Below are 144,179 nucleotides of genomic sequence, written 5' to 3'. Positions count from 1 at the left end.
GTCGGTTTGGATTTAAAGGGGAAAGGGTTCGGGTCACTACAAGGTGTATTTACAGTGTATTTCAATTAAGGTTGTGAGAGATGAAACACATTGATGTGGTTAGAAATAAAAAGACAGAAAATATAAATACTTAAAAAATGTATTTGTAATAAAAGCCACATTATTTAAAACAAAGTCTGTGTAGCATGGATACAACAAATTTTCTTTGGATCAGTGTGTAACTTTGGAATGTTTCTATATAAACTTTTCGCCACTTCCATTATTTTCTCATATAGAGTTTCCCTGTGTGGTACTACAGCCAGTCACCCCAACTCTCCGTTTGGTCACATACCAAACAACATCTAACATACCTTCCTCTTGCAGACATACAATCTTCTCCAAGGATCTCAATTTCACCTCAGCAATCTTTGGAGCCTGCCGAGTGGACAAGCTGAGTGGGAGAATGTACTGGAACACCCCTGAAACACACAGAGAACACACAGAGAAACACACAGAGATGGGTACAGTAAGATGGAGACCTGGCTTTCCTGGTTGGCATCATGCATGTGAAATATTCCCTTTGCAGATGACTGATATGCGTACAGGTCAAAAATCTGACAAATTACCAAGTGGCCTCATGGGTGGAATTGTATTAATATTTTTCATGATTTCATAATTAATCAACTTTTTTTTTTTAAACCAGTCGAAAATCCGGTGTTTCTCTGGCAAACGGTTTTGTTATATTTCAGTCTTATGTGATGTATATAAAGTGTAATATTGGGATGCAAACTCAACATTTTACACATTTCAACTATATCTAACATGATACGGGTTTCTTATTTTTTTTAAGCCCATAACCCTGTCTATGAGGTGTATACTTTTGTTACAAATTATATTTGTTTAAGACTACCAAGAAACACTCTGTGACCCTGATTAAGCCCATTGCAGTAAAATGTTATATCTTATATTCTGAAGTGTTGGGTCTTAGATCACAATTGTGGTTCTGTTTTGTGCCAGACTGATAAACACAGACCCTCAGACTGAAGAGGAGGTGAGGTAGCTGAGATAGTAAACTAACAAGATGCTAAACATACAATACAATGTTGTCTTCCTCTGTGTGTGGAGGGAGCATTGCACCCTCACTGTCTGATTCCCTTTTAACCTAATCAAGGAGCTGTACTGATGGTGTGTGTGTGTGTGTGTGTGTGTGTGTGTGTGTGTACGGACTTGTCGTCTCTATGGTGTGAGAAAGAGCAGTATCTGAGAGGAAGGGTGTTGCTTTGGCTCAGAGGAAAGGTGAGGAGGACAAAGAGAGCCTCTGTCCAGGCCTTGAGCAAGCATCACCATCATGTGGCATGACTCTGTCCAGCACCAATGCTAGATAACACAATGACCAAACACATACCTAGGGTTCTTAGTCCACTGCCAGCCTCACACATGCACGTGTGCAAGAATACAAGCACGTACACACACATGTACGCAAGCGTACACCTGCACACACACACACAATTTAAAGTTAAAAGTATAACATTTGGCTTTGCATCATACTTCCAGAACATAAAAGGTTGGGTGTAAAACTGTTTGGCATACAGCAATCCAAATAGAATCAACTAATTTATTTAACAGTGATTCAAAAAATCCAATAAGTGGATAACCCTCACAATTCTATAATGTTTAGTTGAAAAACATACAATCAAAACATACATCAATCATATACCTATATGAAGCCAATCCATCATCAAGAGTTATAGTACCTGCAATGAGTAGCTGGGTGTCCTACCTGTCTTTTGTGATATAGAGGGATGTCATGAGGAAGAAGAGGCCCCCTAGGACCTCTACGAAGCAGCATAGCAGGAAACTGTACTCCAGACTAAGGAAACTACACGCATGAGAGTCAGGCTGGTGTCTACTCAGAGCATCAGAGATCTACAGACAGGAGAAGAGGCAGTAGTACCCGGGTTGGGCTCAATTCCATTTCATTTAAGTAAACTCAATGAGAATTGAATGAAAAACATTTGAAATTGGAATTGACCCCAACCCTGGTTGTCACTGTTCACTGACATCAAACCCTACTGTAGGGCTGATATATTTTGATTCAACAATAGAATGTATTGTAATGAATTGTAAATGACAGTGTTACTGCTCCCAGCAGGTAAGGGCTTCCGGTATCTCCTAGGAGATGACAGACCATGATTTGCAGAGCTTCAGCTTCAGCTGAGAAGAAATACATGTAGGTGAACCCAGTGACTTATAATTACACTGCAATATACACTCAATGGATAGTTTATCAGGTACACCCATTTAGTACTGGGTCGCACCCCTCTTTACCTCCAGAACGTCCTGAATTATTTGGGGCATGGACACATTGTTCAATTGGTATAAAGGGACCTAACGTGTGCCAGGAAAACATTCCCCACACCCTTACACCACCGCCACCAGCCTGTACCGTTGACACCTGGCAGAATGGGACCATGGACTCATGCTGCTTACTCCAAATCCTGACTCTGCCATCAGCATGATGCAACAGGAACCGGGATTCGTTGGACCAGGCTATGTTTTTCCACTCCTCAGTTGTCCAGTGTTGGTGATTGCGTGCCCTTGGAGCTGCTTCTTCTCGCTTTTAGCTGATAGGAGTGTAACCCGGTGTAGTCGTCTGCTGCAATAGCCCATCCATGACAAGGACAGACGAGTTGTGCATTCCGAGATACACACTACTGTTGTACTGCGCCGTTATTTGCCTGTTTGTGGCCTGTCTGTTAGCTTGCACAATACTTGCCATTCTCCTTCGACCTCTCATCAACAAGATTTTTTCGCCCAGGATTGCAACTGGATGTTTTTTGTTTGTCGCACCATTTTCGGTAAATCCTAGACACTGTCGTACGTGAAAAGCCCAGGAGGCCGGCCGTTTCGGGGAAACTGGAACATACCATGCTCAAAGTCGCTTAGGTCAGTCGTTTTGCACACTTGTTCAATTGAACTGTAACTGAATGCCTTGATGCCTCCTCTGCCTGCTTTATACAGCAAGCCATGGAACAAACAGTTTTCGTGAACAGGGTGGTGTACCTACTAAACTGGCCACTGAGTGTATTTCAGGGCAGATAAGTAGAATCAAGAGCACGGCATGCTCAACCATTTTTGGGGGGTGCAGGGTTGGAAAGGCAGATCAACTTTGTTACACAAGAACACAGGGGCGCAACTTTGGTTTTAGAAGTGTGGTGGGGGGGGCATAACTATATATTTGTAGATATCCAGTTGTATAAACACACCAAACAGCCTACCTGACCGCTCGGCGGCATCGTTTGGTGTCACATTCCAATGATAAAACTGGGTGGAGGGCCAAAAATACTATTTCAAAATGTGGCCCCTGCAAGAACTTATGGCTAACTCACTGAAACTGACTGGTTAATGCATTTTGATATCGTGTGACTCTTCAAATTGCAGTGAATCAAACTCACCAGGAGGATATCAGCTAGAATGGCCCAGTTCAGTGATAATATAGGCTCCCCCAATGACCCCCCGAACAAAATTAGACATTTACAGGCATCAAAAACAACATATGGTCAACATAATGCTTGTTCAAATGTGTTTTACTAATCAGCTCCTAATGAGAGCAAGATGAGAGCATCAATCAATCAAATGAAGACCCCAAAGAGCAAACGAAAAAACACATTTCATACATAAGTGGCAGTAATCAAATCAAAACAAATTTTATTGGTCACATGGTTAGCAGATGTTAATGCGAGTGTAGCGAAATGCTTGTGCTTCTAGTTCCGACGTGCAGTAATATCTAACAAGTAATCGAACAATTTCACAACAACTACCGTATACACACAAGTGTAAAGGAATGAAAAAGAATATGTACATACTGTATACATATATGGATGGTCGTGCGGCATAGCCAAGATGCAGTAGATGGTATAGAGTACAGTATATGTATATGAGATGAGTAATGTAGGGTATGTAAACATTATATAAAGTGGCATTGTTTAAAGTGACTAGTGTGGGGCCCCAGTGTTGAGGATCAGCAGCGTGGAGATGTTGTTTCCTACTCTCACCACCTGGGGGCGGCCTGTCAGAAAGTTCAGGACCCAGTTGCACGGGGCAGGGTCGAGACCCAGGGTTTCTAGCTTAATGATGAGTTTAGAGGGTACAATGGTGTTAAATACTGAGCTGTAATCAATGAACAGCATTCTTACATAGTTATTCCTCTTGTCCAGATGGGTTAGGGCAGTGTGCAGTGTGATTGCGATTGCATCGTCTGTGAACCTATTCGGATGGTAATCAAATTGGAGTGGGTCTAGGGTGTCAGGTAGGGTAGGGTAGAGGTAATATGATCCTTGACCAGTCTCTCAAAGCACTTCATGATGACGGAAGTGAGTGCTACGGGGAAATAGTCGTTTAGCTCAGTTACCTTAGCTTTCTTGGGAACAGGAACAATGGTGGCCCTCTTGGAGCATGTGGGAACAGCAGACTGGGATAGGGATTGATTGAATATGTCCGTAAACACACCAGCCAGCTGGTCTGCGCATGCTCTGAGGACGTGGCTAGGGATGCTATCTGAGCCGGCAGCCTTGCGAGGGTTAACACGTTTGCTGCGGTGAAGGAGAGCCCTCAGTGGCACTGTATTGTCCTCAAAGCGACAAAGCAGTTGTTTAGTTTGTCTGGGAGCAAGACGTCGATGTCCGTGACGGGGCCACTTTTCTTTTTGTGAGTAGTAATTGACTGTAGACCCTGCCACATACGTCTCGTACCTGAGCCGTTGAATTGCAACTCTACTTTGTCTATATACTGATGCTTAGCTTGTTTGATTGCCTTGCGGAGGGAATAGCTACACTGTTTGTATTCGGTCATGTTTCTGGTCACCTTGCCATGATTAAAAGCAGTGGTTGGCGCTTTCAGTATTACGCGAATGCTGCCATCAATCCACAGTTTCTGTTTGGGGAAGGTTTTAATAGTCACCGTGGGTACAACATCACCGATGCACTTGCTAATAAACTCGCTCACTGAATCAGCGTATACATCAATGTTGTTGTCTGAGGCTATCCGGAACATATCCCAGTCCATGTGATCGAAGCAATCTTGAAGCGTGGAATCAGATTGGTCGGATCAGCATTGAACATTGGTCGGAACAGCATTTCCTGTTTTAGTTTCTGTCTATAGGCTGGGAGCAACAAAATGGACTCGTGGTCAGATTTGCCGAAAGGAGGGAGAGGGAGGGCTTTGTATGCTTCGCGGAAGTTAGAGTAGCAATGATCCAGAATGCTGCCAGCCTGGGTCGCGCATTCGATATGCTGATAAAATTAAGGGAGCCTTGTTTTCAGATTAGTTTTTTTAAAATCCCCAGCTACAATAAATGGAGCCTCGGGATATGTGGTTTCCAGTTTACATTGAGTCCAAGGGCCGTTGAGGTGTCTGCTTGGGGGGGATATACACGGCTGTGATTATAATCTAAGATAATTATCTTGGTAGATAGCACACATGACCAATATCCACAAACATCTTACCAGTTGTGCCACAAGAATAGCTAGCTATTAGGCAGCATAAGTGGGAACGCTTCAGGCTGGTTCCTTGGAAGTTGTGGGAATGTATGTTTTTGGTTTGACATTGTTTGTGGGAATGAAGCCATATCGGTATAGCCAGACCGGTATAACAGAACGTTTTTTAAAAACATTATGAGAACAGAAGGGAACATTTAGCCTGTTCTGGAAGTGCTTGTTTTTAGTTTGCAGGGAGGTTCTGCGAATGTTTTAGTCTGGTTCCTTGAAAGTTTTCCTGGGAGGTTTTATTAACGCTGAGAACGGAAATCATAGGTTGGAGGTTTTTGAATAACTTGCTGAAAACGTTCACTGAATGTTTCAGTAAGACTTTTTTTTAACATGGCTAGCTTTTTTGAGGTTAACTTTACAGAAAGGAAACAAGCACTCATTAGATCAGGTGTGGCCAATTAGTGATAGCTGCCGACAAACATGAACACACTTAACAAGATAGAGAATAAAAGGAGTTTTGTTGATCCTGAGAAAAGAATGTATATGTTTTTAAATAACATTCTTAGAACGTTCTCTGAATGTTACTAAAGTTTTGTTGTGGTTTTTACAGAACGTTTTCTTAATGTTCTGAGAACAGAATTTAAAGAACTTACTGATGTAATGTGTAATTTAAAAAAATATATTTTTACATTCCTAGAATGCCAGGAACTGGAAGTTCTGAGAACATTGTTTTCAGTCACACCTTTTTTTAAAACTTTCCCAGAATGTAGAAAAATATCAAATGAAATCAAATTTTATGTCACATGCACCAAATACAACTGTGAAATGCTTCCTTACGAGACTTTCCCAATAATGCAGAGTTTAAAAATAATAGATAATAATAAGAGTAAAATAAAGAACAGAGTAGCAGCAGCAAATGATGAGTGTAAAAGTGTGTGTGCATGTAGTCTATGTGAATGTGTGTGGGTTTTGTGTGGGAGTGTCAATGTAGTGTGTGTGAGTGAGTGTGCATATAGTGTAGTCTAGTGAGTGTGCGTAGGGTCAGTGCAAGATAGAGTCAGTGCAGATAGTTCGGGTACCATTAATTGACTATTTAGCAGCCTGGCTTTTTAGCGGTCTTATGGCGTGAGGGTAGAAGCTGTCTCGGAGTCTGTTGTTCCGAGAGCAAATGCTCCTTTGGCTGGATGGTAGGAGAGTGAACAATCTATGGATTGGGTGGCTGAAGTCTTTGGCAATTTTTCGGGCCTTCCTCTGATGCCGTCTGATATAGAGGTTCTGGATGGCAGAGAGCTCGGCCCCACCACCCTCTGTCCACATCACCCTCTGTAGCACTTAGTGGTCGAAGACGATGCATTTGCTATACCAAGCGGTGATGCAGCTAGTCAAGATGCCAACTATGGTGCAGCTGCAGAACTTTTTGAGGATCCAAGAGCCAATGCCAAATCTTTTCAGCCTCCTGCCGTGCCCTCTTCACGACTGGGTGGGTGTGTGTGGACCATGTTAAGTTCTTAGTAATGTGGAGGGAGGGGTTCAGTACCAGGGTCCCTATCTTGGTGATGAGTTTTTTTTTTCTCTCTCTCTTCACATTACCCTCCCCTTGTACTGTAAAAACAATTGCATAACCTTCCTCTCACAGAATTAACTCTAAATAATGTTCACAACCGCAAATAACAATAACTGTAGCAACCCTGTGTTTATAAACGTGAATATCGAGTTTGCCACTTCAACATGCTTTTGTAGCACTGTCGATGCCACGCAGGGCTACGGGCCAGAACGTTGAGGGTTTGCTGACCACCACGAACAAGCACACTTTTCCTGCCTTTTTCATTAGTTCAAAGTTGGAAATCAGATTTTTTTACATTTTCATAACATATTTATAATTCTGTAATATTTTTGCAACAAATTTTCCACCAACAGGCTTCTGTGCCAGTGCACCACACAACCAATAAATAAGCATTCCAACTTTTGGCACCTCAATATCATGGTTTGTGTTTTTAACACCACCATAAATAGACCATGTCAATCTTGACAGACAGAAAATACATCCCTCCCTACCTTATAGGCCTACCCAGTAATGAAGGCTTGGCTTGACAATCTCTGAATGACATTAACGTTTTTGGTATTTTTTTTTGCAACAGATGTCTCCTTCCATTCATCCAATGGCCGCTGCACAGTTTGGATTGATTGATTGATTGATTTGATTTGTCAGTTAAAAAACATACATTTACACACAGCACAAAATATTATTTTAAGTGACTAGGATTCCACAATAAAGGCGGGGACTTAATCACTGCACAGTTGCATCACAACACAGTTGAAAAATATATGGCAAAAAGAAATCCAAAATGGATGATGTTGAGAGATAGATGGGAGGGGTTGAATGGAGCTGAAGGGTGGGACTAATAACAAGATAACCAATGTAAAACATACAGGGTCTGTAAAATGTATATAGGTTCAGAAATGTTGTGAAATAGAAATCAAACTGGATGGACATCAGAAATAGAGGAAGGACTAAAAACAAACAAAATATAACTATTGTCAAATAGATTGTGTCTGTAATATGTGTATAAAATGTGTAAACTAAAGTTAGAACCCTAAGTGTTTATTAGTTTACTCCAATTGGGGGAAGGGTGGTAGGGTTTGCGGGGAATAATAAAGGTATATTATTTTAAAAGTATGTATATCTATATGGGTATGTGTATGTATATATGTGTATAAGTATGCATACGTGTATGTATAAGGATATATATATTTACCCCCAAAATATATGGGGGTTTGGAAATGATGTAGACAATTGCGGCAGGGTAGCCTAGTGGTTAGAGTGTTGGACTAGTAAACGAAAGGTTGCAAGTTTGAATCCCCGAGCTGACAAGGTACAAATCTGTCGTTCTGCCCCTGAACAGGCAGTTAACCCACTGTTCCTAGGCCGTCATTGAAAATAAGAATTTGTTCTTAACTGACTTGCCTAGTAAAATAAAGGTAATTTTTTTTTTTTTTTTTACATTTGCATTGATGGAAGCAACCATCTTTCTGCAATATTAAGTTGATCCACCCCTTAAAAGAAGTAAACTAAATAAATAAATAAAATTAAAATTAAAATAAATAAAGGCTGGGACTTATTTCCATTGTGGCCCCTATTTTTTACATTAGAAAAGAAGTGGCTTCCATCTGGCCACTAACATAAAGGCATGATTGGTGGAGTGCTGCAGAGATGGTTGTCCTTCCAGAAGGTTATACCATCTCCACAGAGGAACTCTGGAGCACTGTCAGAGTGAACATTGGGTTCTTGGTCACCACCCTGACAGCCAATTTAGTGATTCATACATTGTGCAATGATGTGTCTTATAATGGCATCCAATAGTTAATCTGCACCCCTACTTCCTGCAGCTATGTTCAGGGGATGTAGTATTTAATTATGTATTTTGTTTCCTTAGGGAGACGACAATATTGGGTAGGATTTAGACTTTCACTGTCTCCGGTCCACACTCCAGTCCAGCTGGCAGGTGTAATACACTTTAAAGCTAATTGCCAACCACCACATAAAATCCACAGAAGAAGAAGACGAAGAAGATCAGGGCTGTGCACAGACCATTCAGTAGGGCAGTTCTCGATCAGGGGCGTACACAGACCTTTCAGGGGGCAGGTGCTCAAACTGAAAAAACGTTCATAATTCACATCTCAAAATGTACAACATATACACTGCCTCTAGTGAACATTTTTACTTTTTTGAGCATTGAAGTGTTGCAACTGTGGTGAAAATGAGGTTGTCAAAGTCAGGGCCGTCCAGAGGATTTCATATGCAGAGGCTGTCAAAATTCCACCGAAGAAGAAGGTGATGTCACAAGTGCTGTTGCGCGTACTGATAATTGCCTTCACGCGGCTTTACTGTTTTTTTTTAGTGCGCATGTGCCCCAAAATGAGAATGTTGAGCAAAACAGAATAGAAAAAAAGCACTGGCATTATTTATTGAAAGTTGCTAGCTAATTCTCTCACCTCGCAATATTAGCTAGCTAACATTTTAAAATCAAAATTGTAAAACATGACGGAGCCTCAGGCAGCACTGTTACTCAGGAGACAGCTGGCAGGTAATTTATAAACTGGTGGCTAAACGTAGCCGGCTAACGCGCTGATGGCTGGTCGGGTTGCTGTGCTAGCGAGCGAACGTTAACTAACTAATCTTTGTTTCGGGTTTTATATACTGTCATGTATGGACTATGGTGTGAAATGTCATCTTCTGATTACTTAATTTTGATAGTTTAATACATAAAGTAAGCCCACCAGTGGCAGCGAGCTAGGCAGTTACGAAGCTAGCTACAGACAGTTGATATAGGACACTTTTGTAGCTAAGTTTCGGTTGATAAAATAGTTCGATGGCTAGCCATCTAACGCTAGATGTATGTTTTGGTCATGTTTTAGGAACGTCTACATTGGTTTTGTTCTGTGGACGCGAAACGATTCACCGGTAGCTTACTAATTACACGTTTGTTACCCCTTTGTTTTGAACGTCATTTAGACGTCTAGCTAACATAAGCGGACACATGTCAACTGTAGCCATGGATGCACAATTGTCAGGTCTTTATATTAACGTTGGCGAAGACCGAGCGGTGAGTTTAGTTAACGGCTGGTTCAGTTAAGTGTGTTCAATCTGTTAAGTAACGTTATTTGACTTGTGCTACGATAGTCCATCTTTTTTTACGAAATTGAATCCATACAGGGGACATTTGGAGGAAGGACTTTGAAATATGACCGTTGAATCGCAAATCATGATTGAGAAAAATAATTAATTATAGTTGGAACATTTGTGCTCCCGAGAGGCGCAGTGGTCTAAGACACTGCATCTCAGTGCAAGACGCGTCACTGCAGTACCTGGTTCGAATCCAGGCTGCATCACATCCGGCTGTGATTGAGTCCCGTAGGGTGGCACCGGGGTAGGCCGTCATTCTGAATAAAAATGTGTTCTGAACTGGCTTGCCTAATTAAATAAAAGTTACATTTGTGGCATTTTGGCTTTACCCAGGCATCCTTTTAAACGGCCACATATAGATGATGGCCAGAGTTTACCCATGACGTTGCACAACTATTTAAATTAGTAAGTCATCGTTTTAGTCAAAGTATGATATTTGGGCTTGAAGTGACAAATCCGTACTGCCCACTTCGTGAAAATCAGTGTGTGATATCTTTTCCTATGATATGACATACAAATTATTTTCAACCTGTTTTGTTTAAGGGCTGGGTTTTATTTGAATGTTACCACCTGCATTGGTAAAGGCAATTAGACATGGTTAATGTTGTAAATAACTATTGTAGCTGGAAATGGCTGATTTTGTACACTTATGTAGATATTCAATTCAGAGGCCCATTATCAGCCATCACTCCTGTGTTCCAATGGCATGTTGTGTTAGCTAATCCAAGTTTATCATTTGAAAAGGCTAATTGATCATTACAAAACGGAATCAGGCAGAAAATAAAACAGATTTTACAGGACCCTATTACTGCGGCTCCTTGCCAAGTTCTCAGCGGAGGGAGAACACCTCCTTCTAAAGCCCAATGTGGCTGTGTCCCAGAGGCCTTTCTTGGTACCTGATGCTTTGTTTCTCAAAAGGGGAAGCCTTGAGATTCACACATTCCATGAACTCTGAACCTATGACCTCCTTGACAATGTTCCTCTGGATTGATTACTGGTCATGTGACTTAAAAGCGCCACTCGTATTTACCAGTTTCTCTTTTGCATTGGCACACTTTCAATGCCTCCCTCCAAATTCTGGAGTACTTAGAATTTAACTAGATTAACTTGATCTGGTCTATGCAAAATAATGAAACATTTGCTTGAATAAATGTGTTGATATGATTTTAAAAGTAACTATGAAAACCTAAACGCACTCTTCAGGGTTGCTGTTGAAAGGGTGTGTAACCTACTACTGCAGTAGCCATTTAACTCCTCACTCACCCCCATCAACAGCAGAAGTGGTCACTGCTCCTGTGCTTTGAGTTGGAGGTTGAGTTGCACAAGGCCTGATCAAGTTAGTGAATATTTGCTCCCAATGCTTCACCAATTACTTACACAGTTAGAGGTGCATTATTGGGACCATTCACATGTCTCTTAGTAGACTTCATTTTTGAAATGGTTGTTTCGAGAGGAAATGAAATAGTTGGAAACCACACGCAGTTGATTCTTTTAGGACCAGAGCCCATGGTGTGACAGATTGGTGCAGTCCTTTGACTGTGCTGCTGTTTTAGCACAGCAGGGGACTGGCTGCCAGAGTGACAGCACATTTAAACCTCATTGCACTTTTGAGTTAGCAGTTTGAGTTGTTTAAATTGCTACTTAATAATAGGGATACAAATAATTTAAAGGTCAACAGATTTATGTTCACAGAGAGGAACATTTAAATCTGAGTACTGAATCCAGCATTCCAACACAACTGATTTGAGAGATGTACTTCTTACTTTATTGACTGGATGAAGTTCAAGAGTCAAATATCACAATAGAGCCATTTATTTTTGTATATTTATTTCTGATGAAAACCAAATTATGTTAAAATGTTTTCTCTTTATTTACCAGAGCTGAATAAGAACCCAGTGGAAGGATTCTCAGCAGGCTTGATAGACGATAATGACCTCTACAGATGGGAAGTCTTAATCATCGGCCCACCAGACACATGCTAGTAAGTCTGCCAGCACAGTTCCACTCTGATTTTGCTGTGTGGGTGGGTTGATAAGCCAGCTGGGGAGTATGTGGATGTGAGGAGGAATTTTCTATTTGTCATATACAGCAGTTGTCCGTTCATGTAAATATTTTGGGATCTTTTCAACTATTTTAAAATTGAACGTTTAAATGAAATTGTGATCAGAAAAAAAATACAGGGAGGGGGAGAGAGGGCAACCAAATTGATTTGTGATGGTAGACGTCCTTATTGCTAGTTATTTATCATCTCATCTGATTACATAGTATTTTGTCTTGACTGCATCAAACTGAGAGAAACTAGCTAGCTAACGTCAGCTAGACTAATTAAAACGACAACTATGACTGTCCCCTTCCAACTCCAGCATAGATTATACAATTTTCTCTAGAACATCTGCAATGTTCTTTATTTTTTATTTCACCTTTATTTAACCATGTAGTCCAGTTGAGAACAAGTTCTCATTTACAACTGCGACCTGGCCAAGATAAAGCAAAGCAGTGTGACAAAAACAACAACAACACAGAGTTACACATGGGATAAACGAACGTACAGTCAATAACACAATAGAAAAAATCTGTATACATTGTGTGCCTGTAAAGTAAGGCAATAAATAGGCCATAGTGGTGAAGTAATTACAATTTAGCAATTAACACTGGAGTGATAGATATGCAGATGAGGATGTGCAAGTAGAAATACTGGTGTGCAAAAGAGATGAAAAAAACAAATATGGGGATTAGGTAGGTAGTTGGTTGGATGGGCTATTTACAGATGGGCTGTGTACAGCTGCAGCGATCGGTACACTGTTCTGACAGCCGATGCTTGAAGTTAGTGAGAGATATATAAGTCTCCAACTTCAATGATTTTTGTGATTCGTTCCAGTCATTGCCAGCAGAGAACTGGAAAGAAAGAGGCCAAAGGGGTGTTGGCTTTGGGGATGACCAGTGAAATATACCTGCTGGAGCGTGTGCTACGGATGGGTGTTGCTATGCTGTCCAGTGAGCTGAGATAAGGCGGAGCATTACCTAGCAAAGACTTATAGAGCCATTAGGTTTGGCGACAAATATGTAGCAAGGACCAGCCAACGAGAGCATTCAGGTCGCAATGGTGGATAGTATATGGGGCTTTGGTGACAAAACGGATGGCACTGTGATGGACTGCATCCAGTTTGCTGAGTAGAGTGTTGGAGGCTATTTTGTAAATGACATCGCCAAAGTCAAGGATCAGCAGCATAGTCAGTTTTACGAGGGTATGTTTGGCAGCATGAGTGAAGGAGGCTTTGTTGTGAAATAGGAAGCTGACTCTAGATTTAATTTTGGAATGGAGATGCTTAATATGAGTCTGGAAGGAGAGTTTAGTCTTGCCAGACACCTAGGTATTTATAGTTGTCCACATATTCTAAGTCGGAACCATCCAGAGTAGTGATGCTAGGCGGGCAGGCAAGTGCGGGCAGCGATCGGTTGAAGAGCATGCATTTAGTTTTACTAGCGTTTAAGAGCAGTTGGAAGCCATTGAAGCTTGTTTAGAGGTTTGTTAACATTGTCCAAAGAAGGGCCAGATGTATACAGAATGGTGTCGTCTGCATAGAGGTGGATCAAAGAATCACCCTCAGCAAGAGCGACATCATTGATATATACAGAGAAAAGAGTCGGCCTGAGAATTGAACCCTGTGGCACCCCCATAGAGGCTGCCAGAGGTCCGGACAAAATGTGATCATCACGTGGAATTATAAATGTTCTTATTGTTTTAACACAAAAATATATATTTTTAATTGCTGTTTAAACGTTAGACTTTTTCCTTTTGTCACATATTCCAACCCCTGATATTTGACTACAATGAACCATATTTCTGTCTGCTACAGTGAAGGCGGTGTGTTTAAAGCACATCTCACGTTTCCCAAGGACTACCCTCTCAGGCCACCTAAAATGAAATTTATCACAGATTTATGGCACCCTAATGGTAAGTATGAGTGTATTGCACTGGGTTTGTTTTCTCTTGAAATTATTTGCACTATTTTTGTCTGTTTACTTTTGGGGAAATGTAGGCTATCCCTCAGGAGGATCAGTAGTGTTTCTCAGTAAAGTAATACTTTTTTGGAACCCACCAAAATCCCTTACTCTGGCAGTTATTTTCACACAGTTGCATGCACACAGAAATAAGAATATAAATCTGTTCTAATTTCATGTCTCTTATCCTGTTTGCAGTTGACAAGAACGGGGACGTTTGTATATCTATTTTGCACGAGCCTGGTGAAGATAAGTATGGCTATGAGAAGCCTGAGGAGCGCTGGCTGCCCATCCACACAGTGGAAACCATTATGATTAGTGTTATTTCCATGTTGGCGGACCCTAACGGAGACTCGCCTGCCAATGTAGACGCTGCAGTAAGTCTCATTTTCACCTGAGGGGCCAAATCAGGAGTTTGAGCTCACTCTGATTACGGTTCTTTATATATCGACAATCTGTGGATGGTTATTTAGGACAAAAGGAGTTAAAGGCCCAGTGCAGTCAAAAACATGATTTCCTGTGTTTTATATACATTTCCACACTGACGTTATAATAATATTGTGAAAATGCTGATGATGCCCTTTTCGTGTAAGAGCTGTTTGAAAAGACCACCTGAAATTTCAACCTGTTTTGGTGGGATGGAGTTTGGTACTTAATTGTGACCCAGAAATAATTTGATATTGAGTTTAAAACGACTGAATTGGACCTTTTAATGGTATATTTCATCCTGTAGTGCACATAATTCTGAATGTTCCATGTTCCCAAGCATCATATTTGCCTTTGGAGAGGAAGAATCTGTCATCTTTCAACTAAAATGTTTTCCCCCTTCATTGTTCCCCCTGCAGAAAGAGTGGAGGGAAGACCGACATGGGGAATTCAAAAGGAAAGTGGCCCGTTGTGTAAGAAAGAGCCAAGAGACTGCCTTTGAGTGATTATTTATCAAGCGGCATCTTGCTTCACTTTTTCAGGGTAAGTGTAGTGGACTTTTGCCCCTTGGATCTTTTACAAACCAAGTGTTGTGATTTTGAGGAGGTCCCAATGCTATCATATGGCATCTGAGTAACTTACTATACTGTTCACGCTTCAAATTAAATATGTAGATGGTTCATTCATACCTGTTGAAGTCTCTGAAAGTCTATGCCGGAAGTTTATTACAGTATATCCAATATGTGCTAAATTGCCTGTTCTTATCTTACACAGGTCTCCAATTGAGAAACAACATAGCAATGTTTTCCTGCACTCTACCACCCTATTGCATCGCTGGTCTTCATTGACTGTCAGAAACCGTCTGGCAACAATAGGCTGCAATAGAACATAACAGCTGTTACCAGATCCTGACTGAAAACCGCCAAGCAAGTGCCAACAACAAAGCAAAAGATGAATAACCAAGTTTTTTTTTTTAAGTCTATGAACTGTATTTCAGGAAGATATTGTAAAGACCTGTATATAGCACAGACATAAAACTGGATAATATATCAATTGTCCCTATCCCATCCAGCAAGACACTTAGTACCAAATAAATAGCGTTTCTGTAGGTAGAATCTGAGTCCTATAGATTTGTATGTTTTTATTCCACTTCTTCAACATCTGCTCTAGTGTGCATGAGTTCAGTTCTGTTACAGGTTGTTTGACGGACAGGAGGCCTTGTAGGGAGCAGAATGGTAAGAATGCAATGCTGTTGTAGAATCCCTCTATTGGAGGAGAGCTGCTTTGGTTCTAGAATGACCGAAATATCAGGCCGGATTTGCATTTATGGCAGATGGACATAAGGGTGCATTACACATACTGTAGCTTGCTTGTCATGTTGGGTTCATTCACCTCAGCACTTCAGGAAAAGTTGCTGTAAGTCAACATTTAACATATGATGTTAAGTTCAGGTGTGTTTCTTCAGAGATGGACATAACCATTACAAGTCATGCATGCACAAATTGAAGTCATACGTGTATGTTTTTCATTAGTATTTTTTTCCAAAAAGTGCCTCCTATTAAATTGCTTGGCAATTGCCCCCTGTATTGAACCAGAGTTTCAGAAAAATATGAGAAATTTCTTAACACCCTGTAAGTTTGTACAACATCAGCACAATGTGTAATTCAAATATTGGTTAAATTTGGTTTAGCAATAACTTTACCCTCTGTGTGGTGAACCGTCTTATTTATATAAAAAAAAAAAAATCTGATTAGGGTGATGTGGAGACCTATTTCTCCTGTATTCACCATGATAAAGGAGATGAATTGTGTTGTCCTAGGTAAGGATTTGTTATGCATGCTTTTAACTTGAGGTTTTCTTGCTGGTAGTTTTGGGGTTTTGATTTAAAATGTGTGAAAGAGTGTGTGCCCGTGCCCTTTTTTCTTTACCCTCTATTCCCCTGATCCTTGATTTTCCCATGGTTTATTATTTTATTCTGTCTGATGGACTATTGCAGTTTACTTGCCTAATGTACAAAGACAAAATACTGATGTATATTTTCTGTGTTATGTAGTGAGTTCTTCTAAAATAAGATCTATGTTCCCAATAATTGCTGGTGTTTTTTCTTTTTAATGAAATTCATATCTGCAGTGTTTTGTCATAGAATCAGGCATGATTGATACACACATTATCTTCTTTCCTAGCATGTCATTACCTGGTCCTGACCAAAGCTCCCTGCCTTTTATCATGTGGTGTCTGACCCCTAGGTGAAACATATCATGTACTTGTCATGCAACACATTACGCTAGATTTAACAAGTGTTAGTGATAGGATACTGTCATTTGGCACAAAGGTGAGAATATTATATGGGTCAAGTGTATTCTGTGTACAGTAGTGCCCCATATTCAGAAGAAAGCCATGTAACAACATTACACCAAGTGAGGTGTTGGTGCTTTGATTGCCACAGATTTATGCCGCGTTCAAGAATACTCTGAAATTACTGACTTGGAAACTCATGGAAAAATGTGTTCAGAATCAATCAATAGGAAGCTCTATGTAAAAAAAAAAAAGTACATTTTAACTGAGTTTCTGAGTTGTCTTGCAATATCCCTATCTCCTGTGAACAATTGGCCAGGCAGAGATCTTTGGAGAGCAGATTTGTCTATTTTTGGATGGGTTTCAGAGAGCTGTGCCAAGAACAGGCTCCAGTCTAGACTTGGCAAGGACCTGCAAATGTCTCCCCCTCTGCAACCAACCATGTATTATTACGAAGATCATTTATAACATGTACCAGTCAAAAGTTTGGACACCTATTCATTCAATGGAACTCCTTCAAGACTGCTGGAAAAGCATTCCTCCTGAATCTGGTTGAGAGAATACCAAGAGTGCTGTCATCAAGGCAAAGGGTGGCTACTTTGAAGAATCTAAAATCTATTTTGATTTGTAAAACACTTTTTTTGGTTACTACATGATTCCATAAGTGTTATGTCATAGTTGTCTTTACTTATTCTACAATGTAGAAAATAGTACAAATAAAAATCCTGGAATGAGTAGGTGTGTCCAAATGTTTGACTTGCACTATCGCTAAACTCCAAATGTGTGTATTTCTATAACTCTGAACAAGTGGAACTGATCTGAAACAATATTCAGGGTAGAGTATTAATATTTTCGTTTTGAGTCTTTAAAAAAAAAGAAAACTATCTTTATCCATCCATTCAATATCAACCCCTCTATCAATGTTGATAACCACTTTTATTCTCACACACAGCCAATGAAGATTAGGCACCTGTGCATTTCACAATGCATTTCAGTCAAACAGGGCTCCAGGCCTAAGCAACATCAGCGGTTGCTTTGGGCCCCTGGCTGCTAGGGGGCCTGTCATGCCAAATAATGTCACTCTACGTCACAATGGGATTCGATAAACTATTCGTGTCTGTTGCTATAGCAATGGTACCTTGTTAACATTACAACATGAAATCCAGTTGCTGTTTCGGAAATTGCGAAGAATGGCGAAGAAAACGTGTAATCTGCTTGACACATTAAAGCTAATTAATTACCTTACAGATCACGAAGTCAGCTAATTTCCACTCCATTCATAGGCAAATCCATTTGATTCATACACTGGCTTGTCTGGCTCATGTTTTTATTTTAACCTGCCCTTCCCTTATCTACAGTGAAATAATATCATTTCAGAAGTCCTCTATTATGAATCTTTTTTTTTTTCTATCTCGCATAGCTCATTAATACACCCTTGAATATAAATATATATAATATAAATATATCTTGTCACACCCTGACCTTAGAGAGCCGTTTTATTTCTCTATTTGGTTAGGTCAGGGTGTGATGTGGGGTGGGCATTCTATGTTTTGTTTTCTATGTTTCTTTATTTCTATGTTTTGGCGGCTAAGATAAAATGCTACAAGGAAGCAGTGAGCAGCCACGCAAAACGGTCTCGAGTGGCAACCAATCTGCCCAATTAGCTGTTTCCATACACCTACTTATGTTGATCCTCCCACTTATTTCGAAACACCCACTTTCAGACACTCCACGTATGCAGTTACCCAAAATGTACACATTTTTTGACTAGTCTTGCCAGCAATCTAAACTTGTAGTAATCATCACCGAATACTGACTGGGCACACAGTACATGTGCCCAGGGGCCCTGACCTCCTGGGGGCCCCCATTGATTTTGTTAGTCACTCTCACTCAGATATAATTTACGTCAAAATGTGTAGAATTGCAGGATATTAGCTGTATGTTTTTTCTCTCTGTCCCATGACAATATTTGTAGATTTGCATGAAATGTTTTATAAAATTGCTAAACCTCTCTCCGCCCCATGGCATAATGTGTAGAATTGCATAACATTTGCTTTAAAACGGCAATATTTTCTTTACTCCCCATTGCAAAATGTGTAGAATTGCAGGAAATTAACCATTAAACTACAATTATTCTCTCTGCGGTCAACGGGAGCACTACAATATTTTGCCCGTGCACCACAACCAAATCTGGCCCTGCATTCAAAGATGCCAGTCACTTTTTAGAGAAGCCCTGACCCCGCCCAGTTTGACAATAAACAGAAAAAACTGTTGAAATCCTACTGTGGATGTATTCAACTGCATAATTCCATTCATATTTTGTGTTGCAGCCTGAATTTAAAATGGCTTAAATTGAACATTTTTGTCACTGGCCTTCACACAATACCCGATATGCTCAAAGTGGAATTATGTTTTTTATGTTTACAAATTAATTAAAAATTAAAAGCCAAAATTTCTTCAGTCAATAAGTATTCAACCCCTTTTAATAATGGGGTTAATTGTCCTGGTACCACACTGACAGGTCTCTGACCTCCTCCCTATAGGCTGTCTCATCTTTGGCTGTGATCAGGCCTACCACTGTTGTGTCGTCAGCAAACTTAAAGATGGTGATGGAGTCGTGCTTGGCCATGCAGTCGTGGGTGAACAGGGAGTACAGGAGAATAAATAAAGCACGCACCCACTGTATTGAGGATCAGCATGGCAGATGTGTTGTTGCCTACCCTTACCACCTGGGGACGGCCCACCAGGAAGTCCAGGATCCAGTTGCAGAGGGAGGTGTTTAGTCCCAGGATCCTTAGCTTAGTGATGAGCCTTGTGGGCACTATGGTGTTGAATGCTGAGCTGTAGTCAATGAACAGTATTTTCACATAGATGGTCCTCTTGTCCAGATGGAAGAGGGCAGTGTGGAGTGCGATTGAGATTGCGCCATCTGTGGGTCTGTTGGGGCGGTATGCAAATTGGAGTGGGTCTAAGGTTTCTGGGATGATGGTGTTGATGTGAGCCATGATCAGCCTTTCAAAGCACTTCATGGCTACTGACGCGAGTGCTATCGGGTCTGTATTAATTTAGGCAGGTTATCTTCGCTTTCTTGGGCACAGGGACTATGGTGGTCTACTCGAAACATGTAGGTATTACAGACTCGGTCAGGAAGAGGTTGAAAATGTCAGTGAAGACACATGCCAGTTGTTCCGCCATGTTCTGAATACACGTCCTGGTAATCCGTCTGGCCCCGCGGCCTTGTGAATGTTCACCTGTTTAAAGGTCTTGCTCACATTGGCTACAGAGAGCGTGATCACACAGTCGTCCGGAACAGCTGGTGCTCTCATGCATGCTTCAGTGTTACTTGCTTTGACACCGCACATTCATGAACTCAGGATTTCTGAATAGGCCTTGAAACCATTCCAGGACAATCAGAAGCACCAGCCCCAACAGTAGGTCCACTTACTACAGGTACATCCATGTAATCTCCATCAGTCCGCACTGTACTTCTACCAATCTGTTTTAAGGCCTCTGCATATGATACATCATATCATGACTGATCCTATATTTCTGAGCCTCTCTAGCCTCTCTCTGTACCTGACATCCACCAAATGCGTCACTGTATTATCTCCCACAATTACAGCACTTAACCATCACATTGCTTCCACATTCACCGTAATCATGTGCCCCTCCACACTTGGCATATATTTTCTTTCCTTTACACTGAGCAGCTACATGTCCCATTCTTTGGCATTTAAAACACTGCAGTGGAAATGGGACAAATTCTCTAACAATGAAGCTAAGGAATCCTATCTGTACTTTTTCCAGCAAGCCTGGACACTGATAAGCCTTCACTTCTTTGACCCTCTCGCATACTGATCAACCTTTTGGCCTCAATCACTCTGCCTCCCTTCACATTTTCTTTAATATCATCTATGGACATATTGGAACCACAGTGATGACTCCCCTCAATCCGGCGCCGACAGAGATGGCCGCCTCGCTTTGCGTTCTCAGCAAACTATGCAGTATTTTTTTTAATGTATTATTTCTGACATTGTTACCCCAGGAAATCTTAAGTTTTATTACATACAGCCGGGAGGAACTATTGGATATAAGAGCCACGTCAACTTACCAACATTATGACCAGGAATACGACTTTCCCGAAGCAGATCCTCTGTTTGGTCTACCACCCAGGACAATGGATCGGAGCCCAGCCGCAGAAGGGGAAGAAGAAGCGGTCTTCTGGTCAGGCTCAGTAGATGGGCACATCGCGCACTGCTCCCGAGTATACAACTCGCCAACGTCCAGTCTCTTGACAACAAGGTAGATGAAATCCGAGCAAGGGTTGCCTTCCAGAGAGGCATCAGCGATGGTAACGTTCTTTGTTTCACGGAAACATGGCTCACTCGAGACACGCTATCGGAGTCGGTACAGCCACCTGGTTTCTTCACGCATCGCGCTGACAGAAACAAATATCTCTCTGGTAAGAAGAAGGGCGGGGGGATATGCCTTATGATTAACGAGACGTGGTGTGATCATAACAACATACGGGAACTCAAGTCCTTTTGTTCACCTGACCTAGAATTCCTTACTATCAAATGTCGACCGCATTATCTACCAAGAGAATTTGCAGACACATCGATGTAAACTAGAAACCACATACCCTGAGGCTGCATTCATTGTAGCTGGGGATTTTAACAAGGCTAACCTAAAAACAAGACTCCCTAAATTTTATCAGCATATCGAATGCACTACCCATGCGGAAAAGATCCTGGACCATTGTTTCTCTAACTTCCGCGACGCATACAAAGCCATACCCCGCCCTCCTTTCGGAAAATCTGACCACGACTCCATTTTGTTGCTCCCAGCCTATAGACAGAAACTAAAACAGGAAATGCCCGTGCTCAGGTCTGTTCAACGCTGGTCCGACCAATCTGATTCCACGCTTCAAGATTGCTTCGATCACTTGGACTGGGATATGTTCCGCATAGTTTCGGATAATAACATTGATGAATACTCTGATTCGGTGAGTGAGATTATTAGCAAGTGCATCTGTGATGTTGTACCCACAGCAACTATTAAAACCTTCCCCAACCAGAAACCGTGGATTGATGGCAGCATTCATGCAAATTGAAAGCCTGAACCACTGCTTTTAATCAGGGCAAGGTGACCGGAAACATGACCGAATACAAACAGTGTAGCTATTCCCTCCGCAAGGCAATCAAACAAGCTAAGCGTCAGTATGGAGACAAAGTAGAGTCGCAATTCAACGGCTCAGACACGAGAGGCATGTGGCAAGGTCTACAGTCAATCACGGACTACAAAAAGTAATCCAGCCCCTTCACGTACCACAATGTCCTGCTCCCAGACAAACTAAACAACTTCTTTGCTCTCTTTGAGACATGACACGGCCCACTAACAAAACCTGCGGGCTCCCCTTCACCGCAGCCAACGTGAGTAAAGCATTTAAACGTGTTAACCCTCGCAAGGCTGCCGGCCCAGACGGCATCCCTAGCCGTGTCCTCAGAGCATGCGCAGTCCAGCTGGCTGTTGTGTTTACGGACATATTCAATCAATCCTTATCCCAGGCTACTGTTCCCACATGCTTCAAGAGGGCCACTATTGTTCCTGTTCCCAAGAAAGCTAAGGTAACTGAGCTAAATGACTATTGCCCCGTAGCACTCACCTCCGTCATCATGAAGTGCTTTGAGAGACTAGACAATGATCATATCACCTCCACCCTACCTGACACCCTAGACCCACTCCAATTTGCTTACCGCCCCAATAGGTCCACAGACGACGCAATCGCAACCACACTGCACACTGCCCTAACCCATCTGGACAAGAGGAATACCTATGTAAGAATGCTATTTATCAACTACAGCTCAGTATTTAGCACCATTTTACCCTCCAAACTCGTCATTAAGCTCAAGACCCTAGGTCTCGACCCCGCTCTGTGCAACTGGGTCCTGAACTTCTTGACGGGCCCTCCCCAGGTGGTGAGGGTAGGAACCCCGCTGATCCTCAACACTGGGGCCCCACAACGGTGTGTTCTCAGCCCTCTCCTGTACTCCCTGTTCACCCATGACTGCGTGGTCATGCACGCCTCCAACTCAATCATCAAGTTTGTAGATGACACTACAGTGGTAGGCTTGATTACCAACTACGACGAGACTGCCTACAGGGAGGAGGTGTGGGCCCTCGGAGTGTGGTGGGAGGAAAATAACCTCACACTCAACATCAACAAAACAAAGGAGATGATTGTGGACTTCAGGAAACAGCAGAGGGAGCACCCCCCCTATCCTCATCGACGGGACAGTAGTGGAGAGGGTAGTAAGTTTTAAGTTCCTCGGCATACACATCATGGACAAACTGAAATGGTCCACCCACACAGACAGCGCGGTGAAGAAGTGCCTCTTCAACCTCAGGAGGCTGATGAAATTCAGCTGGTCACCAAAAATAGTCACAAACTTTTACAGATGCACAATCGAGAGCATCCTGTCGGGCTATTACCGCCTGGTATGGCAACTGCTCCGCCCACAACCGTAAGGCTCTCCAGAGGGTAGTGAGGTCTGCACAACGCATCACCAGGGGCAAACTACCTGCTCTCCAGGACACCTACACCACCCGATGTCACAGGAAGGCCAAAAAGATCATCAAGGACAACAACCATGCAAGCCACTGCCTGTTCACCCAGCTGTTGCTTCACCAACTTTTTTTTCCATTTCCTCCATTTCGTCCGCACTACTCGCTGTCATTTCCCCCGCCTTTGGGGGGGTGCTTATGTGAAACATAGCATTTAAATGTTGAACACCGTTCTGTCAAACTGAACGCAGCCCAGGCAAATGCAATCAATCAACGCGCTATGTGACATTGACAACGATAATTCTGGCCAAGTGGGAGTGAGACTTTTGGAGAGAATGGATCCTTGCAGTCTGGAGGATCCATATGTGGTGTCAGGTACGGTGGAGAAGAGGTTGGGGACTGTTGAGTTGGTGAAAGTAACTTGAAGTGAACTCGTGATGATTTTTTTTGTGGTTATACCATCCAGAGGGAGTGGGCGATTCATACCAAGTGCCTAGGGACAAGTCCTGTTACTTGCTTTGCTCTCCGGAGCAGGGCGCCGTTGAAAGGAGTGATAACTGGAATGGCATTACGTGTTGAGGAGGAGCAATTGAAATGGAAGATTCCCAGTGTCTGTGACGTCCCCAGTTTGCTGCGACGTAAACCTGGTAGAGATTGTGGTGAAAAAGAGAAGACACTGTCTGTTTTGCTGATTTTTGTATGCAGAGTCTTTACCCGGCAAAGTTGAGTTAGGATGTGCCTTGAGAGATTTTGTCCCAAACCCATTACAGTGTTTTAGGTGCCAAGCTTATGGTCATGTTGCAGCAGTTTGTAGGAGAAGTGTGCAGGAGGGCATGAGGACAAATGATTGTGTAGTACCAGTGGAAGAGATTGTGTGTGTTAACTGTATACAGTTGCAGTCGGGAAGTTTACAAACACTTAGGTTGGAGTCATTAAAACTTGTTTTTCAACCACTCCACAAATTTCTTGTTAACAAACTATAGTTTTCGCAAGTCGGTTAGGACATCTACTTTGTGAATTATTCAAGTAATTTTTCTAACAATTGTTTACAGACATATTATTTCACTTATAAATTACTGTATGACAATTCCAGTGGGTCAGAAGTTTACATACACTAAATTGACTGTGCCTTTAAACAGCTTGGAAAATTCCAGAAAATAATGTAATGGCTTTAGAAACTTCTGATAGGCTAATTGGCATCATTTGATTCAATTGGAGGTATACCTGTGGATGTATTTTAAGGCATACCTTCAAACACAGTGCCTCTTTGTTTGACATCATGGGAAAATCCAAAGAAATCAGCCAAGACCTCAGAAAATGAATTGTAGACCTCCACAAGTCTGGTTCATCCTTGGGAGCAATTTCCAAACGCCTGAAGGTACCACGTTCATCTGTACAAACAATAGTATGCAAGTATAAACACCATGGGACCACACAGCCGTCAGCAAGGAGGGCATTCTGTCTCCTAGAGATGAAACGTACTTTGGTGCGAAAAGTGCAAATCAATCCAAGAACAACAGCAAAGTACCTTGTGAAGATGCTGGAGGAAACAGGTACAAAAGTATCTATATCCACAGTAAAACGAGTCCTATATCGACATAAACTGAAAGGCCACTCAGCAAGGAAGAAGCCACTGCTCCAAAACTGCCATAAAAAAGCCAGACTACGGTTTGCAACTGCACATGGGGAAAAATATTGTACTTTTTGGAGAAATGTCCTCTGACAAAAATATAACAAAAATATAACTGTTTGGCCACAATGACCATTGTTATGTTTGGAGGAAAAAGGGAGAGGCTTGCAAGTTGAAGAACACCATCCCAAACGTACAGGGGTGGCACGGGGGTGGCAGCATCATGTGGTGGGGGTGCTTTGCTGCAGGATGGACTGGTGCTTCACAAACTAGATGGCATCATGAGGAAAGAAAATGATGTGGATATATTGAAGCAACATCTCAAGACATCAGTCAGGAAGTTAAAGCTGGTTTGCAAATGGTTCTTCCAAAATGACCCCAAGCATACTTCCAAAGTTGTTGCAAAATGGCTTAAGGACAACAAAGTAAAGGTATTGGAGTGGCCATCACAAAGCCCTGACCTCAATCCTATAGAACATTTGCGGGCAGAACTGAAAAAGTGTGTGCGAGCAAGAATACCTTCAAACCTGAACAGTTACACCAGCTCTGTCAGGAGGAATGAGACAAAATTCACCCAACTTATTGTGGGAAGCTTGTGGAAGGCTACCTGAAACGTTTGACCTAAGTTAAGCAATTTAAAGGCAATGCTAACAAACACTAATTGAGTGTATGTAAACTTCTGACCCGCTGGGAATGTGCTGAAAGAAATAAAATATGAAATAAATAATTATCTCTACTATTATTCTGACATTTCACATTCTTAAAATAAAGTGGTGATCCTAACTGACCTACGACGGGGAATTTTTACTTGGATTAAATGTCAGGAATTGAGTTTCAATGTATTTGGCTAAGGTGTATGTAAACTTCCGACTTCAACCTTAAATGCATGAATAGGGAGGAAGTAACCGGCCTCACAATCCATTACAGTAGGTGGCGGTGTGGGCAACTCACTGTTAATTTCCTCCAATATATATTTTATGAAGAAGTTATTGAGCTAGAATTTGGTGTCCCCTCCAACTTTCGGATCTTTAATATCCACCCGCACAGTAGGTGGCGGTATTCACATATTCTTGTTGCGATCGCAATTATACCAAAGAAGAAGAAAAGGCTAGCGAACCAAAAGCAACAGAACCAACATGGCAGAAGGTATATGTATTTTTACGCCCTTTCGTTATTAGCTAGCTAGATGCGGATTAAATGTATTACAGGAATAGCTGAATGTCTATAAGATATTTGATTTAATGGGGATTTGCAGTGTTTAAAAAAAATAAACGACGGTCTCTTTCTTGTGCATTTAGCGGCTAATTTTTATTTGCAGCTAGCTAGGGGTCCTAACTAGTTACTACAGTCACAAAGTTGTACACCCCGCCCATTTCTACAATGTATCTTCTTAACATGCTATTTGAAATTGAACCTCAACCACACTGCTAACCAAAACCTTAAATTAAAACCCAAATGCTACGTTTATTTTTCATGAATTGTTACGATATAGCCAATTATAACATAGTGCTTGTGCTATCTAGTGGAAACCCTAGCTAGCTGGTAAGGTGGTCTGGTGTTGATGGTGTGATTTGGGCGGAGAAAGCATCTTGCCAGCAATACTTGTGAAGCTGGACACTAAGTCGCAGGGTGTTTGAACACAATTAACTGGATTGGTATATCTAAAGAAAGCCGAATTTGCTATGGGAAGTGATTATACACTTCCTACGTTAGTTTTTCGTCAATATTGTAGTTAAAACTAACGTTAACTGTACAACTCGACCCCCACAAAGAGTACATTTATGTCGAGAATAACGTTAAAATGTAGCTAGCTAGTTGGTTACTTAACTTGAGTTGCTCAATTTGGTGTTGCATTATTGAACGGTTTTCTTTTTATTGTAGCTAGTGAGCTAAAAGTATAGCTGCCTATATTGTATGAGTTTGTGGGATAGATGGCAATTAACGTTAATCTCGACTGAAGATAAATGTAACTCGAGTCGCCACATCGATTTGACACAGTACAGTGAAAATATTTTGAATGTGACTTCCGCCAGTTTTATTTTTTTGCTCATTCAACTGTGTGGCAGCCTTTTCGAAGAGTGCATATACAGTAGGTCTACAGTACATGCTAACTAACTACTCCGTGTCAATTATAACGCTACACCAGCAGGTGTTTGTGTAGCTCTAGCACGTCATGGAGTTGAGTAAACTCAGCTAGTGTTTGTGCTGCCTAAAACTTGCATGGATTGATTTGGTAAAGTATTTCCCTTTTGTCATGCTAAGCCAGCCAATAATTTTTTATGAGCAAACGTTAGATTGCATAAGCTTGTCACTCACTCGTAGTCCCAAGTGATGTGTACAGTTGGATAAGGCTGTAGTTTTATTGCCCCTAAAAAGTTTATTCTAATGATGCCCGTAAGTGCTGAGTTGAAGGTAACAAGCTTAAGACATCCTCTCTTTTCAAAATGAATGGAATCTTATGAATGAAGTGTGACAGGTATGAGTGGCACTTGGGTAAAGCATGCATTTAGATTGTGACTCTGAACAGTTTTTTTGTTCAACAGCTCAGCCTATCTTACTTATTACATCAGTGAACCTTTCCTGTGGTCGTTGATCAGTTGGTACCGCCTTACCCATGACTATGGCCAGCAAGCTAGTGTTAGCCTTACACTCTGACTCGAGGGAGGGCAAGGTTATGTGCCGCCTCAGCATTCTGTCTCCACTCAAATTTAGGGAGAAAGGGGAAGGAAATGGGAGAGGGAAGTAAAAGTGCAATTCTGGGCTGAGTGGGCTCAGATGTGTACTAAACCCTAATGTGAAACATCCATAGCCTATATCCAGACAGGAAGCTGCCTTGCAAAATACTAGGTCTTCTTTAAACAATACAACCTCATTTAGGGATACTTTGGCAAGAGAAAAGAACCATGTATCCATCCATTTTTTAAGTGAGTAATGTGAGTAACCATAAGTGTTTGTGTACACTATGTCATCACACACCGATTTTTATCCTCGACAAGTCAGTTTGTTGGAAACATACCACTTGTGGGAAAATTTGCATATTTTCTTTATGCAGATTTGGAATATTCTCATGAAAATCTGTTGCCAATTGGATGGAAACCTAGCTAATGAGACTTTCTTTAATGTGCTGTTTGGTTGTACAACAATTCCTATTTGTCTTAATTTCCTTAACTGGTTAATTGAACAACACAAAGCATTGTGAGACAGAATGTGCTCAATGCAACCTTGCTTTTAAGCAGCTTTCTTCTTCTCTTCCCCTCCTTTATCTCTTTACTCTCTCTGTGACAGAGGAGGTGGCCAAGCTGCAGAAGCACCTAGCCCTGCTGAGGCAGGAGTATGTGAAGATGCAGCAGAAGCTGGCTGACACAGAGAGGCGCTGTGCCATGCTTGCTGCTCAGGCCTCTGTCCAGGGCTCCACCAAGGCCTCCGTAGCCGGGTCAGAAGACACCTTCATCAGCCGCCTGCTGGAGATCGTGGCCGAGCTCTACCAGCAGGACCAGTACAGGTGAGGGGAGGTGTGTGGGGGCATGTAGTTTGTGATGTATGTAGCGACATACTGCCATGGTAACACCCGGTAAGAGGACCTGCTTTATCATTTCTCCTTTGCTTTCTTGAGGTGGAAAGCCAAGAACATGAAAATAATTGCTCTTGATGTGATATCATTGTTCAAAATCGCATTGATTATACCAAGCCGGTTTTAGATTTTCTGATTCACAGCTATCTACAGAAATCCTGAGAAATTATGCAATACTTAACTAGTTATTTTAGCGATGAACATATTCTTTCTCACTTATGTTGTGTTTGTTTTCATGTTTGTAGTGATCTGAAGGTGATGGTTGGAGAGACGACGCTCAACGCTCACAAGTTTGTCCTGGCTGCTCGCAGTGATACCTGGAGCCTGACTAACCTGGCCTCAACCTCCAAACTGGACCTGTCTGGTGAGCTACCCTCCCTGCTGTCACACTCACGTCACTATAACCCTGAATGTAATCTCAGTAAACCCAGAAGTAAAATCTCACATTAATTTGGGTTGCTACGCCATGAACTTGCTGCGCAAAAAAGAAGTGTCCACCCTCGAGTCCGTTGTGTTCACAGTTATGGGAAAATGCACCACAAACGGTTCCTTCCAGCAACTGCATTAAAAGCAGTTCATTCATAGTGTAGCTTTAGTTCAGTGGCATTATCTTTCATTCCACTCGGGGTAGTTAACTCCGTTACTCCCATGCTGGGTGTTCCAGATGCCAAGCCGGAGGTTGCCATGGCGATGTTGCGCTGGGCCTACACAGACGATCTGGAGCTCAGTGAGAACGATGCCTTCCTCATCGACCTGATGAAGCTGGCCAACCGCTTCCAACTGCAGCTGCTTCGTGAGAGGTAGGTAGGGGCTGAAACACATTGGCTGTGTTTGAGAGCATCAAATTCTGCTTAGTCACTGATCTGTTACCGACTGTCATCTCATTCACACGTGCAAACACTCTGGGGGTTGGAAGTTGATCTAAAGCCAAATGGTGTTACTGGTGGTTTACTGCCTAAGGGCACATGTGCTCTTTGTGTTTTTCCTGTCTTCTAGGGCAGCTATAAATGCATTTTCCAATATTTCCAATTGACATCAGTGTTCTCAAACATTACTTTTGTTCTCTTGGAACAGGTGTGAGAAAGGGGTGATGTCATCTGTGAATGTGAGGAACTGTATCCGGTTCTACCAGACTGCTGAGGAGCTGGATGCCACAACACTCATGAACTACTGTGGAGAGATTATCGCCAGCCACTGGGTGAGTCTCCACTGTCCAACTGACTGTTAAATGTTCCCCTGACTATCCAACTGTGGACAAGACTGTCTCCGGGTTCATGGGAAAGTCAGGCCTGGGATTGAAGGGGCTTGAATCAATACACAATTCATTTAATCTCTCAGATGACGTCCCGAAGTGCTCAGCCTGATCATGCATCACTATACTGTGATCTCAATTTACAGTGCTATTGATTATCCTCTAGCTCCCATCTGAATGATCTGTTACATACTTAACTCTCCTTAACCTCATCTAAAACTCTGTTTCAAAACACCTTTAAAGGGAAGATTGCAGGATTAGGTTGCTGTTAAACATTCTAATTTGTTTAATCCTTCAAACTAAAAGTTCAAATGTGACATATCACTTGACAATTGTATTTTTGGGAAAACCGTCTATTTTATGTGAATTTGACCGAAGCCACGTCGGAAAATAGTTTAGAAAAGTGACGTAAAGAGGAGCAATAAGCAGGAGTGACGCAAACCACTGTCCACATAAGACGGTAAAGAACGAGTCCTATTGTTTTTGCAAAACTATTTCGGCACATTGAAAAAAGCCAATCTATCATCTGACCCTATCCTCTAATTTCATTATTCTGTATCGGGGGGGGGGATCTTACACAGCGCACAGGCTTTTAGCATAGACCCTTTTCCACCCCTGTTGGCTTACCCCCTACTAGCTAACCACTAGCAGCCTGAAAACACATCACTTATTAGCAGTTCAGCTTATCAGTGTTTATTGTACTGTTACAGAAAATCAAGATAAACCTTTACCATCATAGTAGACATTAAACATCTATAACCAAACTGGCTAAAACTCTGTAGTTGGCCAATGGTAGCTATTTCTAGCCACATGCCAACCTGAGTGCTACTACTAGCAGTAGTAAATCCAGGGATAATTACTGACACAAACATTGCCTTCCATGATATCCTGCATGTTATATCGGCCAATAATGACCAGGCAGTTCAGCAAAAGTAAAGACGTGAACAATGACATTGATCCGATTGGTATTTGACCATTATTTTCTGCAAAACGTGCAGTATTCTGATGTAGCTAGCTTTCTATCACCAAACACCATGCTGGATCCGTGTGAGTGGGCCAGTTAATTTTGCATGGTCAAGTGCCAAGTCCTTTTTTATCATCTACTAGTAACATGACAACTCTTTGGGCACCTACTTACCCGATTCAGCTTCATCACTGAAGCCACCCTGTTGTGCTGTAACACCATTGGTGTCAGTGGACTTGGATCCTACAGCTTCATGGGGAATCCACTCTTCCACTATTGGAAGTCGTCATAATCATTTGAGCCTAACATTTTTTTTTCTCTCCCCGATTTCATGGTATCCAATTGGTAGTTGGTTTTGTCCCATCGCTGCAACTCCCGTACAGACTTGGGAAAGGCGAAGGTCGAGAGCCGCGCGTCCTCCGAAAGACGGCCCCCGCCAAACCGCACTGCTTCTTGACACAATGCCCACTTAACCCGGAAGCCAGCCGCATCATTGTGTCGGAGGAAAAACCATACAACTGGCGACCATGTCAGCGTGCATGCGCTTGGCCCGCCACAGGGGTCGCTAGAGCGCAATGGGACAAGGACATCCCGGCTGGCTCAACCCTCCACTAACTCGGACGACGCTGGGCCAATTGTGCGCAGGCTCATGGGTCTCCCAGTCGCGACCGGCTGCAACACAGCCTGGAATCTAACCAGGATCTGTAGTAACACAGGAAGCCCTGTGAGCCCCAACTATGACTGAAGGGCCAGGGATTCCCATGACCCAGTCTGCCTGAAGTGGTACAACTTTCTTCTCACATTTCGACCAAATGTGAACGCCGGTGAACAGTGTACTGCCGCCACCACCAGGCCTTTCTTCTCTTGAAGTCAAAGCCGCAATGTACAGTTGTGGCCAAAAGTTTTGAGAATGACACAAATATTAATGATCACAGTTTGCCTCAGTTTGTATGATGGCAATTTCCATATACTCCAGAATGTTATGAAGAGTGATCAGATGAATTGCATTTAATTGCAAAGTCCCTCTTTGCCATGCAAATGAACTGAATCCCCCCAAAAACATTTCCACTGTATTTCAGCCCTGCCACAAAAGGACCAGCAGACATCATGTCAGTGATTCTCTCGTTAACACAGGTGTGAGTGTTGACGAGGACAAGGCTGAAGATCACTCTGTCATGCTGATTGAGTTCGAATAACAGACTGGAAGCTTCAAAAGGAGGCTGGTGCTTGGAATCATTGTTCTTCCTCTTTCAACCATGGTTACCTGCAATTAAACACGTGCCGTCATCATTGCTTTGCACAAAAGGGCTTCACAGGCAAGCATATTGCAGCCAGTAAGATTGCACCTAAATCAACCATTTATCGGATCATCAAGAACTTCAAGGCGAGCGGTTCAATTGTTGTGAAGAAGCCTTCAGGGCCCCCAAGAAAGTCCAGCACTGTCTCCTAAAGTTGATTCAGCAGCGGGATCGGGGCACCACCAGTACAGAGCTTTCTCAGGAATGGCAGCAGGCAGGTGTGAGTACATCTGCACGCACAGTGAGGCGAAGACTTTTGGAGGATGGCCTGGTGTCAAGAAGGGCAGCAAAGAAGCCACTTCTCTCCAGGAAAAACATCAGGGACAGACTGATATTCTGAAAAAGGTACAGGGATTGGACTGCTGAGGACTGGGGTGAAGTCATTTTCTCTGATGAATTCCCTTTCAGATTGTTTGGGGCATCTGGAAAAAAGCTGAGCGCTACCATCTGTCCTGTGTCATGCCAACAGTAAAGCATCCTGAGACCATTCATGTGTGGGTTTGCTTCTCAGCCAAGGGAGTGGGCTAACTCACAATTTTGCCTAAGCCATGAATAAAGAATGGTACCAACACATTCTCCGAGAGCAACTTCTCCCAACCATCCAGGAACAATTTGGTGACGAGCAATGCCTTTTCCAGCATGATGGAGCACCTTGCCATAAGATAGCTAAGTGGCTTGGGGAACAAAACATCTATTTTGGGTCCATGGCCAGGAAACTCCCCAGACCTTATCCCATTGAGAACTTGTGGTCAATCCTCAAGAGGCGGGTGGACAAACAAAAACCCACAAATTCTGACAAACTCCAAGCATTGATTATGCAAGAATGGGCTGCCATCAGTCAGGATGTGGCCCAGAAGTTAATTGACAGCATGCCAGGGCGGATTGCCGAGTTCTCGAAAAAGAAGGGTCAACACTGCAAATAGTGACTCTTTGCATCAACTTCATGTAATTGTCAATAAAAGCCTTTGACACTTATGAAATGCTTGTAATTATACTTCAGTATTCCATAGTAACATCTGACAAAATTATCTAACATTTACATTTACATTTAAGTCATTTACCAGACGCTCTTATCCAGAGCGACTTACAAATTGGTGCGTTCACCTTATGACATCCAGTGGAACAGCCACTTTACAATAGTGCATCTAAATCTTTTAAGGGGGGTGAGAAGGATTACTTTATCCTATCCTAGGTATTCCTTAAAGAGGTGGGGTTTCAGGTGTCTCCGGAAGGTGGTGATTGACTCCGCTGTCCTGGCGTCGTGAGGGAGTTTGTTCCACCATTGGGGGGCCAGAACAGCGAACAGTTTTGACTGGGCTGAGCGGGAACTGTACTTCCTCAGTGGTAGGGAGGCGAGCAGGCCAGAGGTGGATGAACGCAGTGCCCTTGTTTGGGTGTAGGGCCTGATCAGAGCCTGGAGGTACTGAGGTGCCGTTCCCTCACAGCTCCGTAGGCAAGCACCATGGTCTTGTAGCGGATGCGAGCTTCAACTGGAAGCCAGTGGAGAGAGCGGAGGAGCGGGGTGACGTGAGAGAACTTGGGAAGGTTGAACACCAGACGGGCTGCGGCGTTCTGGATGAGTTGTAGGGGTTTAATGGCACAGGCAGGGAGCCCAGCCAACAGCGAGTTGCAGTAATCCAGACGGGAGATGACAAGTGCCTGGATTAGGACCTGCGCCGCTTCCTGTGTGAGGCAGGGTCGTACTCTGCGGATGTTGTAGAGCATGAACCTACAGGAACGGGCCACCGCCTTGATGTTAGTTGAGAACGACAGGGTGTTATCCAGGATCACGCCAAGGTTCTTAGCGCTCTGGGAGGAGGACACAATGGAGTTGTCAACCGTGATGGCGAGATCATGGAACGGGCAGTCCTTCCCCGGGAGGAAGAGCAGCTCCGTCTAAAGACACTAAAGCAGAAAACTTTGGAAATTAATATTTGTCATTCTCAAAACTTTTGGCCATGACTGTATTGTTGGTATGAGTTTTTGATAAATGTCATTCATATTTCGAAAATAGAAGTGTGTAATATTTGTTGTTCATAAACTTTTGCATAAAGAGCATTTAAATAGATTATATTCTATCTACGCTGTTAGATTTTTGGAAATATATTGTGCAACCTGTCCTTTTTAAAAATTAAAATCAATCCAGTCAATAATCTAGCAGCCAAGTTCTACTCAACAGCTGTTGTGTTTTTAAGTCACTCCGATAGCATTATAACACTGCATAAGCAATGGCAAAATGTCGCATTGCAGGAAATTAGCTTTGAAACTGCAATTTCTTCTCTCAGCCCCATGGCAAATGTGTATAATTGCAGGAAACCTGCTTTAAAACTACTTTTCTCTGCCCATGGCAAAATGTGTTGAACAGAACATTTCCTTTTAAACAGCAACATTGAAACACTGCTGAAAAAAATCATAGGGGAAACACTGCAACTGGTCTGTTCTGTCTCCTTGTGTCCAGTCTGTGGGGTGTATCCCATATATTTTAAGTCCTGAGCCCATAACTGAGTTATATCTCTGCGTGTCAAGAAGCCCATTGTCTTATCACCTCATTAATCCCATGCTCAGTGGCCAGATCCCTGTGATTCTCAAGTTTCTGTTAATGACTAGGACCAAGGAAATTACTTGTCATCTTTCTTCAGTTGACTGACTCCTGTTAGTGCTGCTGCTGACTCTGTCTGACTGACTGCGGTGGCTCCTGAAGCCTCAATTTGCTGTTTCATTATACTTATATTACTCTGGTGTAGCCTTTGATTAGAGGGTTGGACTTTTTTCATATTTAAAAAAATAAACTCCCATCTTTGTCTCAACAGGATGACCTAAGGAAAGAGGACTTCAGCACTATGAGTGCTCCGCTGCTCTTCAAGATGATCAAGTCTAAAACAGATTTCCCTCTTCACAAAGCCATCAAAGTTGAGAGGGAAGACGTGGTCTTCCTCTACCTCATTGAGATGGACTCGCAGGTGAGAGAGCTTCACATGTTTTCCTCTGAGAAGTAATTTCACTGAAGACCAATATGCTGTTATCTCAGCTGGAGCAGGACCTGTATTAGGGATGGGCGATATGGCCTAAAAATCATGCCCCGCCATTATATGATGGCCGATTCACTAATATATATATATATATATATATATATACATACATACAGTGGGGCAAAAAAAGTATTTAGTCAGCCACCAATTGTGCAAGTTCTCCCACTTAAAAAGATGAGAGAGGCCTGTAATGAGAAAAAAATATCAAGAAAATCACACGAAAAAGAAGGGTCAACACTGCAAATATTGACTCTTTGCATCAACTTCATGTACAGTGGGGCAAAAAAGTATTTAGTCAGCCACCAATTGTGCAAGTTATCCTACTTAAAAAGATGAGAGGCCTGTAATTTTCATCATAGGTACAGTTCAACTATGACAGACAAAATGAGAAAAAAAATCCAGAAAATGACATTGTAGGATTTTTAATGAATTTATTTGCAAATGATGGTGGAAAATAAGTATTTGGTCACCTACAAACAAGCAAGATTTCTGGCTCTCACAGACCTGTAACTTCTTCTTTAAGAGGCTCCTCTGTCCTCCACTCGTTACCTGTATTAATGGCACCTGTTTGAACGTGTTATCAGTATAAAAGACACCTGTCCACAACCTCAAACAGTCACACTCCAAACTCCACTATAGCCAAGACCAAAGAGCTGTCAAAGGACACCAGAAACAAAATTGTAGACCTGCACCAGGCTGGGAAGACTGAATCTGCAATAGCTAAGTAGCTTGGTTTGAAGAAATCAACTGTGGGAGCAATTATTAGGAAATAGAAGACATACAAGACCACTGATAATCTCCCTCGATCTGGGGCTCCACGCAAGATCTCACTCCGTGGGGTCAAAATTATCACAAGAACGGTGTGCAAAAATCCCAGAACATTTACATTTACATTTAAGTCATTTAGCAGACGCTCTTATCCAGAGCGACTTACAAATTGGTGCATTCACCTTATGACCTCCAGTGGAACAGTAGTGCATCTAAATCTTTTCAGGGGGAGGGGGGGTGAGAGGGATTACTTTATCCTATCCTAGGTATTCCTTAAAGAGGTGGGGTTTCAGGTGTCTCCGGAAGAACCATACGGGGGGACCTAGTGAATGACCTGCAGAGAACTGGGACCAAAGTAACAAAGCCTACCATCAGTAACACACTACGCCGCCAGGGACTCAAATCCTGCAGTACCAGATGTGTCCCCCTGCTTAAGCCAGTACATGTCCAGGCCCGTCTGAAGTTTGCTAGAGAGCATTTGGATGATCCAGAAGAAGATTGGGAGAATGTCATATGGTCAGATGAAACCAAAATATAACTTTTTGGTAAAAACTCAACTTGTCGTGTTTGGAGGACAAAGAATGCTGAGTTGCATCCAAAGAACACCATACCTACTGTGAAGCATGGGGATGGAAACATCATGCTTTGGGGCTGTTTTTCTGCAAAGGGACCAGGACGACTGATCCGTGTAAAAGAATGAATGGGGCCATGTATCGTGAGATTTTGAGTGAAAACCTCCTTCCATTAGCAAGGGCATTGAAGATGAAACGTGGCTGGGTCTTTCAGCCTGACAATGATCTCTGTCACCTCTGTCATTGACCTCTGTCATTGCCAACAAAGGGTATATAACAAAGTATTGAGATAAACTTTTGTTATTGACCAAATACTTATTTTCCACCATAATCCTACAATGTGATTTTCTGGATTTTTGTTTCTCATTTTGTACCTATGATGAAAATCACAGGCCTCATCTTTTTAAGTGGGAGAACTTGCACAATTGGTGGCTGACTAAATTACTTTTTGCCCCACTATGTATGTATGTATGTGTATATATATTTTTAAACTATTTATTCAAATAAGCTTTGTTGCGCAATTTAAAGGTCAATACGCTTTATTTCAAACAGTTAGGGATATTCTAATGAATTTAGGCCTTGTAAAAAAAATACATCTAGGCTAAATATAAGACTTGCACAACCATAAGACCCACTAATAATGACATTATTTTATCAAAATAGTTTAACCTGCTTTTTTTCCCAATAGTCACTGATCTGACTTTCAAGTCTGTCTGTGAAAATGCCCTTTTTGTTAATTTTTTTGCCAGAACCATGCATAATGCACATTCACTAAGAATGACCATAAACAATCTCTCAGCACAAGCCCACATGCTAGTCAGTAGCCAGCTAATCTTTATATTTAAAGTTTAGCCAACTTGGATCTATTTGCTTGCTAACAAGGTAGAATAGTTGAATTGTTATACACCCTCCTGTCTGTCTCCAACCTCCAACTGTTAGAACAACAGCCTGTTCACTTTGTTTAGATGTTGAAATCAAGTGCCCTACCCGGATAAGAAGATAAGCATTTCTCGAGTTGCTATGTCAATTCCTTCTATAAATACATTTTATGCTGCTAGCAATGTGTGACAAACTGAGTGTCATTTTCCACAATCATCAATACTCCCGTTTTAATAGGGTCTGCTCTGTGCTAAATTTTGGAAGTTGAGACATAAAAGGGGTAAGGGAAGGGAATTAACCGATTTCTGTTGGACCAAAACTCAAATACAAATAGCGAGTTGAAACTGCTTGTTGTCAGAGTGAAATAAGTTATATTTTGTCGTTGTCGAGTGGCAGGGGGAGGAGCTTAGTGTCTGCATGTGGGAAGAAGCGAAGAAGAGACAAAAAATATAAAAAACCTTGATTCTTGCGATACAGCAATTTGGAACATGGCGCTAAAAGATGAATTGGATATATCAGGAGTCTGTTGGAGTGCTGATAGGATCAGTTTACAGACCAGTGTTGAGAAGCCAACTATACCTTTTTTTCCCCATTCTTTATATACATCTTGTATTCTCCACATTTGCAGTTGCCTGGGAAGCTGAATGAACTGGACAACAATGGTGACTTGGCCCTGGACCTGGCTCTGTCTCGTAAACTGGAGAGTATCGCCACCACGCTGGTCAACAACAAAGCAGATGTGGACATGGTGGACCAGAGTGGCTGGAACCTCCTTCACAAAGCCATCCAAAGAGGTAGGGGGTGCCGCACATTCTCTTTGCAGTATGTCACATACTCACGCACCGTATGGCTTCAGGCACATTGCATTATCCACAACAACACAGCCCTCCCTATGTAAGCTCAATGCTGGGCTAGAGATGAACCGTGTTGAATATTAAGGGTAAAGACACACCCCATTGTGCGTCCTAATTAGAGGTCGACCGATTATGATTTTTTTCGAAGCCGATACCGATTATTATTTTTTTTTTTTACATTTATTTGTTATTATGACAATTACAACAATACTGAATGAACACTTATTTTAACTTAATATAATACATCAATAAAATCAATTTAGCCTCAAATAAATAATGAAACATGTTCAATTTGGTTTAAATAATGCAAAAACAAAGTGTTGGAGAAGAAAGTAAAAGTGCCATGTAAAAAAGCTAACGTTTAAGTTCCTTGCTCAGAACATGAGAACATATGAAAGCTGGTGGTTCCTTTTAACATGAGTCTTCAATATTCCCAGGTAAGAGGTTTTAGGTTGTAGTTAATATAGTATTTATAGGGCTATTTCTCTCTATACCATTTGTATTCCATATACCTTTTGACTATTGGATGTTCTTATAGGCACTTTAGTATTGCCAGTGTATCAGTATAGCTTCCGTCCCTCTCCTCGCTCCCACCTGTGCTCGAACCAGGAACACATCGACAACAGCCAGGAACACATCGACAACAGCCACCCTTGAAGCAGCGTTACCCATGCAGAGCATAGGAACAACTACTCCAAGTCTCAGAGCGAGTGACTTTTGAAACGCTATTAGCTCGCACCCGCTAACTAGCTAGCCATTTCACATCGGTTACACCAGCCTAATCTCGGGAGTTGATAGGCTTGAAGTCATAAACAGCTCAATGCTTGAAGCACAGTGAAGAGCTGCTAGCAAAATGCACAATAGCTAAATATGCATCTTTAAAAATATATACTTCTTTGTATTGATTTAAGAAAGGCATTGATGTTTATGGTTAGGTACACATTGGAGTAATGACGGTCCTTTTTCCGCGAATGCGCACCACATCGATTATATGCAATGCAGGACACGCTAGATAAACTAGTAATATCATCAACCATGTGTAGTTAACTAGTGATTATGATTGATTTGTTGTTTTTTATAAGATAAGTTTAATGCTAGCTAGCAACTTACCATGGCTTCTTACAGCATTCGCGTAACAGGTAGGCTCCTCGTGGAGTGCAACAAGAGGCAGGTCGTTATTGCGTTGGACTAGTTAACTGTAAGGTTGCAAGATTGAATCCCCGAGCTGACAAGGTAAAAATCTGTCGTTCTGCCCCTGAACAAGGCAGTTAACCCGTGTTCTTAACTGACTTGCCTAGTTTAAATAAAGGTGTCTAAAAAATACATTTAAAAAATAAATGGCCAAATCGGTGTCCAAAAATACAGATTTCCAATTGTTATGAAAACTTGAAATTGGCCCTAATTAATCGGCCATTCCGATTAATCGGTCGACCTCTATTCCTAATTCTTCACACGTCTCCTGATGTGCGCACTACTACAGCATCTGTACACAGCCAGTCATGGAATGGAAAAGTTTGCAGAATAGAGAGACAGATCATGATTTTCCTGGCCCCTTCTCTCCCTCCGCCCCCGCAGGTGATGAATTTGCCTCCACCTTCCTGATCCGCCACTTGGCCCAGGTGAACGCAGCCACGGTCGGGGCCGTAGAAACCCCCCTGCACCTGGTGTGTTCCTTTAGCCCCAAGAAGCACTCTGGGGAGGTGATGAGTGGCATGGCCCGCATCGCAGAGGCCCTGCTCAAGACAGGGGCCAACCCCAACATGCAGAACAGCAAGGGAAGGTGGGTAATACTATATGGCAATCCCTCTGATCCATTGAACCCATCTGGTGTGATATAGCAACGGTCTATTCAAATGGGAGTTGATGTTTCGACTGATTGTTCTGACTTCAAATCAGCATCTGAACTTATTTTAAATTGGATTTTTTTTTTACCGCTTTTTTCTCCCCAATTTTGTGGTATCCAATTGGTAGTAGTTACAGTCTTGTCTCATCGCTGCAACTCCCGTACGGACTCGGGAGAGGCGAAGGTCGAGAGCCATGCGTCCTCCGAAACACAACCCAACCTTGCCGCACTACTTCTTAACACAATGCACATCCAACCCGGAAGCCAGCCGCACCAATGTGTCGGAGTAATCACTTTGATCTGTTTGTGTTACATGACGTATTTTTGTCATGATCCCGATACTGTGACTTTATACGTTTTTTATTTCCCAGAACTCCCCTACATGAAGCGGTGGTGTCGGGAATGAGCCTGTGTTCAACCAGCTCCTACAGTGTAAACAGTGAGTTAAAACAGAAAACCATTTACTAAACCAACGACCTGGGTCCTACTCCCCATTGACCTTATTGAAAACAGCCTGAGGAGTAGCCTCTATTTCCTGGTGTAATACTGTCATCTTTTCTCTCGCCCTCCCCCTCTTTCCTCTGCTCTTTCTTCCTCACTTCCCTCCTGTACCTCTCTCCCGAGGCTGGACCTGGAGCTGAAGGACCATGAGGGGAGCACAGCTCTGTGGCTGGCCCTGCAGTACATCACCGTGTCCTCTGACGCCAACGTTAACCCCTTTGAGGACGATGCTCCGGTGGTGGAGAATGGAACACTGTTTGATGAAAACAGCTTTGCAGCCCAGCTCATCCAGAGAGGCAGTAACCCAGATGCACCAGACACAACCACAGGTAGAATGTCTCATTTGAAAGGAACATGCTAAAATGTATACATATTTATGTATGATTTGTAACTTGGATGAATATGATGCAATAATATAAAGTATTAAACAATACGGAAGTCAGTGCACTTATGTTTTTAAATCTTACTTTCTTTTTCCCTTTCTTTCTCTCGCTTATTCCCTCCCTCCATTCCTCCTCAGAGAACTGTCTCATGCAGAGGGCAACGGGTGTAGGCAGTGAGGCTGCTGCCCTCTTCCTGGCCACACATGGGGCAAAGGTCAACCATGCCAACAAATGGGTATGCAATGATGCACTGCAGGATCACATGAAACATCATACCTCTGCCAGTTCATCACAAATTACTACTTCAGACACTACAGTACAATAGTGAATCACAAGTTATACTGCATCACAAACCACTGCGCCATACAAGCTAAACCCCCCCCATCCTGTCTGTTTGTATGTCTGACGCTGTGTGTGTCTCCTCTCCTCCCCCATAGGGTGAGACCCCTCTCCACACGGCGTGTCGCTGTGGTTTGGCTGGCCTGACAGCAGAGCTTCTCCATCAGGGGGCTAACCCTAACCTGCAGACGCAGAAGGCCCTCCCCGACGAGGCCCTGGCCCAGGGGGTGTCCCTGCAGAGCCCGCTCCACATGGCCATCGTACACAACCACCCCGACGTGGTGTCAGTCATCTTGGAGCAGAAAGGTAGGTTAGTGGACAGTGGGCAGCATCTCCATGTCAAGCAGCCCAGGGAGATGAATGAACATGATTGACACCCAGAGTGAAAATTGGAATTGTTACCTGCATACCAACAATTTCATTCCCTGGTGTTTCCAGCCAATGCTCTTCACGCCACCAACAACCTGCAGATCATCCCAGACTTCAGCCTCAAAGACTCCATGGACCAGACAGTGTTGGGCCTAGCCCTTTGGACAGGTAGGCTTCACCAACAACAAAAAACGCTACACTCATCAGATGGGTAGGTACTAGCTATGTCAGTGTGAAAGAGCCTGCCGACGCTCTATCAATTTAAAATCCTTTTAAAGGGATACTGTGAGATTATGGCCTTTGTCTACATAACCAGAATCGGATTAATTTGTGGACATGATTTGTATCTCTCTGCGTGCATTATGAAGGAAATTAGAGGTCATTTTGTGAGCCAATGTTAACAAGTGTAAGCGAAATGACTCTAACTCTACAGGTACGCTAGCATATGCTAATGTACCTGTAGACTTCCAGTCATTGGAAGACTACAGGTACTCCACCAGTTCAGTTCATGGGTAAGTAGAAAGATGACTTAATTAACAGAATTGCGCCGTATCACTTTAAAAGCGGAGTAGTTTCATGTCCTTGTAGGGCTCACACCTTCACACTTCCTCCTCCTTTTCCAGTCTCGCATGCCATGGATAGCGAGACAAACAGAGGAGGTATGTGCAGCCAAACGTTTCTAGTCATGATAGTCCAACCTAAAACATCGTCCATAGACCAGTGGTTTTCAACCTGTGGGTCCGCACATTTTAAATGTAAAAAAAGAGATTTGTTTTCTTCCTAATTTCTATTAATACTTCCTATAGTATTTTAAGCAATTTTTACATTTACTTTTCAAAGTGCAAAATGTTAATAATAGGCCTTTCACTGCTAAAATGGACTAAATTTGACTGCCAAGAGATTTTGTTAAAATGATTTTCGACTCTGCAAATGGTGGTCCTCAAGCTAATTTGGTGGTCCCCGAAAGGAGAAGGTTGGGAACCGCTGCTATAGACGTAGTCCACGCTGGAGTCGAGCAGTAGTTCCCTTTACAGATTATCCCAGATTGAGTTCTGGTTCCTGCCATGTGCTCCACTGCTTTGCCTGTGCTTTGCACCTGCTCCTTTTGGGCTTTTCCCCCTCTTAGATAGAGATACAGAACAAATTAACAGTGGAGATGTGCAATTGACAGGATTTTTAAAGGGTAGTTTGGTCTCACGGAACAATGATCTGCATCAGATCATGTGTTCAACCTCACTGCCATTCGGGATCCACAGCTTTCAGTATGTCTGTGTCCTCTCATCTGTCCCTCAGGTATGCACACCATAGCAGCCCAACTTCTGGGCTCTGGGGCGTCCATCAACGACACCATGTCCAACGGTCAGACCCTGCTGCACATGGCCATCCGCAGACAGGACAGCAAGAGTGCCCTGTTCCTCCTGGAGCACCAGGCTGACATCAATGTCAAGTAGGAAGACTCGGATCAGGAGCTTCATAAACCAGCAGATGCATTTCTCAGTTTTTATTTCCCCTCGAGGGGAATTTTAATTTGCCATCTTAAAAGTCAGATAACGTATCATAAAGAAACTGTGGAGCAGTCTCCCATTTTATACAACAATGCAAAGATGTATGGAAGCACAAGCCATAGGTGATATGATCTGTAGTGTTACACATTGGCTGAGTATCCCTGTGAGGTGTTTATGTAAGTAGGTATAAAAAAAATCTCTCCCTGCAGAACCCAGGAGGGTGAGACGGCGCTGCAGCTGGCCATCAGTAACCAACTCCCCCTGGTGGTGGATGCCATCTGCACACGGGGGGCCGACATGTCCGTGGTGGACGAGAGGGGACACCCCCCTCTGTGGCTGGCCCTGGAGAACGGTCTCGAGGACATCGCGTCCACACTGGTGAGATTGGAGGAGAGGGGAGGAAGAGGGGGGTAAAGGAGAAAGCAATGGGGGAGGAAGAGGAAGGGGGTGGTTGTGGAAGTGGGAGCCCACAGATGAATGTAAATAAGAGACTATGTTATCCCATGATGGTTGTATGGGAGAGCCTCAAGTGTTCTAGTCAATAATGTGCATGTCATGAGTAGGGCCAGGGGTCATCCAGGTCAGGAGAGGACTTCTGGCTGGTCCTAGTTTTGAGTGGGATTGGTATGGGAATGTCTGCTTGTCTCTGCTACTGTAGGTCCGACACGGTTGTGATGCCACCAGTTGGAGTTCTGGTCCCTCAGGCTGTCAGCAGACCCTCCTCCACAGGGCTGTGGATGAGAACAACGAGGTCACCGCCTGCTTCCTCATCCGCAGGTCTGTCTGATCACACTCCGCTCACAACGCACTCATTCCTTTTGATCAAATTAACATTTATATATTGGAGCGAGTTTTGCTGATGCGTCTCACCTTCTAATGCACTCATCCCTCAACGGGTGGCTGCACTCAGCCCTTACTGTGGTCTCACAGCAAATTATACTCATCCTTCTTTATAGCAAATATATTAACTGCCTTTTTATATCTGAGAGTGGCACCTCACCTTTTAATGCCCTTATCCCTCAATGTGCCCATATTCCTTGCATTGCAAGTGCTGTGCTCTACCAACTGAGCTACACAGCAGTGGTTTCCAACATTACATTTTTTTGTGGCATCTTGATGGCATATAAAATTCTGCGGCACACCTAAAATGTTAATTCATTTAGTGGTAATGACCTTCTGATCGATACTGCAAATCATCTATTGTCTGAATGATGCTGTCACCCCCGTGCTTCGCAGTTGGGGTGGTGTTCTTTGGCTTGCAAACCTCCCCCCTTTTCCTCCAAACATAGCAATGGTCATTAATGGCCAAACAGTTATATTTTTGTTTCATCAGACCAGAGGACATTTCTCCAAAAAGTACAATCTTTGTCCTCATGTGCAGTTGCAAACCGTAGTCTGGCTTTTTTATGGCGGTTTTGGAGCAGTGGCTTCTTCCTTGCTGAGCGGCCTTTCAGGTTATTTCAATATAGGACTCATTTTACTGTGGACATAGGTACTTTTATACCCGTTTTTCCTCCAGCATCTTCACAAGGTCCTTTGCTGCTGTTCAGGGATTGATTTGCACTTTTCGCACCAAAGTACGTTCATCTCTAGGAGACTGAACACGTCTCCTTCCTGAGCGTAATGACAGTGGTCCCATGGTGTTTTTACTTGCGTACTATTGTTTGTACAGATGAAAGTGATATATCCTTCAGGCATTTGGAAATTGCTCCCAAGGATGAACCAGACTTGTGGAGGTCTACAATTTGGTCTTGGCTGATTTCTTTGGATTTTCCCATAATGTCAAGCAAAGAAGCACTGAGTTTGAAGGTTGACCTTGAAATACATCCAAAAGTACACCTCCAATTGACTCAAATTAGGTCAATTAGCCTATCAGAAGCTTCTAAAGCCATGACATAATTTTCTGGAATTTTCCAAGCTGTTTAAAGGCACAGTCATCTTGGTGTATTTAAAATGCTGACCCACTGGAATTGTCATAGAGTGAAATTAATCTCTGTAAACAATTGTTGGAAAATGTATTGTGTCATGCGCAAAGTAGATGTCCTAACTGACTTGCCAAAACTATAGTTTGTTAACAAGAAATTTGTGGAGTGGTTCAAAAACAAGTTGTAATGACTCCAGCCTAAGTGTATGTAAACTTCTGACTTCAACTGTCCGTACAAATGATTAGACCAAAGGTGAATACACAACAGTTCACCTGACACAAGACTGAATCCAAACTTTACACTGTTGTGCCTTCTACATTTACTGTACTTTTTGCGACATTTGTTGTAACTAATTCTGAAAATACTCAGGATATGGCTGGGCAATAAGGCCCAAATATAGTATCACAATATTTTTCAAATCTTTGATGCTATTTCATGTTTTTGAATAATAACAAATTGTACATTTTGCTTTATTAGTTGGGTGGCAACACATACATTCTAAAGGATTTCAATGGGTCTTTCTCCATTCTGATTATTTTATACTGTTCAACATCAATCAATTTCCCTCCCCCCTGTATTTTAATCAATTTCTTAATTTCCTGCACTGATTTGAGAGAATTTTCACACTAGCACATAAGGCTGCACGAGGTGGGCAAAAAAGGCCTTATTTTTAACCTAATGTTGCAATTGCTATTTGACTTCCAATTTAGATCAAAACACTTGGGTGAACTGTTGGAATCATGGAAATTCGTTAGTTAGAATATAAGTCATTGAGGGCACTTTGAATACAGTGTTTGTCATGACAACGAATGAAAATGCCAAGGAGGAGTTATTGTGACTGGGTAGGAACCAAAGTGTTGGTCAGTGGTTTTTCTAAGGGACTCTATAATCTTTGGCTACATTAAATGTTTCTTCATGTTGCCAACATATTCATGCATTGGCTATTCCTCTTTGATTTAGAAGAAACTGTTGCACAAACAATATGCTGATTTAGGCCTACGCCATAACGGGTATCAGGCTGTATAGTTCTGATTCAGTAGATTTATTAGTGAGCTAGCTAACACAATTTAGCTAAACTTGCTAAGAAAATAACTATATGTTTGCAGAAGTAAGAAACACAAACTAATTGTGCAATTGTAGAACGCTTGTGGATTTATATTAATAAGCAAAGCCCTAAACATTGTTGCATGTGCTGCATTGACCATGCAGACTGAACACAAGTCCCTCCCGGTCAAGCAACAACAAATGTGCTCCTTGAGTGACGTGGCAGGGTTAGGTCTGTGTGGAAAGTGGCATTGAGAGAGCGAGTGGAGAGGGATGACTCAAGTAGTGGTGTAAACTATAAAGATGTACGTAAAACACGGCATATCACATTTTTACAAACCAAACATTCAAATTCCATAATACAAGGTAAAGTAAAAACCCAAACTGGTCCTTGCATCAATACCGGTATATAGTAAAATAAGGTACACCGCTCAGCCCTCTTCTCTGGATACATTCAGTAACAGGAGACTATTCCTGGAAAATGTGGGCTAGGTGCAACCAAAACATTTACAAGGGTTTGAATGAGGACTAACTGGTGTCTCCAAGTGGGCACACACCTTTCCAAAGTGTGCACAGTTCCTAAGCCATTTCAATGCACTTCTATGACTCAAAGAAGATTCTTCAACTATAAGGTACTTTTTGGAGCTCTCTTAGCTGTGCCGTTTAGGAAATAGAGCAAGCACACTTTAAGGTCATTTGGAACACATCCCTGCCATCACACAATTACTCTTTAGGCAATCCAAAAACGGTGTATTATAAATCGCAATCTGCGTAAAGTGGGCATAATTTGAAAGTTTATTCTGTTGCCAACATGACTAGCTAAATTATAAAATACGGTCTTAGTGCTAAGCTTTCACAAGGCAATTCAGAGAAATGGATCACAATTTTGGTGCGCATAGAAAGTCATGAGGGGGTCTGACAAAGTGCGCAGAAGCAGAGCGTATCTCCCATTGAGCTATAAAAGAGGGCCGCTAACAGATCTATTCCCTGTGTGATCACTACCGTCTCTCTCGAAATGAATGACTGAGCACAGAATGCACTCCTGCCCTACAAATAGAATATCAGATTTCAGAGCGTGATGTCAGATATGCACCAGAATGGGTGCTTCATCAAATATCCTGTATGACAGCTGTGAGCAGCCAGTCACATCCCCCTAACCAGCCATTAGCCTACTCAGCTGCTTCTCATCGTCCGTTCTTTCTGCGCATCGCCATCAGTTTTGAAATCTTATTTAGACATGATGGCAAGCTGTGGTGTGCAGACAGTGATGGGGTTTGTTATATTTGTTTAATTATTGGCGTGGCAAACCCTGTCGTATCACTATTGTCATGACTGTCCTGTGAGGATCACGTTCCAATTTGGTGGGATTGTGACAGGAACCAGGCTTCTCTTTCTCCCACAGAGGGGAGAGGGAGGGTGCTGGATGGTTGACCGTTCATACCCGGTCGTAAAGTTAAGCACGAGAGATCTCGTCCTCTCTCTCTTTCTCCGTTTTAGTATCAACCAAAGGAATGCGTTTGTCTAGAGAAACTTTTGCCCACCCAAAACTCTAATGTCCAAAAAGTGAATATCGGAACAATATGGCGAATGGTCAGTCGGTAGATGTAGAAAACGAACTTGTTTTTTTGACATTTGTGATGTCAGTTGAAATATTGTAACTTGGAAAGGATACCCCCTTTATCTGTCAGGTTTTCATCCAATATGTGGTGCATACAATATGACAAATTATGAAAGTAATTTTGTTAAGATTGGAATGTGAATTTAGGAGTCATAAGAGAACTTGTAATCATATCCTTTGCACATTAAGTAGCCACGCCCCGAGTTTAGGTCAGAGAGCTTGTCACCATGACCAAGAGTGCATAAAGACTTGGAACAGGTTTCAACCTTGAAACGTGAGGCGGGTAGCTTCTTGTTGGAAATGGTTGACGCTTTGAACCTCAACACGAGGTGAAGAAATGAACTCAACTTCCTTTGGACCAGAGAGACGAAGAGATGTAGCTTATATACATCATTGTCTGAATCCTGAATACCAACACGAGGAGGAAGAGGCGAGAAGCTCACTTCAGACAATCACTGGTACAGCTGATTAGCTGTCTTAAGTCAGATATTGAGAAAAGCGAGTAAAAGTGAGACTATCGTACTACGCTCATCACCAATGGGAACTGACGGGTTGCGGTTCGTGTGCAAGTTATATGATTAATATGAGGACAGTCCTAGAATGTATCCACGATAAGTGTCCTCGTTCTCTCTCTCTCTCTCTGTATCCTATATATATATATATATATATATATATATATATATATATATAGGAACCAAAGAACGCTTATATATATATATATATTTTTTTTTTTTATAGGAACCAAAGAACGCTTATATATATATTATATATATATACATTCTCTGTCTCCCATCTATCTATCTATCTATCCTATCTATCTATCTATCTATCTATCTATCTATCTATCTATAATATATATTATATTATATAGGTGTGTGTGTATATAGTATATATATATATATATATATATATACATACACACACACACACTTTCTCCAGATCCTTCAGGTTTCGGGGCTGTCGATGGGCAATATTGACTTTCAGCTCCCTCCAAAGATTTTCTATTGGGTTCAGGTCTGGAGACTGGCTAGGCCACCTTGAGATGCTTCTTACAGAGCCACTCTTTAGTTGCCCTGGCTGTGTGTTTCGGGTCATTGTCATGCTGGAAGACCCAGCCACGACCCATCGTCAATGCTCTTACTGAGGGAAAGAGGTTGTTGGCCAAGATCTCGCAATACATGGCCCCATCCATCCTCCCCTCAATACGGTGCAGTCGTCCATCCCCAAAGAATGATGTTTCCACCTCCATGCTTCACGGTTGTGATGGTGTTCTTGGGGTTGTACTCATCCTTCTTCTTCCTCCAAACACGGCGAGTGGATTTTAGACCAAAAAGCTCTATTTTTGTCTCATTGGACCACATGACCTTCTCCCATTCCTCCTCTGGATCATCCAGATGGTCATTGGCAAACTTCAGATGGGCCTGGACATGCGCTGGCTTGAGCAGGGGGACCTTGCGTGCGCTGCAGGATTTTAATCCATGACGGCGTAGTGTGTTACTAATGGTTTTCTTTGAGACTGTGGTCCCAGCTCTCTTCAGGTCATTGACCAGGTCCTGCCGTGTAGTTATTGGCTGATTCCTCGCCTTCCTCATGATCATTGATGCCCCACGAGGTGAGATCTCGCATGGAGCCCCAGACCAATGGTGATTTACCGTCATCTTGAACTTCTTCCATTTTCTAATAATTGCGCCAACAGTTGTTGCCTTCTCACCAAGCTGCTTGCCTATTGTCCTGTAGCCCATCCCAGCCTTGTGCAGGTCTACAGTTTTATCCCTGATGTCCTTACACAGCTCTCTGGTCTTGGCCATTGTGGAGAGGTTGGAGTCTGTTTGATTGTGTGTGGACAGGTCTTTCTTATACAGGTAACGAGTTCAAACAGGTGCAGTTAATACAGGTAATGAGTGGAGAACAGGAGGGCTTCTTAATGAAAAACTAACAGGTCTGTGAGAGCCGGAATTCTTACTGGTTGGTAGGTGATCAAATACTTATGTCATGCAATAAAATGGAAATTAATTACTTAAAAATCATACAATGTGATTTTCTGGATTTTTGTTTTAGATTCCGTCTCTCACAGTTGAAGTGTACCTATGATAAAAAATTATAGACCTCTAAATGCTTTGTAAATATGAAACACTGCTGATTTTGCAGGTTATCAAATACTTGTTCTCCCCACTGTATACATAAAGTCGGAAGTTTACATACACTTAGGTTGGAGTCATGAACTTGTTTTTCAACCACTCCACAAATTTCTTGTTAACAAACTATAGCTTTGGCAAGTTGGTTAGGACATCTACTTTGTGCATGACACAATTGTTTTCAACAATTCTTTACAGATGCTTTGTTTCACTTATAATTCACTGTATGACAATTCCAGTGGGTCAGAAGTTTACATACACTAAGTTGACTGCCTTTAAACAGCTTGGAAAATTCCAGAAAATTATGTCATGACTTTATAAACTTCTGATAGGCTAATTGACATCATTTGAGTCAATTGGAGGTGTACCTGTGTATGTATTTCAAGGCCTTCCTTCAAACTCCGTGTCTCTTTGCTTGACATAATGGGAAAATTAAACAATAGCACGCAAGTTTGCAACTGCACATAGGGGCAAAGATCATACTTTTTGGAGAAATGTCCTCTGGTCGGATTAAACAAAAATATAATTGTTTGGCCATAATGACCATCATTATGTTTGGAGGAAAAAGAGGCAGGCTTGCGAGCCGAAGAACACCTTCCCAACCGTGAAGCAGGGTGGCAGCATCATGTTGTGGGGGTGCTTTGCTGCAGGAAGGATTGGTGCACTTCACAAAATAGATGGCATCATGAGAAAGGAAAATTGTGGCTATATAGGTCTTCCAAATTGTGGTCGCAAATGGGTCTTCCAAATGGACAATGACCCCAAGCATACTTCCAAAGTTGTGGCAAAATAGCTTAAGAACAACAAAGTCAAGGTATTGGAGTGGCCATCACAAAGCCCTGACCTCAATCCTAGAGGAAATGTGTGGGCAGAACTGAAAATGCGTGTGCGTGCAAGGAGGCCAACAAATCTGACTCAGTTACAAAAGCTCTATCAGGAGGAATGGGCCAAAATTCACCCAACTTATTGTGGGAAGCTTGTGGAAGGCAACCTGAAATGTTTTACCCAAGTTAAACAATTTAAAGGCAATGCTACCAAATACTAATTGAGTGTATGTAAACTTCTGACCCACTGGGAATGTACTGAAATAAATAATTTTCTGTACTATTATTCTGACGTTTCACATTCTCAAAATAAAGTGGTGATCCTAACTGACCTAAGACAGTTATTTTTTTACAAGGATTAAATGCCAGGAATCGTGAAACTGAGTTTAAATGTATTTGGCTAAGGTGTATATAACTTCCAACTTTAACTGTATCTGTTGTAACAAGCAGTCATATCTTGTCGGTCCGCTAAGGACCTTTCTCATGTAAAGGGTGTATGTTTATTGTGTTATTATTTAGTAAGCGAATAAATAAATAATTAAACCAGTATGTGTAGTACTGAATAATGATGTAGGCTGGGGTTTTTGCAGATCCAATAAGTTTACGAATGGTCAGAATGATGATAAGAGGTAATAATTATGAAGGTGAATGTTTATTGATGAAATAGGACCTTCAAGTTTAATTCGGGAGATGGTAACTCTCTAAACAACTTCTTCCGTGGTGCCCCAAATCCTAATGAGTTAATTGTAACATAATTCATTTAATTGAGTAACAAGTCAACATATTTTGTGGATTAAATAGGTAATTAGATTAATGAAAGTAAAGTCACGACACTATACTACTCGGTATCGTGATACTTAGCCTGGTATCACATTAGTAAAATGTTGGTATTGTGACAACCCCACTCTGAAAATAGGCTATTTTTTTTTAGTGTTTCTGTGCTAAATGTCTTTGTCACCTTTTTGGGCCTTCACAAATTTGCATCCCTGATTTATAATCCTCAATGCCTCATCTTTCAAAATGCATCGAGTCATCTTAATTTACAGCATTAACCTCACTTGGACAACAAAACATTTCAAATGTTGCTCAATTACCGTGAGGGATGGGGGCACGGTGCTCGTTCAAACCCATATGGTGATGTGACGTGCAGAGCCAGAGCTCTGATGTCATGTTTCGCACGTTAGTGTACAGCCACTACGTTCCAATTTGGCCGCTTATTAGTGTATCGTTGTTTGGCTGCTAACTCAAACACTTGATTTACTTTAACACAGTCACCTATAGAGTTTGGCCAACTTTTACACTAGCTGCCATGTTAGCACCTTTCAGCAGTCGCATTTATCCATTCTTTATTTGTGGAGTGATAATTCCAGATTCCAGTTTAGTTGAATCTACACTGAACATAAACGCAACAGATAAAGTGTTGCTCCCGTGTTTCATGAGCTGAAATAAAAAATCCCGGAAATGTTCTTATTTCTCTAAAAATGTTGTGCACAAATTAGTTTACATCCCTGTTAGTAAGCATTTCTCCTTTGCCAATATAATCCATCCACCTGACAGGTGTGGCATATCAAGAAGCTGATTAACAGTATGATCAGGACAATAAAAGGGCAATCTAATATGTGCAGTTTTGTTACACAATGCTATAGATGTCTCAAGTTTTGAGGGAGTGCGCAATTGGCATGCTGACTGCAGGAATGTCCACCAGAGCTGTTGACAGAGAATTTAATGTTAATTTCTCTACCATACTCTGCCTCCAACGTCGTTTTAGAGAACTTGGCAGTATGTCCAACTGGCTTCACAACTGCAGACCACGTGTAACCAAGCCAGCCCAGGACCACCACATTGGGGGGTAGTATTTCTGCCTGTAATAAAGCTCTTTTGTGGGGAAAAACCTATTCTGGTTGGATGGCCCTGGCTCCCCAGTGGCTGGGCCTATGCCCTCAAAGGCCCACCCATGGCTGCACCCCTGCCCAGTCTTCTGAAGTCCATAGATTGGGGCCTAATGAATTTATTTAAATTGACTGATTTTCTTATATGAACTGTAACTCAGTAAAATATTTGAAATTGTTGCGTTATTTAAATATTTTTTACTCAGCATAGTTGAGGAATCCATCTTGGTTCTGAATGAGTCAGCAAGAGGAAGTAGTTTCATGATTAACCAGTGTGATCTGTGCCTAGTGACTGTGTCTAATCTAACCCGGTCTCTCCTCTAGTGGTTGTGACGTAAACAGCCCACGGCGTCCAGGTCTTAATGGAGAGGGGGATGAGGAGGCCAGGGACGGACAGTCACCCCTCCATCTGGCAGGCAGCTGGGGGCTGGAGGAGGTGGTGCAGTGCCTTCTGGAGTTTGGGGCAAATGTCAACACACAGGTATGTCTCACTTACGTACTTACTTCCTTAGACTTTTTATTCCTCCTGGAGCCTAGGCCGTCTACTGCAGTTTTTCAGCATATGCAGTCTCACTGACTGTCAATCCACAGGTCAGTTTCACCAGGCAGTCATTCCTTTAAGCACAGGCATCTCCCACTGCTCACTTTTATTAGATTCCTCCACTTTGAGAGTCGTGGTCCAAAAGCATGCTTAATGAGTGAGTGAGGAGTATCTCGTGTCTGTCCCATCAAACCCCGTTTATTGTGGCTAATATGAGCTGTGTCTACCCAGGACGCAGAGGGCCGAGCGCCTATCCACATTGCCATTAGCAACCAGCACAATGTCATCATCCAGCAGCTCATATCCCACCCGGACATACGTCTGAACGCGCGTGATCGCCTGGGCATGACCCCCTTTGCCTGCGCCATGACACACAAAAACAACAAGGCTGCAGAGTCCATCCTCAAGAGAGAGCCCGGGGCTGCCGAACAGGTGAGAGACATACACAGGCATCGGCATTTGACATTATTTCACTATTCAAATTATATATCTGGGTAATCTAAATAAATATTACATTTTATATATATTTTAAACTTAATTGGAGACTTTCTCTGGATAGAGCCATCATTTGAAAGCGTGTTCTATTGCCAACATGTTACAAAATACGATCGTAATTTTAGTGCGCCTAGAATAGTCCGGTGCGTTCAAGTCGTGTTCCCTGCCAAATCTTTTCACAATACGACAAACAGCCTCATTCTGTTCAGAATAACCCAACATATGATGCTATGTCATCTTGTAGCTTTACATCAAGCATAGTGATCATAAACATTGACACTGTGTATGACATGAGTTTTATGATCTGGATATGTGAAGTGCACGTTTGGATTGCTTTTTTGACATCAACGTGGTAATTATTATAATCCTCTTTCAAAATACATTGAGTCCTATTTAAAGCAGTTCCCTCACTCCGACGACAAAACATTTGCAATGTCACCCAATTAGCGGGAGTGATGGGAGTAACTTATTTTCTCGTGGTGTTCAAGTTCAGAACCGCTGTCAGTCAAAACAATACTGCGCTGTGAAGTGGAGACCTTGAGCTCTGACATAATATATAAGGTGTTACTGTACAGCCACTGTGTTCAAATTTAGCTGCTTATCAGTTTTAAAATCTGCTATTTTGAGTCCATATACAGGTATGAGTGTAAAGAGTTAAAAGTAGGCCGAATCCTAACGTCCATTCGGATATTTAAATAACCGTGCCCATCCCTACTTTGTTACAAACATTGTATGATGAAATCTAACCCCCCACCATCCTTCTCTTTCCTCTCAGGTGGACAACAAAGGGCGTAACTTCCTGCATGTGGCGGTGCAGAACTCTGACATCGAGAGTGTTCTGTTCCTGATCAGTGTCCAGGCCAACGTGAACTCCCGGGTGCAGGACGCTGCCAAGCAGACTCCTCTACACCTGGCTGTTCAGGCTGGCTCGGAGATCATCGTCCGCAACCTAGTAATGATGCCTACCCTACCACCTCACCAGTAGCTAAGCGGCTTTCTCACCAGTGTGAGAAGCTGTAATTGTGTGAATAGCTGTGTCTTTGGGCTCTATTTTAACAAGCCTAAGTCGATCTTGGCGCTCTTGCTTGGCGCTGTAGCACAGTGGGAATTGATGCATTTATAACTTACAGGTGTGACGTGGGCTTGACCACTCACTGGCCAATCAACATGCTCCATGGCTTAATACTGTAACTGTGTGGTGGTATTATCCAAACCCAGCACAATAGAGCCCCAATTGTCTGTCTAGGGTGTTTTGTCATAATTGCAGTCATGGTGTGCAGATGATCAGATTGTGAAGTGTTTTAATGTCAGGAACCACATTTAATATGCTGTTCTGAGATACGCAACTCAAATGTAAAAGAGACAACCTAGAATTGCAACCAATGTCTGTGTGCATGTCTGAGATGCTTGTGTGTCTGATTTCGACTCTTATCTGACCCTTGTATGTCCATTGCAGCTGCTGGCAGGGGCCAAAGTGAATGAGCTGACCAAACACAGACAGACAGCTCTACACCTGGCAGCCCAGCAGGACCTGGCTACTGTCTGCTCTGTGCTGCTGGAGAATGGAGTGGACTTTACCGCTCTGGATGAGAATGGCAACAATGGTACTGACTGACCCGTAATCTAGGCTGTAACACAAATGGCACCCTATTCCCTATATATAGTGCACTACTTTTGACCAGGGAAGTAGAGATGATCGTGCCATTTGGGACACAACCGTAGATGGGGCTGTTTCAGCTTAGATTAATTTTCCAACTCCTGAAATTGAATTAGTTTGAAATTCTGCTATGCAGTGCCATTACCCTGCACTCTCTTGTTTCTTTGTCTCTCATCTCAGTTTAGCTCGTGCTAATACTCAGGTTTTCTTCTGTCTTTTCTCTCCTCAGCCCTGCACCTGGCCGTAATGCAGGGTCGCCTTAATAACGTGCGTGCCCTTCTCACAGAGTCCAACATTGACGCAGAGGCCTTCAATCTCAGGTACACTCCCTCAACAGTACTTCAAGTTCAAATTGATTTACTTAATGTAAAAACACATTGGTCATCTTTCTTGCCGAAGCTCTTACATTAAAAACAGCAAGTAAGATCAAGATGTTGAAGGATAAAGGGAAAGGCTTAATGTGTTTGTTCACTGAGCTATTTTTTGTTTTGTAGGGGGCAGTCACCGATGCACGTTCTGGGGCAATATGGGAAAGAGAATGCGGCGGCCATCTTTGAACTGTTCTTGGAATGTATGCCTGAGTACCCTCTGGACAAACCGGACAATGAAGGGAACACAGGTAGGACTGAGTAATATATCACTTTTAATTCAAATGTAATGTTTTAGGGTGATATTCCAGATACCTGTATTGCAAAAATAATTTTGTTTTTGAGCATTTATGTCCACTTGTTGTCTTTTTGGTCTCATCTCCTTCGCTCCTTCTGCTGTGACTGTACACTTTCCCAGTCACTCACAATAAAAATGATTTGAGATCACTTCTTCCTCTCTGACAAGCGGTTTCAACTCACTATTTCAGTTTTGGTCCCACAGTATCAGTCATATGGACACCGAAAGACTTTGAGACATTATTTTACTCTAATAGAGGAGTTAACCTTTCTAATGATACATTTTTTTATGTATCAACTACTCAAATTGCTACTCAAATTGCACGCAGAGCAGAAACTACTAAAACGAGTATTAAGAACATTGATTCTGGAAAATGAATTCTCAGTTTGTCGCACAGGGCATTGTGGTACCGCTGGCAGCATTTTAGCCAAAGACTATAAATGTGCAATAAGCATAAAGCACAATTTATATGAGGAATTGGCAACTCGTTCTCATTCCGAGAAATAAGGTACATTTTAACATCAACAACGTGCACACGGTAGCATGCTTTACATTCAGTTGGAGACGGACAGAAGTGTTTTCATAACAATTCAACTGTTCTACCTTGTTAGCTAGCAAATGGATCCAATTTGGCTAAACTTGAATTATAAAGATTATCTGGCTACTGACTAGCACGTGGGCTTGTGCTGAGAGATTGTTTGAGACCTGTATTTATATTCTATAAATTAAGAAGTAAATCATTATTAGTGAATGTGCATTATGCATGTTTCAAGGTTGAAATGTTTAACAAAAAGGGCATTTACATAGACATATTTGAAAGCCATATCAGTAATTATTACAAAAATTTGATTAAACTATATTGATCAAATAATACCTTATTAGTTGGTCTTTTGGTTGTGCAAGGCTTATATTTATCTGAGGTACAATTTCACAAGCCCTGAATTTATTAAATTATTGCAGACTGTTTGCAATGCATTGTATTTTACCTTGTTCAGTCGTGGCCAAAAGTTTTGAGTGACACAAATATTAATTTTCACAAAGTCTGCTGCCTCAGTTTGTATGATGGTCATTTGCATATACTCCAGAATGTTATGAAGAGTGATCAGATGAATTGCAATTAATTGCATAGTCTTTCTTTGCCATGCAAATGAACTGAATCCCCCAAAAACATGTCCACTGCATTTCAGTCCTGCCACAAAGGGACCAGTGGACATCATGTCAGTGATTCTGTCGTTAACACAGGTGTGAGTTTTGACGAGGACAATGCTAGAGATCATTCTGTCATGCTGATTGAGTTAGAATAACAGACTGGAAGCTTCAAAAGGAGGGTTTTGCTTGGAATCATTGTTCTTCCTCTGTCAACCATGGTTACCCGCAAGGAAACATGTGCAGTCATCATTGCTTTGCACAAAAAGGGATTTGCAGGCAAGGATATTGCTGCCAGTAAGATTGCACCTAAATCAACCATTTATTTTATCATCGAGAACTTCAAGGAGAGCGGTTCAATTGTTGTGAAGAAGGCATACGGGCGCCCAGGAAAGTCCAGCACGCCAGAACCATCTCCTAAAGTTGATTCTGCAGCAGGATCGGGGCACCACCTGTACAGAGCTTGCTCAGGAACGGCAGCAGGCAGGTGTGAGTGCATCTGCATGCACAGTGAGGCAAAGACTTTCGGAGGATGGACTGGTGTCAAGAAGGGCAGCAAAGAAGCCACTTCTGTCCAGGAAAAACTTCAGGGACAGACTGATATTCTGAAAAAGGTACAGGGATTGGACTGCTGAGGACTGGGGTGAAGTCATTTTCTCTGATGAATTCCCTTTCAGATTGTTTGGGGCATCTGGAAAAAATCTTGTCCGGAGAAGACAAGGTGAGCGCTACCATCTGTCCTGTGTCATGCCAACAGTAAAGCATCCTGAGACCATTCATGTGTGGGTTTGCTTCTCAGCCAAGGGAGTGGGCTAACTCACAATTTTGCCTAAGCCATGAATAAAGAATGGTACCAACACATTCTCCGAGAGCAACTTCTCCCAACCAACTTGTGTTCAATCCTCAAGAGGCTGGTGGACAAACAAAAACCCACAAATTCTGACAAACTCCAAGCATTGATTATGCAAGAATGGGCTGCCATCAGTCAGGATGTGGCCCAGAAGTTAATTGACAGCATTCCAGGGCGGATTGCAGAGGTCTCGAAAAAGAAGGGTCAACACTGCAAATATTGACTCTTTGCATCAACTTCATGTACAGTGGGGCAAAAAAGTATTTAGTCAGCCACCAATTGTGCAAGTTATCCTACTTAAAAAGATGAGAGGCCTGTAATTTTCATCATAGGTACAGTTCAACTATGACAGACAAAATGAGAAAAAAAATCCAGAAAATGACATTGTAGGATTTTTAATGAATTTATTTGCAAATGATGGTGGAAAATAAGTATTTGGTCACCTACAAACAAGCAAGATTTCTGGCTCTCACAGACCTTCTTTAAGAGGCTCCTCTGTCCTCCACTCGTTACCTGTATTAATGGCACCTGTTTGAACGTGTTATCAGTATAAAAGACACCTGTCCACAACCTCAAACAGTCACACTCCAAACTCCACTATAGCCAAGACCAAAGAGCTGTCAAAGGACACCAGAAACAAAATTGTAGACCTGCACCAGGCTGGGAAGACTGAATCTGCAATAGCTAAGTAGCTTGGTTTGAAGAAATCAACTGTGGGAGCAATTATTAGGAAATAGAAGACATACAAGACCACTGATAATCTCCCTCGATCTGGGGCTCCACGCAAGATCTCACTCCGTGGGGTCAAAATTATCACAAGAACGGTGTGCAAAAATCCCAGAACCATACGGGGGGACCTAGTGAATGACCTGCAGAGAACTGGGACCAAAGTAACAAAGCCTACCATCAGTAACACACTACGCCGCCAGGGACTCAAATCCTGCAGTACCAGATGTGTCCCCCTGCTTAAGCCAGTACATGTCCAGGCCCGTCTGAAGTTTGCTAGAGAGCATTTGGATGATCCAGAAGAAGATTGGGAGAATGTCATATGGTCAGATGAAACCAAAATATAACTTTTTGGTAAAAACTCAACTTGTCGTGTTTGGAGGACAAAGAATGCTGAGTTGCATCCAAAGAACACCATACCTACTGTGAAGCATGGGGGTGGAAACATCATGCTTTGGGGCTGTTTTTCTGCAAAGGGACCAGGACGACTGATCCGTGTAAAAGAATGAATGGGGCCATGTATCGTGAGATTTTGAGTGAAAACCTCCTTCCATTAGCAAGGGCATTGAAGATGAAACGTGGCTGGGTCTTTCAGCCTGACAATGATCCCAAACACACCGCCCTGGCAACGAAGGAGTGGCTTCGTAAGAAGCATTTCAAGGTCCTGGAGTGGCCTAGCCAGTCTCCAGATGTCAACCCCATAGAAAATCTTTGGAGGGAGTTGAAAGTCTGTGTTGCCCTGCAACAGCCCCAAAACATCACTGCTCTAGAGGAGATCCGCATGGAGGAATGGGCCAAAATACCAGCAACAGTGTGTGAAAACCTTGTGAAGACCTACAGAAAACGTTTGACCTCTGTCATTGCCAAGAAAGGGTATATAACAACAGTATTGAGAGAAACTTTTGTTATTGACCAAATACTTATATTCCACCATAATTTGCAAATAAATTCATTAAAAATCATACAATGTTATTTTCTGGATTTTTTCCCCCTCACTTTGTCTGTGTACCTATGATGAAAATTGTGGGAGAACTTGCACAATTGGTGGTAGACTAAATACTTTTTTGCCCCACTGTATATATAAAAAAATCGGCCGATTTAATCGGTATTGGATTTTTTTGGTCCTCCAGTAATTGGTATCGGCGCTTTCTTATCACAACTATTAAACGGCAACTGTTTTAAAATCACCAATTGGTCTTATGTTAAATCCCTAAGCAGTTTCGTTCCTCTCCTGCAAGTTGGGAAGGACACCTTTATCATTGTAGTGACTGGGTGTAATGATACACCATCCAAAGCCTAATTAATAACTTCAACATGCTCAGCATCTGCTTATTTAAAATGTAATTTTTTAAAATTCACATCCACCAATTAAGTGTCGTTCTTGCAAGGCATTGAGAAACCTTCCTGGACTTTGTGCTTAAATATGTGCTCTGAATTCACCACTATTCACTATTCTTATGTGTGGGGTACAGAGATGAGGTAGTTGCTCAAAAGTCATTATTATACACAGAATGAGTCCATGCAACTTTTATAATGTGATTTGTTAAGAGTATATTTACTCCTGAATAATTTAGGTTTGCCATAACAAAGGGGTTGAATACTTATTGTCCAAAGGCATTCAGTAAAAATACTTTAAAGTACTACTTCATTTGTTTTTTGGTGTATCTGTACTTTACCATTTATTTTTGACAACTTTGACTTTTACTTCGCTACTTTCTTAAATAAAGTAATGTACTTTACACATTTTCCCTGACACCCAAAAGTACTCGTTACATTTTGAATGCTTAGAAGGACAGAAAATGGTTCAATTCACACGTTTATGAAGAGAACATCCCTACTGCCTCTGATCTGGCGGAGTCACTAAACACAAATGCTTTGTTTGTAAATGATGTCTGCGTGTTTGAGTGTACCACTGGCTATCCGTAAATGTAAAAAACAAGAACATTTTGCAGTCTGGTTTGCTTACTATAAAGGATTTTTGTAAATTAAATGTACTTTGACTCAAGTAGAATTTTACTGGGTGACTCACTTTTACTTTTCATTTTATATTAAGGTATCTTTACATTCCAAATATGTCTACCAACAAAATTCCACTGACATTGAGGTATTGTGTGTCGATCAGTGATACAATTTAATCGGTTTTAAATTCATGCTGTAACACAACAAAATGTGGAAAAACTCCAGGAGTGTGAATACTTTCTGAAGGCACTGTATATAGTATTGTTAGTGTGTATAGCCACTGCAAGATAGGGTCAGTGCAGATAGTCCGGGTAACCATTGATCAAAGCTGCAATATGTAACTTTGTGGGCGACCCGACCAAATTCGCATAGGAATGTGATTTATTGATTTGTCATTTTATATGAAGGCAAGTCTAAAAAGCAGTAGATCTGTTTAATGTGCGCTATATCTATGCTTCCCGTGCTTGTTTCATTTTTGCGTTATTTACTTTTGGTTTTGGACACCAGCTTCAAACAGCAGAAAATATAATATTTGGGGTTATGGAAAATAATATTTCACAGCAGTTTAGATGGTACAATGATTCTCTACACGACTGCTTGCAGCCTGTTGGTCCGAGAGCTGATGCTCCGGTACTGTTTACCGGACGGTAGCAAAGTGAACAGTCTATGGCTTGGTTGTCTGGAGTCTTTGGCAATTGTTCTGATCTTACACTTGGACCGCCTGATATAGAGGTCCTGGATGGCAGGGAGCTCTGCCCCAGTGATATAATAGGCTGTCCGCACCACCCTCTGTAGCGCTTTGTCGTCGAGGGTGGTGCATTTGCCATACCAAGCGGTGATGCAGCCAAGCAAGATTCTCTCGACGGTGCAGCTGTATAACTTCTTGAGGATCTAAGGGCCCATGCCAAATCTTATCAGCCTCCTGTGGGGAAAGAGGCGCTGTCATGCCCTCTTAATGACTGTGCGGGTGTGTGTCTACCATGTTAACTCCTTAGTGATGTGGACGCCAAGGAACTTGAAGCTCTCGATCCGCTTCACTACAGCCCTGTTGATGTGGATGGGGGTGTGCTCTCTCCTCTTGTTCTTACTGATGTTAAGATGTTATTCTTTAGAACAGTGGTTTCGAACATAAAATGTATTATATTTCCTCACGGTCAAAATGAGCTAAAAATAGTCCTCTTTCCTTCGCTTTTGGAATTTGATGCTCCCTGACTGTCTAGCTTTCGTTTCGATGACTCGTAGCAAGTTGGACAGAATGAAGACTGTAAATGTAGGTAGATCCATTATCATTTATACACTGTTTCAATTTGGTTTAAGTAATTTCAATGGCAGAAAATAAATGTTTTTCTCAAACCACCCGCGGGATCTGCCCCGCTGGCCATATGTTTGACACCACTGTTCTAAAGAATAACATCAAACATTTTTGTTCCTCAGTTCTGTTGCTGGCCTACATGAAGGGCAATGCTAACCTCTGTCGTGCCATTGTGAGGTCTGGAGCTCGTATGGGCCTCAACAACAACCAGGGAATCAACATCTTCAACTACCAAGTAGCCACCAAGCAGCTGCTCTTCCGCCTTCTAGGTGAGACGCTTGGTCCTGGTGTACTCCTTGAATAGATATGCTATTCGCGGCAATTGGTTTGTTGTACAGTAGTTCAGCATAGAGTACAGTTCATAAGAACACAGTCCGTAGTTTACAGTAGTTATATATCAGTTAAGCATAGAGAAGAGTTTATTTGATCATTTGATCCATGCATTAATCATGATCGTCATGGTGGGTACAATTTTAAGGTATTTTTAAGAAGGGGAGCAATTCTCATTGTGTTTGCTTTCAAATACTCGTTTCGATGTATCGCTAGGACTGCCTTCTCTCTTGGGAATACCTATCAAAAAGAGCCGCTCTCCCACCCTTTTGTTTTTTATTGCTTCTCTTCCTCACTACTCTAGCTCTCCTCATATCGGCTGGATACCGGTTTGCCTGCTTAATCTGCTTACAAGTGAACCGTGAAGGATATCGCTGGTTGAGTACTAATCTTAAGGGGTTTTTTCATGTAGAAATTCCTTTTCTACTTCTGTCTCACGGCTAGCTATTGAGACTCAGTTAGCCCACGCTGCAAGGCTAACATGGCTAGCTTTCTGAGAGGTAAGCTAACCTCACTAGAATACCCTACCTGCAACATGGTGGCATTGCTAGCTCCCTTCTCTTGTCTAGTTTAACCTACGTTTACCTGTTGCTTTAACTAGACCGACCGTCTCTGCCTCAAGGCTCCGTCGGTCGCGGGAGCATAATCTGAAGGCCAACTCTGCCCCAACGCGGTTTCCTTCAGCCAACACTGAGCTCACCACGGCATACCTTCACCACAATGTAGCTGCTAGTTAGCTAGCTCCACAGGAAAGCTAACCACACCAGCATTACTACCTGCAACACAGTAATATCGCTAGCTCCCTTCTCTTGTCTCGTTTAACCTAAGTTTATTTGTTTGTATTAACTAGAGCGACTGGCTAACCTCACGACACTGCAGTCGTGGGAGAATACCTACCCTAAACTGAACTGCCCCCATGCGGTTCCCTTTGGCTAGCACTATGCTAGACACAGCATTCCTTAGCCACGAGGTAGATGCTAGCGCGCGCATTACTATGCTCACCCCAGCTAGCATTAGCCCCGAGGCTTCTAACTAGCTATCTTACAGTGGCTAGCTCGCTGGAAAGCAGGCTAACCACACTAGCATTCCTACCTACACATACATTGCATTAGCATGGCTAGATAAAGCAGAAACAAGTTCCCTACCTGCCCAGACGGTAGTATTGCTAGCTCCCTTCTCTCGTTTAGTACAACCTATGTTCACTCCTTTGTGTTGACTCCACTTACTGGTTTAGTGTCACGGCATTATGGTTGTGGAGATTTTCAGCCCGATTTTGAACAATGCACCCATAGCTGTTACTTCCGGATAGCACTATACTAGCTGTAGATTACGCTTAGCCTCACGAAGTGGTTGCTAGCTAGCTAACGTCTACACGAGCCTCACGGCTATAGCATTCATACATAGTGCTCACTTCAGCTAGCCATTAGCCGCGAGTCATCTAGTGAAGTAGCTCAGGCCTTTCAAGGCTAATTTGCAGCAATGCTGAAAAGCTTCTCTCGTTTTAGTACACCTAACGTTCACTCGCTTTCATTGGCTAAACTGACCACCTTACAGTCCTATGGTAAAAAGAGACTCTCAAACCCGAAGAAACACCGCTATTCACTCTGTTGTCTTTGGCTAAACTGGTGCTGGCAAGCTTGGCCATTCAGCAGCTAGGTGAGTGAACATTAGCTAGCAACCCCGAAAGCCTCATGGATAAGCGTTGACTAGCACGCATAACCTGGTTATGTAATGCTTTTCCCCCAGAGTTATGGCCCCTGAATGGGAAATTCTCTAACAAGTCCTGCGAGTGAGATTTTACTGAGTACCGGCCTGTGCTTGGCCAGTCTACTAGTACTCACTGCTAAAACAAGCTAGCTAACCAGTCTGGCTATTGCTAGCTTAGCTCTGGTATTTAGTTTGCCTAGCATTGATTGCGTTGTGCTTAATGAGCCGGCTCTGCTAGGTGGTGATCCGGTCCACGAGATGGCTTGAAACAGCTAGCTAACGGGACACGGGTGGCTTTACCACTTGGCTGTCTGGTATGGTTCACATAATGTTCAGTTGTGCCCTCTGCACCTTTTTGATTTTCAAACCAAGGCTGTGAGTTCTATGTTAGTCGCCAACAAGCACTGTCTCCACTCCGTGCCTAATAGCACAGCCTCCAGAAGTACATATAAGTCATAGCCAACAACAAAAGTCGCCGCCATGTGGCACAAGTGTGAGATGCGCAAGAAAGGTGGCAAAGTCTTCAACTTCTGCTGCCCTGCAGACCTAGGCCCCTGTGGCAGCCTGTTGGTTCCTGCATCTTGCTCACAGCTGGCAGAGAACAAAGAGCTGGCCTTGGGGGAATGAGGTCCTCTGCAACACAACAGTCTGCCAAAACTCAGGCTAGGCCCCTGAACCAGTTCAAACCTGTTGGGAAGCAGTTTTACACTGCAGCCGCATCAAGGATCCAGCCCTCTAACCCTCCTAAGGAAGGTAAGGGTCGGCCAACTTAGGGCGCAGCCCTTGTGGCTGAGGAAGCAAGTGTGCTGGGTCTACGGCTTTCTGCGCTACCCTCTTTCTCTTTGGGTTTAACGGTTGCTACTCCTTCCACTCTGAGTTTCGCAGCAGTGGGAATGCAGAGCATTAAGAAAGAAAAAACTATCTGTGCAGAAGCTCACTTTTATGACCGTGCTCATATGAGAGAATGGAGTAGACACACTGTGTGACCTCCCCCGAGTGCCCGCCTCCCTCAAGCTCTCCCCCCAGCGCCTTCTCAGGTTTTTAGCCAATGGTAGAAGTCAGCATGTCAGCACTCCCTCCGGTCTCATCGACACATGGAGCAGTAGGGCAATCTCTTTTGCCATCCACTGTGGCTCTTATTCCCCCTTGCCTATGGCCTCTTGCCTCTGACTGCTATGGCACGGACTGTCAGTCTAGCCAGTTTTGGTATGCACCGCTCCAGTTTTGACAGAGGGCGCTGGGGAAACCTAATCGTTCTCGTTTCGACTATATCCTGCCTGATCATGGGGACCATTTATATTTATTTATAATGGCAAGGGTGATGGCCTTCGGAGGGGCTTTGAAGAGTGCACTCCTGCAGACAAATTTACCTCTTGTGCACTGTTTTTGTGCGGCATGTACTGGGCTTCCTTCACTTTTGAGTTTTTTCCCCGATGGGTTGTGTCCCTGCACCTTCTCGGTGCATACTCCTATAGTTTTGGGACCTGAGGGGTGCTAATGTTGGGACTACCCTGGTTTTGGAGAGGATGCTTTGCCAAACCGGAGTAGGCCATATCACCATGTGTATTTGAAAGAGAACTTAAGGTTATTTGCGTAACCCCGGTTCTTTGATAATGACTGAGCTGTATCCCGCATTCTCCTGTTTGCAAGAGCGTGAGAAAGAGAAGCATGCTTGAGGATAACCAGAGGATGGGAAAGTGGCTCCTTTTATGGAAGTGAGGGTGTCTCCTCATTCGCCGCTACCAGTCTGTTTACGACAGAGAAGCATTTGATAGGTACTTCCAATAGAGTAGCAAACCCCACATGATACATCTCACTCATATTAACAGATAACCAGGGTTATGCAGGTGACCTTACCTTTCGTGTGTTTTAGATATGTTGTCCAAAGAGCCCCCGTGGTGTGATGGCTCAAACTGTTATGAATGTGCTGCCAAGTTTGGAGTCACCACAAGAAAACATCACTGGTAAGAACCGGAAAAACTGTTTCCTATTAAAGACTGCTTCACCCTTTTTAAAGGGGCAATCTGCAGTTGCAACATTTTTTATTAACTTATAAATGAATGAATGGTATCGCCATTGATCCTTGAGTAATATAGCACGATTAATGCCTCCGTGAGCTTGGTTGAACTTCAGAACCCAAAATATCAGCTTATTTTACTCCAATGTTTTACATTGTAAATATAAACAAATACTTTATAGCAGGGTTCCCCAACTGGCGACTCGCAGGTGATTGTATTATTATTATTTTTTATGGACATAAGACTGTAAAAACACCAGCAAATCAGTTCCATGTGATTTAATCTCTTCCAAAGTATTCCCACACAAGGTTTGAAATAGTTTTTGTCAAATATTATATCTGAATTTGAGTGGTTACATTTTTATTTTATTTTGCCAAAACAGTGGCGGGTGGTGCTTTTATCGTTAGAACATCTGATTGCCCCTTAAGTGAAGTGAAAGTCTGCCCTGTTGACCTTTAATACCTAACTCTCTGTCTCCCCCAATCTGCTCTGCTTACTCATCTCCTTCCGCCCCCCCCCGCTCCCTGTCTCCACCCAGCCGTCACTGCGGCCGCTTGCTCTGCCACAAGTGTTCCATAAAGGAAATCCCCATCATTAAGTTTGACCTGAACAAGCCTGTGAGGGTCTGTGACATCTGCTTCGACGTGCTGACTCTGGGTGGGGTGTCCTAACATCACCGGACAGCATGCCCTCCATCCATCTGAACCTCCCTCCCTTCATCTTCCCGTTACGGGGTGCCAGCCGTGCCTGGCTCACCACCCTCGCACTGTGGGCTGGGCAACACCAGGCAAGGTGGCGGCGCGGCAGTAGGAGCCAGGTCTAACTTCCTGGAAAGTTATTGGACAGAGTATCGGATGGACCACAACCTCTGTACTAGTCATTCCAGTCTATACAAATATGTTAAAGTTCTAGCAGGACTTATGAAGTAGAATTTATAAAACATGTTTTTTTGATCAAAGTCATCATGATGTGAAATTGGATTAAATGAAATGCTTGCTTGCTGGCTCAGTGACTCCAGGACCGGGCTAGTTGGGGGGGGAGGGGAGATGTTCTTCAGATTGTCTTACTAAGGACTGATCATGGTTTTGACCCAAGATAGAATTTATCAAGTGTTTGAAGGAATCATGAGAATCAGTGATGAACATGTAATGGTGTCAGATTGCAGGAGTGGTTAGACAGTATTTCTCCAGTAGCAGCCACTCACTGGTCCACTCATCAAATGAATCCATCACTGCACTGTGCTGCTGAGACAGAAAGCAAAACACCTGCTGCTCTCCAAGACCTGCCCTGCATCACAATCAGTCATTTCTCCCGACTTCCCTTCATGGATTTTAAAGAAAGGATTGCTATAAATTTCACCGGTGCCCACTGATCGAAATAACAAATTATTGTGATGCAGGGCTGGGTTTACCCCCTCTGTTGTAGTGTTTTCAGGTGTTCATCTCTGTTCTACTTCTGTCAATTTAAGATGATCACTTTGTTTTGCCCTTGACTTTTTACTGTTGGCTGTGTGGCTGGTTCTAATAAGAATCAGAGGGCGGTGTGTTGGATTTTAAGGGAATAGAGTTGAGTTGCTATGAAGCAGATCATGTTTTTTGTTGTTGGGACTACAGCTTTTTCACACACAAAATAGATATTTTTTAATCAATGCTTCAACATTACATTTTTCAAACTCAATTTGAACTCTGTCACTGGTTAAAGAAGTGAGCTCTGCTTGTAAAAAAAGAAAAAAAAGAAGAGATATTGTATTCACATGATTTCAATGTAACTGCATAAAACAACCTCATAAGCCTTTATAGACCACCACTTAATCGGTAAATGAGACAAGACACTCAACTACTAAGTGTAATCAATGTATTTTCCATGAGAACTGGAAAGGCTGAGAACCTTTACCATTTAAGGTTTTGTTAGTCCCAAATGCAAAATAATCCTCGCTATGAAATTATACATTAGATAAAATGCCTGTCTATGCATGTCATTTAATTTGTAGCGTATACATTTTTTATTATTATATCATAGTCCTCATGAATTATGTTTGCCCCCCCCCAATCGCTGACATGTACATTCCATTTAATCCGGGCCTATAGTACGGTCCTCTTGTTGGGGATTTGTTATATGTAACAATTGGTATTGCCTCAATTCAGGTGTTGTCTTGACCTACCAGTCTGGTTTCCCCGGACCAGATTAAGCAAAGTCCTTGACTAAAAAGCCATTTCAATGAAAATGTTGATGCCTTCTTCAAATCCAGAACTAGGTTTATTAATCTGTGTCAAGAAAACAAGGCATTTATTATTATTTTTTCTGATTCTTGATTTCAAAACCTAACAGGTGCACTTTATCAAGATGACATGACATTTCTGATCATAAGGGGAGAGAATGTGAGAATGAATTGGTGGTTGCCACTGGCCTGTCAGTGGTCTGTTAAATTGTACAGATAAATGTATAATATTTTTGACCACTACAACTGTTTTGTACTTAATGCAGTTAGCTTTTTTTGTAATTGTGACAACTGAAATATTCGCCTCTGTTAATCTTTTATGCACATTGTTTCAGTATGCTCAGATATCTAGCCTGTTTCTTCCTTGCGAAAGGGATGACGACTTTACATAAAGGTCATCAAATAAGAACAGGATCTTGTTTTTGGCTCTGTACTTTAAATACAAACATGTCCAAGACTGCTGCTTTTAGCAACGTGAATGTATTTAGCATACACTAGCATTTCTCTCAATTGTATTGGGTTGCACAAAAACAGTAAGCGGGAAACCAGAAGTTAAATACAATTCCATTTCAAATTACTATTCCGGTGGGCAGGATGATTGGGTTCATTTGAGAAGATATCTAAAGGATCGTATTATCAAAAGGACTTTCCAATCGTGTTTCTTGTTGACCAACTTCCATTCTGCTTACGTCATGTCAAAATAAAAGTCCTATACATGTGCCATGTGGACAATAAAGGAATACATTTTGGGGGACTTTTATTTTTGACAGGTTAGAGAGGAAGTGGGTCTACAACAGACCCACGTTTGGCAAGTCTGTTTCATTTTTTAAATATATATTTTTTATTTCACCTTTATTTAACCAGGTAGGCCAGCCGAGAACAAGTTCTCATTTACAACTGCGACCTGGCCAAGATAAAGCAAAGCAGTGCGACAAAAACAACTTCATGGCACATGTTCGCTCCTGTCCTTTGTCTTAACCACACATGAATGTCCTCTGACAATTACCAGTTAGATGGAAGTACAAACATGTTTTATAAAACATGTTTCTTTTTATGTGGGGTCAATTGAAGAAAAATATAAACACATGACAATTTCAAATATTTTACTGAGTTACAGTTCACATAAGGACATCAATTGAAATAAATAAATTAGGCTGTAATCTATGGATTTCACATGAATGGGAATATAGATATGCGTCTGTTGTTCAGACCCCCCCCCCCAAATAAAATACAAGCATATCACTACACAAGCATTAACATATGCTGTCCATGTATATGTGACCAATGCATTTTTATTATCTGAATTGAAAAGAGGGGCATGGCTCAGAAATCCAGTCAGTATCTGGTGTGACCACCATTTGCCTCATACAGCGCGACACATCTCCTTTGCATAGAGTTGATCAGGCTGTTGATTGTGGCCTGTGGAATGTTGTCCCACTCTTCAATGTATCTGCGAAGTATATTGGCGGGAACTGGAACACGCTGTTTATCCGGAGCATCCCAAACATGCTCAATGGATGACATGTTTGGTGAGTATGCAGGGCATGGAAGAACTTTGACATTTTCAGCTTCCAGGAATTATGTACAGATCCTTGCGAAATGGGGCCATGCTTTATCATGCTGAAATATGAGGTGATGGCGGCGGATGAATGGCGTGACAATGGTCCTCAGGACCTCGTCACGGTATCTATGTGCATTCAAATTGCTATCAACAAAATGCATTTGTGCTCATTGTCTTTTGCTAATGCCTGCCCATAACATAACCCCACGCCAACATGGGGCACTCTGTTCACAACGTTGACATCTGTAAACCGCTCGCCAACAAGATTCCATACACGTGGTCTGCGGTTGTGAGGCTGGTTGGACGTACTGCCAAATTCTCTAAAATGACTTTGGAGGCTTATGCTAGAGAAATTAACATTCAATTCCTGCAGTCAGCACACCAATTTCATGATCCCTCAAAACGTGAGTCTGTGGCATTGTGTCATGACAAAACTGCACATTAATGGCCTTTTATTATCCCCAGCACAAGTTGCACCTGTGTAATGATCATGCTGTTTAATCATCTTCTTGATATGCCACACCTGTCAGGTGGATGGATTATCTTGGCAAAGGAGAAATGCTCACTAACGGATTAAATACACATTTTTGTACAAAATGAGAGAAATACACTATTTGTGCAAAGAACATTTCTGGGATATTTTATTTCAGCTCATGAAACATGGGCCCAACACTACATGTGGCATTTATATTTTGGTTCCGTGTAGTATAAAACATTTCCCTTCTATTCCTAATTATTGAGTGTACAGTATTTGGCCATTTGCACTTGCAATTAGTTGACATATTGCATATTAATTAAACTAAAATGTACATGCATAAAGAACAGAAACCATTCAACAGAGGTTATCTTCAAACTGACAATCAGATACCCAGTCATTCTAATTCAGAACTCTTGGGAAGTTTTAGATAACAGTATATAGGCCCTTGTAGATAGTCCGTGTGTGAGGTGGCCCAGCCTTCACAGAGCCCCCTTTTGTCTAACCTCACCCTCTACTCTCTGACAGGACATGACTCAGCGTGAGCGGGGGGCAGCCCTCATAATCCTGGATGTTAGGGTTTTTCACTGTGGAGGAGTTCTGGACACATACACAGTGAGAGCTGCCCGAGCCAGGAGAGAACAGTACCCTCGGTACGCCGGCCTAGTCTCTCTGCACTCCACCACTGAGGAGAGAAAAGAACAGTCCAATCAGAGCTACATGCTTAAAAATACACTACCCTAGTAATGCTTCCAGAGCATAGACTGATCTCTATGATGGCTGTGAATGCTTCTATCCATACTAGTTGATAGGAGGCAACGATTAATGTTATTTAGGCTTGAATTAGCGCCCCCTAGTGTATAATATCCTTCAGCATGTTAGGGCCCGCACACATTGCCACCATCAACCTTAGGCTAGTAAATACAATGGCCGTGGTCGAGAACATCAAATCCATGGTATATTGTTGATTGTTACTGACTGATACAAATAATAAAAGAGTAGTTACTTATGATTCAGGGTGATTTGTAGATCAATCAGTCGGTAGTTGCCTGAACTTCCGACTGCAATGTCAAACATGCACAAAGTTTCTCTGTGCACCATGATGTCAGTTCCTCTTGGTGGAGCACCAGACCCGTCCTCTCCTGGCAGCACTCCACTCTGAGTTGCTGGCTGGGAGGTGTTACTTCTCAGCCTGGGCTTGGTCCTTGAGTGTCTGCTCCTCCTCCAGGGCTGCCTCCACCTGCAGCAAGGCCTCGGTGGGCTCTCCACCGTCACTCTAAAACTGCCCCCACCAGTCTGCCTGCAGCATATCACAGAGAGAGGACTTGAATCTCACAACTTTCAAAGGATTCTCTGTATATTATTGTCCTTTTGGGTTAACACAGGGTTTTCCAAACTCGGTTCTCGGGTTGTCTGTGAGGGCCTTTGAACCTTATGTTCATGTATGTAATGAACTAGCCTGGGTACCAGTCTGTTCAATAAGTATCATTGCACTTCACTGCTTGCAAATGCATCACAATTCCATAAGGAGTTGGCAAGACTGCATTAACAGACTGGTACCCAGGCTAATATTGAGTGCAATAATGTCAACTGTGCTAGTATCAATGACAAAAGTTCCTTGGTCAAATGGACCATGAATAGGACCCTCGTATGAAGATACGATGGCCTACAGGCATTGATACCCACCCATAGGCTTGTAGTCCTTGTGATAGAAGGTCAGCCAGTCTTAGAGGGACACCACCTGAGCAGAGGTCAGACTGGACACATCATCAGTCAGACTGGTATCTGTAAAGTCCCCAGTGACAAAGGCCAGAGATGGAGCATAAAATGAATTCACAAGTCTGCCAAAATCTGTGTATCTTTTTATTTGTTATATTTCACCTTTATTTAACCAGGTAGGCAAGTTGAGAACAAGTTCTCATTTACAATTGCGACCTGGCCAAGATAAAGCAAAGCAGTTCGACACATACAACGACACAGAGTTACACATGGAGTAAAACAAACATACAGTCAATAATACAGTATAAACAAGTCTATATACGATGTGAGCAAATGAGGTGAGATAAGGGAGGTAAAGACAAAAAAGGCCATGGTGGCAAAGTAAATACAATATAGCAAGTAAAACACTGGAATGGTAGATTTGCAGTGGAAAGAATGTGCAAAGTATAAATAAAAATAATGGGGTGCAAAGGAGCAAAATAAATACAGTAGGGAAAGAGGTAGTTGTTTGGGCTAAATTATAGATGGGCTATGTACAGGTGCAGTAATCTGTGAGCTGCTCTGACAGTTGGTGCTTAAAGCTAGAAGTGTATTTTTTTAAGTGTCCGCGGCATTTTGAAGTGTATTTGCTATATAATATTGTACATGTTTTCATGTACATTTAATGCTTGTTCTCACTGCAGGCCTTAAAGCTCAAATCATTAAAAAAAATCAGTTTTGGTATTTAAATCCGTTTTGGTAAACAGCATGAGACAAGTGGCAATTTGGATTTGCATGTGTTCAGACAGCAGTCAGTTGTCATAGTAACAACGGGTGTGTGCTCAGTGGTGTAGACTGATTGCTGGTGGTGCTCAGGGTTCCTATCACGCAAGAAGTTATGTTGCAAGCTAAGGTGACAACAATGCCTGCCACGGATGCGTCCCAGTTGCCTTGAATGTTCAAAAATCAGTGTAAGAACACTTCTAAAGCCTTAAAGGATAAGATGATGCAACTTTCAAATGGAGTCCTTTTTTGGCTAGCCAAATCAGTCAACTAAGTTAGCTAGCTAGGTAGATAAAATCACCTGTAAAGAAATTATAACCACCGCTAGGTCCATAGTGCTTCATCCCTTTTTCTACATCGAACACCTGTCCTAGGAATAAATTGTATTGGTCACATACACGTTTTGCAGATGTTATTGCGGGTGTAGCGAAATGCTTGTTTTTCTAGCTCCAGCAGTGCAGTAACATCTAACAAGATCTAACAATTTCACAACAATACACACACATTTAAAGTAAAGGAATGGAGTTAAGAATATATACATATTTGGACGAGCAATGTCGGAACGGCATAGACTAAAATACAGTAGAATATAATATATACATATGAGATGAGTTGAGCAAAATATGTCAACATTATAGGATGGACAGGTAAAGGCCCTTGCTGTTCTCTCCGTTGTACAGAGATAACTCCTCTTTGGTTATGCGCTGCACAGGTGGTGCATCGTCAGTGATGTGGGCACAGTCCTGGTGTAGTAATAGTAAAGATGTTCTCAACTGTGGTATTAGTATTGCCACTAATACACAAATAAATGAAATTATAAACCATAGCATTATGTCGAAGCCTTCGCAGCTCAGCTATTCCTTGTCATGTGCCGTTACATGTTTGTCAATTAATTAAACATGTTTAAAAAATAATCGCCGTTTCTGTATTTTTATTTCCGGGTATGCGTTTAATCCACAGCGCATGCTCACATCAGTGCAGAGTTACAAACCACATAGTTTATTTAGCTCCCTGGTTTGGCTTGGTGTCCGCACGTTCAGCAATGCACGGTATAATCGTGAATCTGAGAGTCGTGTACTGCAGCTATATCATGAATAGTTTTATATAAGAATAGGCCTACATCAAATATTGTTTTCTATATGCTTCTACGCTATTTCATGATCCGGGCCTAGAACGTACACCGCCGTCCATTGGGTCCAAAGTTTCTGATGACGTAGCGAGCGATCTAGTAGGGCACGTACTGAACGTCAATGCGGTAGTGGAACGAAACGGAAGAACACAGGTTGGAAAGGGCTGTGGATTTTTCAATCCCGTTTACAAAACTGTCTCCAACCGGACCTCTACGAATTTTAGGAAAGCCAGAGGCCGCTATACAACATGGGAAACGCAGAGAGCGGCTGCGGAGGTGGTAGTGGGGACGAGGAGGATGTCGAAGCCGAGAGCCCCGGGTTCGCGGAAGGCAGTCCGGCCTCTGCGGCCACGGGCGTCGGCGTTGCTAACAGTGGAGGCTCTGGTTCTGGAAGGAGTGGAAGGGGATCGAATAACCCTCCAGTGCCGGGCTGCGGACCACCTACCCCAGGGGTGCTTTTAGAGCAGGTCAAACTGAGGGAGGCGGCGGCCCGCATTAGCGACTCGGGGGTCGCCATTCCTGAGTCGGTCCTGGCCGGGAATGAGGGCGTCCTGGTGCGGTGGCTCGAGGACCGGTTGAGCCGGGGAGAGGAGTCTGTAAATGTGGAACAATTTTGCGAGATGCTCGAGAGCCGAGACGCTCCGCGAGATGAGTGCGAAGAGGTACAGTATTTCCGCGATAACTACCATAATATAAAGCCCACAATATTTCTTATACCTCAATGTTATCATAGGAAGAGCGAGTGTCCACCATTATGTGATTCGCAGCTGAGTGGCAGAAAGTGTTTTGTTTACATTGTAGGCCTGGTTACATGTCCTCTGACTAACCCATGCCAAGCAATAAGTGTGTCACGACACCACGAGCCATAAAGGGACATTATGTGCTGTCAGACCTTTACGTTTGTCAGTGATCATTGATATTTTGATGCCAAACCTTCCTATTTTCTGCTCTATCTACAACAAGCTGCATTGTACTTTTTGTAGACCTTTTAGCTACGTTTTCTGTCACGAGTTGATATATGAATAGGACCTGCTCTGTAATGAATAGCTTTGCCTTTATCTCTGTCAATGTAGGACATTGTGTGCCTATGGCAGGATAGGCATGCTTCAGAATGCTATGGAATCCTGACTCACAGGAACATCCACAATCCATATAAACAGTATACCTGTCTGGTTTGACAGAGAGACACAAACAAATTATAGTGTAATCTCATAACAGATTATCAGCATAGGCAGATATCAAATAGCTCCATGTTTTGGTTCTAGGGTCTGTGTCACTTTTATCCAGAGCTGACAGTTGTCGGGCCTTTCCTGGGAAGATTGTTGTAGAGGCCAGGGGGGGGGTCAAGGCATTGGCAATGTGTCCACCTCAGGTCAGTGTGTCAAAAATATTAGCTTCTCTCCTAACCCCGTCACCCAGGTGACGTCCTAGTGTAGACAGAAGCAGAGGTGAACAACCTGCGTAGTTGAATGTCTATGTCCCTATGAGTGTATTTCCTCATGCTTCTCTGTCCGATGAGTGTATTTCCTCATGCTTCTCTGTCCCTGCCCTAGGCCTTTGGTCAGTTTGACGCAGAGGGAGATGGAGTGGTGGATGTTGAGAACATGCTGATGGCTCTGAAGAACTCCAACGGGGCCAATCTACAGGGAGAGCTGAGTCACGTGATCCGACAACTCCAGGCATGCACCCTAACCCCAGGTAGGAACAGCCCCAATGTGATACGGATGTATGTTATAGGTTAATGGGGAGTTATGTTGTGGTGGGTGTTCTGTACATTGTGGAGAGTTGCAATAGGAAGACTGGGGAAAGGACAGAGGGATAGGCAAAGATGTAGGTAAAAGGGATTTCTGTGTTCACCAACAGCATGATACATCTTATATGTGTATCGTCCTTCTTTATTTTAGGATTCGTTGACATATTCTCCAAGTCCAAAGACAGGTTGGGAGCGCACGCCTCAAAGATCCTGAAGTTCCTCCACAGGAACCGTATTCCCAGTAGTGCCATCCCTTTCCCTGTTCTAGAGGGATACAACAGCATTTGTACCATGAGGTCTACCGTGGTGCAGGACTTCCTAGAGTTCCTCCTTCAGAAGGAGAAAGGTAAACAAAAGTATTATAAAATATCGATAGAATACCCTCTGGGAACATGAATGTTGTTAAATTAGCACAAGGAGATTGCCTTGTACTAACAACCTATTATTACACATCAATTACACACATCTTCAGATCACGAATGTCATGTAATACTAGTTTACCCTTTATTCACCATGAAACAACACCTCAGCCTGTCTCATTGAGCTGGTTCTCCTCTCTCCCTCCTCCCAGACTTAGACATCCAGTACAGGGCAGAGTTGAACCGGGACCCAGAGGTGGATAAAGTGAAGGTGGTCACACAGTGCTACAACTTCATAGAAGCTTCGTCCAATGCCGCGGACATTCACAAGATGACCAACGGAGAGACTGTGACCTTCTGGCAGTCAGACGGCAGCGCCCGCTCACACTGGATAAGGTGAGAGACAACCGCTACAAGCATGGCTTTTTAATCAGGGTTAGATCCAAGCCATTCACATCCAGCTTGAAAGGGAGCTGTGGCTAGCTTTCTAATGTACCTCTGTAGTTTATTTATATATATTTATCTTTGAGTACACTATTATCTTTGAGTTCAAATGTTGTTTGATTTCGTTGTGTCCAGGCTAAAGTGTCATGTTTAGGGCAATGAGTTTTACCTGATCAAGTCACATTCTCAGGTTAAACTCGGGGCCCTACTTTTCATTTGACCTTATCGTTGTATTTTCAGGTTGAAGATGAAGCCGGACGTGGTGCTGCGTCGCCTGGCCATCGCAGTGGCATCCAACGACCACAGCTACATGCCCCAGCTGGTGTCGGTGGCCGTGGGCAAGAACCGGCGATCGCTGCAGGAGATCAAGGATGTGCGCATCCCCTCCAACGTCACAGGTTACGTGGCCCTGCTGGAGAACGCCAACATCACTCACCCCTGTGAGTCAGTCGCTGTCTGCCTGCCTGCATGTCACTAGGGCCTTTCACTCCAGAAAAGAATGATGCAGATCGATGTGGGTGCAATCCACCCGGATCATGAGTCTAATGTGAAAGCTCCTACTTTATTACACACTACTCAATTCATCTAGTTCCTCCAGTTAGTCTTTTGGGGAGGCTAGAAGTCTGCATCTCTGGTTAAGCTTCTGTTTGAAATCGATTCTCCCTGGAATTTGATTACAGTATACATCAGGGGTCAGCAAACTTTTTGGCTCAAGGGCCACATTGGGATTTTGAAATTCATTGGCGAAAAAGAGCAGTTATTTCAAAACATATATCCATGATATTTTCTGCATACTTTCTATCTAGTTTTAGATGTGTTTATTTATTTTATTACTCAATTCATCAGGCCGTAGACCACCCCTGGTGACAAGAGTTTTTAGTTTAATATGTTTTTGTTCGGTGTGCCAACTAAAGACATGTACCCTCTGGGATTAGTCAAGAATTCCTGTCCGATCCTATCCCACGCCATTCAAATCATTCCGCTCTGTGGCCTCCAGACATCCAGATCAACATCAAGCGGTGCCTGAGTGATGGTTGTGACACGCGGATCCACGGGCTGAAGACCCTGGGCTACCAGATCACCAAGAGTAAAGAGGTGTCTGTGTCTGATGCCTCGGCTATCTGGTACCTGTCACTGCTCACCTCCCTGGTCACAGCCTCAATGGAGACCAACCCTGTCCTGGCACAGACTGTCCTACAGAGCACACAGTGAGTACCAACTAGAGACAGGGTTATGGAAGGGTGCTATGTCATGCTTATTTAGGGGTCTGGGTAGGAGTGCTGATCTAGGATCAGGTCCCCACCTGTCCCTATATATTCTTATTCATTATGATCTAAAAGGTGAAACTCCTACTCTGAGAGGCTTTGTGGATACGGGCTCTGATGTTCTGAATGGGTCTATTGCATGCGTATGAAGGGATCATCATTAGGGCCAGGAGTTTTTTTTCTGACCACTTGACCTAACCAGGAACAACTCCTAGTTGTCATGATTATGAAGAGGTTCTGCAGCATTTCACTTTTGTCACCAGTAATTGAATGCTTTGACTTGACTTTTTGTTGTGCCACTGTGTCTGAGAGCTTGGTTTCTTCTGTTCCCTCCTCGTAGAAAAGCCTTAAAGCACATGCCACCACTGTCCTTAACGCCGTCGTCCACCGAGTTCCCCAAGTTCTTCTCCATGAACATCCTCGAGGAGGTGGACGGGTTCCTGCTCAGAATAGCAGAGTAAGTCTATAGTAGTAGTAACTATATAATGAGTATGACTGACAATAAAAACATTCAAATGAGAATAGCAGAATAATGCTTAGATCCTGTGATTACATCATTACACTGGCCTCTCTATGCTGATAATCTCGGAGCCTACCATGTTTACATGATTATGTTGACATTTTTAATTTATTTATGGATCCCCATTAGCTGCTGCCAAGGCAGCAACTACTCTTCCTGGGGTCCAGCGACATCAAGGCAGTTATATACAATTACAAATATTACATGACATTACATTTCAGAACACTTTTCACAACACGTTAAGTGTGTTCCCTCAGGCCCCTAGTCTACCATCACATACTGTATCTACTATACAAAATTCATGTGTATGTGAGTATGAGTGTGTCTGTACAGATATCAGCACATTGATTGAGTGGTGATATTCTCTGTATTACCTTAACTCTTTGTAAATACTCTCTCTCTATCTATTTCTCGATTTCTCGCGTGTAGACATGCACACACGCACCCCCCCTCTCTCTTCTCTCCCCCTCACACACTATCTCGCACCCGCTTACTCTCTTTCTCTCGTACACTCTATCTTACGTATATCTCACACCCACTCACCATCTTTCTGTTTGTCTTTACACTCAATCACTCTCAGCCTCACACCATTTTTTCCCCCTCTTTCTCTCTTCATCCCCCTGTAGTTGCTGTGTGACCCCTGATGCAGAACTGACCCTGTTGGCCTTTGCCCTGGCCCGGGGCAGTGTGGCTAAGATCCTCCAATCCCTGTCTGGTATCAGTGAGCACCTGGAGGCAGAGTACAGAGCCTCGTCCCTCATCTCCTCCATGGCCTCAGTCAGACTGCGCCTGCTCTATCGCAACGGTAACCTCAACCAACCCCGCTTACAGTATCCTTCTCCCGGTCTTCAGCCAACCCCGCTTACCTTATCCACTATGTCCCCCATGTCGTATGGCCGTAGTAGTTGAGGCAATGGGTTGCTGACCAGACAATTCTGGCGATGGTGCTGTGATTATGCTTTAGATCAGTGTTTCCAATATGGTGGGCCAGGATCAAGCCTGATTCTTTTTGAATCGCGTGTAGACACTAGTTCCTGGATAGAAACGTATTTGTGGGACACAAGAAAACTTTAGGGTTACAAAGAATTTGAGGATTCTGGATTTTCTGGTTGGAAGATTCCGGATTTCCTGAAAATTCCCTCCTGATTCCGGGAATCTTCCAACCAGGGTTTCTAGAAAACCTGTGAATTTGGGGAAATTTACCAGAATTTTGCAACCCTAGTTAGATTACAAAATGGTTTGCGACCATCGCCTTTAGATATGGCTGTTCTGAAGTGATTGCGTGTCTTGTGCCCTACTCTAGGGAAGACCCTTCAGTTGCACCTGCAGGCCTGTGATGTGAAGGGCAAAGAGGAGAAGTCGGGACCAGAGAACATGCTGACTGAATCCGCCGCCACTGGAGACGGTATAGTTACTTACTGTAGTCTCTCTGTCTCTTTCTCTCTCTCGTTCACGCTCTCCAAGTATGTGCATGTTTAAGTTTGCATGCTTAATCAGTTGCTCTAATGTTCTGTACAGGGTTTCTTACAGAAAGTGGTAAGAAGAGAGCTAGCGTGATCCTGTCTACAGAAGACCAGAGCAACTTCCAGGTCACTCAGATGAAGGTTAAAGTGAGTGTGTGTAGTGTTCATATCTTGCAATAGTGCATTGGTGTTCACAGCAATGGGGTTCTCATGAAGTATTAAGCATCCTCTATCAGTCTATTTGTGGCATAGTGTGTGTTTGCACTTTTGCTCCCTACCATTTGCTGTTTTCTCCATACGATCTGTGTTTTTCAACAGGTCCGTAAAGGTGCTATTGGAGCAAAGTGTGGCCTGGTGTTTGCCTACAGTGAAGGAGACACCTTTGATGCAGAAAAACACTTCAAGAGGTTTAAGAAGTATGACTCCTGGAACTACAAGGACTACAAGGAGTTTGTGCAAGACAAGTAAGGACCTCCCCGGAGTGGTACCTGTTGAACCCCGATGAACTGCCTATTTATTTTCTTCTGGATTTAACTCGGTAGTAGTACAGTCGTCTCATGCACCAGACATCCTACCCATGTTCGTAAGGTCTGGTATAAAACGAGGCCTTGAACTAGAGTCAGTATAGTGACCTGTTCCATATGAATGAATGAATGTGACAGTTCCATATGAATGTCTGACCCCTGGTTTGTCATGTGATCTACCTTGCAGTCTGAGGATTCCACTGCAGGCGGAGGATGAGCCCATTGGCTGGTTTGAGCTGGAGGATGACTGGAACGATGTGGAGATCAAACTGCAGACTTGTCGCGTTGCAAAGGTACTCAACACTCTTTCGCGCTCTCTATCTCTCTCTTTTTTCTAGTTTTACTATCTCTCTCTGCCCTGTCCATATTATTGTTTCTCCCTCCTCTCATTCAACCACTCTTCAATACTTTCTCTCTCTGACACTCAACTCCCCTGCTCCTCCCTCTCCTCCCCACCTACCAATCAAATAAGAGTATCTATGTGCAGAAATCACATATTACTATGTTTCCCAATATGTAATGTTAATTGTGTGAATCCATCAATTAGCAGTGTAAGAATAGTCCCACCATCCACATTTATGTAACACTCATACTGATAACTGTGAAGTGACTCCCCTCTCTCCCCCAGTTCCTGATGGTGAAGTTCCTGTGTGCGCGGCAGGACAGTGCAGAGCGTCTGGGCGTCCAGTCTCTGTCCTTCAGTGGGTACCTGTGTCCCGGGGCCGAGAGGCTGGATGATCTGGACGACCTGAGCCCACAAGGAGATGGCTCAGAGGGGGACATGGTCACTGGACTCACCCTGCTCAAGAAGACCCTCTTCTTCATCCAGCAGCTCACACGAGACATGGTACCCACTGTCAGTAGTACCCTCAGTCATTATACTGTAAGATTCGATTGTATTTTATTATTAAAGTGTTATGCATATTAGCGCCACACCGGCAGTCACAAGTTATGACCGCAGAAAAAATTACATTTGACTCTTGATTTGCGATAACTAGGCTTCTCCAAAACTGTGATGCCACTGATAGTCATTAGTAGCCTACCAAACTTGCTAACAGCTAGCGCTCTATTGTCCCTCTAATCATTCTGACATCAATGCAAATACAATCGAAAATCGAATCAAAAACTTCATGAGAGCCCTGGGATTCAGAGTTTGACCGGAATAGGATCACCTGTTGCACAGCGAGAACCAGCTCCTTGTAGCTGGTTGATTCATGGAATGAAATAAGTGTTCCTATAAGCTCGTGTTGCACAACATTTCTATAGGCTATGCAATTGCGTAAGAATACAGAGTTTTGATGGCCCCTATTAAAAAGGATCCCATCAGCTTTCTATAGGCTTGCTATATTTATATATATTTAACTTCAGAGTAGCCTACCTGGCTGGCATGAAAATTAACCGCAGAAAAAGCGTCTGCCATTCAAGTGCATATGGATTACATGTCTTTTTTTTAATCTGCTCATTCCATGACAGACTGACCAGGTGAATGGGCAATACAAAATATTTACGTGGCTGTGAACGGGGTATGGTAGTTGGTGCCAGGCGAACCGATTTGAGCGTGCCAAGGACTGCAACGCTGCTGGGTTTTTCACACTCCTGTGTGTATCAAGAATGGGCCACCACCAAAAGGACATCCAGCCAACTTGACACAACTGTAGGAAGCATTAGTCAACATGGGCCAGCATCCCTGTGCAACACTTTCAACACCTTGTCGAGTCCATGCCCCGACAAATTTGAGGCTGTTCTGAGAGCAAAAGGGGTTGCAACTCAATATTAGGAAGGTGTTCCTGATGTTCTGTACACGCAGTGGCAAGAAAAAGTATGTGAACCCTTTGGAATTACCTGGATTTCTGCATAAATTGGTCATAAAATGTGATCTGATCTTCGTCTAAGTCACATCAATAGACAAACACAGTCTGCTAAAACACACACAAACAATTATATGTTTTCATGTCTTTATTGAACACACCGTGTAAACATTCACAGTGCAGGGTAGAAAAACTATGCGAACCCTTAGATTTAATAACTGGTTGACCCTCCTTTGGCAGCAATAGCCTCAACCGAATGTTTTCTGTAGTTGCGGATCAGACTTCACAACGGTCAGGAGGAACTTTGTACCATTCCTCTTTAACAAAACTGTTTCAGTTCAGCAATATTCTTGGGATGTCTGGTGTGAACCGCTCTCCTGAGGTCATGCCACAGCATCTCAAATCGAGTTGAGGTCACTCCAGAAGGTACATTTTCTTCTGTTGAAGCATTTATGTTGTTGATTTACTTCTGTGTTTTGGGTCGTTGTCCTGTTGCATAACCAAACTTCTGTTGAAGCTAGCCTAACATTTTACTGCAAAATGTCTTTATAAACTTCCAATTAAAATTTTCTGTCAATGATAGCAAGCTGTCCAGGCCCTGAGGCAGCAAAGCAGCCCCAAACCATGATGTTCTCTCCATCATACTTTACAGTTGGGATAGGGTTTTGATGTTGGTGTGCTGTGCCTTTTTTTCTCCACACATATTGTTGTGTGTTCCTTCCAAACATCTCAAATTTAGTTTAATCTGTCCACAGAATATTTTGCCAGTAGCGCTGTTGAACATTCAGGTGCTCTTTTGCGAACTTCAGATGTGCAGCAATGTTTTTTTTTGGACAGCAGTGGCTTCTTCTGTGGTGTCCTCCCATGAACACCATTCTTGTTTAGTGTTTTACGCATAGTAGACTCATCAGAGATTTTACCATGTTCCAGAGATTTCTGTAAGTCTTTAGCTGACACTCTAGGATTCTTCTTAATCATTGAGCATCCTGCACTGTGCTCTTGCAGTCATCTTTTCAGGACGGCCACTCCTAGGGAGAGTAGAAATACTGCTGAACTTTCTCCATTTATAGACAATTTGTCTTACTGTGGACTGATGAACATCAAGGCTTTTAGAGATACTTTTTAAAACTCTTTCCAGCTTTACGCAAGTCAACAATTCTTAATCTTAGGTCTTCTGAGATCTCGTTTGTTCGAGGCATGGCTCACATCAGGCAATGCTTCTTGTGAATTGCATTTTGTTTTGAATTGCATGTTTTTTATAGGGCAGGGCAGCTCTCACCTACATCACCTGTCTCATTGATTGGACTCCAGGTTAGCTGACTCCTGACTCCAATTAACTTTTTCCATCCTACACTGTGAATGTTTAAATTATGTATTCAATATAGACAAGAACAATACAATACTTTGTTATTAGTTTAAGCACACTGTTTGTCAATTGTTGTGACTTAGATGAAGATCAGATCAAATTTTATGACCACTTTATGCAGAAGTCCAGGTAATTCCAAAGGGTTCACATACTTTTTCTTGCCACTGTATATTATTTAGTATATGTAAAGACCAGACTAAATTGAGAATAGTCTGATGGGTGAGAGTATTATCTAGTGCTTGTCAAATTGTGAATGAGAGACTGATGAGGTGTGTTTTTTTCAAATCATTATTTGTTGCAAAATCTAAATATATATAGCCTAACCTTTGTATTCCAACTAAATTTATATAAATAAGTCAATTTGGCATGTAGGAGTACCTGTTTCTTTGTTAACCGCTCAACATAGAATAGCCACTCTCCCTCAAATCGTTTGGAGACAATATCCTTTCTCTTTTATTCAGCTATGTTTATTGTATTGTTTTTACTATAAAATAATATAAAATAATACCACTGGAATTATAAGCAAATCTTGCCTGCTAAATCAACTAGTATAGCCCACAGCCATATGGCATAGCCAGATCAGGACCTAACATAAGGATGACTCAGAATAGCCTATTCTATTCTTTTCAAATAGGCAACTTTTTTTTAATGTCATAATGTTTATTTCGATCTACCTAAAATACATTTGGATTTATTGTGAAGGTGTAGGCTATATTAAATGGATTTATTATACTTTTTTAAATGTTTCAACGGTCTGCATCAGTGGCTTGTAGGCTATGCGCGGAAGCCGGAGATGCTGAACGTGTTTGTTAATTGTTGGCGGAGAATTGACCGCGAGACCTGCAGTTAATTGCATGACAATCACCGGCTGAGAAAATGTCATGACCGCAACAGTCATAGTCATGCGTCTTTAATAATGCCCAGCCTAAATGTGCTTATAAGACACTATTTGCTGCAGCAAAATAAAATGAATCATTATATTTGCCCACTTATACACTACGTATCTCAGTGTAGTCTGTACATGTTGACTGTCTTAAGTCCAAGCTCAAGATGGGAGACAAATGAATAAGGCCAATTAAGTGAACTAAACTTAATTTAGGTCCGTCAGTTCTCAAACGGCTGTTGTATTCGTTTTTAGCTCTCAGATTTTAAATGGTGTAATCGAATAACATTGCTTTGACAATGATGTTATTTGATGATCATGTTGATTGCCTGTGCATCAAATAGCTCGATAAAGACGTGATATATCTCCTCTGTATCTAACTCTGTAGGATGTGTCCCTGTTCAAGCAGAAGTTTCTACTGGATTTCAGTGGCCTCAACCTCATCCTGTTCTGGAGCTTCTATAACAAACTCCGGGAGATGTGAGTACAGAGAGACATTATACACTAGATAGGAGTCATGTTGACCTATTCTGTCCATGGCCCTTCCTGTATAGATAAAGTGACCGTTTGTGTTGGTTTTTTGGTGTTATGGTGTGGTCATTATGGTTTGGGATGAAGACATCTCATCACACGGTCACACATGGGACTGCTGCTTTTGTGGTCTGTGATTGGAGTATGGTCGGCTTATGACATCTGTCAAACCAACCTTCTGTCGCTCTGTCTTCCCAGTGAGGGAGAGGAGGTGATGAAGAGCAGAGTGCTGGTGCTCCAGCTGCTCCAGAACTGTTTCGCCGTGCTGCCCAGCCCCAGCTCGCTGGAATTCAGGGGCCTAGAGGAGAGCAGGGGGACTGTGGATGGAGCAGTAACCTCAGCATCAGCCTCCGCATCCCCGTCCACATCCAGCAGTAGCGAGCCAGACTCTGCCAGGGCAGTGTGGGAGCTCTACACCCACCTCTGTCAAAGTAAAGGCCTTGTACATCTATTAGACACACAATGGTACCGCTGTATCAGTAGTTTCAGTGTTACTTTTCGTAAAATGCAATGTGCTCTTGGAAGGCAAGGGAAAATATAAAAAATGATAAAAAAGCTACTGGAGACTGGTATAAAGAGTATTGGAAGTGGAGAAGGTTTAAAGTCGTGATTTGTGTTGTTGTGTTGAGCAGTTGTAGATGGTCCGGAGGCTGAGGGGACAGTGGACAAAGCCCTGAGGAAGGAGGCAGTGAAAGCCGTTCTGAACGGAGCGGCCATCTTCTTCCCAGACAAACAAAGCAGAAGAGACAAACTCTTCCACATGATGGTGAGTGACTGGGAAAGAGCTCCATCTGCTGCTTGACAGACCATTGGCATTGGGGGAACTTTGTGCTGTTTCTGTTGCTGTTAACAGCTATACACGATATTCTCTTTTTAATTGTTTCAGAAAAACATCACAGAGGAGGATCAGCCAGAGTCTGTGAAGTTGACGTTTGAATCGCTTTGTAATTACTTCAGGTAATAATGTGTGTATACACACACACACACACACACTTGGTGAATTAGAGCTCAGTTGTCTTCCCTTCCTCTGCTACAGTGACCAGGATCCCAGTGGCCTTCTCCTGCTCCCTCCTAAAGGAGCTCCTTCAGACTTTGACATCAGCCCCATCCTCAGTGTCATGGAGACTTTGCTACTGGTGGCCACTCGGGAAGTGAGTCCCCTAGTGGAGCAAATGGCCTCAACAGTGCACCTGTTTTGGGCAGTTTCCTTGACCTCATTCCAAACTGTAATGACAGAATGTTGTGTTAATTAAGGTAATCTCTTCTGTATGTGTCTCTCTCTCTCTCTCTGTCAGTGTGAGGTGATGATGGTGGATGTGAGTGGCGGGGCCAGCAGGAAGGTGCTACTGTCTCTGTTCTGGGCTCTGCAGGGCAGCCTGCTCTCCTGGTGTTACCTGCAACTCAAAGGAGGGGCTGCTGCAGCCCCCACTGCTGCAGACCTGGCCAGAGATATTCTCCTCAAATGTAAGTGTCTCACCAATATGTCTGACTTTCAGTATCCCTGTGTACAGGCTCTCCTAGTTAGTTGAAGAGGAATAAATGAACAGCATGTCATTGATTTGTTGTTACATAGGACAATGCTGTCAATGGATGCTAGAGTGGGTCATTGAATTAAAGGACTGATTAACTTTTTTTTTAACCAAATCAACGTAAATAGCTTATTACAGTAGGGCCCAAACACTTTTTTTGTTTTGCAATTGAACTTGGTTTGGGTGAAACTTATCCTACCTGCAATAGACTTCCTCATTGCTTGTTCTGCAGTATGGGAGCCACGGATAAACATGAACAAAGGCTCCAAAGGCACCCAAATACATCCTCTTAGAAACGGCAAATGCTCCCACGTGGAAATGTAACGCTGAAGTCCACCAAAACGGAATAAAACTTTGCGGATAATTTCATGTTTGCATCTAAAGACCCGCTGAGAGCTTTGCAGTTTCTTGAAAAATATATTTAAAAAAATACGTATTTGGGTATCTTTGGATGTTTATCTGTAGTTCCCATACTGCAGAACAAGCAATGAGGAAGTATATTGCGGAAAGGTACGTTTCTCAAAACCAAGCCAATTCCTTCAAAAAGTGTCTCTAACATGCCATTTTCTTAAACAATAGGGATTTTGGGAGGGGAAGAAGGTGAACCACTCCTTTAATTACACTTTGTGAGGTTGAAGGGCATCTGTAAATGAATTAAATTACAGAGATCCACAGCGAATAAATAGTGTGTCTCTTCTCCCTCCCTGTAGATGTGGATCAGTTCCTGGGCAGCACTAAGACCGTGCTGGGAGACCTGCTGCAGAGATACAGTGGAGCTGAAATCACTGACAAACTCAATGGATCCATCCTGGCCATGGCCACCAGACAGATGGTACACTCTCTTTGTTTCTATCACTGTGGACCCCCCCCCTGCCTCTTATCACTTACTGCGTGCTATGTCACTCATTCAATAGTCAGTTCTGCGAATCTGGACATGTAGTAGTTACCCGGCAATTTGTAAAAATCCACCTGTCGCATGTCTGGCCTTTATGTTCTACCTAAACTGAACGAGCTAACCGTGCCATCACACTGAACCAGACATGCTCATGCTAACCTTCTTGTCTGTCAGATGTTAATGCTAATAGCAACCCTCTGGGTCTGTCTCTGTCAGATGATCTTCTTGTTGGAGCTGTGTTTCCTGGACATCCCTCACTGTATTCTGCTCACCAGTTTCTCCTCTCTGGTTGTGCTGCTGAAAAACCTCTCCAGTGAAACGGCAGACATCTTCTCTAAGGTCAGTCAACCTTCATACTACCGTAGAGGACTGGGACTGGTTGATGTCATGAAGAACTGTATGGTTTATGTAAAAGGAACCGAATGAACCCATATGCTGCTTTTGTCTGATTTGATTACGGTTGCAACATTCCAGCAACTGTCCCAACATGAGAGAATATGAAGAAAATCTTGGAATCCTCCAACCAGGATTTCTGGAAAACTGCAGAATTTTAGGAAAGTTACCGCAAGTTTGCAACCCTAGATGTGATGTTAATGGGATATGTGTTGTGTCCCTGCCAGGTGGACCTGGAGAGCTGCCAGCAGCCCCAGCAGCCGGTGGTCCTGAGGACCTGGAACATGGAGTCTCCTCATAACTACGAGAACAGCAGACACGAGACCACGATCTTCGCCTGCCCCGGGGCCACTTCCTTCGAGGTGGAGTTTGACGAACGCAGTGAGACAGAGAAGAGGTGAGCATAAGAGCCACACACCATTCTGTCTCTTTCTTTATCTCTGTCTTCCTGTCTCTTTTCTTCCTCTCTCTCTCTCTCTCTCTCTCTCTATATTCTGTTCTTTTCATTGAACATTATGCCTTATCAGATACACTTATTCTTAGCATATCTGACCAACTGTTTGCATGCATGTAATTATTTGAATTCCTCTTCATGTGACATAATATCATCAAGAGATTAAGGAAATCTCTTTACATTTCCATTACCTCATGTAGCGTTCTCTTGAATCCTGGCAGATACGACTACCTAGAGTTCACAGACGCCAGAGGAGGGAAGGTCCGCTACGACATGAAGGTTGGGACTGAGAAATGGCCAAAGGTAGGTAACCACGGCTGAGATGATGGCAGTGGGAAGGTAGGCCCCTAAATGGCAGGTAATCCAAGAAAAAAGGCCAGCAGGCGGCCAGTACTTTGCAATAAACTTTTAGTGAACAATAAACAGAAAATATTTACAAAAGAATACATATAGGAGCAGCTCAGCATTGTACATGAGGACGCTCAACTGCAGGGTGTTTACTAGAAATAGAGGCGGGGACAAGTAAATGTCACATGACAGGAAAATAAACTATATACCTAACATATATGCTACATTTCCACATCAAAGATGAAAAATAACACACAGGAATATATTCGAAGGAAGAGCGTAAAGAACAGTACAGGCACTGGTGCGCAAAACACGTTCTATAAAAAAGACTATCGCGATTATCAAAAACTCCGATAAACAAGGAAAATACACAAGGCTATACTAGTCAGTCTAGATTTACTAGAAATATGTTTAGTTCTAGTTGTTTGTTTAGTCCGTGGGGAGAAAATGTATATTTTTGTAAAAGAAAAGGGTCAAAATCAGCACCTCTCATTCCTCTGCATTTTCTCTATTGCCCAGAACTGTAGTTCATTGACTGTGTGTTAGTGCAGGATAAAGTGGGCTGCTAGAGGGTAGTTGTCATCCTTACGTCTAATAGAGCTTTTGTGTTCTGTGATCCGTGTTCTCAGTGCGCGTGTGGTCTTCCCGATGTATTAGGGCGCCGGATAGCCTTGATGACTCCTTCAGAGGAGCATGTAGTCAGGCTCTTCAGGGTGATTGGCTTGTTGGTTTTTGGATGCGGATATTGTTTCAGTTTTTGTGACTGTGCGTACCAGGAACAGTGTGCGCAGGTAACCATGGCTACCCGAGACATTACCGAAAGTACTAGGTGTTTACTAAGAAAACACATGGTGAATTGATAATTGGACAGTTATAACCTATGAATTGTCATCTTGTCCCCTGTCTGTGGTAATGACAGTTGTCCATTGTGTTTTTTGCTCTGCAGAAGGTGACGTTTGAGGCTGGACCCCAGCTGCAGTTCCTGTTCCACTCAGACAGCAGCAACAACGAGTGGGGCTATAAGTTCACAGTGACGGCCCACGGCCTGCCTGATATCACTGTGTCCTGGATGTCAGACCTACAGCTCCTGGTGGCCCGACTCATGGGCCGCCTGGCCTCCAGAACCATGGCCCTCAAATCACCCCACGGTGAGAGGGAGGGATGGGGAGAGGGATTTAGAAGGGGTGGAAGAAGGGAAGGAGTAGGGGGTTAAAGGGCGATGGAGACAGAGATATTGAGAGAGAGAAAAATCTCCCCATTTCTGTTCTTTCTCCTAATTCACACTAAGGCCTGCACCCAAAATATTACCCTCTCTAGTATATGTGGTTTTTGATCATATGTTGATATGTTGTCATCAGAGATCCGCAGTGTGAAGGAGCTTCCTGCTGGGAAGATGGCCCACGTCCTGTCCTCTCCTCTGTGGAAGCCTGTCTTCAGACACGGACTCACTGAATCTCCCCACGTCCACACAGATGAGGTATGGTGTACGAGCACTGAGTCCGTGTTTATATTTGTATATACCTCTCACTCCATAGCTGAATGCCAATGCATAAATGCAGGTCACATCATATTGTTGCAGCCACAGAAGGAAATAGAAAAGTATTTGATTGTATATGTGTGGTTACTGCCCTTTCTAATATTCTCTCTTGCTCTGTGAATCAGGTGAAGACATGCCAGCCAGGTTGTTCTGATTGTTTCATGAGATTCTGTGACGACTTTGGTCACTGGAACCCGACAGAGGAGCCACTAGACAGCAGGACTCAGTTGATGAAAAGCCTCATGCTGGCCTGCAAGAAGCAGCCAATTAGGAACGAGATAGTTGCGGGGTGGAAGGCTGACATGGCGGTGAATGCCATCTTTGCAGCCATGATTTACCACACGCCAGCCCTCAACCAAGCTCTCAGGATCTATGGTAATTGAATAATTAGATTGAGTGATTCATTTCATTTATTTGATCATTACAAAAATGGCGCCCTGTTAACCTCACCCCTATTCACTTTTTCTAAAGCAGGATGCCTTTTCACATTTTCTAAATGTCCATATAATCTTCTCCGCATTGTGCTACACAATAACCTTACGCACAATGTGCTGTGGCATTCGAACATCTCAAAGCTGCGTTATGTTTCTTTCAATGAGAAAAGCATTTCCATTTAGTCTGTTCAACAGTATTGAGACTCTATCACAGAACTTGATTGATAGATCCATGACTCTGCGAACGACGCAGTACCTGCAGTGAGAAACTGTCAAGGGCTTGAGGTGCTCAACATCAGCTTTTATGCTGGTGTTAAGGCCCCCATTAATCTGAGATTGGTCCATTATTTGAAGAATCGCACTCAAATGATACACTAAAGTATTACCCTCCCTAGTATATGTGGTTTCGGATCATATGTGATGTGTTGTCATCAGAGATCCACAGTGTGAAGGAGCTGCCCATTCATCTGAGATCGATCCATTATTTGAAGAATCTCACTCAAATGATACACAAAAGTATTGCAGGTCTGACATCCAGGACACGGTGATATCAGGCAGGCCGCGGGCCGTCACTGTGAACTTATAGCCCCACTCGTTGTTGCTGCTGTCTGAGTGGAACAGGAACTGCAGCTGGGGTCCAGCCTCAAACGTCACCTTCTGCAGAGCAAACAACACAATGGACAACTGTCATTACCACAGACAGGGGACAAGATGACAATTCATAGGTTATAACTGTCCAATTATCAATTCACCATGTGTTTTCTTAGTAAACACCTAGTACTTTTCAACATTTTCTTTGTGACACACAGAAGATTCCTGTCAAATGGCTGAAAATACTTTCTTTGTGATGCTTTCAGATCGCAGAAATCCCCTCAGAGCAGTTCTGTTGCTGGATCTGGAACGGTTGGAATGATATCACTATTGTGGACTTTACATTTAAGTGACTTCATACACCGAATGACTAACAAGGTCTCTCAGATTACAGAGAACAGATTCTTTGGGCTGCAAAGGTTAGAGACCCTAACGTTGGAAAGTATAAGAGTAAAGCTCTTATATGGATGTTTAGAAAGCGGGAAAGCAGGCGTACTGGTGGCCAGTGAGAATAGGACGCTAATCCCTATCATGGTTGTTATGTGCTCAGCGCTGTTGTTGATATCCACTGTTTTAACTAGATTCACATTTGTTTAATTTGGGTAGTGAATTGACTAAAATGTTCCTTCACCCCCCCCCTTTTCTGTACTAGTAGCCAGCCAGGGCGGTCAGGCGAGTCTGAGTGAAGACTTTGTGCAGGTCTTCTCACTGGCTGAGAGCATCAAAACATGGATGGTGAGAATCATTAAACTCAAATGATCCCTTTGATTGGTTCATTGGCTATACAATTTAATACAGCAATTTAATTATATTTCTATGGGAAATGAACCTAGAAACTGCATATACACACAGCCACACAGAAGACAAATAACACACAATCAAAGGCCCCTATCAGTGATGTGAGTGTGTTGTGTTCTGTTGTTTTCAGTTGGAGATGAAGCAGCGGTATCTGGTGGGCAAAATGAATGTCTCTGAGGAGGAGAAGGAGGAGGGCCACTGTGAAGTAACCATGGATGGTCTCGGTGAGCACTACAACCCTTCTGATTTGTATTTTAAACGTACTGATTCAAATATCTTAACTAGAATCATGCATATTTATGGACACATGCTTCAAATCTCTCCCTCCTGCCACTTCCTTCTCCTCTAGCTGAGATGGTCCTTGCGAAGGCCAATCTTTTGTTGAGATTCCCCCCCAGTGGCGCTTCTTCTCGCTTGGACACCGACTTCTCCAGGTTAGCAGAGGGCAGCGCTGTCCTCCTCCGCTCCACCTCCATATCAGAGGGGGACTTCCAGCCGAGCACCTCGTTGGGAACCCAGTCCTCCCAGGCAGCAGGCTCTGAGGTGGGGGGCTGTGAGGCAAGGTCTGGAGCTGTGGGTCCAATGCCTGGACCAGGCTGCCCTCATTCTTTCAGGGTCCATCCCCAAGGTTCGACAGCTTCTGACCCAGGGCCGGGCCCATCCAGCCAGGGCCTCCTGGGATCCACAGAGAGCCTGTCTTACCAGCCAGGGGCAGCAGAGCCTGCCTCCCCCTCCACCTTCCCCCGGAAGGCTCCCTCCTTCAGCCGGGGCCGCCTCCGCCTCCTCTCCTTGCGCTCCGTGGAAGAGCCTCGCTCTGCCCCCTCTATCAAGGAACGCTACCCTCTCCTCAAACACATCATCAACTTCATGAAGGACCAGACACTGACTACTGTCAGGTATGTGTCACTGTCATCCACACACTGGGCACAGGAAGGCTTAATTGTTTGGCTTTGTTGATTAGGAAGCAGTGATTTCCTTTTACTCATTTATAGATGTGTTATTATATTGTCGTTATTAAACTATTATATTGAACAGACTTGCTCTCTAGAGCCAATGTTGTGATTTATGTTTTGCTAAGCCTTTTGTTTTTGTGTGCGTATTTATATTTATCTACCTGTGCAGTGTCCGGCAGACGCTGTCCTTGAACAAGGCCCAGGCTCAGAGTGTGTGTAAAGTACTGGAGACGGTGCAGCAGTGTTTACTGTCCCTGGGGAAACCACACCTCTTCCAGGCCCCCTGCATTCTGTTCCTACAGGAACTGCTGGCCTGCCAGAAAGACTTCACCAGGTCCGTCTCACCCTATCAAGACTGATTTTATCATGTGTAATGTAGCTGTCATAAAGGCTTCATGATTGCATGCATAACGGTCTGATTGAGATCCACTGATTTGTATTGATATAATGATCTATTCCCACCTTATTTTCCTGTTAAGACACTCATTCAGGGTTTGTTTTCCCTGGGCAGTTATTTCTCCCAGTTGTCTGGAAGTGGGCAGGAGCTGAGAGAGAAGGTGAGGAGGTCCTACCATCGACTAGTCCTCATGCTGGTGGAGGCAGTACAAGGCTTCAGCAGTCTCAACGAGAAGTATGTATTCATTCATCCCTGTTCAGTTGAAAATCTGCTGCATAGAGAGACATAACGTGTCATAAGCCTGTGTTATAAGAATTATACTGGTCGGCTGTGTTGCTGTGCCAGTTATTACACAGCGTTTGTGAGTATAGAGAAAGTAAGTGAAACCCATTCTGCTCTCTCCTCCCGTCTCCCATTAAATGTGCTGATTGATAAGTCATTTGTGTTCTTCCCTTCCCCTCCCCAGGGTCCTGCTGCCTGCCCTTTCCTGTGTTCAGACATGCCTGCTGCATCTCCTGGACATGAGCTGGGAGGTGCAGGACCTCCCCCTGTTCCTCCAGATCAAACTACCTGACCTCCTCCTCACCATGTCCCAGGAGAACATCAGCGTGCACGACATTGCCATCAGGTACTGTCCGGGGAGAGCGAGAGGAATGGTGCCAACTAGTGGTGTGGAGTGGTGGCGCTGTTTACTAGCATTTCACCAAGGGTTCAACTACTCGATCTTCATAATATATGCCACATAACGTACATTGTTTTGCATTAGACACAACCGCCTTCTTCATGCGCTACAAGACTGAGTGTTGTGGCCTGTAAAAAAGATCTACTATCAGTTTTTATTTGAAGACCATGCTCCGCTAGATATTAGCCAGACAAAAAGGGTAGGATATCACCTGAAGGTAACATGTTACCTAAATGTGAGAAAATGGCCGCCTCATCTTCCACCCTGTCTGATTTTTGTCCCCAGTCAGTGGACGGAGGAGGATGAGATAGCAGACTACAAGAAGAACCGGGACTGGATGGACGAGTGTGTGGACGGGATGTTTGAGAAGTGGTATGACAAGATTGACGAGGAGGGTTCCATGGAGGACAGGAGAAAGGTAGAGTGGACTCGGACCTATTAATCCCTAATACTCAATAGTCCCTACCCCCTCGGCACCTGTGTCGATCTGAGAGTGTTGGATAAAGTCGTTCCATTTGATTTCCATCACGCTTTTGATTTGAACAAAACGTTTTATATGGATGTGGTCAGAAAGAGACTTTCTGGAGCTCAATGCCAAAACATTTAAAAGATAAATGGTTGAGTTAGATATATAATTTTAAAAGCCTCGGAACACAGTTGTCAAACAGGGTGGGTGTCATGTGTGATAAATAAGATGCATGACTAACGAAAATACAGACTGGTCAATTCAATTCCACTAAATTATGCAAATGTGACTATTGACCGATAAGCATGACTGGTCAAATTGAACTGTTAACATCCCTACTGCGTGGTCATGTGCTTAGTTCCTTATTTGAGTCAAATAAAAACAGACAACACCTTCTGTCATAACCTCCCGTGATAGTCTGAATTTTAAGGCGGCAGCTGATCCACAAAAACATCCGGGATCTCTGCAGTATGAATAATTCTTTGGCAAACATTTACTCATAGTCTTCTTCTGAAAACCATCTCCTAATCTCTGATATATTATGTGGTCACTTGTAAAATAGCAAGGGAAAGTTGCTATGTAAAGAATACGTAGCTGGTGTTACACATTTATCCTGAACAGGGTTCTTTCAGGACCCCAGAGAAAAAGAATGGCCATGATGAGGAAGTTAGGAATTTAACAAAAATGTCAATTCTAATGACAATTTTGTCATTGAAATGCATTGAGGACAATTGGAATTAGAATTTCAGTTTACCACTTGAATTGAAATGGAATTGACCCCAACCATGTCCATGATATTGTCCAAAAGCTTGAGGTAGTTAACCCCTCCCTGTCCTCAGATGCACATGTTCATAGCTCGTTATTGCGACCTGCTCAACGTGGTGATCTCCTGTGATGGCTGTGAGAGGATGGCCCCCTGGCACCGGTACCGCTGTCTGCAGTGTATGGACATGGACCTGTGCAAGACCTGCTTCCTCAGTGAGTACACACACACTCCCATTGTGCACACACACACACACACACACACACACACCCTACCTGTGTAGAGCTGGACCTGAAGTGTCTTGTTTAAGCTTCAACGTGAGAACGTAAAACAGTTGCATCTTTCCTCAGAACTACCTGAACCGTCTCTGTGTGTATCTAGGTGGTGCCAAACCTGAGGGTCACGAGGACGACCATGAGATGGTGAACATGGAGTATGCGTGTGACCACTGCCAGGGCCTCATTGTGGGCAGCAGGATCAACTGTAATGTCTGTGAAGACTTTGACCTCTGCTTCGGCTGCTACAATGCCAAGAAATACCCCGACAGGTAACATACTAACACATACTAACACATTTTTGTTTCGGAAACACTTTAGGTATAACGCTAAAAGCATGTATGAGGCTTTATAATGTCTTTTAATGAGGCTTATTATATGTTACGTCTCTATCTAATCGATCTAAAAACCTGCTAAAGCTGATACGTCTTCCTCAGTAGAATTGACTGCGGCGGTAATGCGCAGGTACTGCAGCAGCTTACCGTCTCTCACCCTGTCTCTCGTTTTTCCTTCATGTCGTCCTCCAGTCACCTCCCGACCCATCGGATCACCGTCTGTCCCATGGTGACCATCAGGATCAGTGACCGCCACCGTCTCATCCAGCCCTACATCCACAACTACTCCTGGCTGCTGTTTGCTGCCTTGGCCCTGTACACCTCAGGTAAACGTGCTCAACTCTTATCCTCTGGCATAAAAATGAAAGGGAGCTTCAAGTCAATAGTCTGTCACATAACAATGACAACATGGGACCAGCACTCAACTTGATGGAGTTGTAATTGTCATTGAAAAGTATTTGTTTCTTTTCTTTACACCTCAGACCTGAGCAGCGAGAGACAGCAGGAGGGGGAGCCTCTGGGGCCAGACACCCTGACCCAGGCCTCCGCCCTGCAGACACGCTGCTCACAGCTCATTACCGAGTGCCTGCTCAAGGGACAGACTGGCAAAGGTAGGCCTGTATATCTTGTAGTGATGGGGAGGGAAATTATACAGTTACATATCGCAACTTGTTAGGGTTTCTATTGAATCATTCCATCCCTGTGTGTGTGCAGGTCTGCGGTCCTCTGCCCTGCTGTCCCTGCTGGCCTCTAATGAGTCAGAGAGTGAGCTGTGTCCTGAGTCACCCTCCCAGGAGCTCAGCATCAACACCACCACAGAAGACACATCCTCTCTGCCTGGCTCCACCACTGCTATCTGCTCACCACTGCCCTCTAGGGACAAGGTGAGTTAATTGACCCTGGCCCGGAGCCAGGCCTCAGCTTCCATATTGTGTCCCTACTCCTTGTAAAATGTCTGCTTTTACCGATGTGATTCTGCTTCAGAATCCATTTCCCCCTGCAGCTGTTCACTTCTACTGCTCCAATACACCACCACACACTGACGATCCTTCTTCTGTTTGTTCATCAGAGAAAAGCCCAGGGGAAGGAGAAGGAGGTGCAGTCTCCCCCTGCTGCCCTGGAGGTGTGCTCCACGTCAGAGGGAGAAGGAGGACAGGAGAAGGGGAAGAAGAAGCTGGTGAAACAGGACACCCTAGACTCGTCCAGCCTCAGCCAGACCCCGTCTCTGTCCAGCGAGGGAACACTCTCTCCCGTGATCAGAGGTGAGGAGGGAAGGACCAGCCTTGTGCTTTTCTAATCACCCCCCCCCCCCCCCCCCATGGAATTTAGTAATCGCTTCAATTGAATGTGTGTCAGACCATTGTTAGCTTTCATCACCAATTGGTGAAATGGTACAAGAATGTTGCGCATATCTTATAGCTGAATTGAATGTTGGTTAAGTCATCCTGTCCACCGACCTGTTTGAATGAGTGTGTCAGTCGGTATCACAGCATTCATCCATCCATCTTTGTCCATGACTGCTGCGCCTAATCTAGTCTGGAGATGAAACTAAGTTAACCTTTGCCTTAACCTTTGCCTGTTTCCCTGTATCCCCCAGCTCCAGAGTCTGTCTCAGAGACCATCACCTCTCCAACGCCTGAGGACATAGAAGAGATGAGAGAGATGATGAAGGAGAGGGATGAGAAGATGGAGAAGATGGCCAAGGTGCCCATCCAGGAGCATGTGTTTGCAGAGTGCTCCAGAGAGAGGATCCTGGGGCTGCTAGCTGCCATGCTGCCTCCAGCCAAACCGGTAAGATGGTTGTACTACAAGATAGCAGCAGAAGCTAGGAAGTCCATACTGAGTCTATGAAGTGCCTTCAGTTGTATTGTTCTGAATAGCCAAGGGGGCTCAGAGCCAATACACCGTTCTTTAAGTTCAAGCGGTCAGTTAAGTTGCCCTGTGTAACTACACAGTAATAACTAACAACGGTTACTATGCAAGGCAATATTGTTACTACAGTTATTACTGTGTAGTTACCGCTGTAACTATTTATCAATTGACCTCTGACCTCTTGCATCTCCCCCCCTCCCCCAGGGCTCCACCCTTGCTCTGTCCAGCCTGAGCCCCATCCTGCCCCAGCTCTTCAGGGTGGTCATCTCCAATGCCGGGTGTCTGAACGAGACCTACCACCTGACCCTTGGTCTCCTGGGGCAGCTGCTGCTGAGGATACCCCCCCTGGAGGCGGACGTGGCCGTCAGAGAGGCCCTAGCCGATAAGTACGAGCTGCTCACCCCTGGAGAGGGGGCTGACACACAGGGCTGGAAGACCACCCAGCTACTTTTCAGCCTGGGGGCTGTCTGTCTGGACAGGTATACAATGGCACCATAGACATGCATTCGCTGTTTGTGTTTATATATGAGTTGTGAACCGGAGAGTGGAACAGGACATCCAGTAGATCTAGATGTGCATTCAACTAGGGAAATAGTTAGCAAACGTTAGCTAATTTTGGCTAACATTTGTTTTGTGTTACCCGCCAACATTCGCTAACATTAGCAAACAATATAGAAGGTAGTGTGTGGCGAATGTAAATGTTTGTTTCGGTCTAAACTGAAGCTGTAAATAATCAGGTGGCCATGTAGACTGTCTGTTACATGTAGTAGGAATGGCAAGGTCCTAGAATATTGCCACAAAGCAAATCCTTACAAAAATGAGTTATTTTGCAGCTCACAGTAACATTTTCAATTGTTAATTCATATCTTTCAACTGATATTTTCCTACGTTTGCTGCAGATTTCACTGTGTTGCTTGACAATTATTCTAACGCCATTGATGTAAAGACATCTCTTCTCCCGCTCTCTTCTTTGTTGTCATATAGGACACATCTAAATCTGAAGAGGTTGCTTGACAGTCATTGTTATGATGAAGTCACTAGATATATTTTCTCTCTTTTGAAATCTAGTCGTATAGGTCTGGACTGGGCGTGTTCGGTGGCTGATATCCTGCGGAGCCTGAACGCCTGTCCCCAGTGGAGTGTTGTCATAGCAGCCTTCACTGACCACTGTGTCCGACAACTACCACAAACGCTCAAACGCACCAACCTCTTCACCCTGCTGGTGCTGGTCGGCTTCCCTGAGGTACTGACTAATTCAGCTACTATTTTTATGGGATAGGTTAGGTAGTTTAGACAGCACACTACAGCTCACTATCGCGTCCACATTCCATTCCCACAGGGGGAAGCAGCAACCTTGTCCAGGTGCTGAGCCTGGTTGATAAGCACATCAGGTGCTGCCAATTAGGGTGATCATCTGTCAGTGTCCCAGCTTGCAAGCCATGAGGCTACTGGGTTTGTTTGTTGGCTGTGAGGCCTTTTATTCAACTTTATTAGCCTGTTTTGTAGTTTTCCTGTTTGCGTATATTTGTTTCCGTCACCATCTGACCATAATAATCTGCTTGGGCTCGCAGACTCAAAAGAGTCAAGACAAAGCTGGCCCTGGACCTAAGGTAAGGTTGCTGTCTCCCTGGGCACATGTGCATCCAACACGGTCCTCAAACGTTGATTTCTCACATGAATTCCAAAATGTATTCAGGTTACAGACCAGTTAACTAGGCCTAAGACTCCTGGACATAACAAGTGCAACAATATTAGCAGGCTAGTTAATCGGTGTTGTAAGACTTTTTGGATAACATAGGCCAAAACAAACTGCAAATGCATCCAATGAGTTTGTAGTCACAAGCTTGATGTAGTAATTATGTGAAAGGAATATGAATATAGGGTGTAATCATTAGTCCAACAGTTTCTATCTATCTACAGTGAGGGGGGAAAAGTATTTGATCCCCTGCTGATTTTGTACGTTTTCCCACTGACAAAGAAATGATTAGTCTATCATTTTAATGGTAGGTTTATATGAAAGTGAGAGACAGAATAACAACAAAATAATCCAGAAAAATGCATGTCAAAAATGTTATAAATTGATTTGCATTTTAATGAGGGAAATAAGTATTTGACCCCTCTGCAAAACATGACTTAGTACTTGGTGGCAAAACCCTTGTTGGCAATCCCAGAGGTCAGACGTTTCTTGTAGTTGGCCACCAGGTTTGCAGTAGATCTTCTCCAAGTCATTAAGATTTCGAGGCTGACGGCTAGGCCACTCCAGGACCTTAATGTGCTTCTTCTTGAGCCACTCCTTTGTTGCCTTGGCCGTGTGTTTTGGGTCATTGTCATGCTGGAATATCCATCCACGACCCATTTTCAATGCCCTGCCTGAGGGAAGGAGGTTCTCACCCAAGACATGACGGTACATGACCCCGTCCATCATCCCTTTGATGCGGTGAAGTTGTCCTGTCCCCTTAGCAGAAAAACACCCCCAAAGCATAACGTTTCCACCTCCATGTTTGACGGTGGGGATGGTGTTCTTGGGGTCATAGGCAGCATTCCTTCTCTTCCAAACACAGCGAGTTGAGTTGATGCCAAAGAGCTCCATTTTGGTCTCATCTGACCACAACACTTTCACCCAGTTGTCCTCTGAATCATTCAGATGTTAATTAGAAAACTTCAGACGGACATGTACATGTGCTTTCTTGAGCAGGGGGAACTTGCGGGCGCTGCAGGATTTCAGTACTTCACGGCATATTGTGTTACCAATTGTTTTCTTGGTGACTGTGGTCCCAGCTGCCTTGAGATCATTGACAAGATCCTCCCGTGTAATTCTGGGCTGAATCCTCACCGTTCTCATGATCATTACAACTCCACGAGGTGAGATCTTGCATGGAGCCCCAGGCTGAGGGAGATTGACAGTTCTTTTGTGTTTCTTCCATTTGCGAATAATCACACCAACTGTTGTCACCTTCTCACCAAGCTGCTTGGTGATGGTCTTGTAGCCCATTCCAGCCTTGTGTAGGTCTACAATCTTGTCCCTGATGTCCTTGGAGAGCTCTTTGGTCTTGGCCATGTTGGAGAGTTTGGAATCTGATTGATTGATTGCTTCTGTGGACAAGTGTTTTTTATACAGGTAACAAGCTGAGATTAGGACCACTCCCTTTAAGTGTGTGCTCCTAATCTTTGCTCGTTACCTGTATAAAAGACACCTGGGAGCCAGAAATCTTTCTGATTGAGAGGGGGTCAAATACTTATTTCCCTCATTAAAATGCAAATCAATTTATAACATTTTTGAGATGTGTTTTTCTATTCTGTCTCTCACTGTTCAAATAAACCTACCATTCAAATTATAGACTGATCATTTCTTTGTCAGTGGGCAAATGTACAAAATCAGCAGGGGGATCAAGTACTTTTTTCCCTCACTGTATTTAACATGAGTTTCTATTGGACAAATTCAGGTATGTTTATCCCCGTTTTGTTTCGTTTGCTTCTATTTAAGTAAAGTTTTTCAACAGAATCGCCTGTATGTATACACCCCTGATCACATTCAAACACAGTTCACTTTCATAGCAGCCACATACAAACACCATGATCCCTTTGACTGTTTTATAATTCCTTCTCGCATCTATGCTCTCTTCTCCTCTCACAAGTGTGGACTTGTGGACAGTGCACAACAATCCATCTGTTTGTGACCAGGCGCAAAAACTTTCCAAGCCAAACCTTTATCATAATCGCTACACACAGCCTACATCGTTGTCACCCTATTACAGTCATAGTCAACATAGCTACTTGAACTAACGCGTTAGCAAACCCGCTACAATCATGCAGTACAGTGTACAGTCAGCAGCAAGCAGTTTAACAGCTACAGCAGGGGGCCCCGGTGGCAATAAATTAATAAAACCAAAAGCTTACCTTGACTTGGAAGAGTTCCATTGTTGGATAGCCATATCCCGCTAACTAACACAACATTCCTCTCTGTTTGAGTTGAGTGTTTGAGTAGGCTGAACTAGCTCGCTGCATTCGCTAGCTAAGTAAGTGAAATTGTGAAAAATACAACAAAATACAGCTAACTCTATTGCTTCTCCATTTTTGAAGAATTTCATTTGTTAAAAACTGTTCAACCATCTTTCAACTACTCACCACATTTTTTGCACTGTAGTGCTAGCTAGCTGTAGCTTATGCTTTCATTAATAGATTAATTCTCTGATCCTTTGATAAGATGGACAACATGTCAGTTCATGCTGCAAGAACTCTAATAGGTTGGAGGACGTCCTCAGGAAATTCTCATAATTACTGTGTAAGTCTATAGAAGGGGGTGAAAATCACGAGCCTCCTAGGTTTTGTATTTAAGTCAATGTACCCAGAGGAGGACCGAAACTAGCTGTCCTCCAGCTACATAATGATGCTACCCTACAGAGTGCTGTTGAAGCTACTGTTGACCTTCATTGCAAACAGTGTGTTTGAATCAATTATTTGGTAGCTTAAATACAACTAATATATATATATATCTAAAAATGATAACTTTTTTTATGTTTCACTATTTTCATTTTTATGAAATCCACTGGAGATGATGGTCCTCCCCTTCCTCCTGAGGAGCATCCAATGCTATATACCTGTATACTATTGACAATTTACTGGAACTCAATCTAAAATGTATTTTTATTTCTTGCATGCTTTGTAAACAACAGGTGTAGACTAACAGTGAAATGCTTACTTACGGGCCCTTCCCAACAATGCAGAGAGAAATAAAATTGAGAAATTATAGAGAAGTAATAACACGTCATTATAAATACACGATGAGTAACGATAACTTTGCTATATACACGGGGTACCAGTACCGAGTCTATGTGCAGGGGTACAATGTAATTGAATTAGATTTAATTCAATTACAAGACTATTTAATCCTTTTTAGAATAAGGCTGTAACGTAACAAAATGTGGAAAAACTCAAGGGGTCTGAATACTTTCCAAATAAACGTGATGAGTCAAAAGTTAGTCTGGGTAAACTTGAACTATTTAGCAGACGTATTGCTTGGGGGTAGAAGCTGTTCAGGGTCCTGTTGGTTCCAGTGCATTGGTACTGCTTGCTGTGTGGTGTCAGAGAGAACAGTCTATGACTTGGGTGGATGGAGTCTTTGACAGTTGTTAGGGCATTCTTCTCCGGTGATGTACTGGGCCGTATGCAATACCCTCTGTAGTGCCTTTGCTGTCAGATGCCAAGCAGTTTCCATACCAATCGGTGAGGCAGCCAGTCAAGATGCTCTCAAATGGTGAAGCTGTGGAACTTTTTATGGATCTGAGGGCCCGTGCCAAATCTTTTCAGCCTCCTGAGGGAGAAGAAGCCCTCTTCACGACTGGGTTGGTTTGTGTGGACCATGATGCAATCGATCTTTAGTGATGTTGACACCAAGGAACTTGAAGCTCCCGGCCCGTGCTCGGACCTCTGTTTCCTGTAGTCCACGATCACCGCGATTGTCTGGCTGACAATGAGGGAGAGATTGTTGTCCTGGCACCATACTGCTAGGTCTCTGACCTCCTCCCTATAGGCTGTCTCGTCGTATTCAGTGATCAGGCCTACCACCATTGTCTTCAGCCAACTTGATGATGGTGTTGGCGTCTTCGTACTGCATCACTCAATCTGCTGCTGTCTCCTCCACTAGTCCACCATTCAAGGGGCTTGAAGACCCTCTGCCCTTCACTGTTGTGCCCTCTGTCTGACCCTGGCTGTTTCTGCTATCCTAGGTGCTGTGTATGGGCACCCAGTCAGTGTTCATAGACAATGCCAACGAGCAGCATCATATGATCCTACTCAAGCACTTCACCGAGAAGAACCACGCTGCTGTGGTGGATGTCAAGACCCGCAAGAGAAAGACAGGTGAGAGGACGGACTGTCACAAAGTTAATTTCATAAATTTTGCTCATGGTTTACATAGTAGAGCTGTATTTTAAACCCTCACACATTTGTGTCTGTTTTGATGTTTTTATACTGCTGCAACCAAATTGCCCAGCAACGGGACAATAAAGATTTTCTGAATCTGTATGCCACCCCTCTCCTGTCCTTACAGTGAAGGACTACCAGCTGATCCAGCCGCAGGACTCCAGTGCTACAGGCTCCCACAGCCCAGGGTCCCAGGTCCAGGGCATAGGTCAGGGTCAGGGACCCCCCCAGGCCCAGCTAACCCGCTACCTCAGTAACTTCACCTCCATCATCAGCCACCTGCTGCAGAGCAGTCAGGACAGCAGCACCCCCGACGCTGTGGAGGCCTCCTGGGTCGTCTCACTGGCCCTCAAGGGCCTCTACAACACACTCAAGGTACCTCAGAAACAAAGCCACCTTTTGGTTATCATCACTCAACTTCTACAGTATGTCCCTTTCTCTCTCTTCAATATGACATTTTATGTTAATCACCTGTGCTGTGTTTTTCTTCTAGATTTTTAGTATTTTTTATTGAATGTCCATTTCCGTCTTCTAGTGGTTGACCTTGAAGACTTTGTCTAACATTTCCTGTTGTGTTCCTTCCCTGTAGAAGCACGGCGTTGCTGAGGCCCAGGAGGCCATCCAACGATCCGGTCTGACCCAGCTCCTGGTGAGGAAGTGCAGTAAGGGGACAGGCTTCAGTAAGCTGTGGCTGCTCCGAGACCTGGAGATCCTCTCCATAATGCTCTACTCCTCCAAGAGAGAGATCCACAGCATGGCCCAGGGCCAGGACGGGGAGAGGGAGGAGAAGGAGCAAGACAAGGAGCATGACTCGGACCACTCTAGTTGTTGCGCCGACGACCCCGACCCCAACCGGCCTGACCCACTGGAGGGGCTCGACGAAGAGACTAAGATTTGCTTCCAGGTCAGCAGGGATGCCCACATCCTCATTGTACTGTTACATGTTTTTTATCCTACTTCTGACACTAATGTATCGAAGGGCGACAGCCCCTTGGATCTCCGGTCTCGAACCCGGGTTTCCAGTCGGTAGGCAAACTTGTTAACCACTGCTTTAATAGCACTAGACCGCTTGGATGAGAAAGTTACGATATTTCTCTCTGAATTGTGTCTGTTTCAGATTACCCATGATGCCTTAAACGCGCCCCTGCACATCCTGCGGGCCATGTACGAGCTGCAGATGAAGAGAACGGACTCCTTCTTTCTGGAGGTGCAGAAGAGGTGAGAATTGGATCACATTCCTGTCATACATTCCTCCATACAAATCAAATCACAATTGAATTTAACAGTCACAACACACTTTACAGAAATAAACAAATATATGCTTCATAAAGAATGTGTTTTGAATACCATTGCACCAATGCCATGTTCATGCCTGGCTTGTTTAGCTTTCATCCATCCCAGACAAGGTCCTGCTATGACGTTGCATGATGGTGGCTGACTTGGTTGACGTCCCGCAGGTTTGATGGAGACGTGATCAAGACGGACGAGACGATTAGGACGCTGGCTCAGAAGTGGCAGCCCACCAAGAGACCTCGCTCTGAGGAGAGGAGCACCAAGGCCGTAGACACTGACATGATCGTCGTGCCCTGTGTGGTGAGCACTGCATTACATTTGACGTAGTTTGAAGAATTGGTGTCAGTAAGATAATAGAACCAGTTGATAAATAACCCACTCCCCTTCCCCCTTCCTCTCCCAGTCCAAGCCCAGTCACTGTGAGAAGGCTACGGAGGAGACCACGGTGGTGACTCAGAAGCTGATCACCAACACGGAGACTGACCTCCAGCTGAGCTACGCCAAGCAGCGCCGCACCAAGTCCTCCGCCCTGCTGCACAAGGAGCTGGACGCCCGCAGCAACCGCTCTGTCAGACAGTATCTAGTCAAGGTAGGTGGAGGCGGAGGTCCTGTCTGTCTGGTTCAGTTGGTACTGTAAGAGCATGGCACTAGCTAGCAATGCCAGTGTTATGAGTTCGATTCCTGCAAGGATCACGTATACTAAACAGGCTTGTTTCCCGGACACATATTAAGCCATTGAACATGCTTTTTTTAGGCCAGGACTTGTCTTAATCTGTACCTACTCAAGACGTATGCAGTCGCTGTACTGCAAGTGGATTTGGATAAAATGGTCATCTAAATGACATGATGATATCAATATGTTCAGGTGAACCAGGCCATCGCCACCCTGTATGCCCGCCACGTGCTGGCGTCGCTGCTGGCTGACTGGCCCCAGGGGGCGCCACTGAGTGAGGAGGCTCTGGAGCTGAGCGGGGCATCACACATGGCCTACATCCTGGACATGCTGATGCAGCTGGAGGAGCGACCACTCTGGGAGAGGGTAAGCGTGTGGCGGTGGTGTGTGTGTGATGTTTTCACACAGGGAGTTATTGAGCTTCCACTCTGGAAACGGGTGAGAGGGGGTGCACAAAATTGTGTGTGAGTGAGTGGTATGGAAATGTTTAGGGTGTCTACATGTTGATGTGGGTTAACTCATTCCTTTGGTCACCAGATTCTACAGAAAGTGCTGGTTGGCTGCAGCCAGAGCATGCTGGGTAGTTTGTCTCTGACAGCGTGTCAGTTCATGGAGGAGCCTGGCATGGCTGTGCAAGTCCGGGAGTCCAAACACCCCTACGACAACAACACTAACTTTGAGGTGGGTACCACATAGATCTAATTTCCCACTGAGAACTCTTACCACATCTCACTTTCCACATGCACACTAGAAGGTCTACAAGTTTCTCACTATAGGATATACAGTTGAAGTCGGAAGTTTAGATACACTTAGGTTGGAGTCATTAAAACTCGTTTTTCAACCACTCCACAAATTTCTTGTTAACAAACTATAGATTTGGCAAGTCGCTTAGGACATCTACTTTGCGAATGACAAGTAATTTTTCCAGCAATTGTTTACAGACAGATTATTTCACTTATAATTCACTGTATGACAATTCCAGTGGGTCAGAAGTCTACATGCACTAAGTTGACTGTGCCTTTAAACAGCTTGGAAAATTCCAGAAAATGATCATGGCTTTAGAAGCTTCTGATAGGCTAATTTACATAATTTGAGTCAATTGGAAGTTTACCTGTGGATGTATTTCAAGGCCTAACTTCAAACTCAGTGCCTCTTTGCTTGACATCATGGGAAAATCAAAAGACGTCATCCAAGACCTATCGACATGAAAGGTCCCTCAGCAATGAAGAAGCCACTGCTCCAAAAACACCATAAAAAAGCCAGACTACGGTTTGCAACTACACATGGGGACAAAGATTGTACTTTTTGGAGAAATGTCTTCTGTTTGGTCATAATGACCATCGATATGTTTGGAGGAGAAAGGGGAGGGTTGCAAGCCCGAAGAACACCATCCCAACCGTGAAGCACGGGGATGGCAGCATCATGTTGTGTGGGTGCTTTGCTGCAGGAGGGACTGGTGCACTGCACAAAATAGATGGCATCATGAGGTAGGAAAATCATGTGGATATATTGAAGCAACATCTCAAGACATCAGTCAGGAAGTTAAAGCTTGGTTGTAAATGGGTCTAACAAATGGACAATGACCCCATGCATACTTCCAAAGTTGTAGCAAAATGGCTTAAGGACAACAAAGTCAAGGTATTAGAGTGGCCATCACAAAGCCCTGACCTCAATTCTATAGAAAATTTGTGGGCAGAACTGAAAAAGCATGTGCGAACAACGAGTCCTACAAACCTGACTCAGTTACACCAGCTCTGTCCGGAGGAATGAGCCACAATTCACCCAACTTATTGTGGGAAGCTTGTAGAAGGCTAACCGAAACGTTTGACCCAAGTTAAGCAATTTAAAGGCAATGCTACCAAATACTAATTGAGTGTATGTAAACTTCTGACCCACTGGGAATGTGATGAAAGAAATAAAAACGTAAATAAATCATTCTCTCGACTACTATTCTGACATTTCTGATCCTAACTGACCTAAGACAGGGAATTTCTACTAGGATTAAATGTCAGGAATTGTGAAAAACTGAGTTTAAATGTATTTGGCTAAGGTGTATGTAAACTTCCGACTTAAACTGTATATCAGTATCAATGAGCATTTGCAAGAAAATTATACATAACTTCAAATATAAGCATGTGGAAGTGGTTTTCATTCTTTTGATATTAAGATAATTCCACGCCAGATATGTACTGTGGCTTTCCTGTGTGGCCTACTGGAGTAAGCATGCGTTGGACTAACTGTTCTGCAGCCGAGCAATGATTTTGTAGAGCTTCTTCTCTCTCGCTCTCATTCTCTCTCTCTCTCTCTCGTTCCCTTGTTCTCTCTCTTTCTCTCTCTCTCTCTGTAGGACAAGGTGCACATCCCAGGGGCCATCTACCTATCTGTGAAGTTTGACTCCCGCTGTTACACTGAGGAGGGCTGTGATGAACTTATCATGGGCAGCAGCTCTGACTTTCTCCAGGATCTGCACAACTTCAGCGGCTCCCCACAGAAATGGACTGACTTCGAGATCCCTGGTGAGGGGACAGTCGCATGGAGAGAGGTGGCTGGGAGAGGGACTGTCTGGGAGAGAGGGGGTTGGGACAGGGACTAATGGCAGGGAGAGAGAGAGGGGGCTGGAAGAGAGTGGACAGGGAGACTAGGAAAGAGAGAGGGGGGTCTAGGCGAGGGAGAGTGGACTAGGAGTAAGTATGCTACCCATTTAATTTAATTGCTTTGGGGTTGGTATTAAAGATGTTTCCACAATGTGGTTTCTATCTATTCTATCTACATAGTTTCACCACGTGTCTGTGTGTGTGTGTAGTCTCAGGATGTGTTGATTACTGATGTGTGTTGTGTGTTTTCTCCACAGGGGATACTCTGCACTACAGGTTCATCTCAGACATGAGCAACACAGAGTGGGGATACAAATTCACTGTCACTGGGGGACACCGGGGCCGCTTCCAAACAGGTCGGTCTACACACATGCATGTACGCACACTTACATACACACACTGCAGCGGCATTGGGAGAGTGAGACTGATGAACGAAGTGGTTAAGCTTTTATAGTGGGAGTCTAATGCAGCTGACTGAACACACACACACAAGAAGAAGTGCTACTGAGTGCTCTGTCTGATCATAGAGGGAAATAGTTTCTATCCTTTCACGTCTAAATCTCTCTTTGTCTCTTCCTCAAACAGGTTTTGAGATCCTAAAACAAATGTTGGCTGACGACCAAGTGCTCAGCCACCTCCCATTGGCTGACATCTGGGAGTGGCAGGTGGGCGTGGCCTGCCGCCAGACCGGGAACCAAAGACTGAAGGCCATCCACCTGTTGCTCCGCCTCCTGCAATGTCAATCACAGAGGTGAGACTCCGTCCAATGTCCCTGTCCCTCGCATCCATCTTTAACGCATGCACGCACACACACAAACTGTATATCCACACAGTACACACACAAGTAAATACGCACACACACACCTCATTCTGTCACCTGCTCAACGCTTTCAGGACTTCAGGCACTACTTAGCCTAGTTTAGAATCAGGTACCTAAAGTAACAAGCTGGATTCACACGACTCAACCGCACTCTTTGCCTACTAGAACCATAAAGCAAACTTGTCACAAATATTGGGGTACACTATTATACTTGAGACTTTGGTAAAAAACCTACTGGTTAGCAGCTGAAACCATTTAATAGTTTCCTAAGGCTCAGTATGAAATTACAAACACATCTGTATCCTCTGCGTCTGTGTTTCCCCCTAGAGCTAGAGAAAACAGTTTTTGCTTAGAGTATTCCAGAGAAGCCTAATGTCCTGATAGTTGCCATGGAGATGAGGTCACATATCTATTGGAGGATTTGCATATTTTCCATGCCGCTGGCCCCATCTGGCCGTAGTGACATCACCCTGACTAAATAGAATACACAATGTGTTATAATAATAATAATACATGTGATTTAGTAGACGCTTTTATCCAGAGCGACTTACAGACATGCGTGCATACATTTTACGTATGGGTGATCCCAGGAACCGAACCTACTATCCTACAGATGTATGATGTCGCCTAATGGTGAGAACTAACGGAGCTTAACTTGACCCAATTTGCAGGTTCACATCTCACTGAAAAGACACCAAACGTGTGTGTTGAGTGTGTGCTAGTCTCTAACTCTTTTATCTGTGTGTGTATGTGTAGGGGCTGTGAGCTGACCCTGCTGAGGCCTCTATGGCAGCTGTTCATGACCATGGAGAGCGGTCTGAGTCAGGACCCCACCAGTATCACTGTACTGCTGCCCCTACACAGAGCACTCACTGAGCTCTTCTTCATTGCTGAAGCCAGGGCCATGGTGAGAAACACATACACACAGACACACTTGCTGCTGTCCAATTAGAGGACATAACGTTCTATGACGGGAGGGTAGTAAGTAAAAGGTTGTACAGGTTCATGCGTAGTTTACTAATACCCAAAGAGCTCGTCCTTTTTATCAGACATGTCAATGTGAAGAACCAGTGACCAGTCTATGGATAGTGCTGGCACTCTAGATGTGTTAATGCACTTCTCAATATGTGTGTGTGGTAATCAGTGTTGTCAGCTAGCCTGCCTGTTTCCACCTAGGAAGGTTAATATAGCACTGTCACATAGCCCTGACCCCTCAGTGTGTTATTCAGCCCACCTGTTCACCTGCTGGGCCCAGTCCAGGCCCAGAGCAGCAGGCCTGCCATCTGTCACACAACACAGCCCCTGGCACCTGCTGCCTGGCTGGCACACCACTATTTATTATCTCTCTAGCTTGATGGTGGAGAGAGAGGGATGGAGCCTGGGAGGGGGAGAGACAGAATGAAAGAGAGGGTGGAGGGGGAGAGAGCGAGAGGAGAGATGGCGAGGATGAAGCGAGAGAGAGCTGCCCACCTGAAACCTTCAATAGGTGCGTGGGTGACCAGTTGCTCTTTAACCTGCCTTGAATTCTGAATGAAGGAAAGGCGTGCAGTCCAACAGGAAATGATCCTTCCAGCTTGGTGTCCCTTAAATTGAGCCAGTCACGTCTACATTGTGTTCTGACAGGTGGAGATATTCGTTCATCTTTTCATTTTTTCTTAAAATGAGCTAGTTCAAGACGGAACTGTCAAGTCTACTTATTTAAAGATAGATACCCATTCAACCTGACTGGCTATAATGGCTATAAAGGCTCTCGACTAGAGTAGTTCCCTCTCCTCTTCCCACTGAATGAATGCGGCTTAAGCTGCCAGTCCAACAGTGAAATGACTGAAATGAATGATCTGTTGACTTGTCACAGAGACGGATCTCCACCGCTGGCTGCTGGGGATATGAGAGGAAATGAGTATGTCTGGGTGTCTGTCTGTCTGGTTTGGGCTAATACCTATGGTGGATGTGTTGCTGTTGTTGTTGTTGATCTCTGTGTGTGTGTGTGGGCTTCAAACTAAGGTTGATGTGTTGTTTTCATGTGGGAGTGTTGTGTGGTTTTACCAGCAGGGGGCAGTAGGAGTTCTCACTAGCACTCACGCAGTCACACTGGGTACCATAGTGATGGCCTGAGATCGACACGCAGTACAGACACTGATTCACCTAAGAGGAACGTGTGTATCTATCCACCGATTTATCCATCTATCTATCCATCTATCCATCTATCTATCTACATACACTACATGACCAAAAGTATGTGCACACCTGCTCATCGAACATCGCAACCGAGAGCAGACGGTTGTTATGCGCTTAAGCACTTGGCGGGCCTTGAGCTTGTGTGGCCTACCATTTCGCGGCTGAGCCGTTGTTGCGCCTAAACGGTACCACTTCACAATAACAGTACTTCCAGTTGATTGGGGCAGCTCTAGCAGTGCAGACATTTTACCAACTGACTTGTTGGATATACTGTGTGTATATATACAGTACCAGTCAAAGGTTTTAGAACACCTCCTCATTGAAGGGTTTTTATTTTGACTATGTTCTACATTGTAGAATAATAGTGTAGACATAAACTATGAAATAACACATATCGAATCATGTAGTAACCAAAAAAGTGTTAAACAAATCAAAATATATTTGAGATTCTTCAAAGTAGCCACCTTCAAAGTAGCCACCCTTTGCCTTGATGACAGCTTTGCACACTCTTTGCATTCTCTCAACCAGCTTCATGAGGAATGCTTTTCCAACACTCTTGAAAGAGTTCCCACATATGCAGAGCACTAGTTGGCTGCTTTTCCTTCACTCTGCTGTCCAACTCATCCCAAACCATCTCAATTGGGTTGAGTTTGGGTGATTGTGAAGGCCAGGTCATCTGATGCAGCACTCCATCACACTCCTTCTTGGTCAAATAGCCCTTACACAGCCCGGTGGTGTGTTTTGGGTCAATGTCCTGTTGAAAAACAAATATTATTCCCACAAAGTGCAAACCAGGTGGGATGGCGTATCGCTGCAAAATGCTGTGGTAGCCATGCTGGTTAAGTGTGCCTTGAATTATAAATAAATCACAGTCAGTGTAACCAGCAAAGCACCCCCACACCATCACACCACCTCCTCCATGCTTCACAGTGGAACCACGCATGCAGAGATAATCCGTTCACTTACTCTGCGTCTCACAAAGACACGGCGGTTGGGAACAAAAAATCTCAAATTTGGAATCATCAGACCAAAGGACAGATTTCACCTGGTCTAATGTGTTTCTTGGCCCAAGCAAGTCTCTTCTTCTTATTGGTGACCTTTAGTAATGGTTTCTTTGCAGCAATTTGACCATGAAGGCCTGATTCACGCAGTCTCCTCTGAACAGTTGATGTTGAGATGTGTGTTACTTGAACTCTGTGAAGCATTTATTTGGGATGCAATCTGAGGTGCATTTAACTTTAATGAACTTATCCTCGGCAGCAGAGGTAACCATGGGTTTGCCTTTCCTGTGGCGGTCCTCATGAAAGCCAGTTTCATCATTGCGCTTGATGGTTTTTGCGACTGCACTTGAAGAAACTTTCTTCAAAAAGTTCTTGACATGTTCCGTATTGACTGACCTTCATGCATTAAAGTAATGATGGACTGTCGTTTCTCTTTGCCTATTTGAGCTGTTCTTTCCATAATATGGACTTGGTCTTTTGCCAAATAGGGCTATCTTCTGGTTACCACCTCTACCTTCTCACACCACAACTGATTGGCTCAAACACATAAAATAATAAAAAATCCACAAATTAACTTTTAACAAGCCACACCAGTTGTTCATTGAAATGCATTCCAGGTGAATGCCGCATAAAGCTGGTTGAGAGAATGCCAAGAGTGTGCAAAGCTGTCAAGGCAATGGCTGGCGACTTTGAAGAGTCTCAAATATAAAATATATTTTGATTAGTTTAACATCTTTTTGTTTACTACATGATTCTGTGTGGTATTTCATAGTTTTGATGTCTTCACTATTAATCTACAATGTAGAAAATAGTAAAAAATAATGAAAAACCCTTGAATGAGTAGGTGTGTCCAAACTTTTGACTGGTACTGTATATAATCCATCTCTCTCTGTATAATCAACCCACAGAAAAATACTTCTTTTCTTTTTACAAACACTCTCACAAACACCTAAATGTGTTTGTTTGCTGCAAAGCCTATTTACTGCTGACTCACTCTCCATATCTGAACTGGTGGGTAGTGAAGTGTTGTGTTCTGCGAAAGAACAGAGGAGGAGGGGCATCCCAGAGGTGTGCAGGGCCTTGTCATACATATTGCACACTATTGTGTGTCCCAAATGACCCCCACTATAACCTTGCCACCACCACTGAAAAAATCAGAGGGGAAACACTGACCATAGCCTCAGCATGCACTAGGCTGTGTGTTTGTGTGTGTGTGTCTAAACCTTAGACAAACCTTAGACTCTGTTCTACTATGACACACACACACATAGACTTACACAAAGAGAGAGATCGACACACTCACACCCTGACAATATATTATACAGATGTCTATGCTCAGAGCAGACTACAGGAGTTGTGAAGGTATAATAGATATGTCATCACCTTTGTCCTAAAAATAATTATGAGCATTGAATCTACTTCGTCAGTGTGTTGACGAATGGGGCAGTTCCCAGTAAGGTGATGACATACAGCGTAGTTCACAGTTCCATGTTGACACCTGATGCCGCGAGCGCGGCGTGCTGTTGAACATATTGACGCGTCAGGTTTCAGAGCCTTTACTTTTATTAGATTTTCAAAAAAACAAATGAGGACCAAGTACATTATGTAAGCCTCCACAAATAGCACCCTACTCATATTTGAGGTTAATTTGACAGAAACAATAGACCTGAATCAACATTTCTGTTAATGTGCCAAATAAAGCCAGCTTGGCTAGTTGTCAACTGTAGCCTGTCTGGTCCCATCTGGTGCAGAACTTTATCATCCAGAACCAGTAGACATACTGTATGAACTGCCAAGGCTCAGTGGTTAATATACAGTCACTTCTGCTGCATCCCCAAACAGTGTCTTATGTAGTGTCTCGTGACAGAGCTGGCCAGCGTGCATGGGAGATGTGGGTCTGGGTTCCCAACTTCCGAAACGTTTGTTCTATGTGCATGAGAGCACCTCGGGAAGATGTTAATCTCTAAGACATAGTCTGCATCCCAAATAGCACCCTTTTCCCTGTGTGTAGTGCACTACTTTTGCTTTTCAAAAGCAGTACACTATGTAGTGAATAGGGTGCTATTTGGTACGCACACAATGTACTTCAGACAGGAAGTGACTTGTATAAAGGCGTTTCTAACATCATCAAATGGATCCTTTAGTTATCTTCGCCTATATCTCCTGAAGTATACATGTCAGGGATTGTTGCGCACTGTCAGCTATACAAATAGTCCAAGATATTACCTTAGTATAAACAGCAGGCTGGGACAGGGAGTGAGGATATGTCCCGAAATACACCCTATTCCCTATATAGTGCACTACTTTTGACCTGAGCCTTATGGACCCTTGTGAAAGTAGAGCACTAAATAGGGAATAGAGTCACATTTAGCAGCTTGCGAGACTGATGGATGGAGGTATGAGGGTCTGGATTGTGTCTCCCTCTCCTACTAGCTACACCATAAAAGCTCCATTTGGCCAGTCACAGTCTTATCTATATTGTGGAACTCTTCTCTCTCTCCACGGTTACATAATAACAGTAACACCAGACCTGCCTGGGTTCAACTAGGATTTGTTTTTTCGTCTAATTCCAGAGTGGGGTTGAGCCTGTCTGGACTGCCAGGTGGGTGAGGTTTGGAGTTGCACTTCTGGGGACTATTACATTAGTTCCATTGCGCCAGACAAGCTCAATTAAGCGCAGCTGAAGTATCTGACAGAAAACTAATGCTATTTGAACCCAGGTCTTCATGGCAGAGTTATTCTTTCTCAGAATTGGCTTCTTCTGCTGGAAGCTCTATTTTATTTGTTAGTAATTTTGAAGGATTTTCCTACGCTAAATTCTACATACCACAGAAAGCTGTTCTCAGTACTCTTGAGGTTAGTGGTCAGAAAGTCTCCCAGTGACAAGTGAGATTGTCTCTGGAATGTTTCATGAACTCTTTCCAGTGAATGTACTGTAGGTTGTATGGGCACTTTTGGCAGAAATCGATGATTTTGAAAGCCATAGCATATTCACTGTTTGTACCTCAGTTTTATTGCTCAATGTATGTTCTGTGCGTGGAAGTCACAGTGTAGCAAGCATGTAAGGACGGATGAGCAAGGTCTTATTGAGAAGGATGACAAACCATTGTCTTTGTTTTCCAGGAGGAAGGCATTCTCCAGGAGTACCTATTAGCCCTGACCACCAATGAACAGCTCCTAGCCCGCACAGCACTGGTAAGAACTTAGTTAGACTTGCACCACTTTGTACTTGGTAATGTTGAAGACGGGGATTGACCACCAGCATCATGATGCTAGCAATGTAGAAAGTGACATTCTTTTTTTCATCTCATTATAAAGATTTAGAGCTGTAACTACATATTCTACTCACTCAGGATGGTAATGCTTGGAAGATATTTGAAATAATAGTTTCTAAGTACTTACACTTTGCCTAGGACTACTCTGTGACCTAGATGGTTATCAATATCATGAATGATGCATTTTGGAATGTGGGCTCAAACATATAGGTTTAGATAACATTCTCACTGTGCCTCCAGACCCAGATCTCCGTAATATTCCAAAACATACTCCATCCATGCAATACAAACGACGTTGACATACCACTTTTAAGACTGTTGTCAATACGGAAGTGGTCAGACGACGCGGATGCTACGTTACAGGACTGTTTTACGAGCACAAACTGGAGTATGTTCCGGGATTCATCCAATGGCATTGAGGACATACCACATCAGTCAACGGCTTCATCAATAAGTGCATTGACGACGTCATCCCCACAGTGACTGTACATTTCCCAACCAGAAGCCATGGATTACAGGCAACATCTGCACCGAGCTAAAGGCTAGAGCTGCCGCTTTCAAGGAGCGGGACACTAATCTGGACGCTTAGAAGAAATCCTGCTATGCCCTCAGGCGAACCATCAAACAGGCAAAGCGTCAATACAGGACTAAGATTGGATCCTACTACACTGGCTCTGATGCTCGTCGGATCTGGCAGGGCTTGCAAACTATTACAGACTACAACGGGAATCCCAGCCGCGAGCTGCCCAGAGACGCGAGCCTGCCAGACAGGCTAAATGCCTTTTATGCTCACTTCGTGGCAAGCAACACTGAAGCATGCATGAGAGCACCAGCTGTTCCGGACAACTGTGTGGTCACTCTCTCCGTAGCCAATGTGAGCAAGACCTTTTAAACAGGTCAACATTCACAAGGCCGCGGGGCCAGATGGATTATCATGACGTATACTCAAAGCATTCTCGGACCAACTGGCAAGTGTCTTCACTGATATTTTCAACCTCTCCCTGGCCGAGTCTGTAATACCTACATGTTTCAAGCAGACCACCATAGTCCCTGTGCCCAAGAACACAAAGGTGACCTGCCTAAATGACTTCAGCCCGTACCACTCACGTCGGTAGCCATGTAGTGCTTTGAAAGGCTGGTCATGGCTCACATCAACACCATCATCCCGGAAACCCTTGACCCACTCCAATTTGTATACTGCCACAAAAGATCCACAGATGACGCAATCTCAATCGCACTCACCACTGCCCTTTCCTACGTGGACAAAAGGAACACGTGAGAATGCTGTTCATTGACTACAGCTCAGCATTCAACACCATAGTGATGAGCTTTGTGGGCACTAAGCTAAGGATCCTGGAACTAAACACCTCCCTCTGCAACTGGATCCTGGACTTCCTGGCGGGCTGCCCCCTGATGGTAAGGGTAGGCAACAAGACATCTGTACGTTGATTCTCAACACGGGGGCCCTTCAGGGCTGCATGCTGAGTCCCCTCCTGTACTTCCTGTTCACCCACGACTGCGTGGCCATGCACGACTCCAACACCATAATTTAAGTTTGCTGACGACACAACAGTGGTAGGCCTGATCTCCCTCAACATGAGCAAGACTAAGGAGATGATCGTGGACTACAGGAAAGGGATGGCCGAACACGCCCCCATTCACATCAACGGGGTTGAAGTGGAGCGGGTCGAGAGTTTCAAGTTCCTTGGTGTCCACATCACCAACAAACTATCATGGTCCAAACATACCAAGAAAGTCGTAAAGAGGGCACGACAACGCCTTTTCCCCCTCAAGAGACTGAAAAGACTTGGCATGGGTCCAAGTCTAGGTCCAAAAGGCTCCTTGACATCTTCTAGCCACAAGACGACTGAACAATTAATCAAATGGCCACCCAGACAAATTACATTGACACCCCCCCACCCCCCTTTTGTTTTATGCTGCTGCTACTTGCTGTTTATTATCTATGCATAGTCACTTTAGCCCTACCTACATGTACAAATGACCTCGACTAACCTGTATCCCCGCACATTGACTCTGTACCACCACCCACTGTATATAGCCTTGTTAGTTTTAAATTTTTTATTTTTTACTTTAGTTTATTTAGTGAATATTTTCTTAACTCTATTTCTTGAACTGCATTGTTGGTTAAGGGCTTGTAAGTAAGCATCTCACAGTAATGTCTACACCTGTTGTATTCGGCGCATGTGACAAATAATTTGATTTGATCTGTTTTCCCATTTGTCAATCAGGGTGTGATGAGTCCCAGAGTGAGAATACCGGTGGTCTTTAGTTATGATATTCAGCTGTTCCTCATTTCCTCCTCTAATGGTGAATCATAATGCTAGTGACACATAACAGACTGCACACACACACAAACCCCCTACCGGTGCTTTGTATGTGGGCTGCTGCTGCATTCTGTACTAATGTATCTGGTAATTACCTCTCGTTATCATGCGTGGTTTAGCGAACATCATCTCCGCCCCGCTATGCTGTGATCCCGAACAGAAGGGCAGAGATGCAAGGGGGCAGCAGGCAAGCAGTGTGGAGGGAGGGGGGATTCTGGGGTTGGGAGATGCACGATTAAAATGATCATGTCTCATTGTCAGAGCTGAGAAGGGTTTACCTGTCTAAAGATGTCTAAAACCTCATTGATCTTAGTCTATTATCGGCATTGGTTGAAGCTCAGTGTTCAATTCAAATCTCCCTACCATCATATCCATGCCAATATGACACCAATCTTGATTAAAATTCGCAAATCAACTTGATTGGAGGTACACAATACACTCCCGGTCTCTCGTCATGAACCGTCGGTCGTTACCGAGAACCACATACCAGATTTTTTTGACAGGGTTGTTAGCAATTCCCTTTTTAAGAGTTTTTTTCTTGCGCCTACCTAGCTCAAATTTTAGACATTGGATTAAAACCAGACTATAGCCCCCTTAAAGTGACAATTGGACTGAAATGCCGGAATGACTACATTTGTAGGTGCAACAGTTTTTATTACATTTATAATTTATTGCTCTCACGTGCTCATTTATGTACATTAAAAAGCAAATATGTGCAGCTGCTAGCACCATGAATTCAAGCTGAGGTTAATCAATAAATGCAAATATATATTTGGATTAGCTAGGTAAGTACACTGGAAGGTTATACAGTGCATAAGTATTCAGGCCCTTTACTTAGCACTTTCTTTGGCAGGGATTACTGCCTTGAGTCTTCTTGGGTATGACGCTACAAGCTTGGCACACCTGTATTTGGGGAGTTTCTCCCATTCTTCTCTGCAGATCCTCTCAAGCTCTGTGACATTGGATGGGGAGCGTCGCTGCACAGCTGTTTTCAGGTCTCTCCAGAGATGTTCAATCGGTTTTAAGTCTTGGCTCTGGCTGGGACACTAAAGGACATTGAGACTTGTCACAAAGCCACTCCTTTGTTGTCTTGGCTGTGTGCTTAGGGTCGTTGTCCTGTTGGAAGATGAACCTTTGACCCAGTCTGAGGTCCTGAGCGGTCTGGAGCAGGTTTTCATCAAGGATTTCTATGTACTTTGCTCTGTTCTTCTTTCCCTAGATCCTAACTAGTCTCCCAGTCCCTGCCGATGAAAAACATCCCCACAGCATGACACTTCCACCACCATACCTCACGCTTGGTGATCAGGCCAAAAAGTTAATCAGACCAGGTTTCATCAGACCAGAGTATCTTGTTTCTCATGGTCTGAGAGTCTTTAAGTGCCTTTTGGCAAACTCCAAGCTTGCTGTCATGTGCCTTTTACTGAGGAGTGGCTTCTGTCTTGCCACTCTATCGTAAAGATCTGATTGGTGGAGTGCTGCAGATATGGTTATCCTTCTGGAAGGTTCTCACATCTCCACAGGGGACCTCTGGAGCTCTGTCAGTGTGACCATCGGGTTCTTGGTAACCTTCCTGACCAAGGACTTTCTCCCCGATTGCTCAGTTTGGTTGGGCGGCCAGCTCTAGGAAATGCTCCATTTTAGAATGATGGAGGCCACTGTGTTCTTGGGGACCTTCATTGCGGCAGACATATTTTGGTACCCTTCCCCAGATCTGTGCCTCGACACAATCCCGTCACAGAGCTCTATGGACGATTCCTTCGACTTCATGGCTTGGCTTTTGCTCTGACATGCACTATCATCTTTGGGACCTTGTATAGACAGGTGTGTGCCATTCCAAATCATGTCCAATCAATTGAATTTACCACAGGTGGACTCCAATCAAGTTGTAAAAACATCTCAAGGATGATAAAGGAAACGGGATGCACCTGAGCTCAATTTCAAGTCACATAGCCAAAGGGTCTGAATACTTATGTAAATAAGTTTTTTTAAAAAATACGTGTTTTTTTTTTTTTTTTTTGCAAAAATGTCTAAACGTGTTTTCGCTTTGTCATTATGGGGTGACGTGTGTAAATTGATTAATCAATTTAATACATTTCAGAATAAGGCTGTAACGTCACAAAAATGTGGAAAAAGTCAAGGGGTCTGAATACTTTCCGAATGCACTGTAACTCTTCTCTCCCTGCTCAACTCCTCCCCTCTCACACACTCCCTCATCACCACCTCTTTTTTTCTCTCTCTCTCTCTCTCCCACATCCCCTCCTCTCTCACTCACTTGCTCATTCACTCACTCTCCTCTCTTTTTTTTTTTTTTTTTTTTTTATCTCACAGGCTCTGAAGAACATCGCAGCCATCAGTCTGGCTATCAATTATCCCAATAAATCCACCAAGCTGCTCAATACATCCCCCTGAGAATGGAGAGAGAGAGACGGAACAGTGGAGAGAGAGGAGGAGAAAAAGAAAGCTAGCGACTTGAAGGGGTGGATATCCTCACATCCTGTCTCTGCCAGCTCTGAAAGAGGGATGAAGGGGATGGAGAGAAAGAAAGAAACACCTCTGAATGTCTTCCTACAACAGCAGAACTGTAAAAGGGATTCACTCCTTCCTTCCCTGCTTCTATTCTCTCTCAATCCCCATTTCTATCCTCTCTCAATCCCCCTGTTTTCCCTCTCCATCTCTTTATACTATTTTTACTGACTTGGGAGAAGGGGGGCTAACTCGACAACAACACATCACTCTATCACAATCCTTTTGCCTTAGGTGAATACAATGTATCAGCATCGTGTGGGTTTCAAAGAAAGAAGATAGCTTCTAGCCGTGTCTCTTTGTTTCGGATTAAGATGCTGCAGAAGCCCCTCTGCTAAAGCAAATTAAGTGTGCCAAATTTGTCACCTTTCTGTGGAGAAATAGAAGTTTATTTTCTGTTTATTCTTTTTATTTTTAAACAAAAGCCACCTTGGTTTTAGAAAATCGGTCGCTCATGGAGAAAGCGGGTCACCTTGCCTAGCTCCCCGAATCCCTGTCTCTCTGTGGACAATGTAGAGCAGAACTAAAAATACAGCTACAGCCCAGAACAGGAGAGAACATTTCTGTTTAGGCTCCTGAGCCTCAGATTTGTCACCATGGGGAGAGAGAACTGAGCTCCGACCTAACATCTCCACTGTGTTTTCTCCACAGCTTCCTCCTTTTTGTGAACATAGAGGACAACTGTTTTTGGCCCCAGTGTCATATGTCTATATCACAGTACTTCATTTAGAGGGTCATACGGGGTTACTCTGGAAATAGTCTCATGTTGTCATACTTTCTAGTCTCATTCATTTGGGAAACAGAATGGGAGATTTTGCAATCTAGGTTCCTCTATATATTGGATTTCAGTATATTCACACAGTATATTGGATTTCAGTTTTTTCACGCAGCGACATAATGGGAGAAATTGTAATCTAGGTTCCTCTATATATTGGATTTCAGTATATTCCCAAGGTATATTGGATTTCAGTATATTCACACAGACTATAGGTATATGCACCTGTTGACATGGTAAAATGACACAGTGCATGGACATGGCACCAATGTGGTTAACAGGAGAACTCACTTTTGTCGACAGTCACTGGTGTTGGCTAATTATGACACGAGTGAAATGCTCGACCACCACGCACCACTGTAGAGTTGTCTGCATGACAGTGGTCATCTATTGATGGGGGTTATATTATATATTCACACTCTGGCTGTATACTGTACTGTAGCTTCAAAGGACACACATGAGGGAAAAGCGTGTTCCTGCCATTTCTGTTCAAAGCTAAGGGAGAACAGGGTTAGTCAGCTGTGTGATATGAAGCCCATTGTACAGCAAACACACACACACACACACACCGTATAATGTGGCTAGTTTATTATAGAAGCCTGGCGGTCCATGCTTAATGTGCCATAACCAACCTCTAGCTTGTGTTCCTTCATTGTCATGCTAAAACTACTTGAGAATTGGCTATAACACATACAGTATGTGGACCTCTCTATTAAATAGTGAGTATTACCTCCACATATCAGAACTATGGATATTTGACCTGAATGACATGCCAGATTGAGATATTGATGCGGGCATGTGATTGGTTGTGGTCAGATAGGTGTGTGAGCTTTCTGGAGTGTGATTGGTTCTCATCAGAAACATATGAACTTCTTATGTTTCATGATCACATTTAGAATTAAATTGTTTTTGTTTTAGTTCTTTAGATCTTTTTTTATTTGTATTATTATTCCTTTTTTCCCCCTTTTGATAAATTCTCCTGATCAAATAGATTAAAAGACAAATGCCCTTTATTTTAAAACAGCTTCCTTGGGGTGAATTGGATCGACGATTCTATTGCAGTGTTATTTAGTACGGTGATGGAAATTCATTGCAATATTCAGAGTTCTATTTTTCTTTAAGTTTTATGTGTGTGGCATAATTTAATAGGGAGGACGACGGATGCCAAAGAATACCCTTTTTGTCAAATCATTAAATGTGTCTGATATGATATCTCTTCCAACCAGAGCACTTTATGGATGTGTTAACATAACAGCTCTGTATTGTGTGGAAATAGGGGGGGGGGGGGAACTATAAGAGATGTGTTCTTTTTATTTTGGAGGTCCTGTACTGTTATTGAGATCAGGTTAGAGAGGGTTAGCTGGGTGCTAGCTGACGATGACACGGGCTGTTTGTTCTCCAGTGTTTTTGTTTACATGAGCGTCAGCCAGTGTTGAGCATCTAAAAACGGTCGTCACATGACCACCAAGATGACCCCCAACACGGGCTTCTCTTCCCTCCCAGAGAATCCAGTTCAACAGCGCCTCACGTATACTCCCCTACATCTTTATTTGGACAGGGAAGCTAAAAGTTAAATTTGTCTCTATATTTACGAATTTTGGATTTGAGATCAAATGTTTTATGAGGCGACAGTACAGAATATCCCCATCTGTTTGAGATTATTTTCATACATATCTGTTTCATTGTTTAGAAAGTAAAACACTTAATGTATCTCACCCCCCACCCTCCCATTTGAAGGTATCATACGAATTTGTCCAAATTCACTTAGTGTATTAAAGTAGTCAGAAGTTTAGTACTTTGGTCCCATATTCCTAGCACTCAATGACTACATCAAGCTTGTGACTCTGCAAACGTGTTGGATGCGTTTACTATTTGTTTGGGTTGTTTCTGTTGTGTCCAATATAAATGAATGGAAAATAATGAATTATTATATGAGTAATGAATCCACTTTAATTGTAAATAAGAATAGAGTAGGTTTCTGAACACACTTAGGTGGATGCTACCATGATTACGGATAATCATGAATGAATAATGATGAGCGAGAAATTAGAGGCATCAATATTATATGCCCCAAAAAAGACTGACTCCCCTTTTATTGGTAATGGTGAGAGGTTAGCATGTTTTGGTGGTATGATCTTTGTCCCTCTGTAACTTTGTCGCTCATCATTATTAACGATTAATTTACGATTATCCGTAATCATGGTCACATTCACATTAAAGTAGAGGTGTTCAGAAACATTTATATTCTTATTTACAATAAAAGTGATTCCAAAATCACAGATTACATTATTTACATTCATTTCTCTTGGCCAAAACCAACTGCAAATGCATCCAAGAAGTTTGATGTAGTCATAGCTTGATGTAGTCATTGCATGCTAGTAATATGGGACCAAATACTAAGACAGGAAATGACTGAGAATACTTTAACATGACATATTTTATAAATTCCCCATCGTTTTATACACTATAAATACAAAAGTATGTGGGACACCCTTTAAAATGTGTGGATTCGGCTATTTCAGCCACACCCATTGCTGACAGGTGTATAAAATTGAGCACACATCCATGGTATCTCCATAGACAAACATTGGCAGTAGAATGGCCTTACTGAATAGCTCCGTGACATTCAACGTGGCACCGTCGTAAGATGCCACCTTTCCAACAACTCAGTTCGTCAAATTTCTGCCCTGTTAGAGCTGTCCCGGTCAACTGTAAGTGCTGTTATTGTGAAGTGGAAACATCTAGGAACAACAATGGCTCATCTGCAATGTGTTAGGCCACACAAACTCACAGAACGGGACCGCTGAGTGCTGAAGGGCAAAACGCGTAAAGATCATCTGTCCTCGGTTTTAACACTCACTACCGAGTTCCAAACTTCCTCTGGAATCAACGTTAGCACAAGTACTGGTCGTCTCGAGCTTCATGAAATGGGTTTCCATGGCTGAGCAGCCACACACAAGCCTAAGATCACCATGCGCAATGCCAAGCGTCAGCTGGAGTGGTGTAAAGCTCGCCGCCATTGGACTCTGGAGCAGTGGAAACGCGTTCTCTGGAGTGATGAATCACGCTTCACCATCTGGTAGTCTGGGTTTGGCAGATGCCAGGAGAACGCTACCTGCCCAAATGCAGTGCCAACTGTAAGGTTTGGTGGAGGAGGGATAATTGCCTGGGGCTGTTTTTCATGGTTCAGGCTAGGCCCCGTAGTTCCACTGAAGGGAAATCTTAATGCTTCAGTGTACAATGACATTGTAGACAATTCTGTGCTTGCAACTTTGTAGGGAAGGCCCTTTCCTGTTTCAGCATGACAATGCCCCCGTGCACAAAGCGAGGTCCATACAGAAATGGTTGGTCGATATCTGTGTGGAAGAACTTGACTGGGCTGCACAAAGCCCTGACCTCAACCCCATCGAACACCTTTGGGATGAATTGGAACCCTGACTGTGACCCAGGCCTAATCGCTCAACATCAGTGCCCGACCTCACTTGCTCACGACACAGACATGACACAGACGACGCTGGATTCCTATCGAGCAGATGGTTGTAAATAATATTTTTATTACGTTGAAATGACTCTCCGGTTAAGTAGTGATGCGTGACATATGCCTAGTTTCCTGAAATTAGTCATACATAGCTGTACGATAAAGAATGCGACCTACACACTTCCTTAAACCTAAAATGAGTTATTACGTTTTTTTTATGTCAAAAACCGACACAAAGCACATCAGTAGAACAAATAAAAATGCATTTTTGCAGAGCATCTCCCCTTGTTGATACGGAGGACGCATGCCGATTAAATGGCCAAAATGTTGGTAAGACATCACTAATGTCACAATATTTTGGGTAAAGTAATAAAGGTGAAATATTTTGGGTAGATGTTCCTAAAACGGATTAACTATGTATAGATGGATTATAAAGTATGACAATTATTGTTTATTGGCGTGTCATGAATTTACTGTGATGTCATCATATTTGTATATGGCTTATTATACTTTTATGTACTACTAGATCATATGGATTGAAAAGTTTAAAAAATCATTTAAAAAAGCCAAAGGCCATAGCTTTCTGGGTCGTCTTGCTAGATTGATGAATACAGCCATAGTACAACAGTGCAAAGCTAAAGAGTACACTGTAAGTGATTTTGTCCAAATACTTATGTCACCTTCAAATGGGGGCACTGGATACATAAAGTGCTTTCATTTATGAACTGTAAAACAGATATGTAGGATAATACTCTCAAAAAGGTGACGTGGCCTCGTTTTAACATTTAATCTCAAATCCCAAATGCTGGAGTATAGAGCCAAATTAAACGTTTTTAGCTTCAATGTCCAAATATGTAAGGGGGTGTATCTACAATGTGCCTACAGTAAAATAAAAAATGAAGAAATCATAATTGAACTCTCATATTATTGTAAATGTCTTCAATTATATTTTTAAAGATAAATATATTGTTTAATTTGAGCTTTTTTCTATCTTTTTACTTTTAAAGTTTTTTTTTTTTTTAAAGTTTATTTGAAACTGACTTAGGTTTGAATGTACATAGTTGTGAATATTGTTAATTGCACATAGTAATAATAATGCAGGGGAAAAAGAGGAAAGTATTTCATATCAAACCCCATACAAAGAAGAATTATAATATATTCTATTGTTCTCTAAAGACGATACAATTTGATTCTTTTGATTTTGTATGAGTGGCACATTGGAGAAAAGGGGGTGGGGGGGGAGTACTGCTTGGATTGAATTGTTATCAGTTTTTAATTAAAACACAATTTTGATGCGGTACGTGTTTGTCTCTCGTCTTTTTTTCTGTCTTAGATGTTCCTACTCAATAGGGACTTATTTTGAAACTAAACTTTTAAATATTTTCTTGATAAGTCAGACTCTGCAGCATTAAATTGGAGCTGTCATACCACATTATTACAAATTATTATTAATTTGTATTTTATTTAACCTTTTATTTAACTAGGTAAGTCAGTTAAGAACCAATTCTTATTTACAATGACGGCCTACCAATAGGCCTCCTGCGGGGACGGGGGATAAAAAAATATATACACTACCGTTCAAAGGTTTGGGGTCACTTACCAGGCCAAAGACCCCTCAGAGACACCAATACTCCTTAGCCGGGCCCACAAGAATGGAATGGTCTACTGTATCAAAAGCTTTTTCCAAGTCAATAAAATAGCACAACATTGCATAGAATCAAGGGCAATGGTGACATCATTGAGGACCTTTTAAGGTTGCAGTGGCATGTCCATAACCTGAGCTGAAACCAGATTGCATATCAGAGAGAATACCTTAGACATCAAGAAAGCCAGTCAATTGATTATTGACAATGTTTTCCAACACTTTTGATAAACAGGGCAAAATAGAAATAGCCCTAAAACAGTTAGGATCAGCTTGATCTCCCCCTTTGAATAAAGGATGAACTGTGGCTGCCTTCCAAGCAGCGGGAACCTCCCCAGAAAGGAGAGACAGGTTAAAAAGGTTGGAGATAGGCTTGGCGATGATAGGGGCAGCAACCTTAAAGAAGAAAGGACCTAAACCATCTGACCCAGATGTTTTTTTGGGGGTCAAGTTTCAGCAACTTCTTTAGCACCTCGGACTGTGTGAATGCATGCAGGGCAAAACTTTGTAGTGGGGCAGGGGAGAAAGAGGGAGGAGCATCGGGGATAGTCGCATTAGAAGAGGTGAGAGATGAGGAAATGTTGGATGGGCAAGGAGGTGTCAAATAGGAATCCTTACTTAAAGATCTCAGCAATGTGCTTCTTGTCAGTAACAACCAGATCATCAACATTAAAAGACATGGGCAGCTGTGAGGAGGGTTTGTTCTCCAGATCATTTTCCAGGACTTACATTTACATTTACATTTAAGTCATTTAGCAGACTTCTTGGTGTTTGACCCACAGAGAGAAAACTGTTGCTTTTTTCTTTAATTAGGTAAATTGGTTAAGAACAAATTCTTATTTACAATGACAGCCTAGGAACAGTGGGTTTGTTCAGGGGCAGAACAACGTATTTTTACCTTGTCAGCTGGGGGATTTGATCTAGCAACCTTTCGGTTTCTGACCCAACACTCTATCTAACCACTAGGCTACCTGCCATTCCCTAAAGTAACTAACTTTGGCCTTCCATATAGCCTGAGTGCACTTATTTCTCATTTTCCTTAACAAGAGCCAGTCAGCCTGAGTATACGTGTGCCGAACCTTTCGCCAAATGCAATTTTTAAGGTAAGATCACGGTCGAACCAGGGGCTGAACCTGTTTTTAATTCTAATTTTCTTTATCTGGGTGTGTTTGTTAACAATACCACTTAAAATTGAAAAAAGAAGGTCCAAGTGTCTGAGGCCAGTTCATGCTCATTAAAGTTTTTTAGCAAGCGTCTGACAAATCAGGACAGGTAGTTTCACTGAGCAGCCATTATGAACACAGGCTGTAAAACAGTGATCACTAAGGTCATTACAGAAAACACCAGACTGATACCTATCAGGATTGTTTGTGAGGATAACATTAGGAGAGTAAGTAGCCTTTTCTAGGTGTTTGGAGTCATACCTTGTGGGATTGGTAATAATCTGTGAAAGATTTAGGGAGTCCCATTGCTTTAGGACTTAAATTAGGTGGTTTAAGCATGTCCCAGTTTAAAGGTCACCTAGCAGGACAAATTCAGACTTAGTGTAAGGGGCCAGGAGAGAGCTTAGGGCAGGTAGGGTACGTGCTGGTGCTGATGGAGGACGATAGCACCAAGCAACAGTCAACAAAGAGCTATTTGAAAGTTTCATGCTTAAAACCAGCAAATCAAATTGTTTGGGGATTCGAAACACTCTTCCTTAACCACGTCTCAGTAATGACCAACACATCTGGATTGGAGCTGTGAACCCACACTTTCGATTGATCCAGTTTAGGTAATAAGCTTCTTGTGTTAACGTGCAGAAAACCCAGGCTTTTACGAGAGCAGAAATCAGTAAAGCAAATATCAGAGCTCACGTCAGAATTGGGGTTAGCAACTGTAGATGGGCCAGCATGTACATGCACATTTTCAGATTTCATCAACAGTAATACAATGCACAGCAGTGCTGATTTATGACATCTGAATGCGTATCAGATGGCAACAAGATCATATTGTACAGCAATTTCATCAGGTAACATGACTACAAAGCCGCGAGAGGTGGTTAGAATAGGATGGGAGGCCAAAAATGTTAAATGCATACATTTGTCAATCGCAAGTAATTGTGAAAAAAGGACTAACAGGTAGACTCGATATGACGTAGATGTAAACAGCATAGTGGGTCAATTTCCACAACAACTAAGAGCGTTGAAGCGCAAGGCTCAACTTCTCCGCTGTTTTGATGACCTTGCAACCATGCTCTGAACCACGTGAAGCAAACCCATGCACATGTGCATATACTATGTGAGGCAGTGTTGCCAACTTAGCGACTTTGTCGCTATATTTAGCGAGTATTCAGACCCCTCTAGCGACACATTTTCAAGATATTGACTCGTGACAAATCTAGCGACTTTTTCCGGTGTTTTTGGAGACTGACGTGAAAGATCGTATTGTTCTTACTCTTCTCAACGAGCAGCGGGTGCTGCTGTGGGCCCCGTCCCAAAGCACTCACAGGCGGCCCAGTCCTCACGCAGCAGTCCCTCCCAGCTGCAGTCAGAGCAGGAGATGTTCACCCCTCCGCGTCCAGACTGAAAATGAATCGCGCATGCGGGAAGCCGCAGCTGGCTGATCCCGCCCTGGCTTTACATTCAGGGTGGAATGTAAATGTAAAATGTTCTTTTTCTAAAATAAATCACTGCATTTGACTCACACAGTCTCAGTCACTTACTGACCTTGTCCACTGTGTGTGTGCCCCACTGTGACATAAGTTAAACATCTAGCTGGCTAGCTCATCATGTCTCAGTCTAAACTGTACACTCAAAAATACAGAAAGGAGTGGGAATCAAACCCTGAATTCAAAGGCTGGTTGAAGCCGTTTATTGGAGACGATACACGGGCATACTGCCTGTATTGTAAGGCTGTTATCTACGCCAAACTTAGTGATGTAAAAAAAACGTGACAACTCAAAACATACTCAAAAGACAAAGCCTTATAACAGTTCCACCCAAAACAAGCTGCCATTTATGGTTTAAAAAATAGACTGCAAAAAAGTCTGAGGCCACCATGGCATTAGCTATCGCTGAACTCTGTTCCATGCTGGCATGTCATGTGATCACATTGGAGAAGAATGTAGAGCTGCTTTCTCAGACTCCACTGCTGCTTCCCACTTCAACATGCACAGGACAAAGTACACAGAAATGATTAATGGTGTTCTAGCAGATGGTCGCAGATGGTTGGTCGCAGATGGTTGGTCGCAGATGTGGGTGACCAGCGTTTCAGCCTCCTCCTCGATGAGTCTACGGATGTACGTGTTTCTAAGTACCTGGGAGTTGTGATAAGGTACTTTAGTGACACCAAGCAGACAATTGTATCAACATTTCTGGGGCTTGTTGAGTTGGAGGGAGGAGATACCAAATCTATAGCCCGTGCTGTCGTAGCTTTCCCCGAGAAGTGTTGTCTTAAAAAAGAGAAACTCCTGGGGATAGGGACTGACAATGCCTCTGTTATGACGGGGATTAACAATGGGGTCCACAAAGTGCTGAAGGAGGAGTAATGGCCTCAAATATCTGGTTCTTGTTCGCTGTGTGTGCCACTCTCTGCAGCTTGCTCATTTGTAGTTATAAACATATTAAGGGTGTTTTTTTACTCTCTTTTTGTCTCTCCCATGGTGTTATTCCTCTCCCCTACAGCGTCCATCACAATTACATGGCCAATTATGCAAATTAGGCGATGACGTCATTTAGTTGGTAACACCAACACTGTTATAGAAGGCCTCTATTTTAAATGATACATTATTCAAAACATATTGCAACAGTCCTCTTGAACTGGAGATGTCCTCTATAACAGCGTTGATCAAAAAAAAATTGTACCAGGGACCGGCTAGCTAGGCAATCGCTTTATTATTTATTCAAAGCACTTTTCTGGGTGTTTTCTCCAACTGCTCAAAAGCTAGAGCCACATTCGTAGGAGGAAAATAGAAACTGCTCTGTTTGTCCCAACCTCTAGCAAATATTTAAATTTACTCCGTTAACTGCAGTTCTATGAACTAAGCAGTGCATTCAGTGAATTGTGATGAATCCAGTGCAATCTGTTGGACTTTTTCATTAGGGATATGCCGCGGGAAGAAATGTAATTGTGCATGTCAGCAGTTCATTTTCAAGATTAAGCACTTTCAGTAAAGCTAAAATGTTCCTTGATGCAGCTCCCTAGTCCATAGAGTTTAGTAACTCCATTTTGTGGCAGCAGGTAGCCTAGCCATCATTGTAAATAAGAATGTGTTCTTAACAAACTTGCCAAGTTAAATAAAGGTTTCATTTTTTTTAAACATATACAGAAGGATCACTAGTACTTAGTGTGAGACTATGGACCATGAACTTGAATAGATTTTGTTAGTTTATACTCTTTTATTAATCTTTTTTATTTTTTTCCAATTCTTTTTTTGTTGTTAACTTTTACATAACCTATGAAAACACAATGCCTTTATATTCAAATTTGACAAATACATTCCCTTATAATTGAATTTCCTCTACTTGTCACTATCAAAAATTTGACTGAAAACTTTTAGTTATTTTGATTTATTATTTTATTAAAGAACTACAGGTGTTTCTGTGGATTTGAGGAACTTCTGAACACAGTCAATTTGGATGGTTCCTAGGTACAATACTACTGCCTCCTAGTAGTTCCAGAGATTATTTTGAGGAGATGGTAAACTCCATTGGAATCGTATTAACACCCATTGTGTACATTATGTACGTTGCCATGTGTCGTCAATGTGCCGCACATTGCATTCTGCGCAATTCTGTGACAAGGCGAACTCTTCTTCAAAGAGTGAATTGGAGACAATTTGGCGCTAGCTGAAAAACCCATCATTAGCATGAATTTCGTGAATAAGAGGTACAACATTACACATCTTGTGTAATACATGTGTAATGCACGTCTTTGTTTTGCATGTTCTCGAATCCCACTGGTCTTCCTCTGTCCCGTCTAATTCCACTTGTCTGTCTGTCAGTCTATTCAATCAAAATTACAAGAGTGGTAATATTCAGACAGACCCAGGCCAGGTCCCTTGGTGCATCACACCACGGATCGCTTGACGTAGCCGACCAGTTCGGTGCCCTTGAGCCGGAGCTTGGTGGTGTCATAGATGCTTTGTGGATACGGGCCCTGATCTCGCTGTGTTTCTCCAGGCGGCTGGGATCAAAGCAGCGCTCACATGGCACTCAGCTTGGAGTTGGCAGCACTTTTACCATACGTTTCAACCAGAAGCTGTGCCACCTCTCCAAAAGATTGGCTGCTTCATGGGCATAGAGGCGTGAACCTATTTAAGTAAGTAAATACATGTTCACATAAAAAAAAACGGTATTATTGGCTAACTACAGCAGACTACTACTGTGTGTAGGCTAATAAGCTGCTTGTTAGCTACATACTATAACTAGCTGATGATATTTCACTTAGCTAACTTCATGTTAGCTTGTTATCTTGATATAGGCCTATTTATGATATAGGCCTATTTATCATTGTAAATTAAAAACTGATGCTCCAAATGCATTTGTTGATAACAGCAATGGAGGAGGGTGAAAGGATTTCCTGCTCCAGCTGTCAAAAAGGGAGTAGGTGTCCTGGTTAATATAGGGCAGGTTGTGGGATGACATTTTGAAAATATTCTCCAGTTTTAGTCCCAAAAGAGGAAAACTATGACAGAGAGATAATAGTCAATTGTAATACAATTAAGCCTGTTTCTTTGATGTCTGTCCTCAGCTATGGAGAGCTGTGAAAGCCTGTCTGCAGATGAGGTCCCAGGGAATGTCCCAAGAGACTGCTGGAACATCCTTGTATGCCATGGGTTGTACAGTATGTGTACTTATGTTAGCAAATGTTTTGTACAACAATACAGCTTTAAAGTCACACACAATGTAGGCTACAAATGTATTACATCTCCTGGATGTATATGCTGAGTGTGCAGGATTCTATTCCAGCCCAGCACTAACACACCTGATTCAACTTATCAAACATAATGAGTTGATGATAATGTGTATCATTGCTGGGCTGGACTAGATCTACTGCTCACCCAGTAGATCAGGGAGTTGAGCAAGGTTGGCCACCTCTGGTATAGACTTTTTTTGTTCACCTGAAGTTATGCTTACTAAGATGTCTAACATTTACAAACAAGTTAGATTATTTGTACATTTTGAAATTATATTTTGAGTCATTCAAGTGATTATTTGAGTGATTCTTTGAAGTGAAGTGTTTTAATTGTTAACTTAAATAAACGTTGACAGTAGTTGATCTTGAATAATGTTTTCACAGATCACAATTCTGCAATAAAAAGGTGTGAAGGGGATCTGTCTCTAATTGGTCTGTTTCTTTGTTGCTTTCTCGAATGACATTTTCTTTTTGTCCAGTTGTGAGCTCTCCAATTGGTTTTATTTGATTGTCATTCTGTCTCATGATATCAGCCATGTGAACCACTTTGCAGCTTATCATAATGGCATGCATCACCAAGGATTCTAAGCAATGTTTTAATGACTTGGCCAAATCTTTTGATACGGTAGACCATTCCATTCTTGTGGGCCGGCTAAGGAGTATTGGTGTCTCTGAGGGGTCTTTGGCATGGTCTGCTAACTACCTCTCTCAAAGAGTGCAGTGTATAAAGTCAGAAAATCAGCTGTCTCAGCAACTGCCTGTCACCAAGGGAGTACCCCAAGGCTCGATCCTAGGCCCCACGCTCAATACCTCCTGCAGCCCTTATCCTCCACATACAACACCTGTTCTGCCAGTCACATTCTGTCAAAGGTCCCCAAAGCTCACACATCCCTGGATCGCTCCTCTTTTCAGTTCGCTGCAGCTAGCGACTGGAACAAGCTGATACAAATACTCAAACTGGACAGTTTTATCTCTTCATTCAAAGACTCAATCATGGACACTATACTGACAGTTGTTGCTGCTTTGCATGATGTATTGTTGTCTCTACCTTCTTGCCCTTTGTGCTGTTGTCTGCCCAATAATGTGTGTACCATGTTTTGTACTGCTTCCATGTGATGCTACCATGCTGTGTTGTCATGTGTTGCTGCCTTGCTATGTTGTTGTCTTAGGTCTCTCGTTATGTAGTGTTTTGTTGTCTCTTTTGTCGTGATGCGTGTTTTGTCCTATATTTACATTTAATTTTTATTTTATTTTTAATCCCAGCCCCCGTCCCCGCAGGAGGCCTTTTGCCTTTTGGTAGGCCGTCGTTGTAAATAAGAATTTGTTCTTAACTGACTTACCTAGTTAAATAAATACATAACAAATAAATATGCCTACAGTATGATTGCTTAACTGGCCTAATTAGCCTGTGCAATAAATTTGCCCCTTGTCATTGTACATCTTTTAAAAAATATATATATATATTTGAAACTTTATTTAACTAGGCAAGTCAGTTAAGAACAAATTCTTATTTTCAATGACGGCCTAGGAACAGTGGGTTAACTGCCTGTTCAGAGGCAGATTTGTACCTTGCCAGCTCGGGTGTTTGAACTTGCAACCTTCCGGTTGCTAGTCCACCGCTCTAACCACTAGGCTACCCTGCCGCCCCAAGCAGAGAATAGCTAAACACACACTTAATTTGCATATTGATGAGTTAGCCGTACTGTATGTTCTCCATTTAAAATTATACCAATAGATAATGTATATGAGGCTAACCATAAGTCAGATTTTCAACATTTTTCTGACATGAGATTGTTTAGTGCAAATGCAAGCCTTGTATTCTAGGTACGGTACTGTACACAAAAATAAGGAGCTGGCCATTTGTAGGCTAATTAAAAATGTCAAAAAGGAAAATAATGTGGCGTGGGGAGCGTTGTGACACAAGTATAATGAAAAAGCCATTAGATATAATATATGAAAATCATAATGTTAAAATACCATAATCCAATTGGTAGCATATTACATGGAAAATTCATGCTTAGTGTATCATTTACAATGTTACAATGTGTCTTACTGGTGATTTCTATCCTTTGGTGGGTATATTTCACATTTTAATTTACTCAACACATTAACAAATGGTGGCTTTAATCAGTTTTGAGTTTTAGGTTGCTTGATGTTGATTGCTGGCTAGCAGCACAAGCAAACGTGCAAATCTCTCTTCACCCAACATCAACACCAACAATCTCTGTAATCCTCCTCCATGCCATTGACCTTATGATTTTTGTCTCTGTATTCTAGCCAAGCTAAATCATATAGAATTGGCTTTCCTCCATCTCTTTTGGTTTTCAAGCAACATCTGCTCTTCACCTGATTGGTTAGTGGCAGTGGTGGCTGCGTGCAATTAGCATAAAGTAGAGCAGAGCTGAACTTTTTCTATCGCTCCACTAGCAGGGTTTGAACCGCTCACCTTCCCACAATCTCCTGCGTATTGCTCTGTGCTCCCGTTGAAATTGAATGGGGGCGGCACTTCGTCTGGGGAATTCAGAAGTGGTGGAAACCCTTCTTTATCCCGAAACGAAGTGTCGTCTCCACGTGAATTAAGGAATTGGCCTAATTCGTTTATTTATTGGGAAAATGTCAAGGATAATTTCAAGGATAAAAAAAAAAGTCAACAGAATCATTTCCATTTTGGTCCTCATCAGACGGGCAAACGAATGCACATCTCAGGCAAGACTTGGTTCTGTTAAAGGCACTTTAGAGTTTTTTTTTTTACCCCAAATAATAATTTCCTCCACAACATTTTCTTTATATATATATTTTTCTCAAACCTCCCACGGGCCAGATTGAATAACCACCCCTGCAGTATACAGTATGTAATAGAAATAGGCCAACATATGATCACAACACTGAACTAGATCAGCAATAGACTCATTTTCCGTCCTCCTTTTCTCATCTTCCTCCTTCACACTATTCTTGACTTGGACCCTCTCCTTGCTCACGTATCTCGCGGCTGCTGTCTGCTTTGGCTTGCATCTTCTCATTTGTTTTTCATTGCCTCTTTCCTCCGGAAAAGCGCCTTCATGTCACCATTGTTAGGTATAGTGACTCTGGCTCTAATGGTGGTGTCTTGTTGGCGATTTTGGCTGCATTGACTGCCTTCAACAGCTTGGTGCTATGGAGGTACAGATGAAGTCGGAAAGTTTACATACACCTTAGCCAAATACATTTTGAACTCAGTTTTTCACAATTCCTGACATTTAATCAGAGTAAAAATTCCCTGTCTTAGGTCAGTTAGGATCACCACTTTATTTTAAGAATGTGAAATGTCAGAATAATACGGAAGACCCATTTGCGACCAAGCTTTAACTTCCTGACTGATATCTTGAGATGTTGCTTCAATATATCCACATAATTTTCTTTCCTCATGATGCCATCTAATTTTGTGAAGTGCACCAGACCCTCCTGCAGCAAAGCACCCCCACAACATGATTCTGCCACCCCCGTGCTTCACGGTTGGGATGGTGTTCTTGGGCTTACAAGCCTCCCCTTTTTCCTCCAAACATAACGATGGTCATTATAGCCAAACAGTTCTATTTTTGTTTCATCAGACCAGAGGGTATTTCTCCAAAAAGTACGATCTGTGTCCCCATGTGCAGTTGCAAACCGTAGTCTGGCTTTCTGGAGCAGTGGCTTCTTCCTTGCTGAGCGGCCTTTCAGGTTATGTCAATAAAGGACTCGTTCTACTGTAGATATAGATACTTTTGTACCTGTTTCCTCCAGCATCTTCACAAGGTCCTTTGCTGTTGTTCTGGGATTGATTTGCACTTTTCACAACAAAGTACGTTCATCTCTAGGAGACAGAACGCGTCTCCTTCCTGAGCGGTATGATGGCTGCGTGGTCCCATTGTGTTTATACTTGCGTACTATTGTTTTTACAGATGAACGTGGTACCTTCAGGTGTTTGGAAATTGCTCCCAAGGATGAACCAGACTTGGGGAGGTCTACAATTTGTTTTCTGAGGTCTTGGTTTCTTGGGTTTGAAGGTAGGCCTTGAAATACATCCACAGGTACACCTCCAATTGACTCAAGTGATGTCAATTAGCCTATCAGAAGCTTCTAAAGCCATGACATCATTTTCTGGAATTTTCCAAGCTGTTTAAAGGCACTTAGTGTATGTAAACCTCTGACCCACTGGAATTGTGATACAGTGAATTATAAGTGAAATAATCTGTCTGTAAACAATTGTTGGAAAAATGACTTGTGTCATGCACAAAGTAGATGTTCTAACCGACTTGCCAAAACTATAGTTTGTTAACAAGAAATTTGTGGAGCGGTTGAAAAACTACTTTTAATGACTCCAACCTAAGTGTATGTAAACTTCTGACTGCAACTGTATATGTCTTTCAGCACGCAAGTTTGATCCCTCTTTGTGTGGATGGGTCCCAGTGGCTTCCGAATGGGAGGAACAGTAACCTTCCCTCTCTGCTGAGATGTTGGAGCTGCATGCAGTCCTTGACTCTTCTCCTTACAGAAGGCACTCCACATCTGCAGCAGTGGAATTCTGGAGGGAAGATATGGCTTCTTTTCCTCAGTCTCAGTCTTTTCCACAGCCTTCAAACTAACATATCTTTTCAGAGCATTCTCTCTTTCTTCAGTCAAATCCTGTACTGGGATTCTGGAGGAAGGATGTGTGGAGAACCTTCTGCTTAAGCTCAGGAAGTATCTCGGTGGCCCTGTGATGAGATGGTGGGGCAGACTTAAGGGAGCAGCACCAAGGTTTGCTATTGAAGGATTATCTTCCTGTAGCATCTACAATAATCTCCTCAACATCAAGAAGATTGAGAGCGGTATCATTCGCACCTCGTGCTGCAACCTCAAGTTATCGTCTTGTAGCACTATTTATATTTTATGGTGATCTACTAGAATACACAGAGTGTACAAAACATTAGGAACACCTTCCTAGTATTGAGTTGCACTCCCTTTTGCCCTCAGAACAGCAGTCTCAATTAATCAGGGCATGGACTCTGCAAGGTTTCGAAAGCGTTCCTCAGGGATGCTGGCGGATGTTGACTCCAATGCTTCCCACAGTTGTGTCAAGTTGGCTGGATGTCCTTTGGCCGGTGGACCATTCTTGATGCACGCGGAAACTTTTGAGCATGAAAAACCAAGCAGCGTTGCAGTTCTTTACTCAAACCGGTGCACCTGGCAGCTACTACCATACCCCGTTCAATGGCACTTACATTTTTTGTCTTGACCATTCTCCCTCTGAATGGCACACATACACAATCCATGTCTCAATTATCTCAAGGCTTAAAAATCCTTCTTTAACCTGTCTCCTCCCCTTCATCTACACTGATTGAAGTAGATTTAACAAGCTTTCGCCTGGATTGACCTGGTCAGTCGGTGTCTTTGAACGTGTCATGTTTTGTGCTCTCAGTGTATATCTGAAGGAATCTGCCAGATTGTCTTCTTGATACTGGTGTTCTATGTTCAGTCGTCAGTCTCCAGAATGTTTGTTTTGAATGTATTAATTAGTTGTGACATCATGGCTTAGCTCACACAGAATTAGAACTTTCTACTTCTATGGGCTCACACGGTATGTAGTTTTGATGTCATAATGAACTAATACTGCCGGATATTGTGAATAATGCCACCTACCTGTATTGAACTGTTTGCCCTCATCTGACATTTCCTTGTTAGTGTACTCACTGAAATCTTCTAACACATTGTACATCAAATGATCGTGTAATATTACAATGGACGCTTCATACATATGACAAGGGACAAAGCAGTTTCCTAATCATCACTTTATCTTATTGACTCAATGTGATCATCCAAATCAAATCAAAGTTTATTTGTCACATGCGCTGAATAGAACAGGTGTAGACCTTACAGTGAAATGCTTACTTACAGGCTCTAACCAATAGTGCAAAAAAGGTATTAGGTGAACAATAGGTAGGTAAAGAAATAAAAACAACAGTAAAAAGACAGGCTATATACAGTAGTGAGGCTATAACAGTAGCGAGGCTACATACAGACACCAGTTAGTCAGGCTGATTGAGGTAGTATGTACATGTAGATATGGTTAAAGTGACTATGCATATATGATGAACAGAGAGTAGCAGCAACGTAAAAAGAGGGATTTGGGGGGCACACAATGCAAATAGTCCGGGTAACCATTTTGATTACCTGTTCAGGAGTCTTATGGCTTGGGGGTAAAAACTGTTGAGAAGCCTTTTTGTCCTAGACTTGGCACTCCGGTACCGCTGGCCATGCGGTAGTAGAAAGAACAGTCTATGCCTGGATGGCTAGGGTCTTTGCCTTCCTCTGACAACCGCCTGGTGCAGAGGGAGGTGTTTAGTCTCAGGATCCTTAGCTTAGTGATGAGCTTTGGGGGTACTATAGTGTTGAACGCTGACTCATGACTGTGTGTTTTCTGTAATCATATTTAACTCTGTAGTCGTCTGTAATACTAGCTTGATTTGTAGTAGTACTGTAGGTAATATAATTGTATACATAATATTGTTGATTTGAATTGAACAACAAAAACAATCCATGGAGTCACATGGTCAATGACATTTAATTTGACTCAAACCAACTTCAACTTCAAAGCCGATCATATTGGGCCTAGCTAACATATTATCAAGTTACTCCATATGTTTCATATGTATTGCAATCGCTATGATATAGGCCTAATATAAACATTAAACATTCAAAACTAGATAAGATAAACGCTTTAACATGAGAACATAGTCACCTAAAATGTGCGTCACAATTGTAAATTGACGTATACATTTGAATGAATATTATTTTTGGATAAGATATGACGGAGGCTGTGTGAATAAAGGTCAGTCAGGACGGATGCTGCATTAAGCTACTGCTAGTGCTCGTGCTATTCTTGCTCAACTCCCCCCTTATTAACGGCCCAGTTATATCTGTGCTGTCTTGTCAACTCCTATGGCCCATTGTCGTGCCATTTGTCATATACAGCACAAACAGATCTGGGACCAGGCTACTCAAACACCACTAAGGGAGTGAACGTTATTTATAATTAGGGTTACATGGAGAAAATCACCCCCACTCTTAAATTAAAATGGATGTCCTTACCTTCAGCAAAATAGGCCTATGTCAAATAAGTGTGTCTTGTTTGCAACAAACAATTCTGAGCATGATACTTTCCACCCCAGACAGAGTAGGCCTACCGACAAAAATGTCAACTTTAACTGCTGGCTACTCTTCTTTCGTGGCTTTAACCCAACAAAATAAGGTCACAAGTGTTTCCCTAAATGTTGCCTGGGTTTAAACATGTTATATTGTACAGAATGTGAATAGAGCAATCAATTGATCGTGGCATAATTAGATTACTTACCAAGCAAATCAAATGTTATTTGTCATACTGTATACATGTTTAGCAGATGTCATTGCGGGTGTAGCGAAATGCTTGTGTTTCTAGGTCCAACAGTGCAACAATATACACAATCTAAAGTAAAGGAATGGAATTAAGAATATGTAAATATTTGGACGAGCAATGTCAGAGCGGCATAGACTAAGACACAGTAGAATAGGACAGAATACAGTATATACATATGAGATGAGTAATGTAAAATATGTAAACATTATTAAAGTGACTGGTGTTCCAAATATTAAAGTGGCCAGTGATTTCAAGTCTAATGTGCTAGTGATGGCTATTTAACAGTCTGATGGCCTTGAGATAGAAGCTGTTTTTCAGTCTCTCGGTCCCAGCTTTGATGCACCTGTACTGACCTCGCCTTCTGGATGATAGCGGGGTGAACAGACAGTGGCTTGGGTAGTTGTTGTCCTTGATAATCTTTTTGGCCTTCCTGTGACATCGGGTGCTATAGGTGCCCTGGAGGGCAGGTAGTTTGCCCCCGATGTTGCGTTGGGCAGACCACACCACCCTCTGGAGAGCCCTGCGATTGCGGGGCGGTGCAGTTGCCGTACCAGGCGGTGATACAACCTGACAGGATGCTCTCAATTGTTTATCTGTAAAAGTTTGTGAGGGTTTTCGGTGCCAAGCCACATTTATTCAGCCTCCTGAGATTGAAGAGGCGCTGTTCTGCCTTCTTCACCACACTGTCTGTGTGGGTGGACCATTTCAGTTTGTCAGTGATGTGTACGCCGAGTAACTTGAGGCCTTCCACCTTCTCCACTGCGGTCCCGTCGATGAAGTCCACAATCAGCTCCTTTGTTTTGTTGACTTTCGGTGAGAGGTTATTTTCCTGGCACCACAGTCCCAGGGCCCTCACCTACTCCCTGTAGGCTGTCTTGTCATTGTTGGTAATCAGGCCTACTAGTGTTGTGCTGTCTGCAAACTTGATTATTGAGTTGGAGGCGTGCGTGGCCACACAGTCATGGGTGAACAGAGAGTACGGCAGGGGGCTGAGCACACATCCTCGTGGGGCCTCAGTGTTGAGGATCAGCAAAGCGGAGGTGTTGTTTCCTAACTTCACTACCTGGGGTGGCCTGTCAGGAAGTCCAGGACCCAGTTACACAGGGCGGGGTTCAGACCCAGGGCCTCGAGCTTAATGATGAGCGTGGAGGGTACTATGGTGTTGAATGCGGAGCTATAGTCAATGAACAGCATTCTTACATTCCTATTCCTCTTATCCAGATGGGATAGGGCAGTGTGCAGTGCGATGGCGATTACATTGTCTGTGGATCGGTTGGGGCGGTAAGATTAAATATGTCCTTAAACACTCCAGCCAGCTGGTCTGCATATGCTCTGATAATGCAGCTAGGTATGCCGTCTGGGCCGGCAGCCTTGCGAGGGTTAACACGCTTAAACGTCTTACTCACGTCGGCCACGGAGAAGGAAAGCCCACAGTCCTTTGTAGCAGTCCTTTGTAGGTGGCACTGTGTTATCCTCAAAGCAGGCGAAGTAGGTGTTTAGCTTGTCCGGGAGGCAAGATGTTGGTGTCCGCAACGTGGCTGGTTTTTCCTTTGTAGCCTGTGATTGTGTGTAGACCCTGCCACATACAGTTGAAGTCGGAAGTTTACATACACTTAGATTGGAGTCATTAAAACTCGTTTTTCAACCACTCCACAAATTTCTTGTTAACAAAGTAGTTTTGGCAAGTCGGTTAGAATATCTACTAATTTTTCCAACAGTTGTTTACAGACAGATTATTTCACTTATAATTCACTGTATGACAATTCCAGTGGGTCAGAAGTTTACACACACTAAGTTGACTGTGCCTTTAAACAGCTTGGAAAATTCCAGAAAATGATGTCATGCCTTTAGAAGCTTCTGATAGGCTAATTGACATCATTTGAGTCAATTGGAGGTGTACCTGTGGATGTATTTCAAGGCCTACCTTCAAACGCAGTGACTCTTTGCTTGACATCATGGGAAAATCAAAATAAATCAGCCAAGACCTCCACAAGTCCGGTTTATCCTTGGGATCAATTTCCAAACGCCTGAAGGTACCACATTCATCTATACAAACAATAGTACGCAAGTATAAACACCATGGGACCACACAGCTGTCATACTGCTCAGGAAGGAGACGTGTTCTGTCTCCTAGAGATGAATATACTTTTGTGCGAAAAGTGAAAATCAATTCCAGAACAACAGCAAAGGACCTTGTGAAGATGCTGGAGGAAACAGGTACAAAAGTATATATATATCCACAGTAAAATGAGTCCCATATCGACATAACCTGAAAGGCCGCTCAGCAAGGAAGAAGCCACTGCTCCAACACGGCCATAAAAAAGCCAGACTACGGTTTGCAACTGCACATGGGGACAAAGATCGTACCTTTTGGAAAAATGCCCTCTGGTCTGATGAAACAAAAATATAACTTTTTGGCCAAACATCGTTATGTTTGGAGGAAAAAGGGGGAGGCTTAAGGACAACAAAGTCAACTTATTGGAGTGGCCATCACAAAGCCCTGACCTCAATCCTATAGAAAATTTGTGGGCAGAACTGAAAATGTGTGTGCGAGCAAGGAGGCCTACAGACCTGACTCAGTTACACCAGCTCTGTCAGGAGGAATGGGCCAAATTTCATCCAACTTATTGTGGGAAGCTTGTGGAAGGCTACCCAAAATGTTTGACCCAAGTTAAACAATTTAAAGGCAATGCTACCAAATACTAATTGAGTGTATGTAAACTTCAGATCCACTAGGAATGTGACGAAGGAAATAAAAGCTGAAATAAATAATTCTCTCTACTCTTATTCTGACATTTCACATTCTTAAAATAAAGTGGTGATCCTAACTGACCTAAGACAGGGAATTTTTACTCTGATTAAATGTCAGGAATGGTGAAAAACAGAGTTTAAATGTATTTGGCTAAGATGTATGTAAACCTCCGACTTCAACTGTACATCTCGTGTCTGAGCCGTTTAATTGTGACTCCACATTGTCTCTATTACATGCCTGTTTGACTGCCTTATGGAGTGAATAACTACACTGTTTGTATTCAGCCATATTCCTAGTCACCTTGCCATTCTTAAATGTTAAATACACCGTATCAGTATATTCGTCTATGTTGTTCTCGGAGGCTACCTGGAACATATCACAGTCCGCGTGATAAAAACAATCTTGAAGCATGGATTCCAATTGGTCAAACCAGCGTTGAATTGTTCTTAGAACAGGTACTTCCTGTTTGAGTTTCTGCCTATAGGAAGGGAGGAGCAAAATCGAGTCGTAATCAGATTTCCCAAAGGGAGGGCGGGGGAGGGCCTTGTAGGCATCCCGGAAGTTGGAGTAGCAGCTGGAGCCGTTTTCCTCAAGTTTGCATTGTTAAAATCCCCAGCTACAATAAATGCGGCCCCAGGATATGTGGTTTCCAGTTTGCATAAAGTCCAGTGAAGTTCTTTGAGGGCCGTCGTTGTATTGGCTTGAGGGGGAATATACACGGCTGTGACTATAACCGAAGAGAATTCTCTTGGGAGGTAATACGGTCGTCATTGGATTGTGAGGTATTCTAGGTCGGGTGAACAAAAGGACTTGAGTTCCTCTGTGTTATCACAATTACACCATGAATAGTTAATCATGAAACATACACCCCCGCCCTTCTTCTTCCCGGAGAGATATTTATTCCTGTCTGCGCGATAAACTGAGAACCCAACTTAAAGTCAGCTCCGAGTGCCTCTTTTTCGCTGGCTGAGTTTTGGAACAGCCTCTGGGATTATATCAATTGCCCTGGGGGATACGAACATAGGTTCGGGAAAGTCGCATTCCTGGTTGTAATGCTGGTAATGCTGGTGCGTTCCCGCTGCTCTGATATCCAAAAGTTCTTCCCGACTGAATGTAATAACACAAAAAAAATCCTGGGCCAAATGTAAGAAATAACACAGGAAAAAAACGAAATACTGCAAAGTTTCCTAAGAGCTCGAAGCACGGCAGCCCTATCTGTCGGCGCCATTTTACCTGCAAAGCACATTTTTGGGTTCCTTGGCTATTGAAGGTTGTAGCTCAGCCTCTGAATGTCTAAGAAACGAAACAATGATAACCCCATTTGCGTCTGAGTCTTTCCCAGGTATTTTACAGGTGGTTTCTAGCTTAAAGCATCGCGGACCAAAGCGCTGTGATTGACCACTTTATATTATCGGATCCATTTTCTGTTCTTTAAAATCTTAAGCTAACAGGGTAGGCCTGTGCCTTTTGACATTTTCTTTAATAAATGCCTTCATTGACACAGAGGTAGGTTATTTAAAGAGTGCATTGTGGGTGGAGGAATTGACAAACAAATCTATAGATATAGCAGCCTATAGCCTAATTTCATCTGTAAAACAGGTTAAATAGGAAGAAATAGGCTCCAACACAAAGCCCTCTTGTTGTTAAAGTGTAATTAAAATGTAGACGGTTTAAATTAATTATGCCTACTCGAATTTGACTACTTTCTGCACCACGAGCTGTCCATTTCCAATTGATACGGAAGAAGCCTTTGATGCAGCCTAGTTGTATTTACACCATCCCAGCAGCTATCTTAGAATATAACTTTGCTCTGTGCGGAGATTCAGAGATGAGGGGCGGCATCAGGCACACATCGATATATAGCCTAATAAGCAACTATTTCTAAAACACTGAGAAATATAGAAATATTATAATTTACAAATTACATGACTAGATTTAAAAAATACTAAATGCTCCCCTTAACTGAAATTGAAAAAGCATGACCTTCCCCCATTTTCCTCCAGGTAACCATTCTTTGATTTTTCTGGAATCTGGAGCCCTACCTTGCCATTCCATTTCTAGAAATCTGCTGTCCTTTTTCTAT

General features: G+C 43.0%; 3 protein-coding genes across 6 annotated transcripts; all 3 read left to right on the top strand.

The window, feature by feature from the left end:
• Positions 1 to 9,358: 9,358 nt before the first annotated feature.
• On the top strand, positions 9,359 to 17,607 carry LOC115105404 (ubiquitin-conjugating enzyme E2 G1). The gene is made up of 6 exons (XM_029627406.2): positions 9,359 to 9,550; positions 12,028 to 12,130; positions 14,007 to 14,104; positions 14,350 to 14,528; positions 14,997 to 15,120; positions 15,352 to 17,607. Exons 1-5 carry the CDS (start codon positions 9,505 to 9,507, stop codon positions 15,081 to 15,083), a joined length of 513 nt encoding a protein of 170 aa, XP_029483266.1. The 5' UTR covers positions 9,359 to 9,504; the 3' UTR covers positions 15,084 to 15,120; positions 15,352 to 17,607.
• Positions 17,608 to 26,122: 8,515 nt separating this feature from the next.
• Positions 26,123 to 68,662, top strand: LOC115105402 (rabankyrin-5). The gene is given in 26 exon segments (XM_029627404.2): positions 26,123 to 26,212; positions 28,352 to 28,568; positions 28,883 to 29,001; positions 29,302 to 29,437; positions 29,712 to 29,835; positions 34,962 to 35,111; positions 38,028 to 38,193; positions 39,829 to 40,033; positions 40,468 to 40,490; positions 40,493 to 40,535; positions 40,721 to 40,926; positions 41,118 to 41,215; positions 41,418 to 41,625; positions 41,758 to 41,856; positions 42,982 to 43,135; positions 43,403 to 43,571; positions 43,852 to 43,970; positions 52,953 to 53,109; positions 53,401 to 53,601; positions 54,440 to 54,616; positions 55,121 to 55,268; positions 55,551 to 55,641; positions 55,816 to 55,940; positions 62,103 to 62,249; positions 65,891 to 65,981; positions 66,574 to 68,662. Coding segments are annotated over 26 exon segments (3,516 nt in total). The 5' UTR covers positions 26,123 to 26,202; the 3' UTR covers positions 66,707 to 68,662.
• A 5,128-nt stretch (positions 68,663 to 73,790) lies between these two features.
• zzef1 (zinc finger, ZZ-type with EF hand domain 1) lies at positions 73,791 to 125,714 on the top strand. 4 transcript variants are annotated; one of them, XM_065007274.1, is made up of 56 exons: positions 73,791 to 74,561; positions 75,453 to 75,597; positions 75,804 to 75,998; positions 76,224 to 76,407; positions 76,696 to 76,895; positions 77,453 to 77,663; positions 78,061 to 78,177; positions 78,867 to 79,045; positions 79,544 to 79,645; positions 79,759 to 79,850; positions 80,022 to 80,167; positions 80,415 to 80,520; positions 80,856 to 81,074; positions 84,673 to 84,764; positions 85,014 to 85,246; positions 85,448 to 85,581; positions 85,702 to 85,772; positions 85,852 to 85,966; positions 86,111 to 86,279; positions 87,055 to 87,176; positions 87,456 to 87,578; positions 87,860 to 88,029; positions 88,308 to 88,389; positions 89,381 to 89,582; positions 89,793 to 89,911; positions 90,097 to 90,346; positions 91,652 to 91,731; positions 91,925 to 92,018; positions 92,144 to 92,690; positions 92,917 to 93,081; positions 93,259 to 93,378; positions 93,611 to 93,772; positions 94,112 to 94,244; positions 95,132 to 95,270; positions 95,437 to 95,602; positions 95,858 to 95,991; positions 96,148 to 96,276; positions 96,380 to 96,549; positions 96,735 to 96,927; positions 97,263 to 97,456; positions 97,742 to 98,016; positions 98,606 to 98,780; positions 103,264 to 103,396; positions 103,587 to 103,834; positions 104,049 to 104,363; positions 104,577 to 104,677; positions 104,917 to 105,052; positions 105,156 to 105,341; positions 105,618 to 105,791; positions 105,963 to 106,106; positions 107,773 to 107,941; positions 108,277 to 108,375; positions 108,605 to 108,770; positions 109,596 to 109,746; positions 115,142 to 115,213; positions 119,967 to 125,714. In XM_065007274.1, the coding sequence occupies exons 1-56, from the start codon at positions 74,148 to 74,150 to the stop codon at positions 120,045 to 120,047; spliced, it is 9,243 nt and encodes a 3,080-aa protein (XP_064863346.1). In that variant the 5' UTR covers positions 73,791 to 74,147; the 3' UTR covers positions 120,048 to 125,714. The 4 variants fall into 4 exon arrangements, with proteins under 4 accessions (XP_064863346.1, XP_029483262.2, XP_029483261.2 ...); XM_029627402.2 differs by having other exon boundaries at positions 91,649 to 91,731; XM_029627401.2 differs by having other exon boundaries at positions 80,856 to 81,083.
• The last annotated feature ends 18,465 nt before the right edge of the window (positions 125,715 to 144,179 follow it).

Source organism: Oncorhynchus nerka, linkage group LG22 (assembly GCF_034236695.1).
Source record: "Oncorhynchus nerka isolate Pitt River linkage group LG22, Oner_Uvic_2.0, whole genome shotgun sequence".
Taxonomy (NCBI): domain Eukaryota; kingdom Metazoa; phylum Chordata; class Actinopteri; order Salmoniformes; family Salmonidae; genus Oncorhynchus; species Oncorhynchus nerka.
Note: the sequence above shows the minus strand (reverse complement) of the source record. Positions and strands in the feature narration are given on the sequence as shown.

What these genes read in the sequence shown, in the direction of transcription:
- zzef1 (XM_029627400.2), top strand. Translation starts at nt 74,148, where the DNA reads ATGGGAAACGCAGAGAGCGGCTGCGGAGGTGGTAGTGGGGACGAGGAG. An exon ending in CGCCAACATCACTCACCCCT is followed by an intron (nt 76,896 to 77,452) that starts GTGAGTCAGTCG and finishes TGTGGCCTCCAG; the next exon opens with ACATCCAGATCAACATCAAG. An exon ending in ACAAACTCTTCCACATGATG is followed by an intron (nt 85,582 to 85,701) that starts GTGAGTGACTGG and finishes TAATTGTTTCAG; the next exon opens with AAAAACATCACAGAGGAGGA.
- LOC115105404 (XM_029627406.2), top strand. Translation starts at nt 9,505, where the DNA reads ATGACGGAGCCTCAGGCAGCACTGTTACTCAGGAGACAGCTGGCAG. An exon ending in ACTCAGGAGACAGCTGGCAG is followed by an intron (nt 9,551 to 12,027) that starts GTAATTTATAAA and finishes TTTATTTACCAG; the next exon opens with AGCTGAATAAGAACCCAGTG. An exon ending in AGATTTATGGCACCCTAATG is followed by an intron (nt 14,105 to 14,349) that starts GTAAGTATGAGT and finishes TCCTGTTTGCAG; the next exon opens with TTGACAAGAACGGGGACGTT.